The sequence below is a fragment of the Phoxinus phoxinus genome, assembly GCF_949152265.1.
Source record: "Phoxinus phoxinus genome assembly, chromosome: 8".
NCBI classification, from domain to species: domain Eukaryota; kingdom Metazoa; phylum Chordata; class Actinopteri; order Cypriniformes; family Leuciscidae; genus Phoxinus; species Phoxinus phoxinus.
The window spans coordinates 22,034,416-22,178,594 of NC_136883.1; the positions used below are offsets into that span (position 1 = coordinate 22,034,416).

General features: G+C 40.0%; 1 protein-coding gene and 2 long non-coding RNA genes across 6 annotated transcripts; all 3 read right to left on the reverse strand.

The window, feature by feature from the left end:
- Positions 1-27,755: 27,755 nt before the first annotated feature.
- LOC307003123 lies at positions 27,756-34,214 on the reverse strand. Its single transcript, XR_013798626.1, has 4 exons — positions 34,161-34,214; positions 32,846-32,904; positions 30,154-30,314; positions 27,756-27,939 (listed from the first exon to the last, which is right to left on the reverse strand). It is a non-coding gene; the product is annotated as an uncharacterized lncRNA (long non-coding RNA).
- A 19,936-nt stretch (positions 34,215-54,150) lies between these two features.
- LOC307003211 lies at positions 54,151-57,239 on the reverse strand. Its single transcript, XR_013798649.1, has 3 exons — positions 57,147-57,239; positions 56,903-57,072; positions 54,151-54,848 (listed from the first exon to the last, which is right to left on the reverse strand). It is a non-coding gene; the product is annotated as an uncharacterized lncRNA (long non-coding RNA).
- Positions 57,240-69,300: 12,061 nt separating this feature from the next.
- Positions 69,301-106,560, reverse strand: zbbx (zinc finger, B-box domain containing). 4 transcript variants are annotated; one of them, XM_079621576.1, is made up of 18 exons: positions 106,423-106,560; positions 105,600-105,716; positions 105,224-105,337; positions 100,351-100,441; positions 100,072-100,123; positions 99,612-99,721; positions 96,620-96,715; positions 91,180-91,368; positions 90,306-90,459; positions 87,909-88,020; positions 85,049-85,152; positions 83,526-83,641; positions 83,343-83,404; positions 82,169-83,079; positions 80,928-81,154; positions 78,519-78,678; positions 72,812-72,970; positions 69,301-69,665 (listed from the first exon to the last, which is right to left on the reverse strand). In XM_079621576.1, exons 2-18 carry the CDS (start codon positions 105,659-105,661, stop codon positions 69,424-69,426), a joined length of 2,961 nt encoding a protein of 986 aa, XP_079477702.1. In that variant the 5' UTR covers positions 105,662-105,716; positions 106,423-106,560; the 3' UTR covers positions 69,301-69,423. The 4 variants fall into 4 exon arrangements, with proteins under 4 accessions (XP_079477702.1, XP_079477701.1, XP_079477704.1 ...); XM_079621575.1 differs by having other exon boundaries at positions 83,526-83,644; XM_079621578.1 differs by lacking the exon at positions 91,180-91,368 and having other exon boundaries at positions 83,526-83,644.
- Between the last annotated feature and the right edge of the window lie 37,619 nt (positions 106,561-144,179).

The window sequence follows — 144,179 nt, forward strand, 5'->3', positions numbered from 1 at the left end:
TGACAGAAACTGAGGACACAACTTTAATAGGTAGATTTCTATGGAAAATATTGTTTGATGTTGACTTCATGCATTGTTTTTTATATTTATACCCCTTATTTTGTATTTGATATAAATGTTTTCACAATTGTAGAGCTTTTTTAAAGTTTTTTGGGATGGTTAATGTTGTGACCTCTTGCTGAGGACAAGTGCAATAACATGGACCTTCTACATGGACCTGTAGAAAACCTTCAAATTTTCCCCAAAAAGATAAAAAGTTTATTCTAAAAATCAGATAGGTATATACAAATCCTTTAGATTTAACTTTGTAAGTATGCCAATCATGATGAATTTCTTAATTTTTGCTATAAATTAGACTTTTCTATGTGGGACATGTTTTGTCCCGACTCTCAAGAATCAGTGTAATACTTTTGGTTTGATTTAGTTTATTTTGAAGTTTGAAGGGGGAACTGAGACATGTCCCTTCGTTTACACCTAAAAACTCCAGCCAGAGTGGAGATTTTCGGAAAACTTTGTTTGCATGTTTGCATGTAAACTGAGAAAAACAGAGTTTTAGGCAGCCGACGTCACAATATGTGACCATTTTCGGGATTCTGATTGGCTAACGTGGGCTTGAGCTTCTCATTACACTGCCACCTACAGGTTTGGCATGCTCTTGACGGCATACACGGGTTTGTGTAGACGGCATACACGGGTTTGTGTAAACGAACACTCTTCTGAAAACTGACAGGTGTGAACAATGTTATTTTTTAAAACAGAGAGGGGTGAAATGTCCGTTTATGAATATAGCCGTCCACGTGTAAACGTAGCCCAAGACACAGGGCAAACATGAGGGCTTACATACACAGACTAATTACAAGACAAGGAACACCTGTGAACAAAGATTCAGACGATTAACCAAAGACAAGACACATGGCAGGATCACAAGACTAAAACAGGATCACATGACAGATAAGAACAAGGAATAAGAAACAAAACCCACAACGTGACAAGATGATTTAATAAAACCAAAAACATGTAACATGCCAATGCCAATGAAAAAGTCAATAAACAAAATTAAACCAATAAAGATAATGAATGACTTGCAGTTGTTTTGTCACTTCAAATCACTATCAGTGTGAACGGCCTTATAAGGAAGGCTATCCAGACAGTGAGTATATCAGAGCAGACTATTGAACAGATCTAATCTACCTTAGCAGTAAACTAGCAGATGACCATTGGTTAACAAGGTAATCATCTTGATAAGTAGACATGGCTATAAATTAGCAGACAGTATTAATAGCACAAACATTAGATCATAAGCTTTCAACTGGTCTTGCTTTACATCAATGGCCCTCTAAACAGATTTGATAGACTCTCGACAGTTTCTCAGTCATTTTCGGCTCCCCATGGTACTAATTAATTGCCAATAGAACAAAAAAAAATACAGTATCTTGCGCTCTCTAATTTCCACACACCCTGCTGGTCAATCTCAATTTTTGTCACTTCCGTACCTTCCTTGGAGATGTGGAAGTTATGGAAACAGAGACAGTCTCCCAGCATGAAATGTGTGCATTAACAGAGACTAAAGCACTAAAAAGAAGGAGGGAAACCTTTATTCTTCCACCGGGCGACTTTGTTTAAAGGCGTCCACTGAAGTCCCATGGGCCATTATGTGAGTGGACTGCAGATGTTCCAGCATTAATGAGGCCGGAAAGCATGCTGGATCCTTAATACGCATAAGATCATGGGCAAATTCTGAGTATTGTCAAGGACATGGTCCACTTTTCATCAAAAGGGAAGAAATTAATAGTTTTCTTCCTGTGTTGTCATTTTTATTTTTAATTTATAGCCAAGCTGCCGTCCATCTGAGATCTTAATAAAGGAGAAAATTCAGTGAATAATAGTGAATTGGATTTAATAGTGCTTTCGGAGAGGTGATATATGTCAATGTCAAGCTAAATTGCCTGATGACTCAATATTTGTTCAAGACTCATAATTCAAGCTCAAGATGTGAAGAAACTTTGCTTATCTTCCTCTGTTTTCTCTCTGCATTATTAGCACAAAGGTCATCATAACAGGGTTCCCACACCTGATCAATGCATTTTCCGAAATATACAGCAACTATCTGATGATATAATGTATAAGAGCTGTATTTTTTTAGTATAAAAAACGACAAATGTATTCGATGATCTCAATAAGGGTGATTTTGTTCTTTCCTCATATTTAAAATATTTTTCAAAATATAAAATATTTTCATTTTAATATCCTCTCATTTTTATAGTTTATTTGAACTGGTAAAGGCATTAAAAACAAATCATGCCTCCTGGCATCACTTAAACTAAATATTTCTGCATTGAAAATAACTAACATGCACGTACATAATTCTTAAATATTTTATTTGAATCATCCGAACAAAATAATTCACTAGAATAAATCAAACTGCAGAATCACAGCCTTTAGTTATAGCAAACAAGTTAATCTTCACTTGTTCATCTTTATCTATTTGCCAGGCGATCTGTTTTCTGTTCATTTTGAACTCACACACATGAAACTCTGGGTTTTGTGTGGCGTTTATTATTTCAGAACTCACCACTGATGTAAGATATTGCGCTCACGTACAACATTAATAGCTGCACTCCATTTCAGGTGCTGAATATTTCATGGCCCACAACATAAGAAACTGTTCTGATTTAAAATCAGCACGCGCCTGTAAAAAGAGAGGTGGGATCGAGATCTCAACTCATACTGTAATCTGATTCATAATTCATGGGTGTAGTTCCCTCCATGCTCCCAAGATAGGACACCTGTCAAGGCTGTAACTTTATGGGTATGAAACATATACTAAGGTTATAAATTGATGTATATGGAATTATTTATGTCACACTAATCAGATACTTTATGCTATGTTTTTATGCTAACAAGCATTGATTAAATAAAAAAACTGACCTGAAATGTTCTCTCTTTTTTTTTGTCAACGCACACATGTATTAACATTTTATAGATGATACCTTCTCTGAACTCTTAATTTACACTTTAATAAGCTGAAAGAGGTCATTGATATCTCTGTAAAATATGGAGTTGTACTTCACATCAGTAAAGTGGTCAATCTCACACTGTTAAAATAAGAAAACTATTTGCTGGAACTCAATGCTTTTAGATTTAAGTTTAAAACAAAAAGACAAAAATAATTGCGTTATACAAAAACAATTAATTTAAGATGTATTCTTGGGAAAGATGTACAGTATCACTCTCAGAAAAAAAGGTAAAAAAAAGCTGTCACTGTGGTGGTACCTTTTCAAAAGGTACTTTGTACCTAAAGAGTGCATATTAGTCCCTCAAAGGTACATATTGTACATATCTATCAGTAAATTATACATATTAGAACCCTTTTGATGGGTACTGTCCCAGTGACAGCTTTTGTACCTTTTTTTCTGTGTATATCATGCAGTTTTGCACTCAATTTGTTGTTGCAATAGCCAACAATGGCTCAAAATTATAATTTTTTATTTTATGCCCAAAATCATTAGGATATTAACTAAAGATTATGTTCCATGAAGATATTTTGTAAATTGCCTACCGTAAATATATAAAACATTTATTTGTGTGAATGAATGCAGCACAATCGCGAACTTATATTGGACAACTCTAAAGGCGATTTTCTCAATGTTTCGAATTTTTTGCACCCTCAGGTTCCAGATTTTCAAATAGTTGTATCTCGGCCAAATATTGTCCTATCATAACAAACCATACACCAATGGAAAACTTTTTACTCATTTTTCAGATTATGTATAAATCTCAATTTCAAAAAAATGTACCCATTTGACTGGTTTTGTGGTCCAGGGTCACAAATAACACACACAAAAAAGACTGCGCCATTGACTTTAGAACAGGTTTCAGTTGGTAAATGGCACAGTCTATTTCAGTTGCCTCAAAATAGCAACGCGCCAACAATGCGCCTGAACACACCTCGTTTCATAAATGGCGCATAAATGGGCGCAAATGCATTTGCTATTTAAACAATGTGGAAATTATATGATAACTGCGTCGGGCTGAAACTAGGAAAAAACACTTGCGTCGCGCCTGGTACCGTATGTATAATGGGTGTATGATGGGGCCCAAAGGGTGCTAGTTTGTGGGGAAATATGCCCTGGATATTTCTTTGTGAGATTTACCTATACTGTGAGATTGTGTTAGGAACCCGAATGTTTTGATATTGACTGGAAACACTCTCCGTGTAGGGTTTATCCATAACAGTGCATCTTATTGATGGGGAAACAGCCAGAGCAAATCATTTTCCCCAGAAATCAAATGAATGAGTTGTTGTATTGGAGTGATACACATCTGAGAGGTCATAAGGTCTTCAAGTTCATCAGACAACAGAAGGAAACCATTACCTGTTAACCGATGCTCTCAATAAAACAGTAGATAATGAGTTTGGTTATTCTCACAAGACAGCTCAGGTGCTTCTCACAACTGCCTAAAATAAGAATGGCAAGCAGAATTTATTAAATGAACACTTGACAAGCACAAGCTATAAGAAATGAGACTGAGACCGATAAAACAGACGAATGTCTGCAGCCGGGAATGTCAAGCCACCTTTCCGTAACGGAAATAAAACAGGTCAGAGGGTGAGAGCTCAGACGAAGACAGCCGGAACATTGAGAAACTTTCTGCGAGATGCTTTTCACGATGAGACGGGACAGGAATGTGAGGTGAGGTTAAGCAAGAGCTGCGAAGGCATATCAAACGGATCCTGATGCGTTTCTACACACATTTTTTCTGTCTCGCCAAATGACACACTTGATTTTTTTAGTTGCACTCACTATCCGAAAGGCCAGCAAAGTGCTTAAGGAACCAGAACTGAAATGTCCAACTATTACCTGCTCTGTTGGACTCAGTGAGGTTTTCAACAGCTCGCTGCTCCTGTAGGGGGTCCCGTTTCTTCCTGTCAGAAACTCTGAATAATGGCTATTTTCCCTCTCTCGCATTCAACGCGCGCCCTTCAGTCAGTTTTTCTGCATACATTTATAGAAACACTTTTATTCTATTCATTCGTGTAACAAAAGTCTGAAAATGCGATTCAAATAATGGCTTCTTGACACATTAAAAGTGAAATTGTGCCATTCATTAGGAGTTCTCCCAGGAGTGTTGAAAAAGCCAGCAGAACTGTTACACAAATGTGACAAAAAACAAAAACAAAATTATCAACAAGTAAAAGAGGATTGACTCTAAGGCCTAAAACACACACAGTACACAAGTATGAGAAGCACTTCACAAATGCAGGATTTCTCATGAGCCAAAATGGGCTAACCATATTGCCGGACGCTAAAATGTTGTATATATCCTTTAATATGCTCGTAAACAGCATGTCACATTCAATGTCCAATTACAGCTTTTGACTCAACAGTATTTTTGAATACATTTTTGTCAATAACAAAAAAAGAATCTCGAAACTTTATGGATTACTTAAAAATCTGTTGTTACTTTTTTTGCATCAGACACCAACCATGTGTTTGAGTATGCATATCTCCCTACTACAGTATATAGTAAAGCAGTTAAATGAGTATGTCTGAATTCACAGTATTCCTACAGGCAAAACAAATACCCAGATGAAGTACTACTTCATGAGTAAAGTTTCCATAGTTTCCTAGATCCGGCCCACATCTCTACTGGTACGCGTTGAATCCATATACCAGATGTGACCCGGATCTGTGCCGACACTATGTTGCTGTCTGGGGAAGTTCACATCCAATGGAAACTTGACTATCCACAGACCATGGGAGAGGAGTCATGACTCGTAACTGGCAGAGAAAGGTCACATCTCACTCTATAGATCACATGGCAATGACATCATGGCGGTATGTAGTATTGAGGTTGCACACACATGCATGTTTATATATGCTGATATTTTATTCATACTTTAAAGCATGTATACTTTTTAACAGTCATGAAGTTCTCAGGGAGTTCTCTGATCTGATAGGCCTAAAGTTTTTTTTAAAAGCAAGATTGACAGACGCAGATGCAACATTTAGTATGTTTTAGCTTGTATCCTTTCTTTACCACATACGAGGTTCTTTCATAGATGCTGAAGACATAGGCCTATATTGGGTACCAATCAGATTTTGCCTAAGTGGGGAAGACAGTCATTGCTATAGATGCGGAAGTGAAAATAACTCAGACTTATGTGCATGTGAACAAAAACAAAAATACATGTAATCCTTATTTCTGTGAACGGCCTCTTAGGCTCTATTCTAAACCCGAGTGTATGGTCTTCATAGACAGCTAATTCTAAGGCAGCATCCTGACCAAAGTGGAATCTCCTAAAAGGCTGGAATCTCTAAAACACTTAACAGTCCCTAATGTGAAGCGCACAAGAGACTCCACTAATGCTCACAGATATGTTTGGCATTGCTAAGCTAATGCTTAAATACCTTAATAAGCACAAAAATACATGGAGCACACAAATATTGGGTATGAATTACTCCATTTGAATCAGATGCAACAAGTTTTAATCAATTTGAAGTTCATTGCAATAAATTAACAAAAAGATAAATGTGATGCTGCTTCAGAACTCGACCAAAATAGGTGTCTTAGCAAAACAGTTTTACCTACAGTATGATCCCTACAAATGCTGGGAGCTCACCGAGTTTGGAACAAGGCTTTAGAGACTTGTTAACATTATCACACAGACATGAACAACAGACCCTTGAAGGACACAGCGAGAGAGCGAAGGAACCCAGGAGTGTTTTTTTTTATGTGAAAGCCCTTTGGAATACTTCCCGATAACCAAAGCACTCCCATACAAACCCAGAAAGAGATGTTTTCATCTTAAAGGCCTCGTAATCTCTGCCTCACTGCTGTATCAGTGTGTACAAGTGGCTGTGAGTCAGAGATGCACAGCCTTAAGATTACTAGTCTAAAGAGGCCGTAGGAAGTGTTGTACGCTATAGAGAGAGCATCAGAGATAGTACAGCATCTGGTCCCACTTTATATTAAGTGGCTTTAAGAACTATGTATTTACATCGAAAAATTAGTACAATGTACTAAGTGCCTTGATTATTACGCAGGAATGAGAGTTTAGTTTCTAGTCATATCGGCCTAGAAAATCGCAATTTTTAATTTTCTGTCGGTCTTAGTACACGATGTAACTACAGAAGAGTCAAGTTTTAAATAGGAAAAATATCTAAACTCTTTAGTCATTTATTTGAGAGAGACGCTAACGGTCTAATCAGATTCAATGATCTATGCTAAGCTATGCCAAAAGTGCTACCGCCAGACCCGGAGATCGGCTGAATGGATTCAAAAACGGTAAAACTCAACTATTTAAATCTAGGGGAGTTGGAAAATGAGCTTATTTCCCAAAAAATCCTACATAAAGTTGATTGTACTTAAAAATTGATGGCAGCAAATTTTCTTTTCCAGAAAATGACTATTGATTAGACCATTTAGAGAAGCACCTCTCTCTGATGTGTAGCATAGCAGTCTCACAGCATTCAGCATCCAACATGGCTGCCAAGCAACACTAAACCCCTGAAACTCTCTGTTCACACATTCTTTCTCTCTCAAACATACACATGTAGTGAGTCAAGCTCTTGCGGACTGTGCCAGCCCATGTGGCATTGCCTTTTCCTGGCACCTCACCCAGACTGAATTAGGTCTCTTAATTAAAATCTCTCTGCTGTGGCTCCAAGCGGTCTGATTTCTCAGCTGGAAGGCTATGATCTAGACCAGTGGTTCTGAACTGGTGGGTTGCAAAACAGAAAGGACTGCAAAACAAAACAGCATATAATCTTTTAACAAAAGGAGAAAAAAGATTCCCCATTTCTTTTGTTGATACCAAAGCCTGTGAGTCCAATCAAACGCCATGGCTAATCGGTAAAACTAGTCAAATCAGACATGCCAACATAGATAGGCTTTGTGTCATCCTTAAAAACCACCAAGAAAACTACACAAAGTAAAAGAATATACGCCCCACTTGCAACAAGGATATGTATATGTTTTTTTGCTGACCCCATTGGTAAATTATTGACAACCAAGAGAATGAAACCAGGATTACGGGAGGATTTGTGGGGTCTGACCCTAGTGCCACCTCCATAAGAAGTCAAAACAAAAGATTGGAAGGGAATCTTTCGAAACTCTTTAACAGTTTTAATTCTACATATTACATGTGCATTTTTCCAATAACCAACATTAGCCCACAAAATCACATTAGTCCGCAGACTTTATTACTGTATCTTTACAACACTGCTCAAACTGTTTCTAACTGGTCGGATAATCGGATAATACTGTATGTCAGCAAAACAGAAATAGGCCTGCCTACTGTCGCTGTTTCACATTTGGTTTAAATGTATTTTATCTTTAAGAAAACATCTCTCAAAGACAATATAAGTGACACATTAATGTCAACAGATTGCACTTTTTAAAAGGTTGTAAAATCATTGTTCAAACGCTTAATAAATCATCCAAAAGATTATGTAAAAAACTGTCCATTTTGCAGTTCATTTAAGCAAACAAACACTACAAACGTAGGTAGTGTTATGTAATGGCTCTGGTTATTCTCTTTTCTCTTCTATTCTATTTCTTTTTATATATGAAGATATACTGCGTTAGACTAAACTGGGTTAGGGTCACAGCACTTGCATATTGTTGTCATGTTGCTAGTTTAATTGCTTCTATTGCTCTCCTCATTTGTTAGTCGCTTTAGATAAAAGTGTCTGCTAAATGATTAAATGTAAATGTAAACGCAAACAAAAGCACAAGCAAGAGAGTTGTTGTTGTCGTTGCTGCAAATGAACTCAGACAGACAGCACGAATGTGATATTGCTCCTTACAAGAAGTTAATACTTAGCGACTTACATAATATTTCCAGATACTTTTGTTTTGTTCAATCTGGTAATGGAAATAGGTTAGAGCAAATCCATTCTAAAAACTGAAAAATCAGAGCAACACACAGCAGGATTTGGTTCCTGAGTTAAAGGGCACCTATTATGACATTTAAAATGTTCCTAATGTTGTTTTGGGAGTCCCCAACAACAGTTTTACATGCATGCAATGACAAAAAACACTTTTGTTGTCGTATAATATGCATTTATTTTTACCTGATTTGCTCACCGACTCCCAAATGATTCGTTCAACGACTAATTTTTCCAAACCCCTCCTTTGCGCGACGCTAATCTGCGTTGATTGGTCAGATGACCCAGCAGTGTTTACAGAGATAATACTTATTGTTTAACACGGAGTACAATGCTTTTATCAATTAAATTGTGTTATAATAATGATTATTGTCCACTGCTTTGTAGTTTGTAGTAAAAAACAAAAAATAAGATGAAGACTTTAATGTTATGTTAGCGAGCATAGCCCAGAGTTCATATTGTAAAAGCACAATCAGTCTTTGTTTGCATTAGCCCGATGCATAAACATAACGTTTAAAAAAAAAAAAAAAAAAATGCAGTTATGTTACTACGAGGTATTAATCTATTCTATAAGACAACTCCGAAAACAACGACAAACACTTCACATATCTCATTGTCATTGAAGACCTAGAAGCTAAACGGTGCTTACACAACAAACAAAATAATTATTAAAGGGCACCTATTATGGAATTTGGAAATTTACCTTTCATGTAGTGTGTAACATAGATCTAAGTGAACAAAAACATCCTGCAAAGTTTGAAATATGAAAGTGCACCGTATATAAAGTTATTGTCTTTCAAAAGTAAGAGTCGACTCGGAGTCATTTTTATGAATCGTTAGAAGACCGAAGCTTTTTCTCTGACTAGATGACGTCAACTTGTCAAGTTATTTGAATACGATACGCCCACTTATTGCGCTCCAAGGCCAGCAGGGAAAACTGGAAAATATCAGGGCGACGAGACGCTGTGTTCTGAAGTGCGACACAAAAGACAACTTTTTTAATCTGCCCAAGGAGGAGCATTTGAAGACTAAGTGGCTACAGTTCATATATACAACTATACCACAGAAGTATAGTCCGAGCCTTGTGCTTTGTTCGCACCATTTTGAAGACGATTGCTTTTTAAATGCAATCAAACTTGGATTCGAAGGAAGGAATATTGAAGGAAGGTTCAGTTCCAAGTGTATTTGCATCAGCTTCCTCCTCCGTATCACAACCTGTAAGTGTTATTAATAATTTTTGCTTTTATATTTTATATAGCATGCTTAATAATTATTTTGTTTGTTGTGTAGGCTAAGCACCGTTTAGCTTCTAGGTCTCCAATGGCAATTGTATTGAGATATGTGAAGTGTTTGTCGTTGTTTTCGGAGTTGTCTAAAGAATAGAGTAATACCTCGTAACATAACTGCATTTTTTGTGTGTAAAAACGTTATGTTTATGCATCGGGCTAACGCAAACAAAGACTGATTGTGCTTTTACAATATGAACTCTGGGCTATCGCTAACATAACATTAAATTATTTATCTTATTTTTCGTTTTTTACTACAAACTATAAAGCAGTGGACTATAATCATTATTATAACACAATTGAATTGATAAAAGCATCATTGTACTCCGTGTTAAAAAATAAGTATTATCACTGTAAACACTGCTGGGTCATCTGACCAATCAACGCAGATTAGCGTCGCGCAAAGGAGGGGTTTGAAAAATGAGTCGTTGAACGATTCATTTGGGAGTCGGTGAGCAAATCAGGTAAAAATAAATGCATATTATACGAAAACAAAAGTGTTTTTTGTCATTGCATGCATGTAAAACTGTTGTTGGGGACTCCCACAACAATATTAGGAACATTTTAAATGTCATAATAGGTGCCCTTTAAGCATGTTACATAAAACATAAAAGCAACAATTATTAATAACACTTACAGGTTTTGATACGGAGGAGGAAGCTGATGCAAATACACTTGGAACTGAACCTTCCTTCAATATCAGCCGGCTCGCGAATCCCAGTTTGATTGCATTTACTGTAAGTTGGTAAAGCAATCGTCTTCAAAATGGCGCGAACAAAGCACAAGGCTCGGACTATACTTCTGTGGTATAGTTGTATATATGAATTGTAGCCTCCTTGGGCAGATGAAAAAAGTTGGCTTTTGAGTCGCACTTCAGAACACAGCGTCTCGTCTGTTTTCAAGTTTTCCCTGGCCTTGGAGCACAATAAGGGGGCGTATCGTATTCAAATAACTTGACAAGTTGACGTCATCTAGTCATCTAGTCAGAGAAAAAGCTTCGGTCTTCTAACGATTCATAAAAATGACTCTGAGTCGACTCTTACTTTTGAAAGACAATAACTTTATATACGGTGCACTTTCATATTTCAAACTTTGCAGGATGTTTGTGTTCACTTAGATCTATGTTACACACTACATGAAAGGTAAATTTCAAAATTCCATAATAGGTGCCCTTTAAATGTTTGAACGAATTGGTTGAATGAATGATACACTCAAAAAGACATTACATGTTTCGTTCTTGGGTGAATCAGTGTGTTTGAACGAATTGGTTAAATGAACAACTCAATGACTCAATGACCATTCAATGACCAACTCACAAAAACAGGCATGTTTCAGACCTGAATGATTTAGCATATTCGAATGAACTGATTGAAATAATGATTGAATGATTAATAGACAATGGCCGAAATCACATGTTCACTTGAGTAGGTATTTATTTTGAATAATTACTTACTTTCACTTTGCAACCTCTAAAAAAGTATGTTCTATATAGCATGAATATGTTTAGTATGAATGCAATCCAGACGCTGCTACATTTGACATGTTTTCATTAACATGAGACCACTGCCAATCACAAATATTTTCCTGTGGCCTCATGATATAGTAAAGTGGCCATCATATGCACACCTCAGAATCTCGCCGGAATAGGCTATCCGGGTACTTTTTAGGACTACTGTGAATTCGGACATACAGTACTTGTCACATACTGTTTTTCGCCTACTAGAGAAGAATGCGATTTCGGATGCAGCAAATTACTCATAGACACATCGCCACCAATTGGTGATGTACCCTGAATAAAGAGTCATTTCAATGTTTTAAGGACAATTTTGTTCACTTTTGTCCAATAAACAAATACATTACAGGGTCCAATAAACACTGTCACAGAGTACTCTACTCCTGCCTCTGAACACAGTGCCTAAAGCGAGGTTTGAGGATAAACCTTCTGTGGTTATTTATAATAGCGTGAGAGGTAAAAATTGGTATGGGGGTGAGAAGGATCAAAGGCTAGGCTGGGTTTTGTGCAATGCTGGTGCACGATTGCAAGAGTTGCACTACTGAGCGTGCGTACTTCAGTCAATAGCACTTTACGAGTGAAAGCGAATCGATGAGCCACTGAGGTAATGTAATGTACGGCCCTTTCCCGAGAAGATGGACAGATGACTAAAAGAGTAAAGTACGCTGCCTTCATGCGCTAAAAGCTGTGGCACAGGATGAAATGTATGTGCATGGGGGTGTATTCAATAGAGAATGTGGTGCAGATGGATGATATTCAAGGTTTGACTTTGAGAGCACTATATGGAATCCACTTCCATGACAGGAAAAGAGATGCAAATTGATGTTTGCTTCCAATTTTAAAATAAGTCTGTAATGTGGTGCATTTCAAAAAGAAAAAAGATATTTGACAAGAAAGAAAATGTAGAGTGGGACTAAATTTTATCCATTGGAAATTAACTGGATTTTGAAAAGTGGGTGTTACGTGTACCAGAATGAGCCAGACCAGAATGAAAGTTTAATTTTAAAAAAGCAATTATATAATTATTTGACTGTTCATTAGCATTATTTTTACATAATTTTGATTGCTATTCAAAACATCATTTGTATTCAGAATAATGTGCACAGAGGAATCGTTCACAATAAAACCAGGAGTTTGCATTAAGAAAGTAGGCTAAACAGGGCTTATTTTGATTTCATGTTGATTATAAAGTAATCTCAAAAGTGTGTAATGGTGCTTTCTCTAAACGCTAACAGAAAAAGGGGGAGGGGGAGGGGGAGGGGTGCAGAGATGCCATAAATATGTTAGGTTCTGCAAAGAAACTTTCAGTGATCAGTTTATAAAATAACTATTTTTTTCTTAGCTTGAGGAACATTTTAAATAACCCTTTTCCTCGAAAAAAAAAAACCTTTTGTGCAATGGAAAGGTTCCATGGATGTTAAAGGTTTTAATGGAAATATCAATGTCAGTGAACATTCTTTTTAAGAGTGTAGAGTTTTTGGTACAAAAATTAGCAAGTGACATTGCAGTTTGGTTTGATAGTGTGAAAGTGTTTTTTTTTTCTGTTTGTCCTCAAATGTAAGGTGTCTGTCAATATGTGCCCAGATAGACCGTTTGTCAAAGAGACCGCTTTGAGCTTTTTGCATCACCGGGTCAGAATCCATCACAGCTTGGCACATAAGTGAAGGTGATTGAAGGTAACTCTTTTATTTATTTTTTTATTAAACATAAAAAAAATCAATACTTCTTCCAAATTGTGGTTTTGTCTTATCCTGATTTAAATTCGCTAAATCTGTAACTTCTGGGGAATTACCAAATTTACATAGTGTAACTTTAATAACACCTTTTAATTTTTATTGTTCATATCATCCCTAACAAAACACTGGCATTACATAGGCCTAAACTAAAAATGTCTGTAGTGACCCTTTACTAAACTGATCTGTGTATGTTACTGAAGGGCACTCAAAAGTGGCCCCTGAACGAAATTGATTTCATCCTCGAGAAGCATTGGAATGGAAAGGAACGAGTGGAGAAAGAAGGGTCCTTTAGAGTTAACATCACAGAACGCCTGAGCAGCAAAAAGTGGCGGACGGCTTGTAGTTTCAATTAACTGGACTGAATTAAACTGCCTTTTTGTTACCACAGAACCTTCTTCTGATGCCCCTGGAGTTTTTAATTAGATTTCCTCTCTCCTTCAGGCCTCTTAAAGTGAACTGCTTTCTGATGGATTTTGGATGGAAGAGGCGGATGGGAGTTCTGTCAAGAGCCCTTCATACTCCAAACTGCCAATCAAAGCCGCACATAACCAGACTGCTCAAAAATGCAACTTGAGCAATACAAAATGGAGAAGGCCATCCAATGTGGGGCACTTTCATGTAGTTCAAACTTTTAAAAATAAAATGTGAGTGGTGCTTGCTAAAGCAAAACTGTAAGGTTACTAGTCCAAGTTAAAATGCCTCTGCGGTATTCTGGTCTGTACATTCTAATTTGAGAAAACAGAGATGACTAGTTACTAATGGCACTGCACTCTTGACAGTTAAAGGTATACACAATGTAACTGTTGGCCTCTAAACAAAAACTAAACCGAATGCAATTTGCAGAAGAACATTGTTTTGGTTGCGCTTTGGCTCTGAGTGATTGTTCGGATGAATATGACCCTTCACAATAGATAATGTTATACAATGAACTCTATAAAAAATTATTTATCTGTTCAATAAAATGCCTTACATAACACCGTTTTCAATTAAAAACGTAAAACTTGTTTTGGCAGTTCGTTTACACGACATCATTTGGGTGGCTGAAAACTCAACGTTTTTGAAAACAGTCTCCGTGTAAACAACAAAAACCGGAATCTCTGAAGACGATGACGTCATGCACATGCGTATTACATGTTCAGTCTATAGTATTTCATCGCCATCTAATGGCCTGGCAGCAGAATACAGGGGTTTTATTCGTTTTCGTGGATCCGTGTGAATGGGGATCGTTTTGACAATGGTGTCGTCTGTACCGTAAATTAGGGTGAGGGTGCTTTCACATCTGTAGTTCGGTTCATTTGGTCCGGACCAAGGTCAAAATATTAGACTTTGTTGCATTTTTCAGGCGTTTTGGTTCCTTTTCACACCACACTGATTACTCTAGTCCGGAGTTAATGAGTTGATGAAACAAACTCAAATGCAGTCACGTGACAACATCCACATCACTCCTTGGCCAGATGTGTCTTGAACGTATTTCCATAACTGCACTTCGATTGGTCAGAATTAACGGGCGGGAAAATCCCAACAGAACTCCTGGAAGTAAACAAAGAGGAGGAAAATCCGGCAGACATGCAGAGAATTCGCTCAAAATGTATGTTTCAGAATCAGCACAAGTTTTATCCTTTCTCAAATCCCCTCATAAACAACAAAGTCTGGACGCGATATAAATAAGAGATTCACTGTGCAGTGCAGACAACTTCAGTGTTTATGATGAGAGTTTTAGTGAAAGTGCAGAATGCGGTAAGTCATGGCTTAAAGGGAGCGCTATTGACAATCTAAATAATAATTTTGTTTGACTACGGCAGCTGGTTTAGTCCAAAAATGTGCAGTTATTTGGCAGTTGGGTCTTTTCGACGTTGGATCACGTTCTCACCACAAACGGATCGCTCCAGAGTTCGTTTGAAAGCGTACCGAGACCACCTCTTCGAGGAGGTCTTGGTACACTTGTTTGGTCCGCTTTTGGTGCGCATCCGAGTGCGATTGCTGTATTCACGCCTGCCCAAACGAACCGCACCAAGGGGGAAAGCAAACTCTAGTGAGAACTAAATGAGGCAGGTGTGAAAGCACCCTGAAACACATTTTGTAAGATGATGTATTGACTCATAATTTAAATTTGTATTATTTAAATATGTTAAGTTTGAGCAAAAAAAGTTACATACCTTAAATAACACGTCTGAAAGATGCTATCAAAAATGTAGGGCAATATAAAAAAAAATGTGTTTAGTTCCATGCTCAACGGTGACACTGGGTGCTGGAGAGATAAGGGTCACAGTCTAAAATAACAAGGCTTGCGTGTTATGGCTTGTTTCAACTCTTTCAACACCCAATTTGCTGTGAAGGGAGTTGGTTCCAGATCTTGTTAAACATAATAAAGACATGAAGTCACACGCAGGAACATACCGAAGACACAACGAGATCCAGAAACTCAATGTGACGATACCACCCACCAATTTATGATGTATGCAGATTTCACATAATACAGTAGGGTCCAAAAGTATAAAAATAAGGAAATCAAAATGTAATTTAAACCTAGAAGTAAACCGTTTTAGATTCTGAAAAAGCAATAGTGAAGTGACGTGAAGGCCAAGCATGGCAGCCCATACTCGGAATTTGTCCTCTGTGTTTAACCCATCCAAGTTAGTGCACATATATTAGGAGCAGTGAGTTGTGAACACACACAAAGCAAACTGTGGACACACACACCCAGAGCAGAGGGCAGTCATTCACTGCGGCATCCGGGGAGCAATTGGGGATTAGGTGCCTTGCTCAGGGGCACCTCAGTCGTGTCCTGCTGGTATTGAGAATCGAACCTGTGACCTTTGGGTTGCGGGTCCGACTATCTAACCATTAGGCCACATCTGCCCTGACTGTTAGCTTTAGAATTAAATCAACAGCTAATACAACAGTAGCAGTAAATAATAATAATACAAATCCCGTAAGATTCAACAGTTCTTTAAAGTTGTTCCAGTGTTTTCAGAGCTTTTAGACCAGCGGATGTCAAATTTATCATATTTTATATTCTGAGCTTGTACTATCTAGCCTGATAATCAAATAAGTAAATTAGAAAGAAATTAGAAGAATAAATTAAATTATTGACAATTTTTCAATTCAACTTTTCACTGGAAATTTTATGCTGATAATATAATATATTACATTATCTTGTGCAATAAAGAAGTACTCCAAATAAAATGTAATTATAATATTTATATTAGTAAGTCTCAAGCGACATGTCAGTAAATGTAAATGGATTTGTTTTATATTTAGTATGAAATAAATGCATTTTAAATACATTTTGGTATACGCTTTTACTATAGGGCTACCCTGCTTCTTTTTTATTTTATTTTTTTGCTGCAGTGCAAAATTGTCTAAAGGTGCAACAGTTATAACAATTCATTAAAGGAAACAGTTCATGTGCGAGGTTAAAACGAGGCATGAATCCAATTATAAAGTTTCACACTTTCAGACAGGAGTTGATGGCTGACGCAACAGTGCAGCTTTCACCGCGTATACGCTTTCAGCTGCTCTCAACAAATATATAAAAATTACACCAGTGTTGTTGACAGCAAGGCTGTATGGATTTCTCCCAACCTTTATGTGACTCAAGGTAGATGGGAGACATAGAATCAGTATATTGCTGAGAGGGCAACTCTATTGATCGACATCAAGAAATACATAGAGATTTATCGATCTGATGTCTGCGGAAGGACCGGTCCGTATCGGCACCCCATGTAACCACCTAGAAAATTCGCTTAAAAAGATCCACACAATCGTTGCTATCATTAAAATGTCATTTGCCGCACGGAAAGAGAGTTATTAAAAGACAAACTGATATATAAATGAATCAGTTAGTCTATGAAAGATAAAAGCACTACATCAAGACACAATCAATTATATGCTCTTCAAAGAATTTATTTGAAGAAGGTTTCATGTGTTCTTTCAGGTGGAGAGATTTTGAGTCCCCAAACCAATTTGAGAAGAAATAATAGCGACATGCTTAAGACAATCATGCAGAAACTCTTTTAATGAGCAGCAAACATTAAAAGTTGACATTTTATGCTCAGCTCAACTCTGAAAATAGCTCAGCGGTTGTGGCAGAGGATAACTGATTTTAACAGGAAGGTAGAAAGAAAACCATTTTTAGCTGGTAAGGAATTATTTAAAGAACAAAGCGTGAACTTTGTACATCTGCACTGATTTGAAGAATAAAATACGAGACAGGTATAGGCTATATCTTTTTATCTATTTTAAATTGCCATTTCTTTTTAAGCCTATTCACTTTAAAAAACCCTATAGTTTGTCTTCACAGGTTCGGTCCTTTTTGGTCTTATATAAATTGTATATGTGTTTAAAAAGTGCAAACACAAAGTTTTCTGGAAGGAAGGAAGGAAGGAAGGAAGGAAGGAAGGAAGGAAGGAAGGAAGGAAGGAAGGAAGGAAGGAAGGAAGGAAGGACAATTCAATTGAGGGGGATTATTAGGGATGATTGATAAAGGCCAATGGAGGTAATTTGGCCAGGACACTAGGGTTAAACCCTACTCTTTACGAGAAGTGCCAAAGGATTTTTAATGACCACAAAGAGTCAAGACCTCATCTGAAGTTCAGTGCCTTTTTACAGTATAGTTTCCCCATCACTATAATGGGGCATTAGGACCCACACAGATCATAGGGTGACATCCCCTACTGGCCTCACTAACACTTCTTCCAGCAGCAACCTGGTTTTCCCAGGAGGTCTCCCATCCAGACTCAACCCTGCTTAGCTTCACTGGGCAACCAGTCTTGGGATACAGGGTGATACGGCTGTGGCAATAATAAGGCTGAGAAAATAATACAATAGTGTTTTCTATGGCCTTATTCTTCTTTCTTTGCCAGATAAATACAGACAAGTAAACACGTTCGCCATCCCCAATACCTGTCCATTCACTTTTTAAATCAACATCATTATTTTAGGTTAAAATTAATATGAATTGTTAATTCTGTTTAAAATACACTGTGACAAATATTTCAAAAAATGTTATTGGAGAACATAAAATTTTAGTCTTTCTACTTTAAAATGTCACGTTTAATTCAATTCAATAACTAACCATTTCTTTGTAATTGTGCAAATGTGCATATGGTTTCGACATTTAAAAAAAAATTAGTGTAGGAATTTTGTATGTTTTTGACAAAAAAAATGTCCTTTCAATTTAGTCAATGTTTTGTCATGCCATACTTTGTCGACCTGACCTGTCAATTTAACTGACTAGCATAACACTGAGGTTCACAATTTCGCTTTTAGTCATTCTCATCCCCTTAAAACATGCAGAGTGAAAATGTGAATCCTCTCTTGGCTGCATCAGCGGGGAGTTTCCATCTGAGCTGAAACCAATATCAAAAGCAAAACACGACTCGTTTATTTACAAAAGCCTCTCTATTATTTTAGCTTTACCCCCAGAGTAAACAGATAGAGGGAAACATTAGAGAGAATGAGAGATGCTACGACTAGAGTGCGGCTGTCACCTGCATCTTTCCGATGTGGACACAACATTAAAACTCAATCAAAATTCCAGTCAGTTTTTCCCAAGCTCACGAATGTGTTAAGATAAGCTGCTTTTCTGTAACTGCAAGCAAGACTGAAACTAAAAAGAAAGAGAGAAAAACACATTTGTGCTTCATTACTGTGGGAATTATTGTAATTTTGTTTAACTTTGTATTACTTTTGTGAACTCTACTTTGTCCTAAGAGTATAAGAGATTAAGATGTTCTAAATGCTATAGGAATCTCTCAAATGTTCCAGGTTTACTTCAGCATTTTTTAAGAATTGTTGTAGCTCAAACTGTAAAGCATAGCAGCAAAACCAAGGTCATATGTTCAATCTCCAAGGAATGCATGAACATATACCTTGAACATATAATTCTACTATACAAGTAATTTTTGTATATAGTCTGTCTGCCAAATGTATGTTGCTAAACATGTACGTTATATAGTGTTGATTACCACAGAAACAGGGCAAAAATACATGGGGTCAGACAATAAACATTAAAATACAGTAATTATTTTAGTCATACATAATTCCATTCACTTAGAAAAGTTTTCCTCCCTAAAATTGTTCCAAAATGAAATAGTATTTAACAATATTACTGTACAGTATATGCTTGCAAAAACTTCAGAGCAACATGCCCTACATTATTTACGTGAAGAGTCTCAAATATACTTGGCAAAGAGCAAATGCATAAATAAAAATAAATATATAATTGTTGTATATACCAAATATCATCAAAAAGGCTGATAAATACTGAAAAATAATGTTTTAGCTATAATGCCCAACCCTAGCCTACAGTATGTTGAGTTATAGAGACTTAAGAAGTTTGTGATGCCGCTAATTAGCAGCCGTGTTTTTGAAATGACAGACCCCAGAGACTCAACAACGGCAACCGCCACAACCGGCGAAGACTCCGTGGCAGTAAAAGAAAACCTCCTGCAGGCCCTCGTGCTGTTGTTTCCTCTCACTCAGCTTGCTGGACTGAGGGTAAACACAGAGATTGTGCGATGAAACAAGCAGCAACCCTTTTATTTCATTTTTAAAACATCCCTCTGGAGGTTGGCGTAGTTGTCGTGATTTTTTATGATGTCGAATGGAAGTTCAGAGTAAGTTCATTTGGTGTTCTCGAGCTTTTAAGAAAAGTGTCTGTTTCTTTTCTTTATTTTTCTTTTAGCTGGACTTTATTTCCTGGATTCTTTTGTCCATAGAGGTCAAACCATGAAAGAATAAAGCAGTGGTCAAGCACAGAGTGTCTCTCCAAAGACATAATCCTTCTTTAATACTGTATGCCCCAGACAAAAGCAAATCCCACAGTAACATCTGGAATATTTGTTCTGGTAAGAGAGAAACAGCAAGGGTCCTATTTTAACGATCTAAGCGCATGATCTAAGCTTAGTCATCGGATGCCCGTTTTCCACAAGTTGGTATGATTCTTTAGGGTCTTCATGTAAAGTTTGTTACACACTTTGGTTAAAATTCCTCAAAGGTTGTGTAAAACAACACCCTTTTTACCTCCTCAAAAACAGCTCTGTTCACAGCGACCCGTTTCGGTGGATGTCTCTTTAAATGATAATGAGCAACTGCTCACTCCACCCTCTCTTCCATGGGGGTTGTCACACAAGACACATAAAGTGCTGCCTTGGTGGACAGTATACAAATGGGCGGAAATATGCTAATACGGGACAGTCCGTCAGTGGTCGTGGGCGGAGCATGAGTTCAGAAAATCTAAACAGCTTGATTATTGAGAGTGTTTAGGTTTTTGAGGGTAAAAAAAAAAAAGAGTTAATGAATTTTTTTCATTGTATGGTGGTTGTATCCACACACTTACAACGACACATGTATATGCAAACACCATATAAAAGTGATTTTTGCATCCGATGACTTTAAAAGCCAGTTGCACTCGCGCCATGGCAGATTCACCATTTACATGGCGGAATTTGCAAGCGAAAAAACTGAACGCTTCTTTAGCGAGGAAACGGAGCAGACCATCTACAAAGTGTACGCGCGTTGTGGACCCGCCCATAGGCGGACATTACTAACGCGCTCTTTAAATAACAAAATAAACATTGCGCAATCTATTTCAGTTGCCTCAAAATAGCAACGCGCCAACAATGCGCCTGAACACACCTCGTTTTCAGATCAGCACAAATGGTCATGGGCGCACAAATGTATTTGCTATTTCAACAACGTGGCGCATGACGTGAAAATGAGTGTATGATAGGGCCCCAAGTGTACAGCTGTGTGCTCATTTAAACTTCTAAACATGCTTTTCTAAATTGTCCCCTTTTTCTCATAGGTTGCACAGGAACATCAGATTAATTGTAGTGAATTAATTAATTCAGGCGGTTCATGTAATTCAAGCTTCTGGCAAAGAAGCAAACTACTTACATTTTATTAGTTAAATTTAGTGTAAATTGATTAGTTAAAGTTGAATACTGTCACCCTAAATAAGACATACAAGTAAATTGTAATATAAATTTAATGAATTAATCAAAATATATTTATAAAAATTTGCATATGTTATATATGTTTGAATATATGTTTCAATCAGTTCAGTTTAAGTTACAGTTTGATTCACTGTACACAAATGAATCAAATACTCAATTTTTTTGCTACTGAAGTTTAAACAGAGATGTAGCCAATGTCAATGTGCATCTGGCTAAACTTTATCATTCTCAAGACAAAGAAGGGTCACAAAACTAATCTAATATCTAACTTAATGACCATATAAAAAGTGCATTAAATTATTACATATTCATGATGTAGCCTGAACTCATGAATATTTGATATATTGCCCAGCCTAGTCCTGTATGTCAATAGCCAGTCCATATTACAAATCCCTTCACTTTGTATCTATTAGCATGGAAGAATAGGTCTATGATCTTATTCCATCAGTGTGAAGTGCTTTGGCTGGTTCCCGTTCATCATCTACATTAACATACTCACTGCCAACCAGCTCACAAAGAAGCTGAAAACAAATGACAAAGCCAGACAGGAGGAGAAAGAAAGGCGGCAGCAATCAGAGGAATCAATATCTAGAGATATTGTTCCGTGGCAGATAATGAGATTTTCATGACATGATGGGGGAGTTATTGAATTTGGCGAGACGGCAACATGCGTTTGATGACTGGCGATCCATCCAGGATAAATCTGAGGATCAAACACATTGTTGGTCATTTAACCTTCTCACCTGCCCAGTCGATGTTTCAAGCGAGTCTCATCAAATTAGCTATCAGAATTCAACACTCGCCCTTCATGTGGCCCTGATTGATGCAAAAGTTCAGACTGGTCAAGTCGAGGAGGTGTAGCAGCAGTAGATCTTGATTATGGTTCTGGTGGCTGTGCTTGAAAATCCTAAGAATGAGAGGGGTTATTTGTCAATTATGAGGTGGAAGCACACACAAAAAAACATTAATCATGTGGTTTCTTAATTAGAACATGCTGAAAATACCTTTTCCCCCTAGAAATGAGCAAGAATTCTTCCATCTAAATTCAAACACAGACTGGCATAATATCAACCATAAAACACAAAAAGAGTGAAAAGTGGGAGTAAATGAGTTGTTAATGAGAACACAAAGCCTTGCTGTCTCAGTTTGCCCGTGACTGTCCACTCTTCCAATCAGAGACCACAGGGATTGCACGCTCATTAGAGCCTCTAAACAAATGGCTTATGGTACAGTACGCAGTACAAACCTCTCAGAACAAAAAAGGGCTTATTTTACAAATTACACTCAGCAGATTTACTAAATAGCCCAAAAAGTTAAAGGAAATTTGTAATCGAAATTATTCAACCCCCATTACAAATTAGGTTTATTGGCCAAATTTACAGACATTCAGCTGTTTGCACTGAACAAATCAAACAAAAGTAATTGAAATAGCTCAACACAACAAATGTTTCGAGTGGTTTCCCCAAATTCTACTGAAAATGCAACTTTTAATGACTTCTGCAGTCTCAAAATTATTCAACCCCATCATGGCAAGCATCTTTAGTACTTAGTAGAACACCCTTTTGCTGTCATGACCTTCTTCAAACAAGATGTATAACCAGACACCAGCTTCTGGCAGCGTTTCTGAAGAATCTTAGCCCATTAATAATGAGCAATGGCCCCCAGTTCAGTAATATTCTTGGGTTTGTTTGCAACAATCGCCTTCTTCAAAACACAACAGATATTTTCTATGGGGTTCAGGTGACTGTAATGGCCACTGTAGATTCTTCCAGGACTTCTTCTGCAACCAAGCCTTGGTGGAATTTGAGGGTTGATTGGGATCATTGTCCTGTTGGAAGGTCCAATGACGCCCAAGCTTCAGCTTCCTCACTGACGACATGACATTTTCTCCTAGGATTTCCTGATACGTCAATGAATACATAATAAACCTGATTTTGCAATGGGGGTTGAATAATTTCGATTACAACAGTAAGTTTTTAGATAAAAGCATCAGCTAAATGTCAAATCAGCAAAGGGTGCAACTTATCATGCCTTTGAAGACTGAAAATTGACTGTTTAATGTTATTTTTTAGTATTATTTTTCTTTATTAATTTTCTTTAATCATTTCATAATATATTTTGTGAAGTCAGACTATGTTTGTACATGTGTGCTGAGCAGAGAGCTGGTAAAGTTATATTTTGCTTAGAGGTATGCAATGTTCACTTAGCAGAGATGTTCCAATGATGAGGATACTTCAAATGTGTACAGTTGGTATGCTCTTTGCAAGGAGAATGAATGTTTCAACTGATGCAAATGTACCATTTGTATAACACTATACACCACTAATGTATACACTGAAGAAATAGTTTCTTAATGTGGATAGTGGATTGACCATGTGCATTAGGTAGACATTCCATCTTTAAACATAAGCAATATGTTTTTCTACCTTACAAGGAAGTTGTAAGTCTCTATGTGATGTATATAAGCTCAATCTTACTGTATCATCTCAGAGAAACATTAAGGCATGATGATGGGATGAGAGGAAGGAGGAAACATAGAGATTATGGCGTAAGGAAGGAGAAATGATGAGGTGATGAATGATCTAGCATGATGAGGTGAGAAGATATAATAATGGGGAATAGAGAAATTTAGAATGAATACCTCCTCTCATATAGCCTTATTCTTATTTGCCTGTGTTTCTCTCTGTCTTACACATGACACATGTTCAAATAATAAATCTCTTGGCAAAATATCAGGTGTAGTGTCCGTGATTCAACAATTATGGGGGAAGCATGATTTTTAGAATCTACACCTTTACAAAAGGAAGAAAGCTACCGCTAGCCTATCATTTGTTAGGTCGCCACTTCTCTTTTGCTATTTGAGTCACAGAGTGGAATAAAGCACATGGACTACAACTAAATGCACCATTTTAACTCACTTAATCTCAACCGTTGTTGAGAGGCATGAGCCCACTAAAAACCACTGTAGTCTACATAGTGACCAGTCAGGACAAGTTAGGAATACATTGAGATGGCTCTTTACCTATTTCCCACAGAGAGAAACATTTTTATGTTCTAAGATAAATAATTACAAACCTGGTGACTTTCCACAGCTTTCCACCCTCTAAGATGAATCAATGAATCACTAAAATTGGTTCCTGGCCTAATGTGTTTAACTAGTTCTACCGTATCTCTCCCACCTGCATTGGAGAGGTCCAAGTTACTGCCCTGGCAGCAGCCAACTGAGGGAAATAGGGGAATACAAGGTCAATAAGAAGCTCATCTTCTTGGCACAGGATAGGTCCAACAGACTAATTACAGTCATGTCAAATCAAAAGATAGGAGCCAAAAGTTATCCTGTGTAATGATGTGCATAATTTATCTGTGTGCATGAACAGATTATTGTTTCTTGCTTCTAACACATTTTAACAGCAATGGGTGGACACCAGATACTATCTGGAATACTTGATTCTGATCACAGCAAATATTTTCATATAATGACTACTAAAATATATTTGATGGTTTCCCTTGACAACATATGTGTAGGCCTACTACTCTCTTTATACCAGTGCAAGTTAAAATAGCTCTGTCATGTTATGTTCCTATTTAGTTCTGTTCATTGGGTCTCATTCATGAAACACAAGCAGAACGATTTTTTGTGTAAATCGTGTGTAAAGTGGTTCTGGCGTAAATTTTCGGATTCATTAAAATGTTCGTATTTTCCAAATGTTAGTTGGTACGAAAGAAATCTACACCTGCTCCCAACCACGTGTAAATAACTGCGTTTAACTTCCGAACGTTTTGCTCATTAATAAGGCTGCATTTTAATTCACCTAATCGGGGACATTTACACACAGCATTTTGAAAAAATATTATTAGCCTATATATAGCAATACATGGTTTTTCTTTTTACTTTTATTATGAGAGCCAGTAATAGCATCTGCAAACAGTACACTTTAATAAAATAATGAATTGCTTTCAATAGGGCTGGGCTATATTTTTTCGAAGTGAACTAATTCGTTTTTTGCAGTCGCTTCATGTCGAACCATTTTCTTTTCACTTCTGGGACTGTTCGATTAACAGATGAAGCTCCAGTAACTGCATCTGTAATATGCTGCCAAGCTTCCTTTTTTTTAGGACCTGATACGCCACTATAGGCTACTCTTGAAAATAAAATGTGGCGTTTTTAATGAATATCTGATAATAAAACTTCAATTTCTGCATCTGAGAAATTGTTCTTTTTCATTCGCTTTTGAGAAGACATGTTGAAATCCTTCGTTTGGTGTCATAATATGATGCCCATATATAGTTGTCAGTCGGATTTAATGGGCGGGATTTATGGTAATATTTACTCGTATATTTACGAATGTTTCATGAATGAGGCCCATTGACTCTAGTTTGTTTTCATTCATCACATGTGTTTCTTTGTCTTTGTTTTTCCGCCACTAATCATTCTCCATGGACACAAATCATCACAGCTGTTTGTCTTTTAGATAATCATCTATGTGTATTTAAGTTTCTCCCTTTATAATTGTCTTTGTCGGTTGTTGTATGTGCACTAGAACACTGTTTCTTATGTTGGCTTGTTATTTGGAGTTCATAATAAATCTTATGTTCTTGTATAATCATCTTCGTCTTCTGTGGATCCAACGCTATCTCACGACCAATTGTCTAAGCACCAGTGAAGGGTAGATTTAAGGGCGGGATCAGGGGTAGGTCATTCGTACGAATTCATACGAATTGGGCAACTCGCAAAATATGTACCATTTAGCAAAAATCATACGAATTTGTACGAGTGAGGTTGTATGAATTCATAAGAATTATCCACCTCGTAAAATATGTACGAACTGCCGTGAGATCGGGTTGGTGGATCTAAGTGTTACAAGCTCCTTGTTGCAATTTTATTACTCAAAATCACTATTAACTGCACTAAAAATTGCCTTGGGGGCATTATAATAATTGTATTATTATATTGTCTTACATTATTATAAAGGAACACATTTCAAATACAAGGAACAAATAAGAAGCAAAGTTCAACACACAATAGTCCTGTAGTGCAACTCGCACTCTTCAGAAAATGAAGAAGGAATTAATAAATGAGGCATTTAAACTCTATTGAGGCATAGAAACTGTCGTGAAAGAAGTAAATAATAAATAAGGACTAATAACAGAGTTTTAGTATCAAAATGTCTAAGTGTTTCAAATAGATTAAATGGCATTGCAATGATTTTAAATACAATAAAAGTAATAGACGCATTTCTTAAATTCAGTATTCAAGAATACTAAAATAAAAGAATAAAAAAAGGATTTGTGGATATTTGTAGTAAGCCTCTAAATTTGTAAATACACCGGTCAGGTAAAAAGTTTGGAATAATTGGGATTTTGTTAGGTTTTTTAAAGAAGTAACTAAGGCTGCATTTTAAAACAGTGAAAACTGATTTTGCTGCTTAAAGGGATAGTTCACCCAAAAATGAAAATTACCTCATGATTTACTCACCATCAAGCCATCCGATGTGTATATGAAATTCTTCTTTCAGACGAATACAATCGGAGTTATATTAAACAATGTCCTGGCTCTTCCAAGCTTTATAATGGCAGTGAATGGCTGTATATGTTATGTATAAGTCCATCACAGTGCATCCATCCATGATAAAAGAGCTCCACGCGGCCCTGGGGGGTTAATAAAGGCCTTCTGAAGTGAAGTGATGCATTCATGTAAGAAAAATATCCATATTTAAACTTTATAGACTAAAATAACTAGCTCCCGGCAGACGGCCTGCGCAAGTCGACTTAAGCCAAAAGAGTAATACCTGATGATGTACACTGTTAGACATTTTATTGTATTTTTGCGGTAACTTACTGGCAGCACTATTGCCAGTAAGTTACTGTAAGTTCCACTTTACAGTAGCTTACCTGTAAATGTGTTTTACGGTATGATGCCCTTACTGCAATTTTATTTTACAGTAAGATGGCCTTACCGCAATTTCATTTTACAGTAAGATACCCTTACCGCAATTTCATTTTACAGTAAGATACCCTTACTGCAATTTAATTTTACAGTATGATGCCCTTACCGCAGTTTCATTTTACAGTACAATACCCTTACTGCAACTTATTTTTCATTTATTTTACACTATTAATGCTATTGAATTGAATAAATTCCAAAAAAGTTACTTGAGTTCATGTACATCAGCATATTTATTATTTACTATCACAATTAATTACATTCAATTTACTTATTGTGATGCAACATTTAAAAGAGAAATTCATGCATAACAAATAAAAGCAGATCATGACAATACGCAAAAAAAAAAAAATCAAATACAAAATACACTAACAGTTCTCAGCTAAAACAAGAGGAAATTAAATCAAAAGGAAATGGCACCCACCTCTCTACTAATCCCAAATAAATAACAATATACAGTTGTATGATAAAGAACAATACAACAAAAGTTTACAAATAAATAACTGATCTGAGGAATGGTGCTGCTTTTGCCCCCAAAGCTTCCTCTCCTCCAATCACAGCAGATTTACACCCGATCATTGGCGTCAGGTGGCAGCAATTCCTTTCTGCTTATGGGAAGTAGAGAGAGAGAAACAGGGAGAAAGGGAAAAAAAAACAAAAAAACAAAAACAAATACATCCTTGGACATAACACACTCAAACAGCAAGTTCTACAGATTGTAGCACCAGCACCAGATTTGGTAGCACCGCACAGGTAATATGAGCTTAATCACCGTCTTTCTTAAATTTAGACTTTTGTCTCAGTGCATGCGTTGTTTTAGTTTGGCAGGGTCGCCACTAGCTTAGCTTAGCATAATGAATGGAATCTTTTGTTGCCAGCTAGCATGTTCTGAGTAAAAGTGATATAAAAAAAACACCTAATTACTTCTTGTGGCCTGCATATTCACAACGAGTACAAATAGCGATGCAGATTAAGACTAGGCGATTTCCTAGACAGATTTTGACTTGGGACTATATTAGGGTGAAGCACAGGCGAAGCACTGCTACTTGAGTGCAGAGATATCACGCAACACATGAAATCCCAGTCAACATAATAGTAGCTAGCTATTTTTCCTACAGTAGACATAGTAAATGGCGATGAACATGGCTGATTTTGTGAGAGACGAAGAGGGTGACTTCTCAGACAGTCAAGATCCAGAACCATACCTCTATGAACCAGAGTTTTCAGAAGAGGAGCTGCGTGCTTTGGAAATAGAACAACAGGAGGAGGAGGTTGCGATCGCTCAACAACCTGAGGACGTGAGGATGAGAGCCAACACAAACTGGTGGTGTGAGTGTGGGGGAATATGCCAACCTATGCCGACTGAAATAAACTCAACACAATCCAAAAGCGAAGATACTCGGTGCAGGTCACGCCGGTAAGTTGACAGATTTCATGTGTTACGTGATATCTCTGCGCCCAAGTAGCAGTGCTTCGCCTGTGCTTCACCATGATATAGTCCCAAGTCAATATCTGCCTTGGAAATCACCTAGTCTTAATCTGCATCGCTATTTGTACTTGTGAATACGCAGTAGTAATTAGGTGTTTTATTTTTTATCACTTTTACTCAGTACATGCTAGCTGGCAACAAATGATTCCATTCATTATGCTAAGCTAAGCAAGCGCCGACCCTGTCAAACTAAAACAATGCATGCACTGAGACAAATGCATTTGCCCACCTATCTAAATGTAGGAAAGACAGTGAATAAGCCCTATTTTAAAAAACGGTGGAGTGTTCCTATAAAAGAAAACTACGGTGAAAAATAAACCTAGGGGTAATTAGCACATGGTTACAGAGTAGATCGTTCTCTGGAATGCGTTTTAATGATAATCGAATGTAAAGAGTTTTATCTCTAAAAACAGATTAGCTTATAACGCTAGTATATGGGGCAGAGAGTAAGTTAAAGTAAATCGCTAGTTAATACCACTAACAAGGCTCAAAATAGCCTCACACTACCACGGTAGCATAATGAGGGTCCTTACATGCAAACCAAAGCATTGAGAACTTTGTACGTGTACAAACAGTTTAATAAGAAGATACTTTATAAAGACAGTACATTACGCGTATACAGACAGCAGCCACCTTGGAAAACAGTCTCGACAAGTCGAGCAACGAACGCTGTGCTAAGTGATATGAACTGTGACTTGTTCATTTTTGTATTATTATTTGTATTTATTTATTTTCTCTGTTGCGTTCAGTGCTTTCTTCCGGAAACAACAGAAGATTCCAAGTCACAGTTCAAATCACTTAGCATGGCAATCGTTGCTCGACTTGTCGAGACTGTTTTCCAAGATGGCTGTGTCTGAATACGCGTGATGTACTGTCTTTATAAAGTATCTTCTTATTAAACTGTTTGTACACGTACAAAGTTCTCAATGCTTCGATTTGCATGTAGGGACCCTCATTATGCTACCGTGGTAGTGTGAGGCTATTTTGAGCCTTATTAGTGGTATTAACTAGCGATTTACTTTAACTTACTCTCTGCCCCATATACTAGCGGGTTAAGCTAATCTGTATTTAGAGATAAAACTCTTTACATTCGATTATCATGAAAACGCATCCCAGAGAACGATCTACTCGGTAACCATGTGTTAATTACCCCTAGGATCATTTTTCACCGGAGTTGTCCTTTAAAGGATTCACGGACACCCTGAGAACAGCAGGGACAAATATTTAATGGAACTGCAAAAATTGTGTACTGGTGTTGGTGTCTGACTGATTGTGGTGGCCTGTCCGGGCCAATTTTTTGTACCAGTCCAGCCCTGCATAAGAAACTTACCTAATTTGATGTTCTCCACTCAAATTCGGTGAGCCTCTGCAGAAACGTTGCTACCCGGGAGTTGATGGCAGTCACCTTTCTCTTTACAACACCTCCTGTCTTTCGACTTGTGCCAACTTTGGCCGTGCACAACCTCTTCAGGGTTGATCCTTAAAAAGAATCTTAAAACAAACACAGGTCTTACATTTTCATATTAACACATACAGTAGTCATCTTTAAAAGCGGCCCTCTAACACAGACGCGCTGCACAGTTATACTAGTGAACTCACTCGAGGCCCAGAGAGAAGGAAATTAATAGTGGAATAAAGTTGTTATTTTTGTGTGTTTTTTTTGCAAACAAAAAATATTCTCGTCGCTTGACAGGGTATCTGCACATTTTTTAAAGTAAAATTTAAGGCTTTTTAAGACCTTTTTAAGACCTGAAGAAATCAAAATTAATACCGTACATTAGGGGTGTGCAATATTAACAAAAATATATCTCGATATTTTCTAAATATGGAAATTATTTCTAAACGTATTTAGAGGTATGCATCACCTTTTATGTCAAATTCTAACATTCAAATTAAATTCTATTAGAATAAGACCGTACCACTGTCAAATTAAATAATTAAATTAAAATCCATCCTTGCAGTGCAGAGGTGACACAGAAACGGCATCCGGACTGGCATTACTATATTTACACTTAATTTGCAATTGCATAAATAAAGCTATTCAATATTTAAATATGAAATTATTCATAATTTTAACATTTTAATTAAAGAGTACTTTAAATATGCAACTAAACCCGCCAGTAGGTGGCAGTAAGTCTTAATAAGCGAGTTGTTGGAGTTTTATTCAACCGATTTGTTCAAACGGCCGATTCATTCATTGAATCAAATGATTCGTTCAAAACGCGGATTTCAGTTTTAAAAAAAGAATCGCTGTCTGTTGGACTAGTTTCATTATGAAATTCTCGTCGGCGAAATAAAGGGGGAAACAAACAATATTGACAATATAAAAAGTAACACACAATGTTAACTTTATTGTTAATTTAACTGTTGTATAAAATAAATAGCACATTTGCAATTGTGCACAGGAAAACGGCACTCTTGCTCGTGATATTCTAATATAACAACCTAATATGATAGAAATATAAGACAAAAACTTATTTGGGGACATATCTATAACTGCACTGACACATCACGCAGTAAAAGCAAGCATGAGAGACAAACGCGATGTCAGCTCGCACTCGCGGTGCCTCGTACGTAGTTTAAACAATGATTACAATATCATCATAGTTCATAGACAATCCTAAACACAAAGAATGAACTTACTATTGAACTGACATTTACTCGTTCTCTTATCCTCTCCTCTCGCGTGCAGGAGACAGACGCAGGCTAATACGCACGCTGCCGTAAATGACGCGAATTGTCACGTGAACAAGCAAATCCACAAAGATAGAATAAAAATAATACGTACGCTAATTAGATAGTTTTCATTTGGAAAGCATTTAGATACGTCGTCAAAGTGTCATCTAAAATTTAAGACCTTTCATAGGTAAAAATAAGACTTTTCATAAGTAAAAATAAGAATTTAAGACTTTTTAAGGCCTTAAATTTTAAATATCGAATTTAAGACCTTTTAATACTTTTTAAGGATCCGCGGGGACCCTGCTTGATAAACTTAAGATTGAGCCACTGTAGTCACTTGGAATATATTAACGATCTCTTTAATAACTTTTCTGGGCCAGCAAGATTAATTCCCTCTGAAAGCCTATGATGGAGTGAGACAGCTCTCAGATTTCCTAAAAAATATCCTAAATTGTGTTCGGAAGATGAACGAAAGACTTACATGGTTGGAACAACATGAGGGTGATTAATTACTGACAGAATTATAAATTTTGGATGAACTAACCCTTTAAAGTATTATTTAAATCCTTTTATATTTTTATAATCAAAACCTTCTATTTAAAACATTAAAGTACGCGTGAACCGGAAGTTGCAAATGACTTGTCTCCAGTGTTGTGACGTATTTCCAAGTGAAACGGAATATTGAACAGAGGGCAGGTTTTTACTTTAGCGCTCCTCCTCTTCATCTCTCGCTCAAAGCAGACTAACGGTCTGAGGGGAGTGGTTAAGCGTTTTCCAACCCAAGCCGTCAAGCCTACATCATCAGAAAAAGAACGCCATTTCAGACCGGAAGTAACTTTTCAGACTTTGATTATAGATTACCACGGCAAACTATTTTTTTTCTGTGTATTAACTTGCACGGATTCATTGTTCACCACAAGACTAGTAATATGCGCTAACAAAGTAAATAGGGTCAATCTTGATTTTAATGCTGACTTTAATCTCATAACACTGTTATCAAGAATTTAAATGCATTCCTGCCACTTCTGAGGCTCATTAAAGTCCCAGTGAACCGGAAGTTGCAAACAACTTTTTTCCAGTGTTGTGAAGTATGAATTTTGTTGATTCTGATTTAATTTGATTGATAACTTATTCTTCCTGATTGTGTTGTATTATTATAACTCAATTTATATTAATTTATAAATTTGACATAAAGGGCCGTATCATACGTTTAGATCGTTAAACCAGGGCCCAAAATATGACACATTTAATATGGTTAAATGAATAAATTAAAGAAAGCGTAGGGCCTGCAAGGCTCCATTATCACATAATGCATCTGATAGTTACTCAAAACATATACTTACAAAGCCAAAGACCCTCAGTGCTGTGGCTCTTAAAAGAGCCTTTGGGCTGTAGTTAGCTCCTGTTGACACAGACAAAAGAGAAAAAGAAGAAACATTATTTTTTCATCGATGATTATTGGCTAATGACTATATGTTATGAACATGATTAATCACAGATCTATGACTGCTAGATTGATCACTTACACAATCAGATGACAATCGAGACTGAAAAAAGAGAGAAAAGAATATAACTTTTTAGCCTACAACATGCAGGAGGGAGAGGGGGAAGGGATAGGGGGGGCGTTTTACCAATAATTAGCATAGAATTTCTAAAATATTTTGCAATGAAAATGTATCAATTAATCTATTAGCCTGCCTTTATGTTGCGTTAAAAGCGTTACTATTTTAAGCATGTCTGTCCTGTGCATAGTGAATCCAGCACGTATGATACTCTTATGTAAATTTAGCTTTCACTTCAGAAATAGTTTGCAGCTGTCGGTCCAATACATCTCTTACATCGTGTTTACACTTTGTTAATGAGAGGATTCATATTCATATATCACATTCATATTCATTCTTTATTGTCCTCAATAGAGGACATTTGTTCGCGAGCCCGAAATTCGCGAGCCTGCATAAATCGACACTGAATTTAAATGGCGTTATGGGCGGTGAGTAGATTCTGACTAACTAACTTGAACACCTTTGTTTGGCCATTGCGTTCAAGAGACCAACAACTACCGGTAATCTGTGATTGGCTACATTGCTGCTCACCGCTGCAAAACGCGTTGTAAATGGATTAATTTTCCGTTCTCCAGAGCGTGAACACAAATAAGCACAAATATACACTGGGGCGTTTGGCAAATCTGTTGCGCCAAAATATTATTACAGTATCAATTGAGGGTGCTCTTGCTTGCGTTTGAGGGTGCATAGCACTCCCATAGAATCGGCCTGGAGCGAGAGCGCGAGAGAGTGCCTTTGAAAAAAACGCGCTAGGTAACTTCAAAATAGCCTAACGTCACACACATTAACGGTATTTTTTTAAATGACGAGTAAAATATGCCTTAACTGGTCGTAAAAATTACGGAAAACCATTGTTTGTGTAAATACTAGATTGGGTCCATCGACTGGAAAAGGCAGTCAGACATAATGGGATATGAAAGTGGCAGTTTTTGAGGAAAACTAAGTTCCTTCAGACTGTCCTTTTAGTAATAATAGCCTATTAGATTGTATTATTTACTTTCTTCATACATTTAGCTATATTTAATTGATATTGGTAATAGTTTACGCTGTAAAAGTAACATAAAAGAAATTTGTTCAGTTAAAGTAGCCTACTTACCTCAGAAAAACTCACAGCTGGCGTCTGTGGCGATCCACTCTCAGCAGGGACGTCTGATAAGCGCGCGCTTGACACACAAACCTCTGTTTACATTCTGCGAGGCTGTTGCGCGGGCTTTGCACGCGAGCAACAATTAAAATAGTAATTTTATAAAATTATAAAAAATAAGGTCTAATGTCTATGTATGGGAACCAGTTTTTGGAGAAAATGCTAATATAAAAATGACTTATTTATATAGGATTAAAATAAATCCTTCCATCCACGTGTTTTTTTATTTAACTTTTAAACATCCAGCGTGTGCATTGCTTATTGAGAATGCAGATTCATGATTTTCATCTGCAGAACACAGGGGAAAAAACTATAAAACATTTTTATATGACATTTTAATAGGCCTAACACATTAATACAATATGCATATAGCCCTAGTAGCCTAATACACGTTGTGTACACAATGAACACAAGTGCAGTCATCCCGTGAATTATAAGGCAATGATTAGGCAAGTTAGGCAACTATATATATAAATATAAAAAAATATTGTGCAAAAGTTCATGTATTTCAGTAATTCAAATTAAAAGGTGAAACTAATATATTTAGTATATATCTATGCATGATTATACTTTTCACAGGGCCAACATTTCTGTATTTAAAATCCTTTTTTAATTTATTAATGTATTGATAATTTTTTTATTTATTTCTTTTTTTCATATATATTTTTTTATTATTATTATTTTTTCTTTTCTTTCCTGTATAGTGCTTTGCATAGGCCTATATGCCAATTCATATATACTGCAGAGATGCAGGCCTTGTCAAAAGAAGCCTACACACTTCAAGAAATATGTCTTCTTCATTTACAGTAGCACTACTGCTTTTGCGTAAACAGTAAAGTACTGTAAATTACCATATACAGTAAGTTACTGTAAATTTCACACAAAATACCCCCAATGCAGTGCATATTACAGTAGTTAACCGTAAATAATATAAGTGGTATTTTACTGGGCTTTTTTGCGGTAAGTAACGTACTCGGTTACTAACGTAACCTCGGTTCTCTCTAGGAGAGGGAACGAGTACTGCGTCGAAAGAACGCTACGGGAAAGATATTTCTTTGTCGAGATTGAAGCCTAAAATTAATCCTTAATTTTGTAATATTGTAAAACGCTTTTCTGAAGCATACAACCTAGGCGGAGCAATACAGCTCACCCATTGGCTGCTCTGCCAGAAAAGCACAGCCTATGCGAGGCCAGAGACGCTGACCAATGAGGACGCTTCGCGCCCTTCTGCGTCACCTCCCGCCCAAACAGGCGTGGCCTAGGCCTATAAATACGAGCATAGCTGTCTAACACACTGATTTTCGTCAATGAAGCGACGCAGCGTGGGCACGCACGGCCATGAGACGCAGTACTCGTTCCCTCTCCTAGAGAGAACCGAGGTTACGTTAGTAACCGAGTACGTTCTCTTACGTAGAGTTCTCTCGTACTGCGTCGAAAGAACGCTACGGGAACCCTATGTAAACCGCCGTGCGTGCTCTTGGACCGACACAGACACCTAAGGGCGCGCGCGCCCTGGTATACAAGTGCCTACCCCAAGAAGTATAGGGAGAGCGGCTAAAATAGCATCATCCCTTTATAGTAGTGCCTCTTAAGGCATAATAGCATATATATGTAATATAGATATATATGAGGGGTAATAACATGCTCATGGGACACATTGTCAGTGAGTGATGCTTAAACATTGAAGTGACCTGGGCCGCAGCGCGGGGCAGGAACACTTATACATATTAAACATTGAAGTGACCTGGGCCGCAGCGCGGGGCAGGAACACTTATACATATTAAACATTGAAGTGACCTGGGCCGCAGCGCGGGGCAGGAACACTTATACATAGTCTTCTAGACCGAGAGCAGTTTAGCCTGCAACGCAGGAACCTCTAGGTTATAGAACCTAATAAATGTAGACGGGGAGGCCCAGCCTGCCGCCATACAGATATCTTGTAACGAGATTCCGCTATACCAAGCCCATGAAGAGGCCATGCCTCTCGTGGAATGTGCTCTGATGCCCAAAGGGCATTCCAAACCTCTAGATGCGTAGGCTAGCGCAATGGCGTCCACTACCCATCGAGACAGACTCTGTTTCGTTGCGGCTCGCCCTTTGGAGCGCCCGCTGAACGAAACAAAGAGCTGCTCCGTCTGTCGAAAAACAGCGGAGCGGGACACGTAAGCTCTTAATGCCCTGACCGGGCAAAGGGAGCTATTTCCGTCCTCTGAGGCCGGCAGGGCCGACAGGGAGATGACCTGAGCCCTGAACGGTGTGTTGAGGGACTTAGGCACGTACCCATGCTTCGGTTTCAATACGACTACAGAGTCGTTTGGCCCGAACTCCATACAAGAAGCTCTCACTGAGAGCGCTTGCAAGTCTCCCACACGCTTCACTGAAGCGAGAGCCAAAAGAAACACGGTCTTGAAAGACAGGTGTTTCATGTCAACTGAGTGAATAGGCTCGAAAGGGGCCCCTTTCATAGCGTTCAACACTGTAGAAAGGTCCCAAACGGGGACTGAAGGAGGCCTTGGAGGGTTTAACCTCCTGGCGCCTCTAAGGAAGCGGACCACCAGGTCGTTCCTGCCTAGTGAATGGCCAAGCGTTGGATTAACGAACGCTGATATGGCAGCCACATAGACTTTGAGCGTGGATGGGGTTCTTCCCTTATCCAATAGCTCTTGCAAGAAGGAGAGAATCTCCGGTTCTCCACACTGAAGTGGTGACAGACCTTGATCTGAACACCATCCAGAGAACACCGACCATTTGGAAGCGTAGAGTCGTCTAGTAGACGGAGCCCTAGCTTGTTCGATCGTGTCTAACACTCCTCTTGGGAGGTTAGCGGGTACCCGTTTATGGCCCATACGTGTAGGGACCAAAGCTCGGGGTGAGGATGCAGAATCGAGCCCTTGGCCTGTGAGAGGAGGTCTCTCCTCACTGGAATCGGCCACGGGGCAGTACTTTTCAGTCGCATCAAAGCTGGGAACCAGGTCTGATTCGTCCAGTATGGAGCAACCAGTAGTACTGAGCATCCGCTCTCCTTGATACGCTCCAGCACTTGAGGCAGGAGTGAGACAGGAGGAAAAGCATAGAGCGGACGGCGGGGCCAGACTCTGGCCAGCGCGTTCGTGCTCTTCGAAAAGAATTCTGGGCAGTGAGCGTTTTCCTGGTTTGCAAACAGGTCTATTTCCGCTCTGCCGAACGTTTTCCACAGCAGACGCACTGTCTGTGTGTGTAGGGACCACTCTCCCGTAGGAACGTTGTTCCGTGAGAGTCTGTCCGGGCCTACGTTCAAGTGGCCTGGCACGTGCATTGCTCTTAACGAGCGCAGGTTGTGCTGGGCCCACACCAGTATGCGTTCCGCTAACCTGAATAGGTTCCGGGATCTCACGCCACCCTGGCGGTTTATGTAGGCTACTACCGGCATGTTGTCCGAGCGGACCAGGACGTGGTGTCCTTTTATCCGGGGACAGAAACGCCTCAGCGCAAAGTCCACCGCCATCATTTCCAGGCAGTTTATGTGCGGTAGTTTGGCCCGCTCTGCCCACTGGCCAAAGAGCGGTCTGCCGTCGAGCAGTGCTCCCCAGCCTGAGGTGGACGCGTCCGTGGACACCACCTTCAGGCTCGAGGAAGTCCCCAGGCTTACACCTGACCGGTACCAGTCTGACGCTCTCCATGGTGTCAGGGCTGAAATGCATTCCTGAGTGACCTTGAGGCGATAACGACCGTGTAACCATGCTCGGCGCGGTACGCGCGCTCTCAACCAGAACTGTAGTGGGCGCATGCGCAGCAGGCCCAACTGCAGCACTGTTGAGGCTGAGGCCATGAGGCCCAGCATTTTCTGAAATCTCCTGAGTGGCACTATGTGGCCGCTGCGGAAGGATTTCGCCATTTGCAGGGTATTTCGCCTGCGCTGTGATGACAGCTGTGCTGTCATAGACAGTGAGTTCAGATCCAGTCCTAAAAAGGAGATCCTTTGACTGGGAAACAGTGAACTTTTCTCCCAATTGACTCTCAGACCTAAGCACTCGAGGTGATCGAGTATTAGTGTCTTGTGGTGAGCGAGTTCTGACGGCGATTGAGCCAGAATTAGCCAATCGTCCAAATAGTTCAGAATTCGAACGCCTCGGAGTCTCAGGGGTGCCAGCGCCGCGTCCATGCACACTGTAAATGTACGAGGTGCTAGAGACAGGCCGAATGGCAGGACTGTGTACTGATATGCCCGGCCCTCGAAGGCGAATCTCAAAAATCGCCTGTGACGTGACGCAATTTGTATGTGAAAATACGCGTCTTTCAGATCTATCGCCATAAACCAGTCTCCTCGGCGAATTTGCGCGAGGATTCTTCTGGTCGTGAGCATTCTGAACTTCCGCTTTGTTAGCGTTTTGTTCAGACGCCTTAGATCTAAAATGGGTCTGAGACCCCCGTCTTTCTTCGGTACCAGGAAATATCTGCTGTACAGGCCCCCTTCGCTCTGAGCTTGAGATAAAGGCTCTATGGCCCCTTTGCTCAATAGCTTCGCTATTTCGGCTCGAAGTAGATGTGCTACTTCTGTTTTTACCGTGGTTTCGACTTTTCCCGTGAAACGGGGAGGGCGTCGATGAAACTGTAGCGAATAGCCTCTTTTTATAGTCTCTAGCACCCATTCTGAGACCCCGGGAAGTCTTTCCCATGCATCTGCACGTGTGACTAGGGGTTGAATGTAATCTGGGCCCTGGTCGCGAAATGGCGGCGACACGAGAGCAACCGTGTGCTGTAACATGGACGCCGTGGCGTCTGAGGCGGGGGACATGTTTAACACAGTATGCGTCCCGCGCGCGCTCGACTCTCTGAGTTGAGAGAGAGCACGCGGGGCGAGCCCTACGGGGCTCGTTATGTTTGTGAATAAACGTGGGCGCTTGGTAGCGGGCACATTTATAACACCGGGGACACTGTGTTTGTGAACTGACTGACCGTTCGTTAGTTTCGTTTTTACAGAAACCGCGGAACGTGCAGTGTGTAGTGGTTGTGGGCACTGGACAGTGGGCACGCTCACTACATGTAAAGCACAATCGGCATGAGCCGATTTTATGTGTGCAAACCCTGTGTTGAACGGGGCTGTGCTTGTGTGAATGAATGGGCACTGGGTGGGCATTGCAGTTACACACATTACACCATCGGCCTTGGCCGGAACACCAGAAATTAAACTCTTTTTTAGATTTATCTGGGTCGTCGTGAAAACGGCGTTTGTGTGCAGGCAAACGGGCTTTACGGCCGGTTTGTTGGCTGCTAAATACACTGGTACAAACACGGAACTTAGGGCTGTACAAGCGAAAATCTTGGGTGGAAGTCCGGCCGCAGCGGGACCCGAACACCGTCTTTCTCCTAGCAGGGCTAGGATGGCGCCGAGGCCTCGGGCTTGAGTGAAATCTTGGGCCGAGGACCACGCGGTGGCGGGCGGCGTCCGGCGGAGCGAGACCGTGGTCTCTCTCGGGCCTGTTGCTGCTGGGCCGGTGCGGCGGGCGGGGGGCGCTGCTGAGTTCGGGCAGGCGGCTGTTTAGGGCGGCCTGTTGCGGAACTGGAGCGCTTTGGCAGGAAATGTCTCATGGCCTGCGAAGTCTTCTGTACCTCGGCGAATCGGTCCGCGAAGTCCTTCACGGAGGACCCGAAGAGGCCAGCCGGTGAAACGGGGGCGTCGAGGAACGCAGAGCGCTCCGACTCCGCCATTTCAGAGAGAGTCAGCCATAAATGTCTCTCGGAAACAGTAGCTGAGGCCATAATCCTGCCGATGGCGTGTGCGGCGGACTTTGTAGCGCGAAGAGCTAGGTCTGTGGCGCTACGTAAGTCCGGAACACTGATCGCGCCCGGGCCTTCCTCGTCTAGCTTGCAGAGGAGGTTGGCCTGGTGGATTTGAAGCACCGCCATGGTGTGCAGCGCCGATGCAGCTTGTCCGGCGGCGGAATACACGCGGCCGTTCAGAGCTGACGATGTGCGGCAAGCTTTGGATGGTAGGACTCCCTTAGCCCGCCGTCCAGCAGAGGGTGGGCAAAGGTGAGTCGCTACGGCCTCCTCGACCGGAGGGAGAGCGTGGTAGCCTCTGTCTCGAGCACCGTCCACTACGGAGAATGCTGGCGAGGCAGAAGTACGCACTCTGGCTGAAAAAGGCGCCTTCCACGATTTCGCTACCTCTTCATGAAGCTCAGGAAGAAACGGTGCGTGTCTGGAGGGGGGCGCAGCGCGGTCTCCAGAGAGGAAGCGGCCATCCAGCCGGTTGAGTGCAGGTTGCTCGGGCGTCGACCAATCGAGGCCGAGGCTCGACACGGCCTGTGTGAGCAGACGCATCAGTTCTGCCTCGATGCTGATCTTCCCTCCTCTGCGTTCCGGAACAGCGGGGGAGGGGAGGTCCACGGAGCTCGCCTAACCCTCGCTCTCCGAAGCGAGAAGCGAACAGCAGTCATCATCCCCCTCTGATACAGCTTGCTGGTCGTCCTCCATAACGGACAAAGCGGCGGGCTGCGGCTGTTGTCCGTCGGTGAGCGACTAAAACGAAACGTTGAGAGGAGCTAGCGGCGGTGGCGGCGGCGAGCTCCTCGTGGAGGGAGGTTCCGGGACCCGCTGAGCGCGGCGCTTCTTACGGCGCGGCGCTACAGGGGGCGGTTGAGCAGCTTCGGCGAAAGATGCAAGGCGAGTCCGCAGAGTCGCGATTGGCATCATGTCGCAGTGATGGCAGCCGCCATCACCGAGAGCGATAGCTGCATGTTCCTCTCCCAAGCAGGAAACACACAGTTCGTGGTGGTCCCCGTCGATGAGCGCGGCTCGGCAGGAGCCGCAGGAAACGCGAGACATCTTTAAAAAGACACTCGTTGCTCTTTTGTGAGGAAAAATGTGTGACGCGGTAGGCGAACACACACACAAAACACACACAAAAACTGAAAGGATATTCCACGCCGGAGAAGCGCAGCAGGGAACGGCGGCTGAAGGCGGCGAAGGCGGCGGCTTCAGAAAAGGGCTCGTCCTGCTGAAGTGCTTGTTCCAAACGGCTGTGGCGGCTCGAATCAATCCAGCGATGCGTGCAGCTTCGTTGAATTTAAGAAAATCAGTGTGTTAGACAGCTATGCTCGTATTTATAGGCCTAGGCCACGCCTGTTTGGGCGGGAGGTGACGCAGAAGGGCGCGAAGCGTCCTCATTGGTCAGCGTCTCTGGCCTCGCATAGGCTGTGCTTTTCTGGCAGAGCAGCCAATGGGTGAGCTGTATTGCTCCGCCTAGGTTGTATGCTTCAGAAAAGCGTTTTACAATATTACAAAATTAAGGATTAATTTTAGGCTTCAATCTCGACAAAGAAATATCTTTCCCGTAGCGTTCTTTCGACGCAGTACGAGAGAACTCTACGTAAGAGAACTGTAAAATTACGGCAAAGTCTAACAGTGTATGACGTAGGATGTAGGAGTAGCGTAAGCTCTCTCAGTTTAAACAAACAAGGCTGGCCAAGAAATTCAAGCTCCACCAACATTTCTCTTAAAAAAATTCTCGTTTTAGACTTCTAATTCGTGACTGGTGTTTTGTCTATCCTCTGCGCTTCCGCGTTCGTCAATGTGTCATGTGACATACTCTGATTCATTCTGACTTCTGACCTGCAATGCTCCTGAATTATAATCATACACTGTTCGCTCGTTGGCCAGAGGAGAACTGGCCCCCGACTGAGCCTGGGTTCTCTGGGTTTCTCCATTCTGTCACCTGATGGAGTTTTGGTTCCTTGCCGCTGTTGCCTTACCTTCTGGCTTGCTTAGTTGGGGACATTTAATATTCAACAATATTATAGATCTGCCTTAAAGGTGGACGATGATGAAATAGTTTTTTGTATTATTTTCATGTTATCACTGTGAAGCTGCTTTGATACAATCTGTATTGTAAAAAGCGCTATATAAATAAAGGTGACTTGACTTGACATGTCAAGTGTTACTCTTTTGCCGCAAATCGATGTGTACGGGCGTCTGCTGCAAGCTAGTTATTTTAGTCAAAAAAGTTTTAAATATGGATATGTTTCCTACACAAACGCATAGCTTCGCTTCAGAAGGCCTTTTTTAACCCCCCAGAGCCGCGGGGAGCACTTTTATCATGGATGGATGCACTTCAAAACATTACCGGCCATTCACTGCCATTTTAAAGCTTGGAAGAGCCAGGACATTTTTTAATATAACTCCGACTGTCTGGAAGAAGAATGTCATATACACCTAGGATGGCTTGATGGGGTGAGTCAATATGTATTTTTCATTTTTGGGTGAACTATCCCTTTAATGTTTTGGTGAAAATTGTGATACACTACTATTCAAAAGTTTGGGGTAAAATTATTAATAATAATAATAATCATACTTAAATTGATGAAAACTAACAGTAAAGACTTATAATGTTATAAAATATATATATTTCAAATAAATGCTGTTCTTTTGAACTTTCTATTCATCAAAGAATTGTGAAACGTTTTACACAAAAATATTATCAATTTTATCATTGATAATCACAAGAATGAATACTTATGATAATTATAATATAATATTATAATTACAAAAAGTAATGAGAATTATAAGTATTAATAATGTTTTTTTGAACAAATAAATGCAGCTTTGGTGAGCATAAGAGGCCTCTTTTAAACATTTTTTAAGAATCTTACTGACCCAAAACTTTTTAAATTGTATGTTGTAAAACTCTGTAGCCTACACCCCATTTCACAGTCAAACAGACGGTCGCTAATGAAACACTTCCGTTGTGCTCCCTCATTTGTTTTCTCATATTCTTGTCTTCAGTAATGAGAAGCACCTGTTAGTTGCCCTCTGCCTTCAGTGCCCATTACGTTGGTCAGCTTTAGCTCTCACACCCCACTGAGAAAACATCACACTCTCATTCATTAGCTCATTCTTCACAGCACCCCTGATTGAAGGACAATGAGACACGATGACGAATAAACAGCCTGCGTGACCTTCCGGTACATAAAATAAATGTCTAATGAAAGGACAGCGAGTGACTCAATTGACTTGATAAAACTACTGTAGTTGTTGGTGCATAAATGGATTTCTGATAAAGGCATATGAGGTGAAATGATGCCAGTAAAAATTGACTCATTTGTGGATTTGATTAAATGCTTCCTGTCAAAACTAAATTTTCAGTACATCCAATATGTAGCAACTTCTCCAAAGTCCCTGCAGGTCTTACAGGTCATTCTGAAGGACATTGACTAATTTCTTCAGACCTGTTGTTTTCTTTTTCTCCATCAGCTTATTTCTTACAAGGAACAATTGAATAACTCAATCAATGACCATGGAGAAAAACTAGCAAAGGAAACATTGGCGAACAGGAGCTGAACACAATGAACACCACCCCACAATAAACACATGTCCTTCTGAAGGACATCGACTAATTTCTCCGCCCCTCATTTTCTTTTTCTCCATCATCTTCTTTCTCTATTTAAAAGGGGGTTGTGGTTCAGATAACAATTCACATTGATTGGCCTTTACATAAGAGCCTAAATCAATAAGAACAGAATGAACCTGGTTCTTACCAATGATCTTACACTCTGTGACTGGTAGACTTTTGTGAATGATATTGTCAGCAACTGTGGGTGTACGAAGCACACAACGAAGGAGTTTTAAACAAAAATAGTCTTTATTATAGTCTTTATTAAAAAAACTTTATTATACACCACAAAGCAAACTCAAAAAATGAGAATGTTGGGAAAACACAACCACGCATAACATTGATGACACGGAACAAATAACTGAATGAGGGCTAATATTACACAGAGATAATTGAAGCCTTGAGACAAAGAACCTTATAAGTCCATATTTTCACTTTGGACTGTGAACATTATATTATATATTTTTATTTTACTTGAAGATAGACAACAAAAGCTTCCCAATTCTAATGAGATAATATTTTTCAGTGTCAATCTTAAAAATAAAAAGTTAGGGTAATTTTCATTTCTGGAATGAGGAAGAACGGTATGTCCAGTTAATGTGGAAGTCCACATCATCATATCACTTTAAACCACTGGAGATCTGATTCCTTTACCTTAGTTTAAATACAGTAACAGAACCTTAAATAAAATATTAAGCATTTCTTTCTTTCAATTTATTTCTATTTTACATTTTTTTGCTAAGGTAAATCACAGAACAAATACAAACAATACAGTACAGGGACATCAAACGCAGCTAAAACGTTTAGATTAATTTCTCCGTGGTTATAATAAGGAGTAGCCTACAGCTTTCATTTCGACCCATTCATGACTTGATCCGTTAAACAGAGTTAGCTATGTGAACTGTAGTAGACGACGCCCAGTAGCCTACACGCCCCTCTGACTGTAACCGTTAACGTAGATACTTTGTACATGCAGTTCTTACGTACACTCACCTCTTTCGGTGGAGTTTTTCCTCGTTTTAGGCCTTGTCCACACGAACACGGGTATTTTTATAACCGTGACTTTTTTTACGCGGTTCGCCCGTTCGTCCACACGGAAACGCAGTATCAGGTCACTGAAACCGAACATTTTTGAAAACCCCTGCCAGGGTGAGGATTTTCAGAAACGCCGGTTGCAGTGTTGTCGTGTAGACAGTAAAACGTACTCGGTTACTAACGTAACCTCGGTTCTCTCTAGGAGAGGGAACGAGTACTGCGTCGAAAGAACGCTACGGGAAAGATATTTCTTTGTCGAGATTGAAGCCAAAAATTAATCCTTAATTTTGTAATATTGTAAAACGCTTTTCTGAAGCATACAACCTAGGCGGAGCAATACAGCTCACCCATTGGCTGCTCTGCCAGAAAAGCACAGCCTATGCGAGGCCAGGACGCTGACCAATGAGGGCGCTCCGCGCCCTTCTGCGTCACCTCCCGCCCAAACAGGCGTGGCCTAGGCCTATAATACGAGCATAGCTGTCCAACACGCCGATTTTCGTCAATGAAGCGACGCAGCGTGGACACGCACGGCATGAGACGCAGTACTCGTTCCCTCTCCTAGAGAGAACCGAGGTTACGTTAGTAACCGAGTACGTTCTCTTACGTAGAGTTCTCTCGTACTGCGTCGAAAGAACGCTACGGGAACCCTATGCAAACCGCCGTGCGTGTTCTTGGATCGACACAGACACCTAAGGGCGCGCGCGCCCTGGTATACAAGCGCCTACCCCAAGAAGTATAGGGAGAGCGGCTAAAATAGCATCATCCCTTATAGTAGTGCCTCTTAAGGCATAATAGCATATATATGTAAATATAGATATATATGAGGGGTAATAGCATGCTCATGGGACACATTGTCAGTGAGTGATGCTTAAACATTGAAGTGACCTGGGCCGCAGCGCGGGGCAGGAACACTTATACATATTAGACATTGAAGTGACCTGGGCCGCAGCGCGGGGCAGGAGCACTTGTACATATTACCATTGAAGTGACCTGGGCCGCAAAGCGGGGCAGGAACACTTATACATAGTCTTCTAGACCGAGAGCAGTTTAGCCTGCAACGCAGGAACCTCTAGGTTATAGAACCTAATAAATGTAGACGGGGAGGCCCAGCCTGCCGCCATACAGATATCATGTAACGAGATTCCGCTATACCAAGCCCATGAAGAGGCCATGCCTCTCGTGGAATGTGCTCTGATGCCCAAAGGGCATTCCAAGCCTCTAGATGCGTAGGCTAGCGCAATGGCGTCCACTACCCATCGAGACAGACTCTGTTTCGTTGCGGCTCGTCCCTTGGAGCGCCCGCTGAACGAAAACGAAGAGCTGCTCCGTCTGTCGAAAAACAGCGGAGCGGGACACGTAAGCTCTTAATGCCCTGACCGGGCAAAGGGAGCTATTTCCGTCCTCTGAGGCCGGCAGGGCCGACAGGGAGATGACCTGAGCCCTGAACGGTGTGTTGAGGGACTTAGGCACGTACCCATGCTTCGGTTTCAATACGACTATAGAGTCGTTTGGCCCGAACTCCATACAAGAAGCTCTCACTGAGAGCGCTTGCAAGTCTCCCACACGCTTCACTGAAGCGAGAGCCAAAAGAAACACGGTCTTGAAAGACAGGTGCTTCATGTCAACTGAGTGAATAGGCTCGAAAGGGGCCCCTTTCATAGCGTTCAACACTGTAGAAAGGTCCCAAACGGGGACTGAAGGAGGCCTTGGAGGGTTTAACCTCCTGGCGCCTCTCAGGAAGCGGACCACCAGGTCGTTCCTGCCTAGTGAACGGCCAAGCGTTGGATTAACGAACGCTGATATGGCAGCCACATAGACTTTGAGCGTGGATGGGGTTCTTCCCTTATCCAATAGCTCTTGCAAGAAGGAGAGAATCTCCGGTTCTCCACACTGAAGTGGTGACAGACCTTGATCTGAACACCATCCAGAGAACACCGACCATTTGGAAGCGTAGAGCCGTCTAGTAGACGGAGCCCTAGCTTGTTCGATCGTGTCTAACACTCCTCTTGGGAGGTTAGCGGGTACCCGTTTATGGCCCATACGTGTAGGGACCAAAGCTCGGGGTGAGGATGCAGGATCGAGCCCTTGGCCTGTGAGAGGAGGTCTCTCCTCACTGGAATCGGCCACGGGGCAGTACTTTTCAGTCGCATCAAAGCTGGGAACCAGGTCTGATTCGTCCAGAATGGAGCAACTAGCAGTACTGAGCATCCGCTCTCCTTGATACGCTCCAGCACTTGAGGCAGGAGTGAGACAGGAGGAAAAGCATAGAGCGGGCGGCGGGGCCAGACTCTGGCCAGCGCGTTCGCGCTCTTCGAAAAGAATTCTGGGCAGTGAGCGTTTTCCTGGTTTGCAAACAGGTCTAATTCCGCTCTGCCGAACGTTTTCCACAGCAGACGCACTGTCTGTGTGTGTAGGGACCACTCTCCCGTAGGAACGTTGTTCCGTGAGAGTCTGTCCGGGCCTACGTTCAAGTGGCCTGGCACGTGCATTGCTCTTAACGAGCGCAGGTTGTGCTGGGCCCACACCAGTATGCGTTCCGCTAACCTGAATAGGTTCCGGGATCTCACGCCACCCTGGTGGTTTATGTAGGCTACTACCGGCATGTTGTCCGAGCGGACCAGGACGTGGTGTCCTTTTATCCGGGGACAGAAGCGCCTCAGCGCAAAGTCCACTGCCATCATTTCCAGGCAGTTTATGTGCGGTAGTTTGGCTCGCTCTGCCAGCTGGCCAAAGAGCGGTCTGCCGTCGAGCAGTGCTCCCCAGCCTGAGGTGGACGCGTCCGTGGACACCACCTTCAGGCTCGAGGAAGTCCCCAGGCTTACACCTGACCGGTACCAGTCTGACGCTCTCCATGGTGTCAGGGCTGAAAAGCATTCCTGATTGACCTCGAGGCGATAACGACCGTGTAACCATGCTCGGCGCGGTACGCGCGCTCTCAACCAGAACTGTAGTGGGCGCATGCGCAGCAGGCCCAACTGCAGCACTGTTGAGGCTGAGGCCATGAGGCCCAGCATTTTCTGAAATCTCCTGAGTGGCACTATGTGGCCGCTGCGGAAGGATTTCGCCATTTGCAGGGTATTTCGCCTGCGCTGTGATGACAGCTGTGCTGTCATAGACAGTGAGTTCAGATCCAGTCCTAAAAAGGAGATCCTTTGACTGGGAAACAGTGAACTTTTCTCCCAATTGACTCTCAGACCTAAGCACTCGAGGTGATCGAGAATTAGGGTCTTGTGGCGGATGAGTTCTGAAGGTGATTGAGCTAGAATCAGCCAATCGTTCAAATAATTCAGAATTCGAATGCCGCGGAGTCTCAGGGGTGCCAGCGCCGCGTCCATGCACACTGTAAATGTACGAGGTGCTAGAGACAGGCCGAATGGCAGGACTGTGTACTGATATGCCTGGCCCTCGAAGGCGAATCTCAAAAATCGCCTGTGACGTGACGCAATTTGTATGAAAATACGCGTCTTTCAGATCTATTGCCATAAACCAGTCTCCTCGGCGAATCTGCGCGAGGATAGCTCTGGTCGTGAGCATTCTGAACTTTCGCTTTGTCAGCGCTTTGTTCAGATGCCTGAGATCTAAAATGGGTCTGAGACCCCCGTCTTTTTCGGTTCCAGAAAATATCTGCTGTACAGACCGACCCCCTTCGCTCTGAGCTTGAGATAAAGGCTCTATGGCCCCTTTGCTCAATAGCTTCGCTATTTCGGCTCGAAGTAGATGTGCTACTTCTGTTTTCACCGTAGTTTCGACTTTCTCCGTGAAACGGGGAGGGCGTCGATGAAACTGTAGCGAATAGCCTCTTTTTATAGTCTCTAGCACCCATTCTGAGACCCCGGGAAGTCATTCCCATGCATCTGCACGTGTCAAGTCAAGTCAAGTCAAGTCATCTTTATTTATATAGCGCTTTTTACAATACAGATTGTATCAAAGCAGCTTCACAGTGATAACATGAAAATAATACAAAAAATAATTTCATCATCATCCACCTTTAAGGCAGATCTATAATATTGTTGAATATTAAATGTCCCCAACTAAGCAAGCCAGAAGGTAAGGCAACAGCGGCAAGGAACCAAAACTCCATCAGGTGACAGAAGGGAGAAAAAAACCTTGGGAGAACCCAGGCTCAGTCGGGGGCCAGTTCTCCTCTGGCCAATGAGTGAACAGTGTATGAAGTTCAGAATGAATCAGAGTATTTGTCCAGTTCCGGTTGGTTGAAGTCGGAGTGGAGAGGAGGAGAGACTGGTTGACACTTCAGGTCAGCGGCGTCGTCGTGTCCTGGCGCTGGTCCTTCATCAGATCTGGAGACGGCCTGGTTCCGGTGGACAGCAGTAAACCTCGGGATAGACAGAGAGACTAATATTAGCGTAGACGCCGTCCTTCTTATGATGTACCAAGTACATCAGGATTACGGGAAGTGTTCCCGGTCCCGGCTGTTCTAAACTATGCAGCCTAATTATATAAGTCTATAATGTGTTATGTGTATGCTAGGCCGAAGAGATGTGTTTTTAGTCTAGATTTGAACTGACAGAGTGTGTCTGCTTCCCGGACAATGGTAGGAAGACTGTTCCAAAGTTTTGGTGCTAAGTAGGAAAAGGATCTACCGCCAGCAGTCGATTTTGATATTCTAGGTATTATTAACTGACCGGAATTTTGAGATCGCAGTAGACGTGAAGGATTATAATGCGTTAAGAGCTCGCTCAAGTACTGCGGAGCTAAACCATTTAGTGCTTTGTAAGTGATCAGCAATATTTTAAAATTTATCCGATGTTTAATAGGCAGCCAATGCAGTGTTGACAGAACAGGGCTAATATGGTCATACTTCCTGGTTCTAGTAAGAACTCGAGCTGCTGCGTTTTGAACTAGCTGTAGTTTGTTTATTAAGCGTGCAGGGCAACCACCCAGTAGAGCATTACAATAATCTAGCCTTGAGGTCATAAACGCATGAACTAATTGTTCTGCATTATTCATTGAGAGCATATGACGTAATTTAGATATATTTTTAAGATGGAAGAAAGCGGTTTTACAGATACTAGACACATGACTTTCAAATGAAAGATTGGTATCAAAGAGCACACCCAGGTTCCTAACCGACGACGAAGACTTAACAGAGCAGCCATCAAGTGTTAGACAGTACTCTAGGTTATTACGTGTGGAAGTTTTTTGTCCAATAATTAGAATCTCTGTTTTTTCTGAATTTAGTAGTAGGAAATTACTAGTCATCCAATTTTTTATATCAGCTATGCATTCCGTTAATTTTGTGAATTCGTAGGTTTCGTTAGGTTTGACCCACGTGTGACTAGGGGTTGAATGTAATCTGGGCCCTGGTCGCGAAATGGCGGCGACACGAGAGCAACCGTGTGCTGTGACATGGACGCCGTGGCGTGTGAGGCGGGGGGCATGTTTAACACAGTATGCATCCCGCGCGCGCTCAGCTCTCTGTGTCGAGAGAGAGCGCGCGGGACGAGTCCCGTAGGGCTCGTATGTTTGTGAATAAACGTGGGCGCTTGGTGGCGGGCACATTTATAACACCGGGAACACTGTTTTTGTGTACTGACTGACCGTTCGTTAGTTTCGTTTTTACAGAAAACCGCGGAACGTGCAGTGTGTAGTGGTTGTGGGCACTTGGCAGTGGGTCACGCTCACTACATGTAAAACACAATCGGCATGAGCCGATTTTATGTGTGCAGACCCTGTGTTGTTCAGGGCTGTGCTTGCACGGGTTGAAAAACCGGGCTCTGGTCGCGAAATGGCGGCGACACGAGAGCAGTCGTGTGCTGTAACATGGGCGCCATTGCAGCGTGATGCGGGGGCGCGCTTAATCGAGCGGGCAGCCCGCGCGCGCTCTCATCTCTCTCAGCTGAAAGAGAGAGCGCGCGGTGCGAGCCCCGTACGGCTCGGCATGTTTGAGAATAAATGTGGGTGCGCGAACGCGGGTACATTTATAGCACTGGGAAGTACTGTCTATTAGAACTGACTGACCGTGCATTGGTTTCGTTTCATAGAAACCGTGTGACATGTAGCTTGTAGTGATTGTGGGCGCTTGAAAACGGGCACGCTCACTACATAATGCACAATCGAAATGAGTCGATTTATGTGTGCAAGCCCTGTATGTGTAGGGCTGTGCTTGTGTGTACGAATGGGCACTAGGTCGTGGGCATTACGGATACACACATTACATCATCGGCTGTGGCCGGGACACCGTGTAGCACAGAGAGTACTGTCTATCAGAACCGACTGACCGTGCATTCGTTTCGTTTTTACAGAAACCACGGGACATGCAGTGTGTAGTGATTGTGGGCACTGAAAGCGGGCACGTTCACTAACTTACATGTAAAGCACAACCGACATGAGTCGATTTTATGTGTGCAAGCCCTGTATTGTGTAGGGCTGTGCTTGTGTGTACGAATGGGCACTAGGTAGTGGGCATTACGGATACACACATTACACCATCGGCCGTGGCCGGGACACCAGTAAATACATTTTCAGATTTACCTGGAGCGTCGTGAAAACGGCGTCTGTGTGCAGGCAAACGGGCATTGATGCCGATTTGGTGACTGCAAAATACACTGGCACGGTCGCGAATGTTGGGACTGTGCGAGCGAGACATTTTAGTGAAATCCGGCCGCGGCGGGATTTTAACACTGTAGCTTTCCTCGAAGCAGAAGATGCGCATCCTGGCTGAAAACGGGGCTTTCCGGGACTCCGCGATTTCTTCGTGAATTCAGGAAGAAAAAGGCGCGGGTCGTGAGGACGGTAACGTACGTTCCTCTGCAGAAAAGCAGCCATCCAGCCGGTAAGCGCATCGATGCTGGTCTTTCTCCGTCGACGCTCAACGAGCGGCGGGGGAGGGGAGATCCTCGGAGCTCGCCCATCCCTCGCTACCCGAAGCGAGGAGAGAACAGCAGTCGTCCTTCACAGACACGGCTTCATCTTCCTCATTCATGACGGACGCGGCGGCACACAGCGGCCCTTGTCCGTCGGTCAGAGAGTCGAGCGAAGCGGGCGGAGAAGCTAGCGGCAGCAGCGGCGAGCACCTCGTGGTGAAGGGAGGTTCCGGGCTCCGCTGAGCACGGCGCTTTTCACGGCGCGGCACTACAGCGGGCGGAAAAGGTGCAGCTTCAGTAAATGAACGCCAGGCGAGTCCGCAGAGTCACCGTAGGCATCAAATCACAGCGATGGCAGCCGCCATCGACGAGAGCTGAAGCTGCGTGATACTCACAGGCAGGAAACACAAGCACGTGGTCCCCGTCGCTGAGCGGGGCTCTACACGAGCCACAGGAGGTGCGAGACATCTTGAAAAAGACGCTCGGCTCTTTTAGTGTGGAAAAACTGTGTGACGCGACGGCGAACACACACACAAAACACACACACATAATGTAAAGGATATTCCACGCCGGAGAAGCGCAGCAGGGAACGGCGGCTGAAGGCGGCGATGACCAGCGGCTTCAGGTAAGGGCTCGTCCTGCTGAGGTGCTTGTATCCAAACGGCTGTGGCGGCTCGAATCAATCCAGCGATGCGTGCAGCTTCGTTGAATTTAAGAAAATCGGCGTGTTGGACAGCTATGCTCGTATTATAGGCCTAGGCCACGCCTGTTTGGGCGGGAGGTGACGCAGAAGGGCGCGGAGCGCCCTCATTGGTCAGCGTCCTGGCCTCGCATAGGCTGTGCTTTTCTGGCAGAGCAGCCAATGGGTGAGCTGTATTGCTCCGCCTAGGTTGTATGCTTCAGAAAAGCGTTTTACAATATTACAAAATTAAGGATTAATTTTTGGCTTCAATCTCGACAAAGAAATATCTTTCCCGTAGCGTTCTTTCGACGCAGTACGAGAGAACTCTACGTAAGAGAACCGGAGTTTTTGCCTTGCGACGTCAAAGTGTGCGCCGTTATCCGCTGTGTTTGACGTCAGATTGTGCGCCGCTGACGGCTTCTGATTGGCCAACGTGGCTTTACGGTTAGGGTTATATCGCCGCCTGCTGGTGTGGAATGCTCTTGACGGCGCTTGATAGCGTGTTTTTGCGTTTTCATGTAGACGGAGATTTTTTCAAAAACGCAGGAGGAAAAACTCCGGTTATAAAAATACCCGTGTCCGTGTGGACATGGCCTTAGTTAGTCCCCGCCAGTCTTTAGTTGTCATGGTAACGGATATGATTTCATTATTCTATCCAGCTGTGTGTCATTAATTATCATCGCTTGCCTTATTATTTCTCTGCCTGTGTTTTCAGTTTTCATTGTCGGTTGTCGTTAACTCAGGGGGCTTTCACACTGGGCTCGATTGCTGCGGTCCGAGCTCAAGCGCGATTGTTCCCGGCGCCCCCCGCAGCGTTGGTCTGGTTTCACACTTAAATTGATTCTATCGAACCCTGTTGCGTTTGCGTGCAAATTACGTCATCGCAAACGTGCACGGCGCATGATAGAAACAGAACGCGGGTCAATATATTGTGTTTTTTATTAATTCAGTGCTATATTATGTGCAGCTGAGTGAACAACACAGGTTTACTGTGCGTGTGTAGCATTAGGTGGACTTCTGCTGCTTGCAAACAGACTCTTTTGAGGAGACAGTGGATTTCCAAATTTGTTGCCTGAATGCGCGAATACACTGCAGGCTCACTCACGCTCGTATCCAAGGAAATTCATCAACACTATCATCCCTTACATGTTTTATTTAACTGAATACATCATAATCAGCTAAAACGCATGCGCAGGTCACTTTACTTCTTGAACAAGCGCGCACCCGAGTCCGTGTTGCTTTCACATTCACGCGGGAGCAACCATACTCAGACCACCTCACATTAGCGATTTTTCATGCGAACCGTGCACCGTTCCGAACTAAACTGCCAGTGTGAAAGCCCCCTAGTTTGAGTTTGGTGATCCTTTCGTCATATTAATAAAGTATTGTTTTATCGTTTTCTCCATCGTGTTCCTGTTTGACATCATGCTTAGCTACATCGTGACAGTGACATTTATTCTAAAGGGTTAATGGAAGATTGTTTTAAGTTCACGTAAACTGAAAGTTTTGATATTTTTAAAGCCTAATTTTTTTTTTTTAATTAATAGCTTTCAACTAGACTGCAATGTTGAATGCCTAAAATTGAGAGGGGAGAGGGGAGGGGGGGACTTCATAGAGGCATTAGTAGCAGTATTGGTATCGGTGATGGTCTTCTTTTAAAAAAAATGCCATTAAACAAATATTTAAAATATCTACAATAATCTACATTAATTTGGAGATGAAATGTGAAATTATTACAACATAAAAATATTTTTTAAAAACCTGTTAATGTTAGGTGCAATTAATCACAGAAAAATGTGTGATTAATGATCGCTGTCTGGTGCTCTGAATGTTTAATATATCCATGCCCGTTTTGTCTACATTTCTATTTGTCTATTTGACCGTCGTTTACAGTATGTCTGATTCTGGATTTCTGGATTGGATAACAGAAATAAACACTCCACTCCATGGTGTTTGTTTGTTTATTGCATTAGACACACTCATACATGCTCATATACAAGCTAACACTAGTGGATGCAGACACATTCCTTTGTGTAAACATCTACATCAACAAATCTTCTGTGACATAATGGTGTGAGTGGATCCATGAGTGATAGCCGCTGCTGTTCTCTAGTGGCTGGATTATGCACAAGGTGGAAGAGTTCTGCGTGTGTCCGGCTAGAGACCTTTACCGGAATGATAGATCAGCTCTTGAGCGACAAACCACAGGGAGAATTTATGCATAAACACACAGGAACTACATGCACATTTAGACCACAACATGACCATAAGTCATTCTGCATTTTTCAGTTGACAAATGCCACGTTTTTATACCTGACGGACTGTAACTATTCCATCCACTTCCATCCATCAGTTGGCCTCAAATGTAATGATTTTGTTTAAAATCAATATATGGATGAATTGATCACATGTTGATTTCATGAGTATTTTTTTTTAAATAAGTTAGTCTACAGGTATGAAGGTAAACAAAACAAAAAAACATAACACGTATAATATTTGTACTGTGTATGTCCTTTGGGCAAAACCTTGTATGAGTGTTAAAACCCCAGCAGCTATTTCCCACAATGCAGTGAAAAGTGAGAGTGTGTTAAAAAAAAAAAAACAACAGTAGTGTTTTAAAAATGTAATAGTGTGTATCTGTCATAACGGGCATTTTCATACACTGCCTCTGCAAGCCCGTCTCTGATAGGAATCAATGAACCGGGTCACGGGCCGCATCTCTTGTGTCTCTGAAAGAAAACAGACCCAGTGAAGGGTGAGAACTATAAAAGCCATTATTTTCAGAGACCACGAGTCCACGGCTGCAGGAACTAGCTGTCCTGGGAGAACAATGACCAAGTTAATTCTCACTTTCACCGGTTATGAAGGCATCTGGATGGGAGACAACGAAAGATTTGGTCATTTTGAACCTCCAGATCTGTTATTATTGTGATTGTCTTGTCTTTTCTGGGACTGATATTGACTTATGTTTTCGTGATAGAAATAACAGGGTCTCCTTTCAAAATGACCACAGAGAGACTGATTTGTAATAATAATGTAAGAACATTTCAAGACTCACAAATAACTCATTTCAAGACACATTCCAAGATGGCAAATGTTCTGAACTCATTAGTCTTCAGTGTGACTTGAACTTTTTAATTAGCAAAAAAAAAAAAAACGGTATAATTTGTTTACTTGACAGTGATGCAAGGTCCATGACAGGGTAACATATTTTCTTATGCAAAAATATATGAAAACACAAAAACCCAGATAGAATAAGTTACATCACTCGAAATGCTTTATGTAGGCTCCAAAATGAAGTTGGTCAGTAACTTTTGCAATTGCACTATAATATGGTTGAGCTCATATATTATTCCTTATCTGAAATCAAAGAGAATGGAGACTGCAAAACATTTTCACAACTCCAAAACTTTTTTGTTATACATTTTATACATACACATTTTGCTCCCTCAGAAATCTTGTTCAATGAAGGGAAATGATGTCAAGAAATAATTCTAAATATAGTTTAATGGACAAAAAAATATATAAAATAAAACATTTAAAGCTGGTAAACATTCACTTTTCATAGCAGGAATGGCACAAGTTAATTTTGGACCTTGGCTTCAGAGGATGAATAGTTAAATACTCCATAATATCTAATAAAAGTTCTTCTTTTTCATAAGTAATTACAACATAAGTTGTAATATTGGTTGCTTTTAAGGGTGGTGTAATTATGACTCTTTATTAAATTGTTGATTTTTATCAGTATTCCTAAATAAAAGCTCAAGTATTTGATCGTTTGAAAGTGAAGAAATTGTCGTGGGTGGCTATATACAGTATAGAGCACATGAAGAAGAAGAATGCAAGGAAAAAGTATTTTAAGAGCAGAAAGGTAAAACATCCACTTTACAAAGATGAGACCGGACCAAGAAGTGAACAAAACCGGGAGTATATAACACACAGACTAAATTGGGCAATTAATGAACGACAGGAACAATACCGGAATAATTTATTAAACACAATTGGGTCAAATGCTGCTTTCCAAATCGAAAATGTTACTTCCCACTTCTGAATTACGAGCTCATCGCATTAAAATTTTGACTTGAGAAGGACGTTCAGGTCCAATTTTTTAACAAGGAAACGAGTATTTACTATAATTCCGATAGCACGCAAAGGCAGCAAAATTACAGGGCACAAAGGCAAACAGGAACAGAACTGAAACAAAACTGAGCCAAAACAGAACATATATGTGACAATAATTGAATAATAGATTCAGAGGAGGAAACTCTGTAGCCCTATATAAAAAAAATATATTTTCAAATAAAAACATCAAAATAAATTACTTACTAAAAAAAGATTAAATATTTTATCTGGTCCTGTGACCATTAAATAAGGTATTGGGTGGGATCAAGAGATGTAGAATATGGTCATGCAGAATAAGGCATTTATACGTGCTTTATAAGTACTAATAAACAGCCAATATCCTAATACTATGCATTCTTATAAGCAACTAGTTAACAGTGAGAATTGGAACCTTAAATAAAGTGTTAACATTCAAGTCAATATTTTATGTCTAAGAGGTTTATTTATGTTTAAAAGGTTTGGTTGACAGAGTACCTTTTTTTTAATAATAAATAGGACAAAAAAATAGTGGATTCAATATTTGATAAAGACATTTCATATTCTATATAGCCATTGTAAATAAAGCCCCAATGAATTCAAGGACCATCTTCTCAGTACTGACTATTCTCTGCCTGTCTGGTGTCCCTCAAAATGAGGATTCATCTGCCTCTCGATGCCTTACCTCCGGCGGGACCACTTATGTCGGTGCTAATGGCTTCCTGTCTGCTCTCAGTGACCAGTGCTGGATTCTCTCTCTGTAGGGGAAATCCCTCTGCTTTCAATGCTTCATTGGCACGCTGTTGCTTTGTGCATGTTCTTTCATCTTCCCTTGCTCTAGATCTCTCATGAACCCTGTCAAGCCATAAGCAGTTAATTAGAAAAGTTGAAGCTGCAATTGAATTTTAGTAATTTAGCAGATATTTCACCGGTGACAAAAGCAACACGCAGCACTCTTTCCCAGCCCGGGGTAAAGCATCCAGCTCCAGGGCAGAGTGGTGATAGAGGATTCCACCAGTCTGTGAATATTTGAAAAGTTTCTATGAAAACTTAGAAACAAAACCATAATCACAGGGGAAGGTAGCATGGAGGGACTTTGTAGGGTTTTGACATTTTTTTTTTGGACAGATTCAAGGACGATAGAGAGAGTGCATGCTGTCATCATGGCCTGGAAATAAATCTCAGGTCATCATAAGCCTCATAGCAAGAGCATTCTTGATGAAGATCTCCCCCTCTTCATCTGTGTGACCCTGTCAATACTTATGCCACATCAAAGAGAGATGAGGCTTTGAGCCGTCAGCGTCTGAAAGCCACTAAAAACGTTTATGCGTGCACACACACATTTGTTTTACAAGAAATACCTGCTTGTTAATGCAGGGAAGTGTTCTCCTTCTCAATAAGATAGGACGTGGAGCATGTGGAAAATACATCCTATGGACTCACCAGAGGGGAGTACTACATAGGGAAGAGTCCCTGTGGTGGGCTCCACCTCTCAGCCTCAGACTAGACGGACCGTTGGCTGAACGTCTGATGCATATGGCACACTTTTCTCTAAACACTTCAGGAATATCGACGTTGCGATCTGATTGGTTGAATTCTAAAGGATGTCTGGGAGACGTTTGTGCCGCGTTCTTTATCGGTCTGTCTGGAAACAAATGGTGTGATGCCAAAACCCCTCGTGGAAGAAGGACGCTGAATGTTTACAACTGTGACAACAATGAGCGCTTACCAGGATCAACTAAATGCTGGATTTTCAAAAGTATGTGAAGTTCGTGGCTCCATTGTTGCAGTTAACTTGCACAACGTCCTTGACTGAATAATTTATTAGATACACGCTGTTCTGTTATTGTGGGGAAATCAATGTTATATTGGCACACCCCCAAACATGAAACTGTGATTGGTTGCGTTATATGTCAGTCAAACTTGGGCTGTCTTTGACCAGACCTTCTGCCATCAGTCTAGACTAGGCTCCACCTAACAAGGGGGAGACTACCGTCTTCACGGTGACTCGTGATGGAGCTGGTTCTTATTCAATTCAATTCAAATCAAATTTATTTGTATAGCGCTTTTCACAATACATATTGTTTCAAAGCAGCTTTACAGAAAATGCATTTCAGAAATGTACATACAAAAATACAGTTAGTTAATCATAAATTTAGGGCATAACATATCGCCGGCATTGGGTCGTCTCGTCACAGGCGTCGAGTCGTCTCTTTGGGGCATCTAAAGTCTCCATGAGGGGCTGGATACGTAACTGGAGCTGACAAACTCTATTTGAGTTATCTCGGGACAGGCGTCCAGAGTTTAGGAGCTAGATGTGAAAACGCCCTCCCTCCTTTAGTGGACTTAGTTATCCTAGGTACGACCAGAAGCCTCGAATTTAGCGATCTTAAAGAGCGCGATGGATTGTAGGGCGATAGAAGATCCCTTAAATACACAGGAGATAAAACATTTAGGGCTTTATAGGTCAGTAACAATACTTTGTAATTGATACGGAACTTAATAGGTAACCAGTGCAGAGATGATAAAATTGGTGTTATATGATCATATTTTCTTGACCTAGTAAGAACTCTAGCGGCTGCATTTTGGACTAACTGTAGCTTGTTTACTGAGGATGCAGGACAACCAGCTAATAAAGCATTACAGTAATCTAGTCTCGAGGTCATGAATGCATGAACTAACTTTTCTGCATCAGAAACTGATAGCATGTTACGTAGCTTAGCAATGTTTCTAACGTGGAAAAAGGCTGTTCTTGTGACATTTGAAATATGATTTTCAAAAGACAAGTTGCGGTCTAGTATAACACCCAGATCTTTTACTGTAGAGGATAAAGTAACAGGACATCCTTCTAGATTAAGGTTGTATTGTAAGAGGTTTTGTGGGCAGTTTTTTGGACCAATCAGTTATACCTCTGTTTTATCTGAATTTAATAGAAGAAAATGACACGTCATCCAATATTTTATATCTTTAACGCACTCTGTCATTTTAGATAATTTAGTGTTATCATCTGGTTGTGATGAAATATATAATTGAGTATCATCAGCATAACAGTGGAAACTTATTCCATGTTTTCTTATAAAATTACCAAGTGGCAGCATATAAATTGAGAATAGCAGAGGGCCTAATACAGATCCTTGCGGCAATCCATAATTTACTGACGTTATCTTTGATTTTTCCCCATTTAAATGGACAAAATGGTAACGGTCTGATAGGTACGATCTAAACCAGCTTAATGCCTGTCCCTGAACACCAGTGTAATTTTGAAGTCGATCTAAGAGTATTTTATGATCTATAGTGTCGAACACAGCACTAAGATCGAGTAAAACTAGTATTGAGATACAGCCTTGGTCAGAAGCTAAAAGTAAATCATTTGTAATTTTAACCAGCGCAGTTTCTGTGCTATGATGTGGCCTGAATCCAGACTGAAACTTTTCATAGATATCGGACACAACTTTTTCTAGTATTTTAGAAATAAATGGAAGATTTGAAATGGGTCTGTAATTTGCTAGGTTATTTGGATCTAATTGTGGTTTCTTAATAAGAGGTTTTATAACTGCCAGCTTGAACGTTTTTGGAAAGTGACCTAAAGATAGAGACGAGTTAATAATATTGAGAAGAGGCTCTTCCACTACAGGTAACACTTCTTTCAGTAGTTTAGTGGGTATTGGATCTAATAAACATGTTGTTGGTTTAGATGCAGTGATAAGTTTATTTAGCTCTTCCTGTCCTATAGTTGTAAAGCGCTGTAGTTGTTGTTGAGGGGTGATAATTGAGGCTGAATCATAAGACGCTGTCAAAGATTGTACATTTACAATTGTATTTCTGATGCTTTCTATTTTCTCAGAGAAGTTCTGTTTATTTGTTAGTCTAGCCACAGTGTTAAATAAAAACCTTGGATTATTTTGGTTATTTTCTATTAGTTTGCGGAGATGCTCAGCCCTGGCTGCTTTTAGAGCCTTTTTATAACGTGACATACTGTCTTTCCACGCAATTCTAAAGACCTCTAAATTAGTTTGTTTCCATTTGCGCTCTAAGTTACGAGTTTCTCTCTTGATAACATGCGTAGCACTGTTGTACCATGGTGCTTTAGTTTTCTCTCTAACCTTTTTTAATCTAATTGATGCAACAATTTCTAATGTACTAGAGAGAATGGTGCTCATACTGCTAGGCATTTCCTCTAGTTCATCTGTTAGTTTGGGTTCACTGAGGAGCGGAGATAGATCAGGTAAGCTATTCAATAATCTATCTACAGTGGTTGGAAGGATTGTTCTACCTGGTCGATAACGCGGCGCAACATGACACATTTCAGCCGTACGTAGTATGCAAGTTACCATTTAATGATCAGTGACGTCATCACTTTGCGGTGTAATATCTATATCGGTGTGGATCGGTTCCATATGATATAATTAAATCTAGAGTATGATTAAGACGATGAGTGGGACCACTAACGTTTTGCTTGACCCCAAAGGAGTTTAATAAATCTGTAAACGCAGCCCCTAACGCATCATTTGTGTTATCGACGTGTATGTTGAAATCTCCAACAATTATTGCCTTATCGACATTGACTAATAGATCTGCGAGAAAATCTGCAAACTCTTTTAGGAAATCCGCATAGGGCCCTGGAGGTCTATATACAGTTGCCAAGGCTAGAGATAATAGAGATTTCTTTCTTACATATAAAAGCGTCACATTTAGCACAAGTACTTCAAACGAATTAAACCTGTGACCTGTTTTCTGAGTAACATTAAGAATATCTCTATAGATTGTTGCAACATTTACATTTACATTTATTCATTTAGCTGACGCTTTTATCCAAAGCGACTTACAAATGAGAAACAATAGAAGCAATTAAACTAGCAGTAGGACAACAATATGTAAGTGCTATGACCCCTCACAGTACAATCCAACGCAATTTTTTTTTTTTTTTTTTTTTTTTTTTTTTTTTTTAGATAAGAAAGTGTTAGTAGTACTGGATTAAGTGCTCAAGTGCTGCCGAAAAAGATACGTCTTCAGCAGTTTCTTAAAGATGGCTACAGACTCAGCAGCTCTGGCTGAGTTAGGCAGATCATTCCACCAGCAGGGAACAGTCATGGTAAAGGTCCGAGAGAGAGATTTCGTGCCTCTTTGGGATGGCACCACCAGACGCCGCTCACTTGCAGAGCGCAAGTTTCTGGATGGCACATAAGTCTGTAGTAATGAGTTCAGGTACAAGGGAGCAGTGCCAGTGGTTGTTCTGTAGGCAAACGTCAGTGACTTGAATTTGATGCGAGCGGCAACCGGCAACCAGTGCAGTTTCGTGAGGAGAGGAGTGACGTGTGCTCTCTTCGGCTCGTTGAAGACCACTCTAGCTGCAGCATTCTGGATCAGTTGCAGAGGTTTGACAGTGCAAGCTGGGAGACAAGCCAGGAGAGCATTACAATAGTCCAGTCTGGATAGAACAAGCGCCTGAACAAGGAGTTGTGTAGCATGCTCTGATAGGAAGGGCCTGATCCTTCTGATGTTGTACAAGGAAAATCTGCATGACCGGGCAGTGCTAGCAATGTGGTCTGTGAAATTCAATTGGTCATCAATTACAACTCCAAGGTTCCTGGCTGATCTTGATGGAGTTATGGATGAAGAGCCTAGCTGGATGGTGAAGTTGTGATTAAGTGCTGGGTTAGCCGGGATTACAAGTAGCTCTGTCTTCGCAAGGTTTAGTTGAAGGTGGTGGTCCTTCATCCAGCCAGAGATGTCTGTCAGGCAGGCTGAGATGCGAGCGGCTACCGTCGGATCATCAGGCTGGAATGAGAGGTAGAGTTGTGTGTCATCAGCGTAGCAGTGGTAGGAAAAGCCATGTTTCTGAATCACAGATCCTAGTGATGTCATGTAGATGGAGAAGAGAAGTGGTCCAAGCACTGAGCCCTGAGGCACACCAGTAGCTAGATGTAGGGTTTTAGACACCTCACCCCTCCACGACACCCTAAAGGACCTACCTGAGAGGTAAGACTTGAACCACAGGAGTGCAGTTCCCGAGATGCCCTTCCTCTTTAGGATTGACAGGAGGATCTGGTGGTTAACGGTGTCAAAGGCAGCAGACAGATCCAGCAGGATGAGAACTGAGGATTTGGAAGCGGCTCTTGCAAGTCTTAGTGCTTCGATTACTGAGAGCAGAGCAGTCTCAGTTGAGTGTCCGCTTTTGAAGCCAGACTGATTGTTGTCCAAGAGGTTGTTCTGCGTAAGAAAGGAGGAGATCTGGTTGAAAACGACTCGTTCAAGTGTTTTTGCGACAAATGGAAGGAGGGATACCGGTCTGTAGTTTTCTAGATGTGCTGGATTTAGAGTGGGTTTCTTAAGCAGTGGGGTAACCCGAGCCTGCTTGAATGCTGTGGGAAATGTGCCAGTGTGAAGAGAGGCGTTTATGATGTGTGTGAGTGCGGGTACAACAGAGGAAGAAATAGCTTGAAGTAGGTTAGTGGGAATAGGGTCGAGCGGACAGGTAGTAGGTCGACTGGAAAGAAGGAGTTTTGAGACTTCTGTCTCTGAAAGCAAGGAGAATGAGGGTAGAGTCTGTGTGTTAGCTGCCAAAATGTGTGTGTTAGTTTGTGGATTGGTAAATTGTCCGCTGATGGTGGTTGTTTTATTTATGAAGAATGTTGCAACACCGCCGCCACGACCAATCAGACGGGGCTCATGCTTATAACAGTATCCTGGTGGAGTAGACTCATTAAGACCGAAATAATCATTTGGTTTAAGCCAGGTTTCAGTAAGACAAAGTACATCGAAGTTATTATCTGTGACCATTTCATTTACAATAACCGCCTTAGGTGTAAGCGACCTAATGTTTAGAAGACCTAGCTTTAGACATTGTTTTTGTTCACTAATATTGAGATTTTCTGGTTTAATCACAATTAGATTTTTCTTAGATCCTGCAGTAGATTTATTATTTGGCCTCACTAAACGAGGAATAGACACAGTTTCTATATAGTGTTCTACACTGGTACTTATATCACTTAATTTGGGACAGCAAAGAATGTGATTTGGACTTTGAATTACTAGTCATATGGTGTGTTACGTCTTGGAGATGTTGTCCGACAGAACAGCCGCAAGGCCTTATCAGGGCAAGACTCTGAGTTCACAGAGAGGGAAACTGAACAGTGGAAGAATACATTGTATGGGGTCACCGTTAGGGAACCACTACATACGGAGCGCTAGCCAAACTAAAAGAGCTCACCGGAAAAGAGGCATACCACGAGTAATGGGCCTGGTAGTGAGTTCCTCCACCGAACTCATCTAATCAATAGTGCTTAAGTGATTGAGAAGGGGTTCTAGGGTTCACCATTCAAGGGAAACTCTAACTGGACCTAAAAAGCGCACATTATCAGTCGCTAATGCAAGCACTACTATCCAACCAGTTTGTCAGAGTGTTACCGGTTATTACCAATATTAATCGGTAAAGGCCGGTTCACACAAAGGGCGATAACTATAACGATAGGAGGATAAAGATATAGTTCTAAAAAACATTCTCAATATTACAGAGTTCACACCACAGCTATAATGATAACGGCACAGATAAATTATATAGTTGGAATAACTTTCAGGATGATTTTATCCAGCTGATGACTGATAAAAACATTGACAGCCAATCAGAATCCAACCTGCTCTAATGAGCTTGAGCATTTAAAACAAGCATCAGTTAGAATAAACAGAACGATATTGTCCACTGGTATGGACACTACAATAGTAATCTTTCTTGGTGTGAACAGGCCTTTAGGTAATAACAGGTCAAATTTGGACGAAACCATCTCCATGCATAGCATAGATAATAAAATCTCTCAGAAGTCTTGGGTGTAGCCCAGCCCGCAGCTCTTCATATGTCTGCTAATGAAGCACCATTCGCTAGAGCCGACGTGGATGCGATACCCCTGGTGGAGTGAGCCCTCACTCCCAGTAGGCACGGTACAACCACGATCTGAAAAGCCTGGAGAATGGCATCCACAATCCAAAGGGCCATCCCTTGTTTGGAGACAGCCTGCCCCTTCTGCTGACCTCCGAAGCAGACAAAGACCTGCTGAGCTCTTCTGAAGCTCTGCGTCCAGTCCAGATATATGCACAGAGCGTGTACTAGACACCGCAGAGACAGGGCTGGGTTTTCCTGATCAGGAGGGATTGCTTGCAAGTTCACCACTTGGTCCCTGAGCATGAAGCCAATGCTGAAGCGGTCTCATATGCATCAACCCAAGCAAAGCCATATGCCCTTAAGCAGTTCAGCACTGACTGTGCACAGTCTTGAGAAGGACGTGATGTCATGGCGATCGAGTCTTACACCACACAGAGAAAAGAGATGCTCTGCACAGGAGAGAACTTGCCAAATCAGTCCAAATGGAGCTAAGTGCTCAAGGACCAGGTCCCGGTGTGCACACAGCAACTCTCACAAGTGAGCTAGGATTAGCCAGTCATCAAAGTAGTTGAGTATGCGAATATCCACCTCCCTTAGCGGGGCAAGGGCACCCTCTGCAACCTTCGTAAAGGCGTGAGGAAACAGGGACAGGGGAGGACCTTGTACTGATATACACGACCTTTGAAGGCGAATCGCAGAAACGGTCTATGCCATGGAAGGATCGAGACATTAAAGAACGCGTCCTTCAGGTCTATCGCCGCGAACCAATCTTGATGTTGAGCACATTAAAGAATATGTTTCTAAATGAGCATTTTGGCAGCGTGTACAGGGCCAGATTCAAAACTCACAGATCTAAGATTGGTCTCAACCCACCTAATTTTTTTTGTTACGATGAAGCAAGGGCTGTAAAACCCATTCTTCATCTCGGCTGGAAGGGAAAGTCTCTATCAAGTCCTTCTCCAGAAGGACAGTGATCTCCGCCTGAAGGATAGGAGCGTTCTCTCCTTGTACAGAGGTGGAAAGTAATCCACTGTACCTGGGCAGCGGATGGTTCTGATGACACCACTAGCCACACGTCCAGACTCCGTACAAGTGGCACCAAGTAGAACAACCTCCGGTGTACCCGAGGTAGAGGGTTCAAGATTCTTGATTTAGTCATTGTATAAGTACAGTGAAATTAGAGCAATCCGTACAGTGCCATGACATAACTAGTGCAAACTAAATGTCCAATTGAAATAAATATATATAGTAAGACCTAGACCAATACACACAAAACAGTTCGGTCAAGGCGAAGTGCAAATTAAAGGGATGGTTGGAGTTATTTCAACCTAGGGTCCTTTGCACCATGATTTCGAGCCAAACAAAGCCTTCCTTTCCTGTCCCTAGACCTGAAACGGACCGCAACACAAAAGTGACTGGAAGAAAGGGAACTCAAAATATAAAAAATAAATAGTATATAGGCCTACGTAATATTAAAATATCACTGATACCTACAAATGTAGTTTATCATTTATTTTCAGTATAGTATTATAATTTAATCTATAATATATTTACAGTTGCACCCATAATTGTTACAAAATCTATAATTTTCCAAAAGTCCAAACATCTCACATTTCCCTGAAAAGATGTGATTCACAATCGAATTTAATTCTCTTTGGATCATCTCAAATCATGCTGGAGAACATGATCATCATCACGTTTTGTTCACATCAGCTCCAGTGTTGCTGTCATTAAAGCAAAACAAATGCATCCTAATTTTTCAATTCAGCTACAAAAAAAAAATCTTTATGCAAAATATAATTTCTTTTTCGATTTTGGAATAAAATAACCAGGACATTTCTTTTCAGTTTTCACGATATTCACTCACACACACATGCTCCTGCTGCCATGACATGAAAAAAAAAAAAAAACATGAGTAAAAGAGTGACAGATATTAATGTTCTTGTTTGTGCAATTTTTTTTACAGAAAGTAAGAGACAATATAAGAGGTAAGAGTTAAGGTGTATTTTGTGTGGCAGTGTGCATGTCGAGCACAGAGCTCTGGCCAGTCTGAAAGTGTGTTGATGGAAGGGATGTTTTATACCCCTGTACACACACACACACACACACACACACACACACACACACACACACACACACACTGTGTTCAGTAGGCCTTATAATCCCGTTACAGCACCATACAGCACACGATGCAACAAAAGCAAAGCAGCACTCAGCCTCCAGCAGAGATTTGTCTGTCTAATCGTGCACAAACAAGTACACAAATACACATACACAACCGAGGCTCACAGATAAGGCCGTTTTACAGGCAATTCTTGAGCCATGGCGGAAATACAAAACACTTTCCAAAAATATGCCACAGTCTTTAGACATGCTAATATTACATTGCACGCATAATGTTAACAGGAAAGGTAAAGCAACACTGCTGGAGGACCGATGTGTACCATCTATACCATCATTACAGCAACAAACACACAAATAAATCTGAAATTGCTCAGAGCAAGCTGTCATGGTTTAGAACTAATGCGTTAACAAACGCTTGTAGCAATCTTGATATTTAAGAACGTGGATGATGTTGGCAATAGAGGGGGGAGTTATTTGGTAAATCTTGCTCATAGCTTCCTACCAATAAAACATTTTAGGGTATTTTACTGTAGACTACCTTTTAACATAACTTAGGATTCTTTGATGCACAGAATGTTAACAAAAAAAACTGTGTAACTATTTTCAACATCAGCAAAACAGCATTAGAGTGATTTCTGAATGATTTCCAGCTTTGCCTTCACCAGAATAAAATTATATTTTAAAATATATCACACAGAACATGTTTGTTTTAAACTGTAATAATATTTCATAATATTATTGTTTCACTGTATTTTTGATTAAATAAATGCAGTCTTGGTGAACAGAAGAAACGTCTTTCAAAAACATTTAAAAATCTTATTGACCCCAAACCTTTTCAATGGTAGTGCAAGTCATTATGCTTCGCCATTAATTTTTTATTTATTTTTTTGGCTGCCGATAATCGAACTGAAACAACTTAGAAAATACAACTTTCCAAAAGAATTATGGTTATAAAAATAATCATGAAAAATACACAAATATTTTTATTTCTGTATATCAATACTAAATTGCTAAAACTCTTTTAAGTACCGGTATGTCATTACTAAATTGCTGAAACTCTTTTAAAAGCGAATGAGAAAGAGCCATATCACACAGATATCGGCAGTAATCTTTGAAGAGAAGATGAGATCTGGCTAGATTTAGCAAGATTTTCATGTGTGTGCGCAAGAGAGGTGCACCTCTGCGGTGGGTCTCAGTAGTTGTGTTAGTGTAAGCGTATAAGTGTGTCTGTTCACCTACGGGATGTGAATGAATGCTGAAATAAGCAAATTAATCAAGGCTGAACGCATGTGCTGGGCTAGAGAGGCTTTTTTAATGAGTGTGCAGACTGAACACTAATGAGCTGACTCTAATAAGGGGATCTAATGAGCGAGATGCCACAGTAGCAGGTACCCAGCGCATGGTGTGTGCTGTTGTGCGGGACACGTGCATCTCTGAATCTCTCATCATACACACGGGCGGTTAGGCACATAAGTGTGTGCTAGGGAAAAATCAAAACATATTAATGTTTTTGGGTAACACATTAAAAGGCCTTTCATAAATCATTAATTAAAGTTATTAACAAACATTATTAGTGATGCATGTAGATTATGTACATTCAATATTTGCATTTAATTAATCAAAAGTGACAGTAAAGTAATTAATAATGTTACTGTTATAATTTTATTTTAAATAAATGTTAAGCAGAAAAAAAGATTTTCTGAAAAACTAAAAATAAGCAGCACAACAGTTTTCAACATTTATAATAATCAGACATGTTTCTCGAGCAAAAAATCAGCATTTTAGAATATTAGAAATGGAGTAATGATGCTGAAAATTCAGCTTTGCCATCACAGGAATAAATTCATTTTTTAAAGTAGGTCGGGAGGTCTTTTCACAATATTCTAATTTTGAATTTGGGGTTTTCATAAGCTGTAAGCTATAATCATCAATATTATAACAAATAAAGGCTTGAAATATCTCACTTTGCATGTAGTGAGTCTATTAGTTTCACCTTTTAAGTTGAATTACTGAAATAAATTAACTTTTGCACGATGCAAGTTTCACCTGTACATAATTACTCATACTTACAGGTTATGATTCTGAGGAGCAAGCTAGTCCAAATAAACTGAGCACTGACCAGCCAAGCGTTTTGCGAATCCTGTATTGAACACAGGTGGGCATTATGCAAATGTATCTTAAGGCAGTAGGAATCGGATGAAAAACGACTCGTATTGGCGAGTCAATTCTTTCTTTTGGGAGACAATAACTCTTTATCGTGCACTTTCGACGTTACAACTTTGCTGAGAGTTTACATTCACACACAGCTATATTACACGAAAAACCATAATAGGGGCACTTTAAAATAAATATTCAAATTTAAAAAACACGGCTATATTTCACAATATTACTGTTTATATTGTAATTTTAATTGGTGAGCATAATACACTTCTTTAAAAACTTTAAAACAATCTAATAGTATATATAAAATGTAATTTATTCTGTATTTACAGTATATAATGTTTAAAATGAAATAGTTGGGTAACACTATTTTTAGTGTGTCGTTGTTACGTTACATGTACTAACCATAGTAATAACAGTAAATTATGCATAATTGCATGCAAATAACCCGCAACCAAATCCTAATCCTACCCTAACCCTATAGTAAGTACATGTAGTTGCTTAATATTACTCAGTACTTTAATATATAATTACACTGTAACAATGACACCTTAGAATAAAGTGTAACCAATAGTTGTTATTATAAAGTGTTACCATATTGTACCATATTTCACCGCAGTTCTTATGAAAAGGATATTTGATAAGGATTTGAGTAGATATCAGACATAAATTAGTTTTTTTACTCAGTAACAAACAGCAGTAAGTCTCAGAATTCATATACAGATTTTGACACATTTTATTTTTGCACAATGCAGCATTTGAAAGCCCTTAACAATTAGTGACAGTTTCCAATATAATAATAACAAAAGAAAATTCTTATATCTGAACTAATATGTCTGGAGGTGTTATTCTAATAATCTGCACCAAATAATGGCTATCAATGGCTATAAAAGCCGTTTTATAGACTAACTATATAGCTACAGATCCAACTTTTATATCTTCTTGTCCTTTATTTATATTTCATAGAATGTTTTAATTATTTTTATTTTTTTATAATAATCAAAATCCTTAATTTGAGTAACTGCAGTCCGGACAAGTCTTAGTCATTAAGCCTCCTCACCCTGATCTAATGGTGTAGTGCTCATATTTCTGAACTCTTCTTCAAGGCAGGCCAGAGCCAGGCAATCCTCCTCATCCTCATCAGAGTCCTGGAGATCGAGGTGCTCCACAGTCTGGACTTCCCTGATCTCCTGGGCGACACGAGACAGTGGGCGGTTTGACGAGTCAGGCCGACGAGGCTCGATGCTCGGGGGCCGAAAAGAGATGGGAGAACATCTGCTTTTGGTGCCTAAAATGAATAATAAGACATTGATGAGAATACAAGATGACACATACTAAGAGAAACAATAAGAAAACGGCTGCTAACACTGAATCCCTCTGATTTGAGGAATCGTTCATGTCTGTGGTCCAACCAGGGGTAGGTTTCCAGTACAACGACATAACTTGCTGCTTAACTACCATCGTACGATACATCGTTGAAGAAATCAACTAGCTATCACAACTTTTTCTCAAAACAAATTTGCAAATTTGCAAAGTCGCAAATTTGCCGTTAAACCACTTTGGTTAATAGTGTAACGCTGGTGGTGGAGTAATAACTTCTTTTAATGGATCCGTTTGACATCTAATTAATGCAAGATGTTTTGCTATAAATTATGGACATGGAATCTGAGGACTAATTCTCATTTTACTCAGTTATTTTGCTTTATTTCCAGATTCAATCATAGACTTGTTCGTATGCACAAGAGCATGTACGCACATGCGCACTCTTCAAAAACCGGTGCTTTAAATCTCTTGACAAACTAAAAGACGTAAAATACATTTGTATGTATTTGAAATAAAAGATATAGATTGTACTGAATTGTCAGCTTGCTTATTTTGCTCAACGTAAGGATTTATTGAGTCCACGTCATGCAAACAAGAAACTATGCTTCTAACCGCAGCTCGAGAGCTGTAGTTCCAACCACACAACTTTGCGATGTTGTTTGCGAATGTTAATTGTTGGAATCACTGACTCATTGAACTCTGCTGATAACGACGGAACTTGTGATCATAGTTGCTGATGATGCTTTCGGGAAACACACCCCAGGATGAGTTACACATCGAAGTTGAATAATTACAGTTGGTAATATGTTCAGTAATCTGTTTGTTCAGATTCCTAAACCCAAGTTGTGGTTAGCGAGAAAAAGAGAGATGTTAAAGCGAGTGACAGAAAAGCAGACATGGGAAGACAGGGCTGGGATGGGCGGCTTAAGTTAGCCGGGTCAGAATTATTTAAAGTCTCACACTGGCCAAATCAGCTTCAATCAAACAGGCCCTTAAATGCCCTCTGATCCAGCATATCACAATAATACACTCACACACACTTTCTGTCTTCTATCAGTTCTATGTGATTTTTTCAATATATTCCCTAGCTTCCTCTTGTCTTGGGTGATCTTTCACTTGCTGATAGTCAACTAAACAGTTGTACTGCTAAACATTGTTGTGGAAATCTTGATGCACAATTGTTTGATGAATAGAAAGTTCAGGAGAAGAGCATTTATTTAAAATAGAAATCTTTTGTATTATTATGAATGTCTTTGCTGTCACTTTTGATCAATTTAATGTGTTAATTAAATACATTTCTTTAAAGAATGTTACTGATCCAAAACATTTGAATGGTAGTGTAGAAGTGAACAATAATTATTCATTCACATAAAAAGATTTGTTTAAAAACAGTAGTTCACAACTAAAATTGCCCAGGTGACATACTGTTCCAGGAGTGATTGTGTATTAGCTGATATCGCTTCCCACGATTTGGACTCGGGAGCCAACGGCTTTGAGTGTCCCCCGATGCACAAGGCTCATTCTAGCGTGTCTAACCTGACACAAGTATACGAGACAAAAAGAGAATGAACGGGAGAGAGAGAAAGAGAAAAGCAGGCAAGAGAGCATGGACGGATATCTGACGCTTTGATTTGCACCAGCCGAAATCACAGCTGTCATGCTGTTAAACAGATTATTTTTCCCTCCTCTGCAGACCTGCGAGTGATGAGCTGAGAGACAGAGAGGAAGATATGTCGAGAGGTAGAGAAAGCAAGACTGATAAACCGAGCTAGCTAGCTGAGCTGATCTGAGCTGAGCTGAGAGATTGAGGAGCGCGCCGTTGGACGCATTCCCTGCACTCCCGTATGCGGCAACCCACGGTAATCTCTTTATGAAACCTCAGCCGTGTGTGCTGGCACAGAAAGCTCAGGAATCAGCTCGGCTTTAATTACGGGCGCGAGCCAATAAATCACGCCATTGCCGAGGGTTAGCGCGACTATTCTACAGCCATGTCATTGATGTCCCGTTGGCCGTAACGCCGTGTCCGAAGGGTTGGAGGACGCTCTCTGTAAATAATCGTTTAGTCACGGCAAAGATATAACATCAGACAGGCTCAACATTTTATAATCTGGACTAAGTCTGCACATCGAAGAAAAAGAAAGAGTAGAGCTGAAGGTTTTATTGCACTGTACTGTTTTCTAGTGTATTACAAGGGCCTAGATGTGGTAAATAGACCATAGGAAGCGGTTAATGTGATTGATACCTTCCCTAGGGAAGGGATAGTTCATCAAAAAAATTCTGTCTCATCATCATCATGTCCAAACCAGTTTGCGTTTGGAGCACACACATAAAAAATCTTCTTGTCCATTTAATAGAAGCAGACAGTGACCACTGGCTTTCAAACTTAAAACAGGATGAAAAAGCACAATAAATGTAGTTTGTGCATGATATTATTATAAGAGATTTAAATCTCATTTGGGATTCCACTTCTCCAAACTTTGGGGTCAGTAGTTAGAATTGTATTTATTTTTAAAGAAATCAATTTAGCTAGGATGAATTAAATTGATCAAACGTTTACAGTAGACTTTTTTTCTATTTCAGATTTCTATTTCAAATAAATGCTGTTGTTTTGAACTTTCTATTAATAAAATAATCCTGAACAAAATGTATCATGGTTTCCACAAAAAAATATTAAGTCACAGAATAAAGTTGTTCTTCGCAGCCCCTTTTTCATTCACATCAAATTAAATCTGGTAACACTTTATTTCGATAGTCCACTTTAGACATTCTACTAACTATAAGTAACTTTGCAACTACATGTCAAATAACTCTCATTAGTATTAATAGACTGTCTGCTTAATATCTGCTAACACTTTATTTTGTTGGTCCCCCAACAGACATTCTACTGACTATAAGTAACTTGGCAACTACAAGTCAGCTTATTATACTAACCCGAACCCTAACACCTAACCCTAACCTACCAGTCTACTACAGCCTAACAATACTCTAATGACAGTTAGTTGACAAGTAGTTGAAAATGTACTTATAGTTAGGAGAATGTCAAAATAAAGTGTAACCAATTAATTCACTACACACATGTCTATTGTTGTACAAGTAATGAAGACTATTTACCTGAGAAGCACAGCCTCTGTGATGACATTCTGCCATGGCATGGTGTGAATGCACGAGGGGTGCTACTGACGGGTCCACCGTTCACCAGCGCAGTGACTAGCCCTTCATCTGCGTGATGCTGGAGACTGCTGCTGGATCTCCAGGACCCCTGCCCTGAAACTACAGTAACAAGAAAATCATACAAGAAAACAAACAATGAGATCTCCACACAGCAAGACAAGATTCATCATGTACTGCAGTCTTGAAGGTGAGCAACGATCAGTTTACTAGAAGGCCAATGTGTTACTGTACATCACAACTCTAAATGTTCACCCTGAATGTGTAACCTTTAACATCAGAAGGCAAGAGGACCACATTCAAACAAACACAAAAGATGGAAAGGATTTTTGTGCCAGCAAATATAAGTTGGCCCTTCTTTTGCAAAACTCACACACGAGTGCACACTATGCACCAGCAATCTGACTCATTCACTTCTCTTTGTCACCATCAACTAAGCTTAAGGTAAATATTAGGTTACACTTTATTTACGATAGTCTACTATAGACATAACTGTTGGGAACTTTGCAACTACATGTCAACTAACTCTCATTAATTTGCAAAAACTCATAACTCTCATTAGAGTATTAGTAGACTGTTAGGTTAGGGTTAGTACAATAAGTTGACAAGCACTTGCAAAGTGAATTATAGGATCTACAAATACTCTAATGACTGGTAGTTGAATATAGTTGCAAAGTAGACTTTGCACAATACCAGCTGATTGAAAATACTCTGCCTTATTTTCTTGGAACTTGTGGATCCTAAAGAAAATAAATATATAGCCTATAATGCCTAAAGAAAATGAAGCTATTTAGGTCCAATAAGATTTGTTGCATTGTAACATCATTAAAAAAAAAAAAAAAAGTACATTTTCCTTCTAAATTGTTTGTTTGTTTGTTCTTTATCAGTTTTTTTTTGTTGCATTACAGTAATGAGAATTTTGTGGGACAGTGTGCTCAATTGTCAAAAAAGTATACAATGCAAATGATCTTAAAGGGATACTCTACCGTTTTTTTCATATTAAACTATGTTATTCCCTTAACTAAGACGAGTTGATACATACCTCTCTCGTCTCAGTGCGTGCACTTGATCGCTCTGGCGCGCCGCGACACTTCGATAGCACAGTTCATTCAATAGGGGCCAAGCAGAGAAGCTACCAAACACCTCCACGTTTTCCCTATTTAAATACAGTCACTCGAGTAGTGTAATTCGACCTAGGACGGTGACGCAAAACAAAACGTTGTGCTTTTCTAAGCGTGTAAAGTGGATAACTATATTGTATGGCGGAATACCATAGCAAGTGCTTGGGAGCACTTCGACTTGGCGCAGTAATATCTTCTGGGAGAGTGAGCGGAGGCCGGTGAGAGGATTTTTCACGAGTGAAGATATTACTCCGCCAAGTCGAAGTGCTCCCAAGCACTTGCTGTGGTATTCCGCCATACAATATAGTTATCCACTTTACACGCTTAGAAAAGCGCAACGTTTTGTTTTGCGTCACCGTCCTAGGTCGAATTACACTACTCGAGTGACTGTATTTAAATAGGGAAAACGTGGAGGTGTTTGGTAGCTTCTCTGCTTGGCCCCTATTGAATGAACTGTGCTATCGAAGTGTCGCGGCGCGCCAGAGCGATCAAGTGCACGCACTGAGACGAGAGAGGTATGTATCAACTCGTCTTAGTTAAGGGAATAACATAGTTTAATATGAAAAAATGGTAGAGTATCCCTTTAATGGTAATGCAAATAGGCTTTTTTTCTTTTATTATTTTGTTCGGTAACACTTTAGAATACTGTCCCGTTATTAATGAATAACTACACAGGAACAAATGAGTAATGCAATATTAACTATTTCTAGTAACTACTGTTAACTAATCTCTGATTCTCGAATTAGTAGTAATAGTGCTTAGTTGAATTAGGTAGTTCACTATACGCTAATCAGTAACTACTATTTTTTCATACCTCTCAAAGGACTACTTCGAACTACAGGTTCATAATTAATGAGAGTAATGTAATGTATAATTGATTCTAAAGTAAAGATCATGGTAACCCACTAGTAATATAACCAAATCCTCAAGAAAGTAAATGACTAATTATTTGGAACAGCGTTCTAAAGTGAAAAGCATGATAACTCCATAGTAATGACTGACGTCAATGTAAGTTTTGAGGTTTTTGTAAGGTTTTGGATAGTAATGAATGACTCAAGTACTACTTCCTTTTTAGAGGGACTAATCTAACTTGGGATTCAAGGACACAATAGGACACTCCTTGTGAGCTTCTAACCATCAACCTGTTGGTTACCACCTTGATCTTTAGCTGGGAAACCACATGGGCCAACACACGCCCAACAGCCTGACTGCAGACAGTGACTGTTTGAAGGTTAAACATGTGTGCCTTCTATTGCCATCTTAAACGCCCGCTGTAATTAAGCCTTTTTCCAACTGACTGGCCAGTGCTCCAGTCAGTGCACGTCAGGGATTACAGATGCACAGACAGGCCGATAATAACAACTCGACTGTGACAGAGAAGGAAAAAAAAAAAGATGAGAAAAGGAAAAGACTTTGCTGGAAAATGATGAAGACACTTATCAGCCAATGAAAACAGAGATGACAGAGACGGAACTGACACAGGGACTTATTAGTCCTCTGTTTTCATTAACCTTGAAGCTCAATGAACCAAACATATGCTTCATTTTTGCGGGTATATTAGATAAAAACTGTCTTTTGCATATTTATATTCTGCCTACCCAATACAAATACTTCATTTGTTCTCTAATAATTGAGATAAGACATTTGGAATGTGGCTCTTATGTGGTTCCAAAAATAATATATGACCACACTTACACAACAAACCACAGCCATCTCTCTTAACAGTGCATTCTGTGCAGCGAGTGTTATTTAGATACCTAATTATTCCATACTTAGATGGATTGGCCATTGAAGAGAGCTGCTAGCTTAAAGATGAGTATAAAATATGCCTCTTTTTTATACATTCATTATTTCCTGGAATTATCCTTTAGCTCCTCAGAGTTAATGTGCTACCTTGGCGAAGCCATTAGCCTGACTGTAAACACTAATATTTCTCTTTAAACAGCTTAATTTAAAGCCTTTATTTGGTAAGGATTATATTAATATGCTAACTAGCCCCACCTCCACTCACTCACGCCAGCTGAGAGATTCACTCGGCCAACTTACGATAAATGCTGCACAATGGTCCCGCTCTTTACAACATCACCAGAGAAATATACTGGAATAGCCTGCTCTTGAGACTCGTCTGCTTCGCAACAGTTAATGATATGCTAAAGCCCGCTGGCACAATGATGTGATTGGTTTGTGACGTCAGAAAAAACAGCAATTTCAAACCACATTTTTGAGACTGTCTATAGATCACTTCAGTTTTAAAGAGAAAATATTCAGCAATGGTGTTGACTTATGAACTTGTGCCTGTTTTGTCGTAAAGCATGTTAAAATCACCACACAGACATATAAACAACATTAAAAAAACTTGATTTTCACCACAGGGGGACTTTAAAGCTGCCGTCGGCAAGTCTGGCAGATTGAGTGAACTTAGACAAAATTTTGAATGTTTACAACTCTCATGCCCCTCCCCCACTACCAACGAGCACCCGCCCATCGTCAGTGCGTGTGTACCTGATTTTCTGTGAACGCGTCCGTCTCTTCAGCATCGTTCAACACCATAGACTCGGAGGTAGGCTGCCCTGGCTAATATATCCATAGATAGCAATAACCGAGGAATTGGAAGCTTGTTATTAGATTTTCTCTCTGCCATCACGCTTCGTACAATCTTCAGGCGAGTCGTGTGCATGTGATATTGTAACGTCCGCGTCTGCGGGGGAGGGGGATCTGTGATTTGTGCACGACCTGTGAGTCAGATCTCACACCCCCCTGCGCTGATTAGACCCGATGATCCGGGACGGTGGATTTTTGCAAAACAAAATAACACGCTCCAGGTGGAGTTAGAAGCTCGGGTTTTTTTCTAAAACCACCTTATTTATGTTGTTCTGTCGGATTATAGTGTCAATTTCACTGAATTTGATCAAAAAAATGTTGCCGACGGCAGCTTTAACTAACACCTAGGGCCCTATTTTAACAATCTGCATGGTAGAACAAAGTGCATGGTCTAAAGCGCAGGGCGTAATTGCACTTAGGGCGTCCAAATCCACTATTGCTAATTTAACAACGAGAAAAATGGTCTAAAAGGGTTGTCCCTATTCTCTTAATGAGTAATGGGTGTGTTTTGGGCATAACGTGAAATAAACCAACCATCTCCCATTCCCTTTAAAAGCCAGTTGCGCTCGCGCCTTGGCAGATTGCTATTTACATAACGGAATATGTAAGCGGAAAGACTGAACGCGTCTCCAGAGGAAACGGATCTGCTCGTGCGCAAGGTTAAAGCGACCATCTACAGGACAAGCCGGATTCCACTATATCTTTATGTTCACAATAATAATATTTTACATTGTGATCCTTTAATTTTTTATATTTGGCTAGTTTGTGTGTTGCTGCTTGTCCTTGTGTGTGTAATCAGCAGTGTATACATGTGTTGGACCCACCTATAGACTCACATTACTAACGCGCTCTTTAAATAACAAAAATAATATTGCGCCATTGACTTTGGAGCAGGTTTTAGTTGGTCAATGGCGCAGTCTATTTCAGTTGCCTCAAAATATCAACACGCCAACAATGCGCCTGAACACAACTCGCTTTCAGATTAGCAGCACATGGGCGCATAAATACAGTAGGTGCAAATGCATTTGCTATTTAAACAACGGGGCGCAGGATGTGAAAATGATAACTACGTTTGGCTGAAACTAGCAAAAAACACTTGCGTTGCGCTTGGTGGTGCATTGTGTCGGGTGTATGATAGGGCCCCTAGTATTCGATTTGCAATAAATATTGTTTTAGAGGCATGAGTGTGACTGTGTACACTACTGTTCAAAAGCTTTTTTTTTTCTTTTTTTTTTCTACATTATTTTATTCAGCAAGGAGTCATTCAATTAACGAGTAATTCAACTTTGACATCACATGAATAAATTACATTGTAAAATATATTCAAATAAAAAAAAAGTTATATTTCACAATATTGCTGTTTTTATTGTATGTTTTGCTCAAATAAAGCCTTGGTTAGCATAAGAGACTTACCTAACCACCCTCAAACTTTTGAACATTAGTGCACATTTTTAAGATTGTATCTGATCCATTATGAAGGTTCAGACTTCTGTGTGAAGTTGTTAATCACTGGTCTGTGTCAGATCATGGGGAATCTTAACTCGAGAGAGCGCTGTCATTATGAAAATGTTGCTCCTGTGAAGCTCTTCTTCATGGCTTTATACAGAATTATGTGCTGTTTGCACAGTAAAACTTGTACTGAACCTTACCGAAATGAAGACAATGTTTTGTTCAATTCAATTCAAATAGTACAGAAACCAGTTTTGTGTCTCTACGAATGTTATTAAGAGTAGAGCCATCTTGACCTAACCGTCTCAGGTGTACTGCGCACAAAAATGTCAAGAGCTTCCGCAAAATGGGAAGCCTCAAGCTGATTGACTGACTATATCATTTCCACTTTTAAAAGGGCTGTATCATGCATTCTAATCCTCAGCAATACTTTGCTTTGTTTTGCCAGAACAGAGCCTTTGTTTTGTTTCTCTACATACCGAGAGAAATCTCCATGTAGTTCTGCTCTTCTCTAGGGGTTTGAGCGGGAGCTGGACTGTCTTGCAGGACTCCAGGGTACAGCCCCAGTGTGAGGAACCCTTCAAGATCTTGGTACTGCCCCGACTGGATTTGCTGTCGCTGGGATACAGAATGGAAGGCCTGTGGGAGAGAAGAAAAATAGTCAGAAAGTCATTACTCATAAATGGGTCACTTAAATGGGTTACTTATTTACAGACCTATTAATGTATTCAGAAATGTATAAAAATGCAATACTTTAAATGTTTTCAATTTCTGAATTAAAATTCATTTAATATTTCTCTGAGACTTAAAGTAAAAAAAAAAATCTGGATGGTAATCACTGCAAGATGCCCCTGTTGTCAATAATTGCATCCCTTAAAACTCATATTTGATCAAAAATGGCATTTAAAAGTTTTTCCCTGAGATTTTTTTTCTTTATGCCTTAAAATAGCTTGAATGTAACTCCACACCCTTGCTTCATTTAGTATACGTGGATCCATGAATATGAAAATTAGCCCCGCCTCCACTCACACCAGCTCAGAGATCCACTCGGTCAACTTGTAGTAAACGCTGCACAATGGCATCACTCTTTACAATGTCGGACACATAAGGTAATTAATATGATTAGCCTTTTGCTTGACTACTTTTTCAAACAGCTAATAATGTGTAAATGTTACACAAACCATGTTCCCGTTCACCATCTCAGTCCGCCTTCTAAAAATCAGCATCCTTAGAAACACTTTGAACATCATAGAACGTCAGTGGAGAAAGGCATATAGTTCATCATAACATCATAATATACATCATATACATAATTCACCAGCTATATTGCTAAATGTACCGTTACGTTACGTATGTTACCCTCATTCCCTGAGTGACCGACAAATAGGAATCTCGCAAGAGAGGCCAATCTACTTTGAGTGTAACTAAGGGTGTTTACACGACAACAATATGCTTAAAACTGAGAAGCTTCTCCTTTGAGTTTTCTGCATACAGATGACATCATTGTCAAAACAATACCCATTTACATGGATCCGTGAAAACGACTAAAACGCTGTATTCTGCTGCCAGGCCATTAGATGGCGATGAAACACTATAGACTGAACACATAATACGCATGTCCATGACGTCATCGTCTTCAGAGATTCACGTTTTTGTTGTTTACACGGAGACGGTTTTCAACATGCACATATAGTGAGCAGCAGGTGCAACGCATTCTTTAGGTTTTCGCTGAGGAGCCGAGCCGGTGACCTGGCTGCCCCAGTTGAGCTGACCTGGCTGATACATGACGTCTCCGTTCCCTACTTCAGGGAACGAGGGTTTCATACGTACCCGAGACGTTCCCTTTCAGTCAGTCATCCCTTACCAAAGCGCCACGCCTGCTGACCCCATCCAGCGCCCTATGTAAACTTCCTACTCCCTCTGGGTGTCACTTACATGAAGAAATTGTGGCAATGTCTCCAAGACACTTGAAGAAACGTACCTCCAAAGCTACAGTGTTATGAAAAGTTTAAGGCACTTGTGTAGAAATGCTGCAAAGTGATGATGCTTTCAAAAATAATGCCAGGAACACATTTATCATTTGTGACTGACCACCCTTTGCGTATAAAACAGCCTTTGTCCTAGGTACACTTGCGCATAGTCTTTCAGGTAGGTTTGCAAAGTTTTCAGTTTGTGTATATATATATATACCGGTACATTATATATATATATATATATATATATATATATATATATATATATATATACACACAAACTGAAAACTGAAAGAAAATGAGAAACAATTGTGTCCTTTAAACGGAAAATGAGGTAGTGGAGAACAGAATCAGCGGGTGGTAGTTAAGAACACATTTTCTGATCTTCAGATAAAAGAGCAGAGATAAAGCCACTTTCTGATCAGACATTTAATTCCAGGTGTTTACTATAATACATTCTTCTTTGCTCTCTCTTTTATTTTACACCATTAAACTCTGAAAGGCCATTTGCGGCAGACTTGATGGCTCTATTTCCTCTCGTCCCTCATCAACTGAGTGGATATGAGAGTAGTCGGTGCTTTTTCTTGCTATTATCTCTCACACAGCTTGCAATTAAATTACACAGGAGTAATATCTAATTGATTGAGTCTTTGGTATTTGATAACTTCCAGCAAAACTATTCAATATGAACAACAAAATTATTTGTATAGTTCTCATACTCTCTCTCTCTCTCTCTCTCTCTCTATAAAGGCCAATTGACACTGCATCAGACAGACTTACATAGATGTACATGAGACTTTATAAGAGACTTATTTAAAAAAAAAAAATCTTACCAACCACAACCTTTTGAACTGTAGTCTTTTAACTGTTTTAAATAGTTTTGAAGGTAACCTGTTACAAGTAACTCAAGTTCACCTGTGAAAATCCTGTAACCAGAACTGGCTCTGTGCTGTCGTGTTCTGACTTTGAGAGGCTTGGGAAAGAGAAATGAGGGTCTGTTGGAGGGGTCGTGGTGGAACACGGATTGGAAACGTTGTTCTTTTGTTCTTCTGAATCTGTGATTCGTTTCAGTTCTTCATCAGATGAGTCGTCCTCACTGGGCACCAGGCAATCATCTTCACCTGTCATTTCCTCTTCTGAATCTGAGCAGTGACAAATAGTGAGAGAGGAGAAACCATGAGGACAGGAGGATACAGAGACGAGACGTTCCAGCAGGGGGCCGGCAGTGAGGATGCAAACATGCGCCCTTATCTAATGCTCGCAGCGAGCCGCCTGGACATGGTCTAGCAGAGCTTGTGTGTTTCTCTTCCCTGCTTCCCGTCTCCTGCCTCCTGCATTAATAATGCTTATCCTACACAGCTTGAAGTTTCCATCACTCTGCTAGTCAGCAAATACCGCAGAAACTACCGCTGTGTGAATGAAGGGTGATGTCTACAATGGTGTTTTCTCATAATCATTACTCTCTGATGCAGATGTACTGGACCCCAAGGGATGCTGGGAATCAGGTTATTGTCCTTTATAAAAAATTGTTCAATGTTTATTGAATATTTGGCTTGATCAATCATGCATTTGGCTTTGAAATATTTTGTACAATAAAGTATCTGATTTCCTTCAAAGCTGTGCTAGTTTCATGTCTCTCTTATCACGCCACGCTCTCCTTATTCTTAGCAACTGACCTCAAGCTTTTAAAACTACTTTTAAACTACTTTAAAACCTCTCACGCTAGCATCAAAATTTTTCTTGATGAACTTTTTTTATATCTAGTTACTGAATTTTAAATTAATAATTGAAATGATGTATTAAATGATGTATTATACAGTGGTGTCATTTATCATATTGCTGCTGCCACCATTTTATAAAAGCAACAGGCCTAAGCCAGATGTTTGTTACACTGATTTTGCAATAGTAAATAGTAAAGGTATTCACATTCTGTCTAAAAAAAAAACCTTGCAAACCTGAAAAAAAAAATCACTTTAGCACGCAAATTCAAAAGCTTATTGCTTTTAAAAGTGTTTAAATCATTAATCATTACATAGGAAAACATTCTTCATTCCTCACAAACACATTTGCAGGAGAATTATAAACAGTGGCTAAAGCACAAGAAAAACTACATTGCATTTCAATTTTAAGAAAAATCTAGTAGAAGTTATACTAACCTGACATGCTCAGCTGTAGGGAGAGCATTGTAGTTTTGTGTGACCTTCGTGAGCCCTTTAACCATTTGGAGGGCAGGGTTGAATGGTGTCCATCAGTATGAGAGGTTTCAACCCCTAGTGCAGAGGACCTGATGGACTCATGGACACACATAGTAGGTGTACCACTATCTGAGACTAAAGCAAACTGTGATGATTCTCGAAGTAACTGCCTTAATGAAGGAATTGCAGTAATTGGGGAAGTGATTGCACTTTCTGGAGACAGTTGAGCTAACTTCGTTTCAGAATCTGGTGTTGAATGAGCAGGTCTAGATTGGATTGGGTTGACTGGAGAGGATACATGTCTAGACTTTGGGGAAGGAGAGTCTGGAGGTTTTGGACTTTGTTTAGGGATGAGTATAAATGCAGGAGAATGACATTGAGAAGACCTGGCAGATAGTACTCCAGCAGGAGAGGGGCTGACAATGGAAATATAGTCCTCAAAGTTTGGAAAAGTTGGATTCAATTTGGTTTTTGGAAGTGAAGGAGATGACGTTGGTAGTAGCTCTAAGGGTTTGTCCTGTTGTGCTGTAGAAAACCTTGTCTGTGGGCTTGGTTTTGGAGAGTCACTCAGTTTCACTTTCTGGCCCCCTCTTCGTGAAATCGACAGAAATGGTTCTGAGGTAGTCGAAAGGTCCTGTGATCTCTGAAGCTTCATTTGAAGTGGAGAATAGCTTTCTGATCTTGGCAATGATGACGTAAATTGTTCAGTCTCTTGTGACGACGGACACATCTCATGAGAATTCATATTTATGTCAGAATTGCTTTCACAGAACAATCCTTTGGTCATCGCGGAGAAGGATGGTGTGGAAGTCAAAACTGAACATCCAAATTCTTCTCCTCCAGATAAATCTTCATTTTTAACAGCCGTAAACCTTTTGGAAGAAAAACAGACATGCATATATAGCATCTAACTAGTCTGAAACCTACTGCCACAGTTAGCAGCCTTATTTTAAGTCTAGTTGTGGCTGATACAAATGTCAACATGACACTGTATTTGTGTTAGTTCTGATTTAAGAACAGCTTCTTCAATTATATTCTTGCTTCTAGATGACACTCCTACTTCATCTTTTCAACTTTTCTGTCGTTTCCTTTTTTAAAAAGTCTCAGTTTTTCACCTTGATGTTTTGTTTCTTACATTTTGCTCTTATTTCCCTGCTTGACTCCAAAGGATCTGTACGTTACAGCGTCTCCATCCATCTGGAAAAATTAAAACAACAACAATAAAATTACACAGGGGAAATGGAAAAGACAGAATGAAGTGTATTCGCTGGCCATCGTCTAGCATTACAAAGACTGGGGTGGTGGAGCTCATAATTACCTCATCTAACTCTACGATGCTCAAACAGGATTCTGCAGCGCTGTCCACTTTCCTAGCATCCTCAGCGAGACCAATTGCGAAGAGAGAGTTCAAGTATTTGTGCAACTCCATCCGCTCTGCTGCAAATCCGAGGCAGTAAAACAGATTTATGTTCAAATAAATTAAATTAGTTCAATAATCAGAATGGCCTTATTGCTGTAAATGTGTATATTTATTCATAATACAGAGTGACAGATAACCAGCTAAGAACACATGACTTTGTAAAGATTCATGAACCAGTTTTCTATGGGGGAGTAGGACTTTCATATCAGAATATCTATCATTATTTACTATTACTGCAGAAAACTATTACATTAACTTTTACATGTTACATTTCTGCATTATATTGGAGTCTATTTGAGCATTATTTGAGTCTATGCCCTGTGAAACTACAGGTACAGATATACACCCTATATCTTTTCTGAAAATAAAAACCCCAATCTGTGCAAAATTCATATTACTTACAGAAAAAATAATTGCTTTCATAATATTTATAATAATTAATATTACTATTTTTACTGTCAAAAATGGTGTATAAATACTGTAAAAAAAAAAAACTGTATAAATACAAAAAAGACAATCGTACCGATTTGAAATGTATAATCAATTGTCCACCTTTGAAAATATTTTTTTTTCTGAGTATGTAAACAAGGCAGTGCAAGAGGGGAAGAATTATAAGAAACCAATTACTTAATAATCTTCTCAAAATTATTTCCATATATTTTAAACTGCATATTATGTTGAAGTCATAAAAATCACATTACAGAAGTGATATGCTTTGCAAATGCCATTTTATGTAGGGTGCGTCAAGACAAGGTGTCAGCAGACTGAACAGGTGACCAGCTATTCAAACCCAAATCAGACGAATGCCCATAATAACGCCTTTGCATATGAATAAGTGAAAAGTGACAGAAAAGAGTTTTGGGGCCTGAGCATCAGGGATGTGGGCTTTAGAAAAGATGCGACAGGCTCGGGCTGGTGCAGATGAAGAGAGACGGCGCTCATCACGGGGGCTGTTTGGGAAAAGCTGAAGGTGGTCAGATCTTTGACAGCTGTGATCAACTGGCCTCCCAGCAGCACCTAGAAACTTCTCTCAATCAGCTGTCGGAGTGCTCTGTCAGATGATCGCCCTCCCTCCAGTGTAATAAGAGCTGTGTGATTACCCTTCAGGGACACAGTGATGGATCCGAGCTGCCGGCTGTGAGAAGAGAGCTGCCCTCCGCACTGACTCTCACAGCTCATTTCTCCAACTTTTTGGAGAGTGCAGTTATATGGGTCTTTGTGAATCGAACCTGCTGGCATGTTCATGACCAGTAACCCGCGACTCCTTGTCACTCTTCGTCCAAACCAGATACGATACGACATGTTTCCAGCAACAAAAATGCATATATAGTTTTTAAACTAACACAATTGCACAATTAATCATTATTAAGTGCTAGCCAGAAGAAGAAAAAAAAGTGTGTGTGTGATGAAACGGGTCACACCTGTCAGTTGTCGGCTCAGTTCATCCGTCTCTGCAGGTGGAGGTGTGGGTGGCTCTGGCCGACGTTGGACGACAGGCCGGGGCTGAAATTCTTCGATTTGTCCTCTGAGGGAGAGAAAATAATGCTGTTCTCAGTAAATCACACTCAGAAATTTTAAGATAATTAATCAGTCTCCCTTTCCTCAACGGTGCAACTATAAATAAACAACATTTCAGCGCAGCACAGCACTTTATTAATAGCTGCATGCACCTCTGAAAAATATGTCGCCAGTAGGGAAAAATATTATCAACCAATAATGCCTGACATGTTTCACTTATTTTCAATTTCCATGATCAAATCCATTCCTGATGTATAAAATCAAGCCCAGCCCTACATTATTTTAGGAATATGTCCAACTACACATTTTGAAAAACAGCTAGTTGGCAGGCTCTCTGGTTAAGTAGTCACCTTGTCAGTCTGTAAAATTAGGCCAGTTTTGGATCATCTTCTCAAAACAGAGTTTGTTAGTGAAATATTGACAGTAAACACAGCCCTTCAATAGAGTAGCTTATGACATACTATGATTTATGAATATGAAAAATATTAAATAGTTTTCTTAATATTTTCTTGATTCCAGTATAAATAAACATCCTTGAAATTAAATACATTTTGACAAGATATGAGGTCTAAACTTATAGCATATACTACTAATAATTTTAATAATAACTATGATAACAGTAAAATTACCTTAAATTTAACATGAACAAATTGTTTTAAGGATTGAAATCACTATTATTTTGTATTTGAATATATATTTTAAATGTAATTTATTTCTGTGATGGCAAAGCTGAACTTTCAGCAGCAATTACTTCAATTGTCCAGAAATTACATTTCTTATTGTTATCAATGTTGAAAACTGTTTTTGCGGTTTAATACAAAGTTTAATACAAATGTCATGAAACTCTAAATGGTGCAGGCTGATAGGTCCTTAACTTAATTTGCTAGCGATCACATCGTTATCTAAATAGCGCAGCTGATTGGTTGCTGTTGCATCAGCAGCCAATGAACTTGCTGCTCAACATTCAAATACTTGACATTGTTTGCTGTTAGTCTGTAGCGCGCTTTCAAAAAAGCATCTAAAAAATCAACAACTCTATATATCTCTGTGCATATTGTGTGGTCTGCTATTAATTCAATCATGAGCAATGAGCAATCTAAATGAGCAATCATAACAAGTTATCTATATATGCACTGACACTTGTACTCGTACCACATCACATTATGAAAGTTAAATGTGAATGCAACAAAGCATCCAAACAGTGTATGCATTCAAGGAAATCCGATAACAAATTAAACCAGCTGAAGGAAGTTGATGACCCAGACTTCCTGTTAGTAAGAATCTCAGCTCAGCCAGATTCCCCTGACCCACAGGTTTAGTCCTTTAAACCTTTTCTTTCCTTTTACCGGTGATTTACCATACAAACGCATTAGCGAAAAAGCCATCAGCCCTCTGTCTTCTCTGTGTCTCTCTCTCTCTCTCCCTCTTTCGTTGTGCTCTTGTTTCCTTTCCTGAAGCCAACTCTTGCTGCCTCAGCAGCACAACCTGCTTTCCTCATTGTGTGTGTGCGCGTGTGTGTTTGTGAGCGTATGAAGGGATTAGACTCCCCTATCACACACTCCATTCCTCCAGAGTGTGTGCTGCAGCCCTGGGCCACACGTCTGCCCTCCTCCCACAGAACCCGAACACACACACACACGCTCGCTTGAAAAATCCAGCTTCCTGTTCTGTGATTCTTCACACACCAGGCCTCAAAAGAAGGCAATTTAATGGATTCACAATTAGACCCTTCTTGAATAGCCGACCTAAATACCACCGCTGTCACAGATACCATAACACTCCAAAAGCTCGAGATGCGGTTCAAAGCGCTTAGGAGGGTTTACAGATGCTGTGTTTGAGTGTTTCGCGTGCTTTTGTCAGGCTTTCTCATTTTGTAGGCGAGCATCGCAATCTTTTGGGGGGCAGAACAACTGTTTATTGGCTCTGTTTCAAAACTTACGTGTGCTGCCTAGTGCCTACATAGGTAGAAGCACCCTAACTGAAACGGACACTTGTGTAAACTACCGGTACTGATCTGGAATGTTCTACACAGTGTTATTTTAGTATTATTTACATACTATTATTGTCTTTTAATATTTTGAATTGGCTTTTATTTCTATTTATTTTCATTTTAGTACATTTTGATGAGCTTTTGTAATTTTTATTATTTTTTTAATATTTCAATTTAGCTTAATTTATTTTTACTTCATTTACTTCAACTAAGGTAACTTTTTCTAAGTTTACGCATTTCATCTAATATTTATATTTTATTTCTGATATATGTTTCAATTACACTAAAATTACGTTTCTCTCTCACTCCGCTCATTTTGGATCATTTAATTGAGCTAGTCGCAGTGCATTCTGGGATTGAATTCTCTATGAATGCTTCCTCAGAATACCAAAATAAGCTGTCTTAGACGGCATTTGAAACAGCGTTCATGTAATTAATGCATTAAAATGCATTTAAAATGCATTAAAATGGTCCCTAAAGTAGATGTGCAGCTTACTAGGTTTTGGAACAGTGACGGTGTGTGTGTGTTTAAGGATCATTTTACAAAGTTAAACAATACCACGAAACTGCTTTGGGGCTGATTAGCGCAATAACATCCAGCGACTCTGTGGTGGAGCAACTTTAAGGTGAGGCTGTGTAATTAGCAGCCATAAGTCATTAACTGATCTTAAATGGACCTTAATTGGGGCCTGGGAAGGTAAATGAAGCTTGTAATGCTCTTATTCAATTATTGTGTCTGTTTGGTTATAAAGTGTGAAGTGTCAGGCGCTAACCTGCGGTGTTTTTTCAGGAGGAGTTTCTCCATGTAGCTCAGAGTGTCCTCCTTGAACTCCACATGAATTGACTGATGGGATCCTTTCTCTGTTTGTGTTTCCATCACGGACACTAAAGGAAAAAGACACCAATCAGATCTCGAGTCTGAACTGTGTGCATACAGAACAGGATAATAACGCAGTACGTATCATACTACCATCCAGAGCTTAAAGCAAACCACTAAAGAATTTATATTAAACACAGACACATGAGACTATATGAGAAAAAAAAAGCTGTGTGGTGCAGAATTTAAGAAGTACTATTGACATAATTCTGTCTTTGTTTTGAGAGTTCTTTTGCTGTATTGTGAGGATATAAAGGCGGGTTAGACTTCAGTGCATTTGAAACCCCCTTAACACAGCAGTCATTATCACAGTGAGCACAAGCCAAGCAGCACTGCAGCGTTTGAGACTCCTGCTAGCCAAGTACAGAAAAGAAAAGTGAGAGAGAGGAATAAATGCAATGAGTCTGACACAAGATAAGGAGTAACTTTAGTTTGCTGCAGTATGATCTGACCATTAAGGAGTGTAAGAACAGCTGTAATATTCAGCTTATAAATAATTGTTAGGAGCACATTCAATTAAAAGATGCTGCAGAGACACGCCACCCACGTTATTGTCCCTGTTGATGTGAAATAAAATTATTTTGATTACAAATTTCATGTGTGTAAGTAAGATGACTGACTGCTACTAATATAATTAATTGTGACTATTACATTAAAGCATTAATTACATCATCTTTCTGTCACAGTTATGTTCAGTTTTAGTTTCACAGACTTTTAATTTGTATTCATTAGTTTCTGTTATCCTTAGTTCTAAGTTCCCACCAGTATTTTGTTGTCATGGTTACCATCATTATTGAGTGATTCTGTTCAGCTGTGTGCACCTTATTATCTTTATATAGTGTATAGTTCCTGTGGTTTCTCTTTGGGTTTGTCTGGTCACGTGTGCGTTTATGCCTATGGTGTGTGTTACTACCTGTTTGGATTGCTTCCCGTTTGGATTATTATTAAACTTTCCTTCGGAACTTTATTTATCTGCCTCTGGTTTACTATTTTAAATAATTATTTGCTACTAATCATATGTATGTGCAGTTGCTATATATATCCATAATAAAAAATAATAGAAATAGAATCAATAGTTTTTAACAAAATGATTGGCTGATTGGTCTGAGAACTTTCTGGCAAATCTGCCAGTAATTGAACGTTCGCAAAGACCCGCCGTCTTTAGTTACTGTCACCATGTCCGACAAGCTACGCCGACCTCTCACACACACCATGTTCTCACGCAGTGAAAAATACATCGCGGAGCAGAGAGGACACTGACAACACGCTGACAGACAGGACAGACCAGATTACTTTTGGGTTACTTTTTATATTAAACAAAGTCTCACCTTTCAATTTTGGTCATTTTTTAAAAGAAATTTAAACAATAAATACCGTTTTGTGGCTCTTTAATGTGCCGGGACAGATCGCTGTAGAGCCTCAGTTAAAGCTGCTTGTGAACCGATCATCTCTTCCTTCTAGTTCATTTATAGCATCAAATAAACATTAATGTAAACATAAGGAATGTTGTTTTAACCGTGGAAAGGCGTCAGTACACTCCGTTTTTCAAGCTCAAATCCTCCCATGTTAATCTACGAACTCTCCTGACTGCTTTGTCGGACAAAATGGCGGATGGCGAAGTATGATTGGTCAGATCACCTGTCAATCAAACTCCCTGCGAATGGTCAATTTTGGAATATATACCGATTTATATATTCCTAAACTATTGCAGGCAGTAAGCAGTATATGTATATAGGCTAGTATTTCAATCCATATAGAGCTGAAAACGCCAGAGGAGTCAAGTGCGTGGAAACTTCACGTCTGCCTTGCCTTCATTTAGCAACAAAAACCTCCTTTGCATCCAATGGTTCTTGACTAATATCGCTAACATACTAAATTCCTGTGACCTGGCATTGTCATTTAAGTTTCTGCTGATCATTTCCCAAACTCATTGCATCATAAGTTGTCAAATCACGAAATTCTGCAAACTGTACACAGCACCTGAAAGCACACACGCACCGTCACAGAGCACATGTTTGTCATGCATATATGTAGTTACCTGGCAACCAATCAGTGGCCCTGTCACACTCGTGGCGTGTGTTATTTCAGTCAATGCCACACATGAGTATGCTTTATGAGAGACTGTTTGTATGTGTTCTGACAGCCTGCCACAGAATATACGTGGCAGCTCACACACACCTGACAGCATGTCACTTTATTACTGTGGTTTGACTGTAGCTTTTCTGCACAGACTTAGATGTGCGCGTGTGTGTGTGCGTGTGTGTGTGTGTGTGTGCGCGTGTGTGTGCGCTACCTGGTCTCTGCCCTTTCTCTCTCCACTCTTTCAGAGCCTCCTGGAAGGACCTGGATGACTGCTCTTCATCAAAGCATCCTCTCAGCAGAGAGCTGTCCTCTTCCTCACCATACTCCTCATCCTCCAGGTCAACACCGTCATTCACAAACAACACCTGAGGCGAGACAGAGAACACAATGAGAGTGACAGAGAGAGTGAGAGAAGGAAACTAAATTAAATGGAGAACATGACCAAGTTTCCACACTGTACAGAAAGTTGAGAGCAGGTTCGTGTCCATACGTCCACGTCCTTCCATCCAACGAAAACGGATTAATAAAACCGTATTGAATAATTGGGTAACACTTTACAATAAGGTTAATTTGTTAACATTAGTTAATGTATTAACTAACAATACATTTGTTACAGTATTTATTAATATTTGTTAATAAAAAATACAGCAGTTCATTGTTTGTTCATGTAAGTTTACAGTGCATTAACTAATGTTAACAAATAAAACCTTTGATTTTAATGATGTATTAGTACATGTTGAAATTAACATTAACTAATATTAATAAATGATGTAGAAGTATTGTGCATTCTTAGTTCATGTTAACTAAGGTAGTTAACTAATGTTAACTAATGAACCTTAGTGTAAAGTGTTACCAATAACTGTAACCACAGTTCTAGTTCATTATAATACTTATCTAATCATTGCTACACTTTTAGAAAGTATGGTGAATTAAAACACATGACAAAACCACTTTCAGGTTACGATGTACTTTATGAAGACCTATTTAATGCATTATTCATTTTTAACCATATTTGAGCTAAAGAAGCTACATTTATAATTTTGTTTATAAATTTGATGTACCATCCAAAACAATCAGTGACTCACCGGTGTGTGGTGTATTTGGTTATCAGACATGGGCCGAAGGCTCCTAGGAGTTGATCTTTCCTCTGTGTCTTCTCTTTCATCAGTGGATTTGGAGGATGCACCTCGTGCAATTTGACTCTCCTCAGCGCTTACCTGCTGCTGGAGGCGACCCAACACATCCCGAGTGCTGACGGGGGTCTGGAGCTCTGCCTGGGGGATGAAACATAGATTTCAAATAGACCTTTAATTCAAAGTGCACAAATGCATCCTGTTAATGACTCGGCTAATGTACTGATGCAACCGAATGAATGCGCACTCTCTATAGGTAAAGCATTCATCCAAATCATTAAATGGATATCCTGTGTTCAAAACAAGCTTTATAGACAGGATCTGTGGCATGCTGTCGGTTCCAATGGAAATTTCATCTATCAGTTCGGAGAAACAACCAACAATCATGCTAACGATAATGCACTTACACTGGAAGTCTTGAAATAAGTCATATTACAGAAGGAAAATGGGTTCCAAAAAGAAATTCACATTGATTTTCATGCTTTCAAGCAAAAAACCTATCACCTACAGGCATCTTAGTCGGATGTTTATCACATTCACACCAGGTATTAGCAGTTTTATTTACTGATTATTGCAAACATTATCAAATATCTCTGTAAAATGTGCAAATGCATAATAGCACAGAAAAAAAGCGTGATTAAATTACGTAATTAACCCAATAACCGATAGGCAGTCGACTAATTCCTCTTTATGACATCATGTCCGATAACATTGTTAGTGGCCATTATGGTGGTCAGGGCTGCTGAATAATGCTTTTCTCACCACATCAGATAAGACCTTGACTGTCTTGTGAATACATTTATATTATGCACTTAAACTAGAGTAAACATTAGCAAATTAATTAGTTTATCTCTGCATATCACTAGTTTACGTTTGCAGACGATAGCAAGCAATAAGAAACTAATAGGGGAAGAAGTGCGTGTAACTTGAAAACAGAGATAAAAGAGAATGAATCAAAAGCAGATGGGGAAACGCCTGTCAAAGACAGACGAAGACGAACCAAGATGGCAAAGAACAAACCCGAGGATGAAAATATTAATATTTGTTCTCTTTTTTCCCCCCATGGAAGCAAATTAAACAGGATTAGAATGCATAAAGCTGCATTAGAGCCGATGCGTAGTTAAATACAATTCTCGGTTTCATGCCAAGAGAGCGCAAAGTTGTGACTGATCTCTCTTTCTCTGACTTTCTCTCTCCTTCGCTCAGTGCACCTTCTTTAACAGCACTGTATATCCCTGTGGCTCAAACAGTAGAGCATGATGCTAGCATCACCAAGGTCATGGGTTGGATTCCAAGGGAAAGCATGAACTAATAAAATGTAAGCCTTCAATGAAATGTAAGTCGCTTTGGATAATGTAAATCTACATAAATAACAGGCAACTCACTCGGTTTATGAATAGAGCCTATGGGTTCTTCTGTTTCTCCTCCATCTGGACTTGTTTGCTTGTGTTTGTGTAACTACTTTAACGCGTCAAGCGGGGGAGAAGGAAGGTTGGCGGTGCACATGTGCTGCGTGGCTGGAAGTAAACATGAGGACAGATGTGAAGGGCTTATGTGGGTCGATCAAGGTCATCCTCTTCCAGGAAGAACCAATCACCACACCTTGCCAGCATACCTGCTGTATGCAATAATTGGAGCAACTCACATGCTCCAAACAACACTGACACACACACACATGATGATGTCTATACATATGTATACGCTTATGTGGACTGCTTTTTGGTCATGTGGTCATTGTGAGGTATATGTTTTATAATTTATAAGGCCATAATGAGCTGATTTCTCCCAGTAAACTCAACAAAGTCTGAATGACTCAAGTTAAATGTGCCTTGAATGATTAATAATGGATCTTTCTATATAAATGCACAGCTAACGATCAGAAACCTACTACTGTTTATTCGACTGCTTGCTTTGAGAAAGTATACAGTATAGTTCAAAGGTTTGAGGTCGATCCTTCATTCTAATATGCTGATTTAGTGCTCAAGATTATTTTTTTATTATTATTATTATCAATGTTGACAGTTTTTGGCTGCTTAATATTTTTGTGGAAACCCTGATACACCATTCAAAACAATTAATACTTTTATTTAGCAAGAATATTTTTAATTCAGAATTAATCAATGTATAATGTTAATACATTATTATAAAGACATTTATAATGTAAAAAAAATGTGTCTATTTTACAATTGATTATTTATATTTCATACTGTAATAATATTTCACAATATTACTGTATTGTATTTTTGATTAAATAAATGCTGCATTGGTGAGCATAAGAAACTGCTTTTAAAAAGATTTACAACAAATCTTAATGGTTCCAAACTTTTGTTGGTCTTTTCTTGGAAGAAGATTAATTACAGTTATACATAGTTTTGTACACAGAACTTAGCGTAATTAGTGTCAACCCTCAATTCATTACCAATGTATTACCTGTAGTTCGGAGTGATACTATTATATTAAAATCACATGAAGCTTACCAAAAAGACATTTAACTCCAGCTCACCATCGGTGTCGCCAAACTGCTCCGTCTCCAAAACGTTCGTACGCATGGGTCAGAGTTTGCGTGCAGGTGCGCACATTTTCCCGTCAAGTTTGTTTTTATAAATCACAATTTATGCGTCGGAAATGGCGTACGCCTCTTTCAGGGCCTGTTTTGTGCGTATGCAACGGTTATAAATGAGGCCCCTGAAGATCACAAAGGTGTTTTTTTTTCTGGGGGGTTTTTTAGGCCGTGTGTCCACCAAAGCTTTTTTTCACGTGGCTGGCATGTTTCTTCAATTGTTTTTAATGGGAGCGCCGCATTTTTAAAACGCCATGAGCGTAACAAGGCACTGAGCGTCTTTTTCACGCTGAAGTGCTGAGCGTTCAGCGTTTTTTACAGAGTTTTTTACAGAAGAATGTTCAACTTTGGGTAAAACGCAGCGCTCATCACTGTGAAACGTCCAATCACAGTGGAGGAGGGGCGGGACTAATACCACACCGACCAACGGATATTCTGTATCATAGCAACGAAGCGTCTCAACTGAAAAAAAACCTGCCAAAAACGCTCTCAAGCGCCCACAGCTAGGCGTTTTCATCAGAGCGCCTAGCGTTTTAAGCTGGCTAAAAACGCTTTGGTGGACACACGGCCTCCATTTAGGATGGAATACACTTAAGACTTTTAAAATCTGAACAGATTTTAAAACACTAGGCATCATACAACTTTGTAAATGGTTGGTCACTGAGAGAAAATGGGCATTATACACTAAACGACTTTCAAATCGTTCCAAACACAACAAACTCACACAGAAACACACTCCTCATTGCTAGGAGACACATGGCAGATGAAACCAACAGCTCAAAGTATCAAATTCTGTTTTATTAACAAAGTTTTGGAGGAGCACGTTCAGATAATTAACGTGAGTGGAGAGCAATCAACGATAAGAGGTATACAATATATATATATATATATATATATATATATATATATATATATATATATATATATATATATATATATATATATATATATGCAGCAGTCTCACCTCAATCCATTGACAGTTTAGCAGCATCCCTCCACCACCCCTTCTCCACACTTCTAGTCCTAACCATTTACATATGGGGAGTACTCTGGGTTCGGGCCGAACTCCGAGCTCGGAGCCCTCCCCCCGAACAGCACGCCAAAAAATACATTCAACTTTACTCCCTCTTATTGTATGCAAGTGTGTACTCGTGAAACATGTTTTGTAGATCATTGTCTGAAGCTAAAAAAATCTGAGCCCATCATTCACTATGTGATTTTCAGTGAAATCTTTCAACTCTGACAGCCCAAAATCTTCAGACTGGCGCAGACTTTCAGCAACTAGAAAGCAGACTCATCCAGACTGCAAAGTGCAAATTGGGCAAAAATCAAATAGATGTATAGGCATAGAACACTCTAGCAACCTCAGATGTCTTTAACTCACCGAGCAAAACCCTATAGCAACACGCTACAACCACTTTAACCACCTTAGCAACTGCATAGCAATTTCCTGGCAACCACTCAAAAACACCTTAGTATCATGGTGATGACTTTTGCACATCTGTCACGGTTTGGTTCAGATTAAGATAATGAAAAAGGTTCAAACAGGTTTCTACAAACAAAAGGTTATTTAATAAAACAAACTCAGGTAATCCAAATGCGAGAAGGCAGCGTAACAGAAGGTCGAAACACAAACAATACCAAACAACCGAGGACTGAAAATATTGCAACATATATACAATGTAAATGAGGGAGACAAACACCTGTGCAGATCAAATTAATCACCATGACAACTGGTAAGTGGCGGGAAAACTGAACAAAGGAACACATGTGACTGAAAATGACTAAAAGTCCATGGAAATGAAACTAAGATTGAGTGGCTGTGACAACATGCAAATACTACTTGCATTTTCTTCAGAAAATGTTTAGTGTAACACTTATCTAACTTTTCCAGAGAGACATCCTTGCTCGACCAGCTTTAAATTCACCCAGCCATTCTCAAAACCACTTATCCTCTGAAGGGTCGCAGGCCAATTCACACTAACGAATCTCGTTATTTTTTTGAACGTGAATTTGAATTGAATTGGCCACAGAGGAAGTTGAATTGGGGTTTGAACTGGAATGACAGAAAGAGGAATTTTCTAAATTGCAATTCAAAGAAATCCAACAAAAATTCAACAAATAAATGCTTCCTCCCTCATTCATAAATCTACAATATGCATGTCTGTACGGCATAATAAAACTTTCTAGATTCAAACATTTCTTCCCAAAGAAGGCAGTCAAGTCGACATAAAAATGTATCTTTGACTTTTTTTCTTTTCTTTTTTTTTATAAAAACACATACTAGGGTTAGAATTAATATCTTTAAATCTATTTTCTTTCTTCAGTATGTATTGTTACAGCAAAGACTGAAGAAAAAGTAAGTTTGTGCGTATTTTGCTAACAGGACTGCAACGGTCCCTACAGCACCCCCTCCTCTGGCAGTGATGGTCCGATCCGGTGCGATGATGGATGTATTGACCGCCTGATAAAAGCTTTAATCAAACACCTCACCACGGGGCCGCTCAAGCCTCTAAAACAAACTCCAGCTGACGAGAGCGAGTGTGTGTGAACACACATCAGCTGTCCTTCGTGCTGTGTGTGTTTGTGTGGCTGCTCTCTAACCCGGGAACAGGTGTGTGTAATCAGAGTTGGGTTACAGTGAGCAGATTGTCCACTAATGGTGATCCGCGTTCTGCGTTTTTGAGAAACGGAATGGAGGAGGAAGATGGAATCCGCTCGGTGACGGTGTTTGTGCCTGGCACTGCTGCGGGCGTGTGTAGGTGTGTGTGTGTGTGTGTGTGTGTGTGTGTTTGCGTGGGAAGGACGAAGGTTGCCAGAACACCTCCTCACCTGTATAGGAACCATGCGATGGCGCTTTAGTGCCCCCTTCTGGTGGAATCTGACGAAGCAGCCCACACAATAATCCTCTCCGCATTCAGAACACATCTGAAACAGATCAAAAACAGTTAAATAAACCTAGGATATGTACGGCAAGGTATATTTACCCCAAAAACTTTATTATCAGCAATATATATTTAAATATCTTACACTTTTTGCTCAACATGATACATATTAAAATGGAGAGAAGGGAGTTGCACATATCTTAAGGGAGCTCATTATTTTGTTACCGATTGTAAATGAGTGCGGAGGGCGATAAGAGAATCCTTTTGATGGACAGACGGGTAGAGAGACAGACGGCATATCGGCACATGAATTTAAAAGAAGGTCGATCAAATCCACAGCTGAAGAGCCACTTGTAAATGAATCTATACCCAGCAATGCCGTATTGATTAATTCACTCTGAACGTCTACATGCCCTCTCTGTATGATGATGCAGCACTTCAGCTTAAGAGATGCATAATGCTTGGAAGAGTTTGATTTTTTTTGGGACAGACTCAGAATATGTTTGGAATAATATTTCTGTAGTATAGGCTATGTGCACAGTAGGCATATGAATATTCTGTATGCATTAAATGTTTAACCTAGGACATACCTATGACATAATATGTCAAAATGTGAAGTAGATGCAGAGCACCTTGTGCAAAAATACTCTCCCACAATGCAGCATGAAATGGTCTGTTATCAACTAAAACGAAAACTATTAAAAATCACTTTGTTAATTGCAATAATGCTGAAATAAAATATTAAATGAAAAAACTACAAAAAAATTATATGTAATGTTGTTTCAGCAACTAACTGAAAACAACTAAAACTAGTACATTTAAATCTAATTAGAAATATTTAAAAAATAATTCTGTCCAAATTACAAGAGCACATAACAAAAGTTAAAAAATGAAAATAAATAAAAAATAAAAGCTAGTTCAAAATATTAATAAAAATAGTATAGAAATAAATAATACTTAAAATAGCACTTACTATAATTGGAAATAGTTTTGCATCTTAAAATAAGGCTGAATTCGGAACAGAATACTAGCATACAACTCTAATACTAATTCTAGTATTTCAGCAAGATAGCGAAAAAGCTATAAAGTTACCATGCCATCCAGAATTCATCCATTGTTTTGCACTTTATTAGGTTAAGATCCACCCTTTTAGACAGGTTGAGATCAACTGACAAGTAAAGCGACCAGCAGTTTGTTTTGTTTTTACATGCGGTTTAAAAACTAGTTAATAAAGTACTCATTCAGAAACATGGAAATGTGAAGACTTCGTAATGTGTCCCAATCTGAAGACTTTGTAATGTGTCCCAATGTTTATTACTTTAAACGCAAACTGTTATATTTTCATCTATCATGCACATTTCAAGACGCATCTTCATACAGACAGGGTATACCGATTATTTAACAAATCTAAAAATAAAACTGTGCTTGGATTTCTAGTTTACTTTCCACTGAGAACTACAAACAAAGCATCGATACAGTATCAGCAAGTGCTTGTCAAATGTATCAGACAGTTAGTGAAAGGACAGATCGGTAAGCGTGGCGTCTGAAACGATATTTCACAAACTATTTAAATCTGTATCCAGTGTATACTATGTAGTTGGCAGTAAATAGCACATTTCATTCTGAACAAAACAACAGCTTTCAGCTCAACTTTAGTTCCTGTGGGTTCCTCTAGGGTTGTGTGAGTGAGCATGGAGGAAACCCTTAGGAAGCTTTGGCTCTACACATCCATAAATACACATATTGAGACACACACACACCCCCTGAACATTCGCTTTAACACACTTGCTGTCTTTTGACAGCCAAATGCCTGTGTGCAAAATCCACAGGTACATGTCCCCTAGAGACTGTCTGTCTCAAAGCACTCAAGTCCCCTTCACACACACACAGTTGAGGAATGCATGAAAGTCCCAAATCTCCCAGGGGTGACTGGGTCCCCTTTAATACGGCCACACAAGCGCACGCACACACACACACACACACACACACAGTGAATAAAGAAAAGGGTAAATACAGTGCTGCTCTGTGAATCTACAGCTGTGCCCATTACCAGCTCTTTTAATGGCCACATAAAAAAGGTCTCATTTCAGCACAACACCGCTGAAATAAATTACAACAGCACAGTGCAGGACAGCAGCGGCATTCTCTCCAAACCGATGTTTAAGAGAGCTTCGGGACTATATAATCTGCAGTTGCTAAGAAGTCATGTTGGATGTTGGAATATATTTGCAGCACTGTATTTGGGAGCAGTTCAATCTACTGCTGCCAGTCACGGCTCAGAGTAGAAAGTGTGAACAAACCTTTGTGTCATGCACTTTAGACTTACAGAGACTTCATGACTATCGTTATGAAGTCAAGTCCAAGCTGTAGCTTATTATGGTCGAGAAGACTGTTTGACCAATATGTCCGGTCAAATTGATGATACCACAATAATAATAGTGGGACAAATAATAATAATAGTAACTGAAGTGGTATTGAAGTCCTCATGTGGAGTTGTACAGAAAGCCCTGTATGAATGTATGTACTTTCAGAAATACATACTGTAATGTTAGTTTCATAGACAAACTGATGCTCAAGGATATCTTGCTACAGAGTGGCTCAAAGAGAACTACTGAATGTCTTTTAAAGATGAATCTTCATGAACCTTGTAAACATCAAGCAATATTACAATGATTTCTGAAAGATTGTGAAATCCAGCTGCTGGAAATGCAGCTTTGCCATCGCAGGAATAAATTACATTTAAAAATATATTCAAACAAAAAATAGCTATTTAGAAGAAGAAGAAAAAAGTAATATTTCACAACAATAATATTTTTGATTAAATAAATGTAGCCATGGTGAGGAAAAAGAGACTTCTGAGACATGATGCATGATGCATGAAAGGGATGAATAGTTTGGGATTAAAAATGGTTCACATAACAGAACGGATGAAAACTCACCAGTCCGGCCAGTTGAACTTCACACTGTCCACAGGCTTTTCCCCTCAGTTTAAGCTTCCCGTTAGCACCATGTGCCTTGCTGGCTGGTTCCGCTATTACCTGCTTCTGAACTGCAACATTTATACAAACACACACACAAAATTCAGAACTTCAGAACACTTCAGTACTCAAACAATAAAAAACTTTTGGGTAAAAAAGTCAATTTGGAGCCATTTTTATCTAAACTTTGCAGTATTAAATCAAATACAAATCTATTGTTTGGAACAAGCTTTGTGTGATGAAATAGTTAGTTAGCTAACTAGACTTTGGAACAGAGTTAAAGACAATTTTGACTCGTACCATTCTGAAATGAGTTGAAAAAGAAGGGGGTATAAAGCTAATACTTCACTATACTAGTGTCCATGTGACCTATTTGAGAAAAAAGGAGTTCAAAACACATCTCAGATTCCAGTCCACCCACCTGGCACAGACTCATCCTTCAGCACTCTAATCTTCATCTTGCCTGGAGAGAGCTGCCCGAAACAACATATTTCAAACACCACATTATCACCAAATCCACCAGTGAATCGTTCAAGCAGTTAATTCTAGAAAGTGCGTCCAAGGATTTGGACCATTTCTGGCATGAATGAAGGTGAAGTCGGCGTGATTGAGACTGGATATCTTAAACAGATGGACAGGCTGACAAGAGTTTATTTGTGTGTTAGCATGAAAAGAGAATGTCTGATGAGAAAAGACTTACTCTGCGAGGTGCGTTCTCCTTGTTCGTCTTGACTCTTTGAAACGCAGGGGCAAGAGCCTGTGCAGAATGCCAGCGAGAAGCTCCCATCTTCCTGTGTGGAAATATCACAGAAAGTTTCTCGGTACAGCATAGAACTGCAGAATTTATAGTACTTACTATTACTTTTTGAAAAACCCTTAGCCCTAAGTATTAAAATCCAGTGCTTAACTCTTCACCATGTGTGCTACGGACAGCAAATCAAACATTCAATTTTCGCTTGACAGAAGATAAAACAGGCGAAAAATCCCACAGACTTAAAGGAGCCATATCTCTTTTGACTTGAGCCAGTATGCAACGCCCTAGAAACCACTCAGAACACCTTAGCAACGCCCTGGTAACTATCCACACCATTCTAGCATTGTTGGGGTGACTTTCACACAGACAATTACCATATTTTCTTTGAAATGTCAATTTATAAATAAAAAAGAATAAAAAAACAAGAACACTTGCTGATTGGTAACTTTTAATTAAGCACATATCAAATGATGAAAAACAAACACAAACAGTACATGAAAGCTTTTGCCCTACATAATTCACACAGATACACAGACGGAGGTCGACTTCATTTGTTTTCTGATTTGTTGTTTTGGTTGCCACATCAAATCAACAGTCTAAATAATTCACGGTGTGATTGCGGGGGAGGCCGTTTGTTTAGGGTGGGCTGTCATGTTGGCGTAGAGCCGCAAGCCTGAGTGTGTTCAAAGGATGGAAATGTATGCTATGTGTGTCTGCTTGTACAATATAATTTTTCAAGTAAAGAGGAAACCGTGCTCTTGAAATGTATCTTTCTCTCATGCTGGTACCACTTCAAGGTCGTGAAACTGTTTGGATGGCTGCCTGAAAAATTCGGAAAAAAAGACTGTTTAAATAACAAAATCCCAGAGGAATGTGTACTCGGTGACAGGTCATGTGACTTTACCACAGAAGTGCTTGAGCTCAATGTGTTCAGCGGAAGTAGGGTAGGCACTTGTGTATGAGTTTTTACGAATCATTAATTTACTAATTTGTCAAAGTGATTTACAGCACACTAACTATAGAGGTGGTCCCTTTGGGACCATCTTAAATACCTAACCCTAATTTGAGCAATAGGAAAAGTCATGAATAGATCATGCCTAATCATGCTAAAAATACACAGCGCAGCAGCTCCACTTAAATCCATCTCATATTATTAAAGACTGAGAAAGTCAGAGACTTTGGAAGGGGCAAGCAGGGAGAGAGGACACTTCCTCTGTGTGCTGTCCACTCTCATTAAGGGCTGTTTATGTGCTGGCCTTTATCAGTCTGATGGAGACGGGCGTTTGGGATGGGGATTAACCGCGCTCAAGCCTGCCTGTCAGCATTATAGGGAAACTCACAAGCAACGTGGCAGTTGTGCTAACAACTGGCGGATTACCATCGGGCGCACAGACTGAGTGCCAACCAACAAGACAAACACTTATCTCCTGTCAGGGTCACAGACAACCAACTCCTCTGCTACTCGAGTACATTGTGTGGCGGTAGCGGGACAGGTGAGAGGTTAAACTACTGCACATTTAACCTTGTGTTGAATCAAACTAAAATGTCATTTATTCTTGTGAAGGCAAAGCTGAATTCTCTCCTGTCTTCAGTGTCACATGGTCCTTCAGAAATCATTCTAATATGCTGATTTGCTGCTCAAGAAGCATTTCTTATTATCACCAATGTTGAAAACAGTTGTGCTGCTTTATATTTTTTCCACATTTCACATTTTGTCCAGAGTATTTGATAAATACAATGTTCATAAGAACAGCATTTAATTGATATATAAATCTTTTGTAACATTATAAATGTCATTTTTGGTCCATTTAATGCATCCTAGTTGATTAAAAGTATTAATTTCTTTAAAGATAAAAATTCGTACTTACAAACTTCTAAATGATAGTGTATACTGATGACCAGCTCTGATAGGAAATACAAACTATTAAAAAAGGCTCACTTTGAAAGCACAGTTACACCAAGCACAAGGCCAGTGCCTATCGACTCTCATCTACTCTTATGAATTCACCTGTGGCCCTTTAGTCCTCTGCCTTCACTGCAATAAACAGCGAGCAGGTTGAGCATGGAGGAAGATAACATCAACCATTCCCAGCATGGCACCCGCAACAGAAGTTCTGCTGTGATTAATGGCTGCCGATAAGAGCTAATCTACAACAGTTTTATTTTAAAACGTCCGTATGGAGCCAGTCGTAATTTAGATATGGTTCCGCTTACATCCCTTAATATGACAGTTCCGGTACGCAGCCCAGATCTCACAGACATCTAGTCTGTAACTGCATTCATGCTGCATTCATTCATCTGATTTTCGGGAAAGTGCTGCCTTGTGTTATTGATACAGGTGCAATTCCCCATCCCTGTGAGGAACTCGCAGCTAGTATAGCTTCATGCTATTGTCTCTGTTCGGCTTTCCCCCTTGCTGATATATCCGCTTTCCAGGCACAAATATGTTAAATTACAGATAAATTCATTCTTCACGCAATCTCAACGTAATTCATCCTGAAATTCATTCCTCACGCTACCTCAACATCATTCTTCCTGACCGACTTCATGTATATGTTTGCGTTTGTTTGGTAGTATATATGGGAATATGATGTATTCACTGCATCTACCCCATTACTGTAGTGTTTCCCTCCCCTGTTGAGTTATGAGCTGATACGTACACCTAAAACGGCCGCCACTATAAATTCATGAGGTGGACCTCCACAGGTCACATTTTAGTGTTATTAATGAAGAGCTGTAGGAAAGGGGCCGGGCTGAGAAGAGAAAGAGAGAGAGAGACATCAAATTAATAACTACTGATGTTATTTTTTTTCCTATTCTTTTATTTTGACAGAAAACTAATTTCCTGCCTTCCTCGTTTTGGCATAGGGTCCTACTTAATCTTAATTTGTTTGGAAGAAATGGGAAGACAAGCATGCATGTGCAGCGAGAGCAGAGCTGCTGGAGCCGAGATGACTCAATTTCCTTCCACTCGATGGCTATGCTGATTCCATCAAACCAGTTCGCTAAGAAGTCAAACCATCACCCGAGATTGCCTGCAGAGCAGGCCAGGAGCTGCATACTCCATGTGCCGATCAGATTTTAAAGCTAATGTCATCTCTGTCACTCCATTTCCACTTCTTCTCTATCTTGGCTACATATACTCGCATACCTGTATGTACGAGCTGTTTGTAGCTTCCCACGATTATCAAAAGGTAGCCAGTCGTTTACACAGATTTTTAAATGTTGCAGGAGAACAGGAGTGTATGTATGGATGCACAATTGGAACAAGGAATGCTGTCACCTACTGTAAGTGCAGTGCCTTGCAGAAACGCTGACATATATAGTTGAAGGTTGCTAAAGACATCCTAAGTTCTCAGAGAAGACATTATGTACAATTGGAACAAGGAATGCTGGGAACATAATGTCTTCTCTGAGAACTTTAGGACATCTTTGGCAACCTTCAACTATATATGTCAGAGCGTTTCTGCAAGGCACTGCACTTACAGTAGGTGACAGATCCCCTTGAGAAAGCTTGTACTGTATGCACTGGGTTTAATGGACTGACATTTTATGACAAATGTCAAGTTAGATTAATGTATATTTACAGTCACATTGCAAAAAATACTGATATGCATGTGCTTTATTTTTGCATCTTATGCAAGGAAAGAAAATCAGATTTGGGCCACATTTAAGTGCTATGTGAATGTAGTATTTAGGACCAATTCCCCTTATATTACAGGACAATTCTGAATCAAATATAGTATAATAAAGCAGCAGTTCTCAAACAGGGAGCAAGGGCCCACTATGGAGCCTCTACAAACTTCCAGAGGGCCCGCAATAAGAAAAAAAAAGTGTTTAATATCATCTTAATCAAAATGGTAAAAAATTACATAATATTTTTTAGTTTATGTTTTTTAGTTTATTTAGATAAGTAAATCCAGCTGCTTCAACTTGATATCCATGTGCGGTTCATAGTGACCAGAAAAGTCAAACTCCATGACTCCTGCCCTATATTTCAAGTCTTCTGAAGTCACATGATAGCTCTGTGTAAAAGACCGAAATTTAAGATGTTAATTACTCTTCTACTCCTCTGCAGCTTTCCAAACAAATATGGCAGCATTTGGCACATCATGTTGGGTTCTGATTAGTTCTCATGTGTCTCTTGATCAAATGTGATTGATGCCAAACCTGGTAACTGCGGAGGATTTACAATTTTTAGTAGTAACATTAAAATAATGTATCTGTTCATAAAACAAAGTTTGAAAAGTAGAGCATGGTGCTTGCAACATCAAGGTCATGGGTTTGATTCCCAGGGAATGCATGAACTGTTAAAAAAAAAATGTTGCTTCAGATAAAAGTGTCTGCCAAGTGCACACAGTAAATGTAAATTTACTTTTGTATTGCTTCAAAAGACTTACAGTATGTCATATGGACTATGGAGATTTTCTTTTTCTTTTTTTGGAGTTTGACAGCCATGGTCACTGTAAACTGTCACTGTATGAGGAAAAAACTAGTAAAAAAAATTCAAGGTACAAAAACAGCTGCATACAATTTTTGGGAGGGTGAAAAACATGAACAGAATATTAATTTGGGGGGAATTATTCGTTTGAATTCCTCTGTCTTTGTCTCCACACCTACCCTCATAGTCTCTCATTCTCTCTTTCACTTGCTATCTCATCCTATGTTTTTCATTTTATTCATCACCGTTTCATTGTTTACATTTTCTCTTTTATCTCAACGCTCTCTGTCACAGTCATTGTTTGGCTCGTTAATTTATTCATCTACTCACTCATTCATTAATTCAACAAGCTGTCCCTCCCCTCCCTATTTTACTCACTCCCTCTCCTCTTTCTCCTGATTCATACGCTGTTTGAGCTCCTCCAGTCTGCTCTCCATCTCCTTGGCATGTTGATCCAGCTGCACAGTTTCCATACGCAATTCCCGGAGATTCCTAAGAAAAACACACACATACAGAAATATACAATTTGATATACTACATGTTTACTTGTAAAAACCAATGTGACCCTGACTTGTTTTATTTGTGTCACTCTGCTTTAGACAATCATTCAACTGAATACACAAAATCATGTTATTTTGAAAAGACTACTCTAAATATTTGGAGCGCCGCCATTTGCAAAAGCGAAGTGTTACGTGCTAATAATGTGAAAAATCTGAAGCGTGAAAAGAAACTCAAGGGAGACGACTGTTCAAACCTGACATTTAACTTCATTGACTTGGGCTTGCTGGGAAGTACCACAAAGTTGTTTAAATTCATGGTGCTCTCTGATCAGACTGTAAGCTTCACAGGCTGTAATTTCCACTGATGTTTTCTGAGGAAAAAAAGGAGTTCTGAGTGAGAAACACAGCGCAGAATAGAACAAATTTCACTGAATTAACCTACAAAAAGGGCCAATGAAATGAACAGCAGCAGGCCTTTACAAAATAAAAAAGCACAGTATTAGTACCATGGAACAGTGATGATCATATCATGGTACTGAATGATTAGTATATTTATTTAAAAAGGTATTTTCATGGTACTCAAATGTAACGTTACTTAAAAGAATACCAGGCTATAGTCGTAGTGCTATTTTGTTATTGGAAACATTTTACATAAAATGGCATTTGCATGGTACCCAAAGGTATTGTATGTCAAAGAATCCCAGGGCACCACCATGTTACATAGCAAAAGAACCATGTCATGTTAGAGCCGTTTTGTAAACTTTTGACATAACGTAACGTTAATATCATATGGAACTCAAAGACACGCCTAATGGTGCATGTCTAAAAAACATGGTTTTACCACAGTACCTTCCCGTTTTGTAGTTTTCTGCTTGTTAACCATTTAAGATTAAATAAATTACAGCTAGTAAAAGAGAGAAAGCTGATAAATATATTCTGTTTCAGGCCCATTTGGGCGTAAACATTTGAGCTTTCGAAAACTAAGGCGAGAGCTGCTGCACTCACTGTAACTTACAGAGTTAAAAGATACTTTAAACAATACTTTATCAAAATTTCGCAGGTTTTTAAAGCACTCACCTTAACACATGATCCTCCCGAAATACCTCTTGTGGAAACTGTGTATATCTGTCGTTATAGCAACGCGTCTCGCGAGAGGTTTTCTAGTTGGCCTAACGGGCATGCGCAGGTCCTCGTGCTTTGAGCTGACAGCCTTCAGCTGTCAACTTCTGAAGTCGTGACTCGTGACTACGAGCTCGTCGCATTCGGTTGCTTTGTTTTCGGAAAGAACAGGAGGACGCCAGGTTTATTCTTGCCTATATTAGGGGAAATCTTATTAAAGCCAAAATTATATTTAGCGTCCAATTCACTGACAACAATCTAGATAGCTTGCTGAATTACCATCCTTAAATTCCAATTGTATGGCACAGGCACGCCCAACTTAGGAACTTGAGTATCAAACTTATGGTAGCCTACGTTCAAGTCCTCCTTGGAAGTTTCTTACCCCGAGGTTCCCAGTGGTAAATGAGAGGGCGTTCATGTCCCAATTTGAACTTGGAAAGGAAACTACAAAGTTAGGATAATTCCAATAGCACGTGAAGGCAGCATTGTTACAACATATGGTTACAACCATTTAATGATTAGCTACAACATCAGAAACAATTACTATAATAATAATAGCAAAAAAAACAACATGATGTAGTTGGAAAAATGTTATTAGCTTAAAAATAAATGTGTATAGACTACATTCGTATGAAATGCTGAATTATTATTGCAAAATAATACAATTACATGCAAGCACAAAAACATAACCTTCAAACTCCAAATGACAGTGTTAAAACAGTGAAAGGAATAGCTGGAGCTCAGGACGGGTGTTGAGGTGGTTTTGGCTAAGAATGTGAGCTTGTGAGGGGTTATTAAAAAGTTTCTTGAGGGAACATAAATAGCAGTTTTACTGTTTTCTTTGTGTTTGGCAACTGTAATATTTCTGCTAATGAAGTCCTGATGCATCATGTGGCTTTCTGACACAGAGGAGAGAGACCTCTGTTGATCCTGTAATTATGGACAGCTTGATTTCCCTAATTAAAATCATTTCAGCACTAAAATCAAATTTCATGTGGATGTTTTGATTGCAGTCATAAGAACCCTCATTAAAGCGTCAGCACCGTATGTCTCAACTAGTCTACAAAAATTAGTGTACTGTTTTCACGAGAGTTTTGTGTCAGCCATTTCAGTTCTACATTTATTTTCATTCATCAAATTAAAATAAAATGTATTCATCTTCGAATAATCATATATAATCAACCACAAAATAGCCTCCTTTAATTCATATTTCAAACAGTGTAAACTTGCAAGTAGCTCTTACTTTAAAGCTCCAGTCCGTAACATTTTGGGGTTAAAAATTAAGTACATAACCAGCCAGTGTTCAAAACTCTGCTTGCTTTAGCTCGATTCAAAACGGTAAGCTTGTAATAATGTTTTTAATTCCAGTGGCACTGGTGGATTTCCGCGGGAAATTCGAGCATGTCTTTGCGTCATTACGTCACATCTGTACACATAAAGAAGGTGTCTCGGCTTGTAGGCTATATTGCGTGTGTGGATGTTGCAGGTGGAGATTTATAGCCTTTTCTCACAGCACTTTATATAATTAAACTTGTCAATTTGATGGGGTATCCAGAAAGGTTCAAACGACAATCACCAGTGACGAGATTCACCCATTGTAAAATGCAAAAGACTTCGGAGTGGCTACAGAAGAGACTGCAACCTGGCCCATGCGAAAACAAGGTTAAATATCAGAAGGGCTTTTAAAAGGTGGCGTGAACTCCGTGTTTTGATGGGGTTCAAAACAGACGCAGAGACGGCTTTCTTTTTTTTCTGCTGGACAGGTAAGAAATTTCAATGGTTCAATTACATTAGCGCACTTGTTCGCTTAATTCATTCAGTTACGGAGTAGGCTACTGAAATACATGTCACGCAATGCTGATGTTGTTAACATTAACAATTTGACAACAAAGTATAACTTGCACGGTTTGACGTGATAGATAAGTGATCGTTAGATTTAATCAGCGCGATTTACTGCAATGCTTTACTTGTTCAGATTAAATTTTCCAGGGAAAATTATACTGTTTGGTCATACTTCCAAAAAGTAGATTCTGTGATACTGAATGGCAGTATCCACACCGGCGCGCTGACATAATATAGCCTAGCCGTACATTCTCCTCAAAACATTGGATTCATCCGGGCTGTGCCATGCCGAGGCACAATGCGCGTAAAGTTGGTAATAACTGCAATTGCAGATTTCAAACAGAGATGTCGACAAAGAGGAAAAGCTATACGGACTGCAGCTTAAAAATGTCTGGTTGGTGATATAGTATAAATGTTGATAGATGTTTACATGTAAACATTTAAAGGGTTAGTTTTGTCGTAATTTACTCACCCTCATGTTGTTCCAAACCTGTATGAGTTTATTTTTCTGTTGAAACACAATAGATTATATTTTAAAGAATGTTGGTAACCAGATAGTTGACGCCACCCATTTACTATATTTGTTTTCCTTCTATGGGAGTCAATGGCTACCATCAACTGTTCGATTACTAACACTCTTTTGTGTTCAACAGAAGAAATAAACTACAGATTTGGAACAACTTGAGGGTCTTTGGAAATCATTCCAAAATATTTTTGCATATGGATGCTAAACTGTATAATTGAGCATCGTCCAGGAAAATGATTTTCAACACAGCTGTGCTAGTTTCAAGTCTCTGCGCACTCTTTCTTCTCACATAATAAACTAATTTAAAAAACAATCAATATTTCATGTCCATTTATTTATTTATTTGCGGCTGTGTAATAATCAGTTGTTATTGAAAACTAAACCCCAACATGGTGATCCGGACCCTGACAGTGAAGTGTGTGTGTGTATGTTAGTTTCTGTAACTGTGCCTGCCTCAACACAGGCCATCGTCATTTGTATTCAGCTGGAGTTCGAACTTTCAGATCTGCTATTGCAAAGGTATTCTTCCAGATCTGGTCTTCCCTCTCCGTTCCTCTTTCCTTGCTGCTTCCCTGCCTCTCTCTCTCTCTCTCTCTCTCTACTGAGACGAAAGAGAGAGAGAGAGATGGCAGGCATTGCTCTCCCTCTTTTCCTCAAGGCAACACAGATGAAGGTTTGATGGTAGATTTTGCCTACCCCATCTGCCTCACCTTCCTGCATGACACTCACCAAAGACTTTGTGACCCACAGATCCTGCACTATGTGTGTGATACTTATACCGTTTTAACTGGTATATATTCTATATACACAGTATACAGTTTAGAAAAATGAATCTCACAAAAACAAGTCAGTTTGCACCCAAAATAGTTTGCATAAAGTAAAAGCCTATTTTTAGGAAGATTAAGAGTTTTGGCATTGTGCTATTACTTTCGTGACAAATGTTTTAAAGTATTTCTTGGATGAGAAAAAAATGAATGAAATATGAATCTCACAATGTCCAGATCACACTACACAAACAAACAAATAAAGTGTTTTGCAGAAAATACATGAAGCCTATATTTTTACCCCTTTTAAAAATAAGTAATTTCTGTGCAACAAGTGGAATTGCAAAACTAATGATTGTTTGGTGAAAAAAATTCCCAAACACTCTCCGGTCTACAGGAAGGAAGGACGGACGGATGGATGTAATGATTAATTGTGATGCAATAATGTCTCTGAGCAATATTTCTCATGAAATACGACCGAGAGATGGTGACAGTTTTGTGAGTTTCACTCTAATATCTATTCAAATCAATCTGATGCCACAACTTTGTCTCCAGCCACCAGCAAGATACTCAGACTAGGGACAGCATACAAATGAGCTGGACATTACAATCAGAGAGAGAGAGAGAGAGAGAGAGAGAGAGGGAGATGAGAGGGAGAGAGAGAGAGAGAGAGAGAGAGAGAGAGAGAGAGAGAGAGGAGAGAGAGAGAGAGAGAGAGAGAGATGAGAGAGAGAGAGAGAGAGAGAGAGAGAGAGAGAGAGAGAGAGAGAGAGAGAGAGAGAGAGAGAGAGCACTCTAGAGATCAGCCACTCTAAAAATGAGCTCCTAAAAAATTATAAAAGATTGAGCCAAAAAGTGAGACAGAGAGTGAGATAACGACAACAAACAAGAACAACAACAGAGGAACAACTTGGAATCGGGTAAAGACTGATTTTTTTACTAGAAAATACATTTTAATAATAGAAAGAAGACACAAATCTGTGGATTAGCATCTGGCTACTGGATCACCACTCTATCTGCTAACTGGAGTTTTCCCTCCAAAACGAGAAAGGCGTATTTAAAGGAATTACAGCTGAAAATTCACACAATCTAAACAGAGAGATGAACTTTAACTGGAAAAAATCTTGAACAAAAACTGTATATTTTTTACTTTATTCTGGTTCAAATCTCTCACTATTATAAGCTAAATGTTAGCTGCAGTCTGGGCCAGTGCCCCGCCGATCACCATGGCAACCCTGGCGCAGACAGAGTGCAGGGGGGAGGTGCTTTACCAGAGAAGTGCAGGAGTGTACAGGCCAGAAAAAAACACAAAGAGAAAACTCTCAGAGACAACCCTGATCTTCTATATGCGGACTACATTAATCTTAATGGGAGAAGAATCAAGAACAATCTAATCTTCTACACCACTTTAATAACTGCATGGAATCAGCCATCTGTGAGGAATTCCAGCACATTTTTAAAGAAGGAATCGGTCGAGGTGGAAGACTAACCATATGCAAAGACGACATGCTGGACACAGACAACCCGAATCCTCACCATAACCTACTACACTAAAGGCACCTTCCTTCTGCAAGGCAATGAGGCTAGCCTGAACTCATTTGAGGAGATGTTCCCCCTGCTGAAGGCCAGAGTTGAGGAGGAGAGAGACGAGCCTCATGCACACGCCACAGACTCTGAGGAGGAAGGCCCAGCCATTCTTTCACCCGCACCATCAGACCGCCGACTGAGAGACAGTTTAGCTTTACTGGACTGGACTTCACTGAATTCAGAGAACACACTCAAGTCAAACTCTCAGACACACGCAACACAAACATGTCCATCCAAGAGCTCAAAGATGAGCTCAGGCAGCTGAAGAAAGACACCAACTCCTCCATCACTGAACTCAGCAGAGCTCTCAAAGAACTGCAAGGAGAAAACCAAACTCTCCGCGTACAGATTTGCAAGCTAGAGGAGGACAACGAGAGAAAAGAGGAGAACTTCTCCAGACAGCTGCATGAAATAAGAGAGCAGTTACAGAAAAACACAGAAGACAACACACTTCATCACAGAACAGCTCCTACTACAGACTACACAAACACAGACAGCGAGCCTGCCACACACACACAGACACCTGCAGAAACACAACCCTCCCCTGCCCACCCTCCAGAACCTGGTCCAGATGTTCTCCTCCTCATGGACTCCAATGGAAAGTTCTTGGACCCACAGAAACTCTTCCCACATCAGAAAGTCTCTGCAAAACGATGCAGCACAACTGGCCACGCCCACCAGATCATTAGAGATTTCACAGGACACCCCTCATGTGTCATAATCCACACTGGGACCAATGACCTCCACTCGCTGCGCACCAATACTGCTGATGCTGTCCGCAAAATGGCAGAAATCACCAGCAAAAGTTCCCAGAATCCCCGGATTGTTATCTCCACACTTCTCCCACGACATGACACACACCACACATCATCCACAACATCAACACTGAAATTTTCCCGCAGATGTTCTGCACTGCCAAACGTGCACCTGGTCCACCACCACCACATCGGCCCCCAACACCTGTACGACGGACTCCACCTGCACAGAGATGCAGTGCGCATTTTTGCAAGGACCCTTAAAGACGCAGCCCTGGGCCGCAACCCACCCCCATCGAGACATCTACTACCGACTCCAGAACACTACCGGCCCATTCACCCCTACCTGCCCAGACACACCCCCCCGACCCCGGCGAGGAATCACCCCTACATGCCCAGACACACCCCCCCAACCCCGGCAAGGAATCACCCCTACATGCCCAGACACACCCCCCCAACCCCGGCGAGGAATCACCCCTACATGCCCAGACACACCCCCCCGACCCCGGCGAGGAGAGACAACGGCAGGACAAGCTTCTCACATCACCCACCACATCCACAACCAGCTATGGCTCACTACACACCGGTAAACCCGCAGTCACCAACTCCACGTCCACCTGCTGGCCATCAAGCCCTCGTTAGCAAGAAGAAACCCAACCCCCCCCCACACTCAGATAAATCCCTCCAACCGAGAGCACAGAGCTACGCTGAAGCTTTAGCCCGGCCTCCTGCTCCACCCACGACCTCCACACCTGCCAGCGAACTGAGCCAGATCAGAGAGATGCTGCACACACTGTGCAACCAGCTCCTGAACAGATGAGAACACACACAGTGCTCTACTGATGAAAAAAAAAAAAAAAAGAAAAAAGAAAAGTGCACTAATGTAAATTGTTTGCCATGTACAGTTTCACATGTATACTAACTTCACGTTATTTTCTCTCTGTCTCACCAAATAGGTTTATCTTTTAGAATTCAAATGCGTTCATTTCAAATAAGTTGCTGGAATATTCAGGGTCTTAATTCTTTAACATTTGGTTCTAAAAGCACAGACCCAGAATTTCTAAAACATATCGAAGATGTTGATATCATAATCCTCACTGAAACCTGGTGTCGAAATGATGCGCTTACCTACTGTCCCTCAGGCTATTATGAAGTAGTTGTGCCCTCAGTTAAACTAAGTACAGTCCATCGTGGACGAGACTCGGGAGGAATTCTGGTGTGGTACAGGGAGGATCTGGCCAAACACATTTCTATTACTACAGTTGGAAAATTTCATTGCTGGTTAAAACTAAACCAAATTGGTATTTCAACTACAGACACATATCTCTGTGCCATCTACATTCCCCCAGCGGATTCCCCTTATCATGACGAGGAATATCTCAACAACATCCACACAGAAATCAGCCGTTTCCAGGCCCAGGGAAACGTGCTGCTGTGTGGAGACTTTAATGCAAGAACTGGATCCGAACCTGATGAAATAGATCCAAAGGGCAATGAATATGTGTTTGGTCAAAACCCCCAGAGTCTCACAAGAAAACTTCCACCGAGAAACAACCTTGACCAAACGGTAAATAAAAGCGGTAGAGAGCTGGTGCAGCTCTGCCGAGCCTCGGGCCTGTACATACTGAACGGCAGGACCAGGGGGGACTCTTTAGGGAGGTTCACGTGTTGTTCAGGTCTTGGAGCTAGTGTAGTTGACTATGCCATCACTGACATGGACCCATCCTCCTTCAATGCATTCACTGTCAAACAGCAAACTCCGCTTTCTGACCATAACCAAACTAACATCTATATCAAAACACAACACACACCAGAACTAAACAGACTGGAAACCTGCCGCATGCATCAGGTCCAGCAGAGATACAGATGGGCTGCAGACAGCGCAGACAAGTTTGTCCAAGCCCTCGGATCTGAAGAACTAAAAAATCTAATAAATACATTTATTAATAAGAAATTTGAAACAACTAAAGATGGTGTTAATTCAGCTACAAATGAAATCAATTACATATTTAAAAAAGCAGCACATAAAAGTGAATTGAAAAAGAAAGGCAAAAAATACACTAAAAAGACTTCAAAAGATGAAAAATGGTTTGACTCAGACTGCAAAACTTTAAGAAAACAACTTAGAAAATTATCAAATCTGAAACATAAAGAACCATACAACACTGACATACGAATTGAATACTTTTCAAAACTAAAAATATATAAAGACACAATTAGAGTGAAAAAGCAACACCATCTGACCAAAAGTATACAAGAACTAGAACACTCAATAAATCAGAATCAGTTCTGGGATATGTGGAATAATCTGAGCACAACAAAACCACAAGACCTACCAATACAGGATGGAGAAATTTGGACAAATCATTTTGAAAACTTATATAAAGAAATCCCATCAAAACAACTCAATAACAATTATAATCTGATCAAACAAAATCTACAAACTTATGAAGAGACAATTAAAAATAATCAAAATCCACTTGACTTCCCAATTACGCATGAAGAATTGACAAACAAACTCAAAAGCCAAAAAGGTAAGAAGTCTTGTGGTCCCGACAGCATTCTAGGAGAGATGCTGAAACACAGCACACCTGAGCTGCAGGCGGCCGTGCTCAAACTATTCAACATTGTACTTAGTTCAGGCTGTTTTCCTGACATCTGGAGCCAAGGACTTATTACCCCAATTCATAAGAGTGGAAATAAATTGGACCCTAATAATTTCAGAGGCATTTGTGTGAGCAGTAATCTGGGGAAGTTATTTAGCAGTATTTTAAACAACAGAATTGTAAGCTTCCTTAACGAACACGATGTCCTGAGCTCGAGTCAGATTGGCTTCGTTCCAAACCACAGAACTACTGACCACATTTACACCCTACACACCCTAATCGATAAACACGTAAAACAGACCAAAAACGGAAAAATATTTGCATGCTTTGTCGATTTCAAAAAAGCATTTGATTCTATTTGGCACAACGGATTATATTACAAACTTTTACAAAGTGGTGTAGGGGGTAAAGTTTATGACATTGTAAAATCAATGTATTCGAACAACAAATGTGCAATACGAATTGGCAACAAACATACAGAATTCTTCCCCCAGAAAAGAGGAGTGCGGCAGGGCTGTAGCCTGAGTCCAACGCTGTTCAACATCTACATTAATGAACTAGCGGTGCAGTTGGAACAGTCTACGGGCCCTGGACTCACTCTACAGGACAGAAGCATTAAGCTGTTACTGTACGCAGACGACCTGGTGCTGCTGTCACCCACCGCACAGGGACTACAGCAGCACCTGGACCTGCTGGAGAACTACTGCCAGAACTGGGCCCTGGCAGTCAACCTCACAAAGACCAACGTTATGGTCTTCCAGAAGAAGCCCAGATGTCAGGAACACAGATACCAGTTCAGTCTAGGCAGCACCAGCCTAGAGCACACGATGCAGTACACTTACCTCGGCCTGGTCATCACTGCATCGGGGAGCTTCAGTGTGGCAGTGAATGCGCTCAGAGATAAAGCTCGAAGAGCTCTATATGCAATTAAGAAAAAATTCCAAAACATTGAATTACCGATCCCAATCTGGTGTAAAATCTTTGATAGTGTTATTCAGCCCATTGCGCTGTATGGAAGTGAGGTTTGGGGTCCACTCAGTGATCAGAGCTACACTAGATGGGACAGACATCCAACAGAAGCCCTACACACAGAATTCTGCAAAATGATACTAAAATTACAAAGGAAAACACCCAATAACGCATGCAGGGCAGAATTAGGCCGATTCCCATTGATTATTAATATGCAAAAAAGATCCCTCAAATTCTGGATGCATCTAAAATCAAGTCCCACAGAATCGCTACATTTTAAAGCACTACAAACCCAAGAACTGAACCCCGAAAAGAGTTCCCTCAGTCAGCTGGTTCTGAGACTCACTAACCCGACTAACTCTACTAACACTGACCAGTCTCAGACCAGCACTGCTTCTCTCACACACATCAGAATAAACCAAATTATCAAACAATCTAAACATACATATCTGGAACATTGGGATCAGGAAACCAAAACACAAAGTAAATTACAATTCTATCGAACTCTGAAATCAAATTATGAACTGGAAGAATATCTCCAGAGTGTGAGAGACACAAAGCAGAGACGGATCCTGAGCAAATACAGGCTGAGTGAACACAGTCTCGCCATCGAGACCGGCAGACACAGAAAGAGCTGGTTACCCCGAGAGCAGAGAGTGTGTGTTCAGTGTAGGACAGGAGAGATCGAGACCGAGACACACTTCCTCCTTCACTGTCACAAATACAGCTCAGTCAGAGACCTCTACTTCAGCAAACTCACTAACACAATACACAACTTTACAGCCATGACTGAAGTAGAACAGATAAAGATCATATTAGGAGAGGGACACACCGCAGCACTGGCTGCCAGATACGTGTGTGTGTGCCACAGCCTGAGAGACAGCAGGTGAACGTGTGTGTGTGTGTGTGTGTGTGTGTGTGTGTGTCTGACCTCAGTGTGTTTCCCTACTGTCCACCACAGTGACCCTCAGTAATGTCTGTATGTGTGTGCATATGTTAAAACACTGTGGTATAAAATGTTCACACTATGTAATTGGTCACACTATTCATTTGTACAATTAATTTAATTTGTACATTTAAATTTAAGTTATGTTATAATATGTTATTATTTTGATGTGTTTATAATTATTATATGTATTCCAAGCTTTGGCAATATTGTATTGTGTACAGTCATGCCAATAAAGCAATTTTGAATTGAATTGAATTGAATTGAGAGAGAGAGAGAGAGAGAGAGAGAGAGAGAGAGATTAAAAGCACAGAGGTCATGTGGTGTAACAGTGACAGATGAGAGGTAAAATGTGGCGCATGTGTTGAAATGTCAGGGCTATTTAATCCATTATGGTGCTCAATCACAGCGGCTGATTCAAATGTCATTTGTTAACTCTGGCTTTCATACGGGACGACTGATTTTAAAATATTGTGAAATCTGCTGAACTATGACCAGAGGGCGGTTAACAATTTAAAATCATTAGTCTGACTAGGCGGAAATGTACTGTTATTAACAGGACTTTCTATTTCTCAGCGTTTGCACACATTGTGCTGCATATATGTTACACTTTCCCCCAAAAAAACAGTTATATTGGGTAAATAAAGGGTTATTAAATTAAAAATTAAATATTGTCTTTTTGCCAAATTCTAAGGCGTCACATGTATGTTTTTTAGCGAACGTATTCCCAGAATGCATTGAAAAAAAATTATAATTCAAGATAATGGACGATACAAGAAAAAATTTAGACCAAAATGGTATAGATAAAATACTAAAATATGACTATATAAAAAAAAATATTTCTGCATGTTAATTATTAATTTAGAACAATTCATTCAAAATAGTGAATATACACTAAATAGTAAACTAAATAACATAACAAATTTAAAAATATCTCACAAAATGTATAAAAAGTTAATTAAAAAGTGAAAGCAACTATTTTAACTATTTCTGTGTGCTATTGAGAAGTTGGTTTTTACCTGTATTTGAATGCTATTTATTTAATTAGTTCATTGGAAAAGTTTATAAAAAGAATTGAATGTTCTGAAATAATTAAAGTATTGAAAAGTGACTATTTTAACAACATCACATTACAATGTCACATCGTCAGCTAAGCAACATGCTAATATCAATGGGAATTCATTGTAAGCGCAGTCTCCTATCACATGTAGAGCATTCTAAATCAGTAACTTATGAGGTTCCATTTCGGTGAGGTCTTAGGAAACAGATGCCTATGGAGGATGGAGGCAGTAGAGAGAGATGAGCTGATCATGCTTATAAAGTAAAAAGGCATGCAGACCTTGCAATAGATGATGCTGTGGTCACAGCATGATGGGTCGGTTTGACAAGCTAGTTCATCTTGGTCCGATTTTTCTCACCACTTAGTGACCTCCACCATGCTGCCGGTGAGGAGAGGTCACAAGGTCGCAAAAATCCGAGGGTCAGATTGTCAGACGCGTCAATCTTGGAGTAGCAAGAGATTAACATGATATAAGGGCAAAAACGCATGTAGGGCTGGCGGCTCTGGGGAAGAAGCGGGCAAAAGTGACCTTTTCACTCGCAATGCACACTCTTTTTGACAGGCAGGATTTCCAAAACTTAACACTGTTAGAGAGAGAGAGAATAGTATAGGGTAAGAGATAAGCATGCTACCAGAGACTGGCTATGGCAGAGTGAGAGATTATGTTGAGAAATATGAAACTGATGGAAATCAGACAGGCGTGAAAGTTCCTCTGATCAGGGTCTGGCAGCCTGCGGCCCGCTGGGCTCCGCAAAGCTACGGGCCTGAGCCAAAGCATCCGCTTGTGACAGACTAGCATTCTGATGATGCTGTCACCGGCTCAGATCCACTGACATCGAGGGGTGTGTTTTCACTCCTAACATTTAACACAACGTCCTGTCATGACAGTCCTCCTGAAATCTGGAAAAAGACATGTTAGAGGGCACGATTAAAGTCATTATGAAATCAAAACTGATCCTATTTACTTTCTTAATATGTATTATTGGTCATAGTGTGTGAGTGATTTGTCATTTGAGTTATTCTAAAGGAAAATGTGCCTTCATAATCTCTGAAACAATGTTCCTTCTCTGCTGATGATAGGTTTCAAAGAAGGGTTATGTCTATAAAGGGCGAGTTGGATATTAGAGCTCCAGAAAGCACATTCTAATGCAGTGAAATATAATAAATATTTAGGGTATGGATCAAATTATTTTAAATATTACTATTTAACCAATATTATTATTATTTGTTAAAAAAATTTAGAAGGTCGCCAAAATTCAAGAAATGTAAATTTATTTATTATTTAAATTAATTAAAACAAATGAAATATTTTTAAAAAACTGTTTAACATAACTTGTATTTTTTCGAAAGTCATTGGGAAAAATTCAAGACAGTGGACAAGTCAAGAAAAATATTAAAAAGTATACTGAAAACAAACAAAAAATATGGATAATTTAATTAAAATGTGAGAACTTTTATATGTAGCCTACTTTACTTTATTTATTCAGAAGGTCATTGAGAAAAAAAATTAAAGATAGTGGACAAAATAATTGGTAGGCTAGTCAGGACTTTTTTATGTATCCAGAAAGAAAAAAAACATGAAAATTATAATGGTCAAAAAAAGTAGTTATCTTTAGGTAGTGAGGACTGGTGTAAAGGAGAAGAAATAAAGTGTCATATCTGTAAAGAAGAGTCTGCTAAATCACTGACACAGGGACCTGCCAAATATGTCAGGCCTCATCCTGTGTTTCAGACCTGGCACACAGACGGACATCTCTTCAGCAAAGGCCCAGGACTTTGAGGACACACTTCTCCACTCCAGACAACGTCCATTTCCATCCCGTATAATCTTTTTAGGGCGTGACCAAACGACTTTGTTATGATGTTCATGAAAATTTATGACGTTTCTATTTCACCTCTGGCGAGTTTCAGGTGCTGCTCGGCGTCTGAGGAAGTAAATCATCACTCAGCCCTCGATAAAAGCACTCCGGCATGGCTTTTTCCTTCCGTCTTCTTATGCTGCTCATTATAATCAATGAAAACAACATGATTTGACCTTAAAAAACCTTCTCTTTTCAAGCGTTTTCTGAGCTTTGAACCTGTATGAGTTACATATAGAGCAATTCGATTACTTGGAAACAGTCAAATAAATATACGTCACTGAATTGCTCAGCTAAACTGTTTTAATAACCACACTGCCATCTAGAGGTCACTACTGGAACAATTTGGCAAGATTTTACCAGAATGTCTTTTTCAAAGGATCTTTAATGTCTATTTTGCCATTTTTTTCTAGATAGAATTCATTAAAAACATCAACCCATCCTTTCATTTATAAATCAAAGGAGATTAACATATATTTGATCCTGTATTATTAATTTATTTGGCCAACAGGCTGGTTTCTCACCTTAGGTTTGATCTAAGCATGTAAAAAAAAAAAAAAAAAAAGACAGCATGAAGATAAGTGTGACGACCTCTTCACAGTCAGGGCTGCTGTAAGGAGATAAGAAACGTGTCCACATGTGACCAGCAGCCATGGACGTCCAACACAGGTGATACCATTCGCCAGATGCTGATAGTCTAAGCTGGGTTTCTTTTAAGAATGGTGTGACTATATTTGTGCACAGATGCTCAACTACCCGCTTATGAACGTTTACCATGGGTTTACTATTATAATAAAACTAACTGTAGTTCCTGTAGCATTAAGGGAGAAATGTTGATGCAACAGACATGAGTGATTTGTGTTGAGGAGGTGTGATACTTGACATACAAAAAAACATCTCTAGAAGTAAGGTTACCCACAGACCTTATTTTACTTAACAAATAAACGAGTGAGTGAGTGAGTGAGTCTGTGGTTGGGTGGCTGGGTGAGTGAGTGAGTCGTTGAGTGGGTGGGTGGGTGAGTGAGTGAATGAGTGAATGAATGAATGAGTCGGTGGTGGGTGAATGGGTGGGTGAGTGAGTGAGTGAGTGAGTGAATGAATGAGTCGATGGGAGGGTGAGTGAATGAATGAATGAGTATGTGGGTGTGTGAATGGGTGAGTGGGTGGGTGAGTGAGTGAATGAATGAATGAGTCGATGGGAGGGTGATTGAGTGGGTGGGTGAGAGTGGTTGAGTGAGTGAGTGAGTTGTTGGGTGGGTGAGTGAGTGAGTCGGTGCGTGAGTGAGTGAATGAATGAGTCGGTGGGTGTGTGAGTGAGTGAGTGAGTGAGTGAGTGAGTGAGTGAGTCGGTGGGTGAGTGAATGAATGAGTCGGTGGGTGTGTGAGTGAGTGAGTGAGTCGGTGGTTGGTTTAATGAGTGAGTGAGTGAGTGGGTAGAGTCAGTGAGTGGATGGGTGGGTGAGTGAGTGAGTCGGTGGGAGTCAATTAAATGAATTATACAGGATCAAAAATACATGGTAATCTCTATTTATAAATGAAAGGGTTGATATTCTCAAAACAATATTCTTTAAATTAATGTGAATGTAAATACATTTATTTTATTTCTAATTCATTAATTAATTAAATTAATAAATAGCTATAATATATCATTCACTATTTTAAACAATAGTGTGTCAGGGTTCTGTCACTTCTGTCTAGTTTATTTCTTTGTTTTGTGACAGCTCTGACACTCCTGTTTTGTCATGTCTTTGTGTGGGCGCACTGCTTCGAGCGTTCTCGAGCCATGCGCTCTCTTGTCTATTTGCCTTGTTGCATGTGCGGGGCGTGGTGTTTGGATCCCAGCACGTCAGTCTAGTTTGGCTTCGGTTCTTTGTCGGGATTCGGACATTTATGCTCCGTGTGTTTGTATTCTGTCGTGAGTGAGTGAGTGAGTGAGTGAGTGAGTGAGTGAGTGTAGCACGCGGTTTGTGTTTACATCGGCCGTGTGCTTTCATGTCGTGTTGTGTCTTGTGCTGTGTAGCACGTAGCTTGTGTTTACACTAGCTGTGTGCTTTCATGTTGTCATGTTTTGTGTGAACACGTGGTTTATGAGTGTTCTCATTGGCTGCATGTTCATGTCTCGGTTTGTGTTAGTACATGGCTTGTGATTTGTTTTACTGGCCATGTGCTTGTCATGTGTTTCCTTGTGCCATGTGATCTCCTGTCAATTTGTCTTGCCCCGCCCATCTTGTTAGCTGATTATTGATTATTTTGCCCCACCGGTCCTCCCTCGTACCTGCTTTGTTTGCTCTCCTTATTTATTCTATTTGTGGTTTCAGTCTTGTGCTGGTTTGTTGTCATATGTCTACTCTTATATGTTCATCCTGTGGTTTTTCATGTCAAGTCAGAGTTGAGTCATGGTTTCCCCCTTGGGGTAGTTTTTGTTTTAATTTTATACTTAAAGTCCCTGTAAAGTCAAAATTAAGTATGTGTTCTGAGTTTGTCACACCACAGAAAAATGTGTTATTAGCCACCCAGCCAAATTTGAATAACAAAAGCCGGCAAGTATACATAAAATAAGCTATCAAAATCTTGAAAAACGCTGGGGGCGTGTCCCCTGGCTGTGCTGAAACCACGCCCACTCGCGGGAAAGCTGCCGTTGCCACACTCAACTGTCACCGCTACAACATAAGCACTCAAGGCAACAACTTACACTCATTGGTGGGCACGCACCTGATGATGGCACCAGTTGTCGGCGTGCAGCCCGGTCTCACCCCAAAACGTCATATACTGACGGGTCTTGACCATACGTCAACATACGACGAAAAGGGTAGCCTACCCCTATAACGTCAATATGAGACGCAGACATAAGCGCACCAGCAGCGCCTCCTAGCGGTACCCTAACGCATACCTAAACCCAACCATACCCGAATCGTCACACATGGACGTTATAGGGGTACCCTTTTCGTCGTATGTTGCCATATGGTCAAGACCTGTCAGTATGTGACGTTTTGGGGTGAGACTGTGTTACGGCGCGACGATAGGATGAAGGCTGAGGCAGGAGATAGTCGGTTTGGCCACATTCACCAGTAACAGCGGATTATCAGTGAATCCCAGTTGTCTCCGACTAAAGTTTATAAAACTATCCCGTGTAAAATGATCACTACAGAGGCGGGTTTTGGCGGTGATCCTCAGCTCTCCGTCAAGGTGGCTCTTCACAAAATTAATCCACCTCTTCTTGATGTGATCGTTTTTTGGAAATTTAAATAAGGACACCGATCTGTTTTGTACGTTATCGCATCCAGGTAGTACGCATTTCCGTGGCAAACTGTAGGCTGTAGTAACTAATAGTACTGACAGTAACTCGCGATTGAGCGGCAGACAAACAAACTGATGTGAATGTGCTCTATTTATATTGTTCGGAGTGGCTCCAGTGCGTCATCAAGTAGGGGCGTGTCCAGGAGCTCAGTGGCTCCAGTGCGTCATCGACAGTAGGGGCGGGGCCAGGAGCTCAGGGGCTCCAGTGCGTCATCGACAGTAGGGGCGGGGCCAGGAGCTCAGGGGCTCCAGTGCGTCATCGACAGTAGGGGCGGGGCCAGGAGCTCAGGGGCTCCAGTGCGTCATCAACAGTAGGGGCGGGGCCAGGAGCTCAGGGGCTCCAGTGCGTCATCGAGCCACCGTTTTAGCCCCGCCCAAAAAATCCGGAACACAGCAATGGTAAAAAACTGTTTAACGGTCTCCACAATTCAGTAGTTCACAGTCTTTGTAATATGTTTTAGCAATACATGTCTAACATTTATAATGTGTTTAGAATTTTTTTTTGAATTGCTTTTACAGGGACTTTAATAAAAACCCACTGTCCTCGCTACTTCCACCTACCTAAACCTTGACATAGCGGCACTACCAGCTCACTATCAAGCAATGGTTGTTTTCTTCATAGTAACATCACATTTTTACAATGCAAAATCTATATCATAACACCCCAGTTTAGTGACGGGGACACTATACTGTCAAAGAGCACCGTCCTTCGGATGAGACGAGGTCCTGACTCTCTGTGGTCACAAAAAATCCCAGGATGTCTTTCGAAAGAGTAGGGGTGTAACCCCGGCAAATTTGCCCAGTGGCCTCTGTCCATCATGGCCTCCTAATCATCCTCATATATATACTATTCGGCTTCATCACTCTGTCTCCTCTCCACCAATAAGCTGATGTGTGGTGTACGTTCTGGCGTAATATGGCTGCCGTCGCATCATCCAGGTGGATGCTGCACATTGGTGGTGGTTGAGGAATTATTATTATTATATAGTATATTTCCATCATGTTGATTTCCTTTCCTAATGTTCTAGCAAACCTTTTTGAATGGGTTTAATTGCATCATATTGTTTGTGCAGCACTGCATCCTATACTGAATTGACAAGTGTTCAGCAGCAATTATGAGCCACAATTACTATTTAAGCAAGTCTCAGTAGCCCCTGGCACCTCACATTAATTAAAAATGTGTTATGAGTATCAAATGTTCAGCGAGAGAAAAAATGTTTAGCGAGTTTGGAATTGACTATGGAAGCATGCAGCCATCTCTATCAGCGCCGCAGGCCTGCAGCGTCCTGCATCTCAACAGCCTTTGATGGACCACTAAATGATGCTGTTTTCCTATAAGGTAATTTTTTCATAATGGAGGGTTTGAAAAGTGATGAAGTGCCCCTCAAAGGAAAACCTGACACACCAAATACTTTCCTCTAGCCTCCAAGCGCAGTGATTATTATGGCAAATAAATGGCTTGCATTATTTATAATATGTAATAAAACTTTGGTGATACAATGCATCATTGTAATCTTCTTAGGATAATCTTTTAATTCCCTCATTATGAATTAGCGCGGAGTCTTACCTCAAGAGTAAGCCGGTGGAAACATTAGCTTAGCCCTGCTTTGATGTGTTACTGAGATTTAATTAGCAGAGTAGGCATGAGTCAAACTCCCCCCACAAGATAAACAAAACCCACAGTGCCACTGCCACGTTAGACAGCTCAACAACAGCGCCGTCCCACACAGAGCCTTGTGGAGTTTTCCATCAATCTGGTTTAAAACCACATCCTTCCAAAAGTTGAGTTGTTTCTGCCTCATTGAGTTCAAAACATCTCTGTATTATCAACTCTGTCAACTTTATCATAAAGTGAATTATCATAAACAATATAGTGATATATGCATCCTCCGCAACAACTATCCATTTGAACTCACAGCGTGAATGTTTAAAAGACCTAAAGATGTGTTGATCTAAACAATAAAGGAGCATTATTATATGCAAAATTAGGAAGAGGAAGAAAAGAGAGTTACTGTAGATAAAAGGCTGAATAAAATTAAAATGTGCACAGATAAAACACAAGACTTAGACTAGGATGGGAAATCAAATTTGATTGAGATTCCTTCCTTTGTCTAAGTGGTTGTTAAGGTGTTGCTAGTGTGTTCTTGCTAGTGGTGACTTACTAACCCAAGTGAAAAGTGTCTATCACTTTTCTTGTCTCTTGTCTCACGATATGGATCCAGTCACTACTGTTGACCAGGTGAAAATTGTAAATTTGATTGCTTAAAGCGATAGTTCACTTTGAAATTAAATGTTGGTATGTTTTAGCTTACCTGAAGTGCATCCAAGATGTAGGTGTCTTTTTCTCCGCAGTAGTTTCAATTTTGATATTTTTAGGTCAAACCGTTCTTGTCTGTCAGTCATATAATGCAGGTATATAGGTACTGTCTCCAAAAGCATGCAGAGATGTATCTAATAGCATGCAGAGAAAAGTCCAAATTAAAAATTTCCCCATCGCAAGTGCACATTGATGGCAAACAAGCGGTTTGTGTGATAAAACGAACAGTATTTATATCGTTTTTACCTCTTTTACACAACCACGTCCATCTGATCTGTTTACTTAGTCTGTTTACTTACCATAGAGCGCCGCAAGGCTCCTGAAGTGATCTCTCGCGCGTGTACGTCACTCATTGTTTACACCAGAACCTGTGCACAGAACAGAGATTGTAGGGCGGCTAATAGAAATGGTACTAATTTGCGCTTATCCGGGATGTTTAAACCGATTAAAAAAAAAATACATTTACGTAAGCTCGCGCAAACTCATCCGTGAGACCACTTCCGGAGCATTCCGGCGCTTTACGTCGCTTACGCAGACTAAGTAAACAGATCAGATGGACGTGGTTGTGTAAAAGAGGTAAAAACGATATAAATACTGTTCGTTTTATCACACAAACCGCTTGTTTCGTGTCTTAGGCCATCAATGTGCACTGACTTTTTAAAGGAGTAGTTCGCTTTAAAATAAAAATAAGCCCATGATTTACTCACCCTCAAGCAATCCTAGGAGTATATGACTTTCTTCTTTCAGACGAATACAATCAGAGTTATAAAAAACACCCTGACGCTTCCAAGCTTTATAATGGCAGTGGATTGCAATCATTGCAACCAGATTGAAGCTCAAAAAAGTGCATCCATCCATTATATAAGAATTCCACATGGCTCTTGATGGATAATAAAGGCCTTCTGAAGCGAAGCGATGAGTTTGTGTATGAAAAATACTCATATTTAACATGCTACAAAGTAAAATTCTAGCTTCCGCCATACGTGGTCTACTTGCATATAAAGCGCCACTTAGGCAACTTATGACGCATCGTGGCGTAGCGTAAATATCAGCAGTACGTCGCATTACCCGCATAAGTTGCGCTTTACACTTAAGTCGAATCTGTATGTTCGTTTGTCCGGAGGCTAATTATTTTACTTTATAAAGTTTTGAATATGAATATTTTTCTTACACAAAATCATCGCTTCGCTTCAGAAGGCCTTTATTAACCCCCCGGAGCCGTGTGGAGTTCTTTTATAATGGATAGATGGACTTTTTTTAGCTTCAATCTGATGGTTGCAATGGTTGCATTCCACTGCCATTATAAAGCTCGGAAGCGTCAGGGTGTTAATATAACTCCGATTGTATTCGTCTGAAAGAAGAAAGTCTATACACCTATGGCTTGAGGGTGAGTAAATCATGGGCTGATTTTCATTTTAAAGTGAACTACTCCTTTAATAGCAAATATCAATAGAAATGAAGGTCATAAAATTAATTTGGTTCCATTATTTATTTCATAAAGGGATCAGGTTTTTGATTCCCAACCGAGACCAGTCACTTAAAATGAGTGCTTGCTGACAGCATCCTATTTGCGTGCGAGTTTATTATTCGGAGCTCTCCGAGCGGCTGGGTGTCTCTCCGGGGACTGCGATCATGGTGGGAACCAGAGGAAAAAGACTTAAATGTTCTGTATGCATAACCTTTCCTGTGCCCCTCTGCCCCGTACCACAGAAATTGGACAAGGAGTGATATTAGAGCTGAAGCTATATCTGTGGACATGGCCGAGGGGCTGCACTGTCACACTGCATTCTGGGTATTTTTTCTGGCAGAGCAGGTAAAAGCCATAGCTCTCCTGAATGATTTAACACACTGAAATGACACAGCACCCAAAGAGTAATATCCAGGCGCTAATGCATCTCCTTAACGCTCTCATGTCGTCTGAATGGAAAATGTAGTGCTACATCCTCTCCACTGGTATGAGAGATACACAGCAGGCTGCATTATACATTAATGTTGCTTCTGAACGTAGGAAACTTGTAGTGCGAAGAGTTCATTGGAATGTCTCGGGTTGTTTACAATTTAATGTGACCAGACAGCATCTACAACCCGCTGTCTGTTATCACAAAAAAAAAATGATTTCGACTCGTCCCTCAGTTTGTAAAAACTAATGGAAAGCATGTTTACAGTAATGCACAATGCAAGGAGGGTTTAAAAGCCAAAATGTGCTGCTTGTATTTCTGTTACAGCACTTACATAAAATCTTCAGTAGAAATGTTTGTTATTTGAGATGTAAAGTGGTTTACATCATCCTTTTGGTATGAAACTAGTTTTTAAAATGTATGAACTGACTCATGTGACTCGCAGTTCTTTACAGAGAGTTTCGTCATGTCCCATTCTTGTACAGTTATATTTAGTCTCAGCCTCAGACGTCCCGCCCACGGACCGTTGGCAACTTCTGATGCATGGACACACAAAATGGGAAACATGTTGCATTCACGCTATATCGTAATTACCGTAAATAAAGCTCCTTATGCTTTCAAATCGGTCTCGCTGTACGCTGATGTCATAAGAATGTGGTTTGCAGCTCATTGTTGCAGTAAACTTGCACAACTTTCTTGAATGAATAATTTATACTGTAGATGCACGCCGGCCTGTTATCATAGGCCCATCGACTTTACAGTTTTTAGCCCCGCGGAACAAAACGAACTGTGATTGAATGCTTTACATGTCGGTCAGATGTCCTCTTGGGCGGTCCTTGGCCAATGAAATCTGCAATGGAGTTCAGACCTTCTGCCATCAGTCTGAAGACTAATTTATAGTAGGCTATCCTCCCACAAGCCACTTCTCCACTATTGTGCACGATTACAGTTTTTTTTATGTCACTGTGAAAACAGAATAGTGGCTATTCACACAATGAGTTTTTGCATTCAACTGCTCTGCTTTTCCATTGCTCTTCTATTTAAACATGCACTATATGGATGTTTTTGTATGCTGCACTTGCGCATGACATTACGTTCTAAAATTATTTGTTATTTAAATTGTAAAAGAGCAAATATCTTTATCATTTTAAAATAATAACAAACCATGTATAAAATTAATCTAAAAGATTTTTGCCTACTCACTTTTTTGTCCAGTACAATGAATCAGAATGTTTGACTGAAGCAACATAAAAATTTTATGTTGACTGAAGCCACATAAAAATCCTCATGATATAGAGCCATTATATGGCCTGTTACGCAAACCAGGAAGCAAAGAAAAGGAGAGAGGTTTGCCTTAATATGCTGACCAGAGATGACATACAGAAAGGTAAAAGTGCACAGTCTATCACTATAAAAAATTATAGGATCAATAAGTTATGACAACATATGGTTTTACATTGTAAAGGGTTACAGCATCATACACTAAACGACTGAGGATCAAACACACTAGACTTTCATGTCATTCCGAACTCAACAAACTGAAACTTTAGTCTGATTACGAGGAGACTAATTAAAAGTTTGAAGAAAAAAAAGCTTTATAAAATCGTCTCAAAATATCAAACATGTTTGATGTCCTTTGACTGGATGGATTAATAGTCTGAAGCCTGTGCCTATCAATCACATGATTTTCATGGGCGAAATCTGTCAACATTGACTGTCAAAAAACTGCAGACCGGCTCTGACTTTTCCGCCTTTAGCTAGCCCTGCTGGGAACAGTTTGCGAATGTTCCTCGCTGAGTCATGCTCAAGTGGAAAAGCAACTGCCATTCTCAGAACAGTTCGGCACGATGGTTGAAAAGCATTTTTGATACCACCAGAAAGATATATATTCAAATGCCCAAAAATCAAGAAATTCAACACATCCCCCAAAACCAGCAAACTCCTTTATTTGCTTAATTGCATTTCAAAGAGTTTTGCATAAATTCCTCACAGCATGCTTAACACATTTTATCATATGCAAATTATACTGAATTTCCCCCTTACAATCAACAGAGAGAGTGTGACGAAAAGTGTACAGATGACCTACTCATAACTTTGCAGGACCATCTTTGTTAACACTTTTATCATTACCAGTCTCATGCTAACACGTAATGTTTAATTGTTGCATTATATTTTGGTAACACTGTGTAATAGATGCATATTTTAAATGTTCATTCGAGATGAGGTGCAGAAGTCGAAATTATTTTCTTGGTCTGATAATGGACAACATACCAGAAAAGGTACGCCGGTTTCAAGGTAGGCATGTAACTTCCAGACTACTGTTTTCCAGTAAATGCAACTATCTTTCCATCTTTTATTGAGATAAAAGAAATCATTTTTAACAAATGACACCGCCTATTAAAGCGATTGTGCATCTGTCTCTGTCATTTACTCACCTTCATATCGTTTCAAACCGATATGATATTTTTCTATGGAACACAAAAGAAAAGATAATTGAATGAATATCTGGTTGGGTGAATTCAATTCAGCCGATAGTTAAATGTGTGGATCTGTCTTATGAAGAACATAACAAGACGGTTAGCCATGAATCAATGACCTTGAAGATGGCTGCAAAAGTGGCTCCTTATGAATGAACCCATGAGTTCGCGCACACACACATGCTCATCTATCAATCTCAGTTCGCGATTGGTCGGCATAATCATCTGTCACTGTCCTAATGGCCCTCTCCCTCAAGTCAAGATGATGAAAGTGCCGGGCAGAGGAGGGATAGCTGGGGAAAAGAGTGTGTAAGGCTTCGGCTCGGTTCCCCTTCTTATTAACCTCAGTGATGGTCTGACAGACAGCTGTCGAGATGAGCAGTTGACTAGTATCTGTAGAAGATGAAGGGCTGGGTGGAAGAATGACAAAAAAAGAGATCGAGAGAAAGAGGGGGGAAAGAGCAATGACAGACACCGCAGATCAAATCAGTCAGTGAAAGATTAAATAAGCCAGATACTGACATGTCATTAGCTTCACAAAAAAAGATCCAGATTAAAAGTTCAGGTCAAATTCCACCGACTAATCCAAGAGGTTGCTCTTTTATAAATCACTGACTTAATCGAGTTCTCAATCATGATCAAGTTCTCATTCAAGTATCAAACATCTCAAAAATGTTCCGTAAGGGAAGAAGGAAATAAAAACAAGACATATTTTGTATGTTTTTACAGACGACATCGTCAAAACGATCCCCATTCACTCGGATCCATGAAAATGACTAAAAACCCTGCATTATGCCGCCAGGCTGTTAAATGTCAATGAAACGTCATCGTCTTCAGAGTTTTGCATTAATGTTTTTTTACACGGAGACCGTTTTCAAAAACTTGCACTTTGAAACACCGTTTTTGTGTAAACGAACGGCTAAACGCATAAAAAGTTTTACTTTTTTTTTTTAAACGGTGTCGTGTAAACAGCCCCTTAGTTAATAGTAGCTGAAGTGTTAATGTACAGTAGTACTACTCATTTGTCCTGCATTACGTCCATAGTTATTAATGACAGACCATTATTCTAAAAGTCAAGTGTTACCAAAATGTTTTTCACCTGTTCATCATCCATCCGCATGTTTGATCGGTTAGCACAGTAATAGCAGTTTCATGATCATCCTCAACAATTTAGAGAATTTGATGATAAATATTAGATTTTTGATTGCAGACTTTAGCATTTTGGCAAATCTGAGCACAGTTTGAGATATTGTTGAGATCTCTGAAATCTTTTCTCTCAGAAGAAACACGAGAAGCAGATCATGGGTCAAATGGAATACAATGTTAGATGCAAAAAATCAAATACAACTAACCTTATAACCCTGCAAAATAAACATCGACTTTAAAAGAGAGAAAATGCTTTAATATCTTTTGTCCAATAAAATCCATTTTCTTTGCACAAATTCCTATCTATAAATGTAATGATTTAATTTAGTTTAGTTTATGGTCAAACTGTTAACGATGAACTCGCACATGATTTTTCTTCCCCATGGGCCAGTCCTCTAATAATTTCATGAGTGAGTTTCACCGCACATGGTTTTAGACATCTAAGCCAAAGTCCTAATCACTCTGAAGTGTGTGTAAGTAAGTGGGCATGCGTGGGCACGGGTGGGCTGTGACAGTCTGGCCACCCTGCGGTAATGAGAGTCAGGAAGAGGGTGATCAGAGACGAGGAATCACATCATTAGGACCATATTCCCTTGCAGTCAAGAGCGAGAGAGAGAACGAGACAGAGCAGTCAGTCACTCCGCTGAACAGATCAAACTATAATGAGCCTGTCTCTTTGTTCTGTGCCCAGGCCTCTGATGCACTCCTTCTACACACACACACACACATACGCGCACACACACACACACAGTGACAGCGAAGGAAGAAAGACAAATACTCAAATAACTGTCTATACATGAAGAGACTCTGTGCATCTTTATTTGTCAGAGAGTCTGAGCTATGGCAGAATTGCATATAGAATATCGCTCTGTTCCAAAACCTATACTGAGCTGCCTGTGTAGGCAGCATTTTAGCATTAGAAGCGTGTTTCTGAGTCAAACTTTGTTCTGAAAGGTTGGCAGTGAGATTAGAATCAGGCTAAGAAAGCAGCATGTGAGGACCACCCGTCAGCAGTGTGGGTGAAGGTATAATGCATGTACTGTAGGTCTTTTACTAGCGCTTCTGTGAAGTTCAATATATTAGAATTTAATTTCAACTTTACTAATCTGACTCCAATCTCAAATTGTTTCTAATTACTAACCATAAATATTGGTTATGTTTTAATTTAGATATTTGATTATGGGTATCAAATAAAGTGCCAAAGTGCAAAAAAAGTGCAAGAGTGCAAAACGTTTTCGGGTTCAACCCTTCATCAGTGCAATGTGTTACCAAGCTCAACACCTGCAGTCATTTACATACTCATTACCGTAATCCTTGTAGCATACCGGAATCTGATTTTATCCCATATACAGATATTCACATCAATAATCTACATGATTATATATATACATTATACATATCACAAAAATCCTCCATTCCAAAAAAAAAAAAAACTATTTTGTCTGACAAATCTGACCATCAACATGAACATACATATACTCATTCCCATTATTGAATATCACACAAGGTTATTATCATCATCCCTACACATCACATGATTAGACATTGCAATGCATAAACAACATTTATAGAAAACATTTATAAAAAACAATTGAGAGTATTACTCATTCAAAGGATATAGACATTTTAGGTCTCAAATCCATTTACATTCCCTCTGCAAAAGTATCTGCTCCAAATTACCACCCCTATAACTGTGTTATATGTTCTATGACAAAGAAATTCAATTCCGAGATCGAATGGGACATGTGATGCGCAACTGGAGATGTTTGGTCTTTCCTTCTGATAGCGTTCATATGTTCATTGTATGAGCTTTTTGGGCGATATTCATGTGCAGATCTTTTTTTCTTATTTTTGCATTACTTTTTGGATCTACGCACCGCAAGAAGATATCACTCATCAGTTTGGGACTAATTTGGTGCTACGCTTGTCCATCTCTTTGTTTCATTATTCTGTGTATCTCATACTTTCAATTATTCGTTCATTGGGCACCAGTTGAAGATGCAGGATTAACTATTTACCGTTAAGTTCCAAAGCTACCTGCTTGCTCAAAATATTATACTTCTTGCTCAAAAGAAGTATAATTTTCATAGTCACGTTCATACAATTTACTAAATCAGTGATAGTCAGTAATCAAAAGTTCCCAGATGATGTGCTCTGCTCCATTCATCCATGAGCCTTCAGTTTGATCCATCCTGGACACAATGTTTGTGGTAACACCCGACTCCATTTTAATCTACTAGAAATAAATGATGTCAGAAGAATATCAGAATAAATCAAATGTAACATTTTATTTATCAGGTAAAAATGTATCATGCCAATTACACAATTAAACAATTAATAGCGATTCAAAAATGATAATGCAATTGTGAATCATATTGTAGCCACCTGGCAATTCTGTGCACCCGCACATGGTTTTATTGCAGCTAAATGGGAAATAGCAGAGTGTTCCACAAACAAATTGCTAGACAATTCCAGTGTTCCAATTATTCCAATTTTACACAATACACATGGTCTAGAATGCATTGCATCTACATCTTTTAATCTAAGTATTGCATACAACACTAACATTAAAGCAGTCGTGTGTTTTAAAGAATAACTAGTCTCTATGTGTTCATGTAGTAGCACAAACAATTATAATGTGTGTTCTATGAGCACAATGTGTTTTACACAATTACAAATTTGAAAAAGAGTGGTGGTGAGTTCTTCTCAAGAAACTGACACATCACTACGTAGGTTACAGAATCTCCCTGACTGTTCTGCCAGTTTCGCTTAAATACCCAGACCAGAACAAAATAGTTGTAAATATTTACTACACAGATATTTTTGGAATGGCGTTGGGCCTATTCATGTGCCCCAAAGAGTTGCACCTGGTTTCGGGGGAGAGGAGAAATTATGGTTTCACTTTATTTTGATGGTCCCTTTAAACACATTCTGTTGACTCTCTCATTAGAGTGTCAGTAGAGTATTAGTAAACTGGTAGGGTTAGGGTTAGAATAAGTTGACATGTAGTTGCAAAGTTACTTATAGTCAGTAGAATGTCTGTTGGGGAGCATCAAAATGCAAAAGCCAAGTGCAAAACTAATTTGCTTCTTGGGTTAATTAAACTTCCTGTAAACTTGATCCTATTCCAACATACCTTCTAAAAACCCTTTTGCCTTCACTTATTCAACCTATTACTCGTATTATAAATAGATCTCTTGCCACTGCCTATGTTCCGCATGATCTAAAAGTAGCGGCCATCACTCCAATACTAAAGAAGTCTGGCCTCGATAACACCATTCAGAACAATTATAGACCAATATCGAACCTCCCTTTCGTTCCCAACTTACTTTAGAAAGTAGTTGTGGCACAACTGCATTCACATTTAGAGAAACATAATATGTTTCAACCGCTTCAATATGGTTTTCGTCCCTATCACAGCACAGAAAGCACATTTAGAAGTGTTAAATGATCTCCTTTTATTTTCTGATTTTGGTGCCCATAGTATCCTGGTTCTTCTTGATCTCAGTGCAGCATTTGACACTGTGTGCCACTCTACACTTCTTTCTCAACTGTCTTGAATAGGTATCACTGGTGCTGCCAGTGATTAACTTCATATCTATCAGTGGTTAACTTCATATCTATCGGACAGACAGCAATTTGTTAGGATAGGTGAGAATCGACCCTGTACCATCAATGAAAGCTTTAGCGTAAGTTCTGCCGGGAAGACTCAATTGTTGCGTCACTTATTATCTTCTCATCTATCCAATCATGTTTTTATACTAGAAGTATAAAAGACCCATACTTACACTTGTCTGAGTTCGCAGATGCTGACGCTTCACTCACTTCCATCCACCTCACCACCACCAAGATGATTTCTTCCCTCCACCAACAAGATGGGTTTCTCCGTCTATCCTCCCTATCACCATAGGATTTCCCCTTCAACCTTCCCACCACCACCAGGATGGTCCCTTCCAATACCGCACAGGGGGTCGGCTGCGCCCCCGCCATCTTCAGGGGGGAAATGCTGAATCCGTACCCTCGGATTGCGAGTTACGGACGGGGCCTACGCCAAAGAACTTTATTGCATATGTGCTTGCTGGGCTGTTAATAAATGCATAATTGTCGAGTATCTATTCTCCCGAGTCTTTCTGGTAGAACTATATCTCATGGTGTACCTCAAGGTTCTGTACCTAAAGGTTCTGTACTTGGTCCTTTTTTATTTCTCATTTATGTATTTATATGTGCTGCCACTAGGACAGATCATCAGATATTGATGGTGTCCAGATTAGGCCTTCAAAAACTGTGCGGAATATGGGAGTTTTGTTCGACTCATCGTTATGTTTGGACTCACACACTAGTCAGATTGTTAAATCATACTTTTTTTTACTTGTGGAATATTGTTTGTATATGCTCCTCTCTTAATTTTAGAGATGCTGAAACTGTTATCCATGCGTTTATAACCTCCAGATTGGACTATTGTAACTCCTTATATAGCAGCTTACCAACCAAAGCTATACATCGCCTTCAAATGGCGCAAAACTCTCCTGCTCAAGCTCCTACTGTACATATAATAAAAAATCTCTATTTCCTCTATACTTCTCTGTCTTCCACTTTTTCAGTATTTATGTTACGTTTACTTTATCGAAATTGATGTTTTCTCTGATTCTATAACTTCTCATAACTTCTGCTTGTTTGATTGTTATAATAAGTAGATTGCTTGTCTCTTTGTCTGTTAACTGTTTGTATTATTTTGTGAAGCAACCTTGGGTGCTATAAAAAATATACATATTATTATTAGTAGTAGTAGTAGTATTATAATATTTTAAAAAGTGTCGGCAGATATTAAGCAGACAGTCTACTGGTACTCTAATTATATGTCACGAACGCCAGTGAAGAACCCTCTGTCGGCCACCGGAGGTCTCACTCTCCTGAATATTAGTATGGGCTTTGAACTACATTTCCCAAGAAGCCACAGACTGGGACTGATTACTGCACACCTGATCTTCATCACCAGACTATTTAAACCCTGCCTGTTCATGCACAATTTGCGAAGTCTTGTTTGCCCCGGCTGCATTTCTGAGCATTATCTGATTATTGTATCTTCTGCCTGTGTTTGGACTCTGCCTTGGTTTACCGTTTACGACTCTTCTCTGCCTGCCCCTGATCTCTGTTTTACTTGGACTCCCACTTCTGCTGTTCTCTGCCTGCCTTGAACTTTTGCCAGCCTTGACCACGTTTGTTGTTCTGTCTCTGATATTGTTGTTCGCCCTGATATTTTGACCCACGCCTGTTTGTACACTGAGCTTGCACCGATTGTAATAAAGCTGCATATGGATCCTACTCAGCCTGAGTCTTCGTCACATTATACTTAGTTGATATGTAGTTGCAAAGTTACTTATAGTCAACAGAATGTTCAAAAGGGACCATCAAAATAAAGTGTTACTGAAATGATTATCACATATCTTGAAGAAACAGGAGCACATAACTCTCCTAAGTTTTCAATCTTCCTCATAATGACTGCGGTAAAATTGAGGCCATTTTACCAATCACACTGAGACATTTAAAATGATAAAATAGATTCATAAGATACTCTATGGTTTATAGAGACATTGTTGGTGAACTTTTTAGTGACTTGAGCTAGGGTGAAAGGAGGGGAGTAGGGAGAGTGGAGGTGGGCAAGGTGGTGTCCTATGCTCTTTCTTTGAGATCTTCTCTCCAGATTAGTGAGATTTACTGCAGGGTGTTTGATATAATCTTCTGTTTTAGCAGGACAACCAGTCTTACAAGCATGAATCAACACTCAAAAGTATGTTTTTTTTTTACCAGCAACAGTAAACAAAAAAAAAAAACTTTTACTGCAAGAAAGCAATTATGCAGCCTGGGTGCAAAAGAGATATTTAGTAAATAAATGCAAGTAGGCTACACTACCGATCAAAAGTTTGGAATTCCTGAAATTCTGTAACCTTTTGAAGTGAAACTCAACACAATGTCTGAATGCTATGGGGAACCGCATCAGCATGACCGGTGTCTGAAGCACGTGTGCCAACACAACAATCTCATTGGCCAATGACAGTTCCTGATGTCACTACCAGAGTAAGAATAAAAGAGTGCCTGCTATATACGTCATCAGCTTTTTTTTTGTCTTCAGGAGCAATATGTTTGTGTTAATGTGTTTGAAGACATTTATTAGGGATAAGCACTTGAACAAGTGTTTCAGGAAGTGTGTGCCTCTGTGTCCCAGGTTTTTGACACCTGAGGACACACAACCTCTGTGTCGGGTGAGGAGCATGCACGTTTAGTTTTCGTGGGAGCTGAATTTGCCCATTGTGAGAGATTCGTAAGGAAGTTCCGTTCGTGCTTGTCCCTATTCTTGAGGGTTGTGGACAAGTATCTGCACTCCTCGGCTCAACCCTGCAGTAGCTGAGGTACAGCGGAGACTGAAGTCGTGGGGATCACAGGTCAAGCTGGCTGAGGAGTTAAAGATGTCTGGCTCAAACGATCTGCTGCATCAGGATGTACTTTCTCTTGAGTCTTGCAGCACCATCCAGCCAGGATGATGCTGATGTGGTTAAAGAGGGTGAAGATATCCCTTTAGTGAGCCTTCTCAGCCTGCCAGCCCCACATACGAGGAGTTGCTGGAGGTAATGGCCCGTGCCACGATTAGACTAGATCTAGTTTGGGGGTGCGAAAGACAGGAAGCGCTCATGGCAGAATTGACGAGAGGTTCCTGTCGGGCCATAACCATCCCAATCCAATGAGCATTTTGTTTATTCCAGACCTTCATGCTGAGGTGAAGAAGACATGGAAGAGGCCATGTTCAGCTTGCATCTATCCCTTTCAGCATTCAAACTATTCCAATGGAGGGATTGCCTGAACGAGTTTATGTGAGGATGCATCCAACTGAAAAGACGCTTGCAGGCTATGTCTCTCAGGGTGATGCATCCTTTTTGAAGCCTCTGACCTTGCCGTCTAAGTCATTGCAGACCACCTCGCGCTTGAGGTCGGTGTCACTTTGCACATGATGGCCGTGCTGCAAGCATACCAGGCGGATCTATTTAAAGATTTGGAACGGGGGCAAGGGCTGTCACCTAAAGCGGTCACTGAGCTGAACCGCACCACAGATTTGACCCACCTGGCCACCAAAAAAAACAGCCGCTGTAATTGGTTGTGCAATGGTGGCGATGGATTCCATGGAGAAGCATCTGTAGTTGGTGCACATCAAGAAGAAAGAGAAAAAAAACGTTCTCCCCCCTGAGCTTTTTGGCATGTCTATAGACAGTAGTCTGGAAGTTTAGAGAGGTGAGGGCAAGGTCGGTGGCTTTCAGGAAGTTTACAGGAATCCTTGCCGATTTAAATCTTCGTTTAAGACCTCTGGGGGTCCTGGTCCATCACAGTCTGAGGACTGGAGGCAGGACCACTCCTGCTCCTCCCTAAAAGGAAGAGACAAGATCTCAGGGAAGTGATCGAAAGAAAGTGATTTGGTAAATGGAACCAAATCGCTGAGGAGAAGTAACATTCCTCCTTCTTCCTTTCTTCCCCATCCGATAAGGGTGTGTGTGGGGAACACGAGGTTGTAACAAGTACTTATCAGGCACTGAGGCTAGACTTTATTTTACGATCCGCCTTCTGATAGTTCTGGCACAGCTGTTGATTCCTTCCCCATAAAAATTGGGTGTTTAAGAAAACACCTGGGGTATGTAAGCAGGTACTTTCTGATCTGTAACCAGATTCTTTTTGGGCTGACTCTGATCTTTCTTGCTCTATTACTACTTTAACAGCAACCATGAGAGCTTAAATAACTAAAGTAACGAGGTTCTGAAGTTCTGCAGGATACCCTCCTTGTTGTTGTCACAATGTCTAGTACTGAATGAATCAAGTACGGGCTATGGCAGGTCCTAGATGAGTGTGTTAGGAGGGTTGAGCTGCCTCCCCCAGGATTCTGGGGTCTTTAGCCCCCCGGGTGGCTTCCTTTTAGAAGGGCAGCAGTATCAATGTTTGTAACTAGCACTTAACAGGCTCTCTTTGGTAGACTGTTCTTCAGGGTTGAATAGAACCCTCCCCATTGTCTGGGTTTTAAAGTAGGGAACGCCACTCTCCATTGGATCCCTAACCGATCAATTAGAACCAAACAAGCCGAGATAGTTTCCCTTCTTGTTACCAGGCATCTTTGCAGGTGCTGGGAGTCTTGGGAAAGGGATCCTGGATGAGTCTAGATAGGGTGTGAGCACTTTTACCGCAATTGTGCTGTGGTACGCTGAAGCACCCTTGCGGCTCCCTAGGATTTAGTGAATACTGTAGATATTATAGATATTACCCCCGTATATGCTCCCCCTAGAGGTAGTGGTAAGCCAAGGTAGCAGTTTAAAGTATTCTCCCTGGGCCAGTATTCCATATAAACTGCGTCATCATGCAAGAGAAGTTGACATAGCGAAACTTAGAGCTCAACTCTTGGGCCATCTGTCGCTAACGCCTGGTCCACAAGGAAGGGAGGAAGGCTATAAGGCCATCAAAAATACAATAAAAACTGTAAAATTTTATATAAAAATAAATAAACAGAAAAACGTTTTACATAACTGTTTTCTATTTCAATATTTATTTAAAATGTAATTTATTCCTGTGATGGGAAAGCTGAATTTTCAGCATCATTACTCCAGTCCAGGGTCATATGATCCTTCTGATTTGCTGTTCAAGAAACATTTCTTATAACTTATAAATATTGAAAACAGCTGTGTCATGACATCATGACACATTTTTTTAGGATTCTAAGATGAAAGGTCAACAGCATTTATTTGAAATACATACCTTTGTAACTCGGTTGTGGAAAAAATGCCATCCGTGATCGCTTTTAAGTCACTTCTAAAAACGCACTAAAAACGCACTTGTTTTCCATGGCCTATAATTAAGGTTGGTTGGTTGGAGGTTGGAGTCTGATACTGTTTTTGCTACTTCTGATTTACTTTTACTTTTTTTAGTCTGATACTGTTTTTCCTTTTTATCTGAGTCCGATTCTGCCATATTTGTTTTACAAGTTGAGTCTGATACTGTTCTGCCATTTCTGTTTTCTTATTTTATATTTTGAGTGTGATACTGTTTTGCTACTCCTATTTTAATGCTGCTCTTAGCTTTGCTGTGCTTATTTGTGTTGTGTTGTGTTGTGTTGTGTTGTGTTGTGTTGTGTTGTTATGCAAGTATTATTTTCTTTTAATCTTCCTGTTCTGTAAAGCACTTTGGTCAGCCAGTGGCTGTTGTAAAATGTGCTATATAAATAAAATGAACTTGAACTTGAACTTGTAACAAACCTCTCGACTGTCACTTTCGATCAATTTATACTCACAATTTTTTTTTTTTTTTTTTTTTTTTTTAATAAATCTTACAACTAGTTTGGCTGACTTTTAAAACTCAATGTATGCATTCAAAGTGTCTGAGAATTGAACCCATTTCAGTGTTGCTAGTATTCGGCTGGAAAATTTCAGTAAATTTGTATTTTAAAAAAATCTCCTACCTATCATCTCTTAACATTCACCCACAGGGTCAAATATCCCTCTGACATTTAGGAAAAGCACAGCCTTCTGATGCACCTGAAATGCGGGATAAGGTATATATTTGGTATGGTATATCAGTATATTCCTAGAGAAGCATCATGCTTTATAAACTGAGCAGCAGATCTGTACTCATTGCTATAAAAAGGAAATGTCAGAATCACTACTCTACTTTGTCCAGACTTTATCAGTGTGCAAGCTCACCTCATGTGCACAGCGCATTTCCTTTTATGCACTGAGCTGCGCTTCTCCTTGAGATTGTTTTTGTTCTTATTACCAGTAAAGGCCACCCCTTCATTTCTGCCTCTCATCTGCCTCTGTCGGCACTGAGACATGAAGAGCCACTTTTGACACCTCTTCCCCATCTGTGCTCCCACACAAAAGCCTCCTGAACAAGTTATTCTCCGATTCCATTTGCTCTTAGCCTGTTTATCTCCCCGATCGCCCGCCGTCCAGGGAAACCCCTCTCTTATCTGAGCAAAGAGACGTGAAAAAAGAAAAAAAAGTGCGCTTTGAGAGAAAGAGACAGAGAAAGAAAAGTAGTCTCAGATCTCGTTACTTCTACACAGAAGTGAGGAAGACAAGCGGCTGAAATATACAGTATATCTCTTGACGTGTTACTAATGGACTCCCTCCTCTTTTGTTTCACTGCTATCTTTCAGCTTAGCTCTGTGGACCATAGGTTTGACAGTATTCACAGATTCTTAAAATGCCCTACTGATCGTTTACTGTGAAAATGCATGTATTATACCTGGGCTGGTTATCTTCTACGACTTGTAACCTTAACAGTCTGTTGGAATCTCTTAGATGGCTTGGTGCCACATACAATAGGCCAAATCAATCCAGAATGGCACCTTTGTAAATAAAAAATACAAAGGTGTGTTCAGTTTGTCGTTCAAAAAATATTATATTAAGCTTACCTCTTTAGTGGTGACATTTTCAGCTTAAGCGGCAGTAGTTCAAAACGTGCAACAGTCAATGAAAGCAAGTGAACACTTTTGTGTTCTATTCTAGCAGTTCTTGGCTACAAATCACACATTGTGGACCGCCGTTCGTCAAAAGTCCAGCTATGACAGAGAATCTGTATGAAAGAGAAAGATTTCAGATACCCATTCACAAACAAAACCTAATTGGTAGAAAAATATGAGAAGGCCATCCTGTATATGCCAAAAATGATCTAAAAATCCATTAGCAGCTGCAGTGTAGAAAAGGTTATGTTTACTGGCAATCAAACAGCAAATAAAAATTTGAATCAGCAAACCAATGCTAACGACTTAATGAAGAGCCGTAAGTGGTGTCTGCATTCATTTACATAAAAAGGGGAAAATAGGGATGGCTTAAATGATCCAATCATATTATCTTTACACTTATTTTAATCTAGCTACATCGCTTAGACCAGCTGACTTACAAACCACATCTATGAATTTGCACAGTTCACCTTCCTTTTAATTTATTTACAGATGGAGAAGAGGTGTCAAAAGTGCCTCTTCACGAGGCAGATGAGAGTTATTTTGATGCAGAACTACTTTTTTAAGGGGGTGAACTTCTGATTATGCTTTATTTATGTAGGTAGAACTTACTGTAGCTCCATGTAAGTAAATAGATACTTGTCTTGTTACATTGTGCAAAAATTGCATCATGAACTGAAAGATTTGACTTTTCAAGATGCTTTTCACCTCTGTTTGGAGTGAGCTATTACTTCAAACCTTGGATTTGTTTTGTTTATTTACTAAAAAAAATACCAGAAGAAATGACACTATACTGAGATCTACAACATGTACAAATCTGATTTCCAGTGGTATGCCATCAACAATATCAGCATAATAATGGCATGCACAGTAACTTACAACAAAAAACAGAAAAAACAGCGCCACTAAACATCGTCCCAAATGAACTCACAATTTCTACCTTTCTCTCTACTAAGCACCTACAGTATAGATGAGTGTATTTGACCTCAATTCCCCAGAAAGCTATACAGTATATACATATACATGACATTTCACATTAACATTTAATGGAAACATAAATATTCACTACATTGCATTATTTAAAGTCCCCCTGTGGTGAAAATCAAAGTTTTAGTCTATGTGGTGTTTTTCAATGTGCTTTAAGACAAACCATGTGCAAATTCATAAGTCAACAACACCATTGCTGAGCATTTTCTCCTTAAAACTGCAGTGAAAAAAACAGTCTCAAAAACGTGGTTTGAAATCGCTGGTGTTTCTGACGTCACAAAATACATTGTAACCAATCACGTCAACGTATGTATATATTGTTGTTGATATGAAAAATCAGGTAGATTTAGTACTATAGCGGGTGTATGGTGTATATTACGATGTTATGATGACCTATATGCCTTTCTCCACTGACATTCTGAGTTGTTCAAAGCATTTTTTTGATGATTGTTAGAAGGCAGCTGCCTGACTCTGCTAGCAACACATTATTAGCTGTTTGATAACATAGTCAAGCAAAAGGCTTAATTACCGTTATGTGTCCGACGTTGTAAAAAACTATACCATTGTGCAGCGTTTACCTCAGTAAGGCCGAGTGAATCTATGAGCTGACTTGAGTGGGGGCGGGGCTAATTAGCATATTCATGGTTGCAGATATAGCTACTAAATGAGGCAAGGGTGTAGTTACATTCAAGCTATTTTAAGGCATGTAGAATTTTTTTAAGTATGTCATTTTGGTGATCAAATATGAGTTTTACGGGATACAATTATTGACTACAGGAGGACTTTAAATAATACATGCATTAGGAATTCCATAACAATACTGTGTTTTAAACAGAATACTAATGTATGCAAAGCCACTGAAAGCTTATATTCACCATTAAAATTATATTTATGATGTGTCATATGAATATTGTAAGTTCCTGGTTTTGTGTGTGTGTGTGTGTGTGTGTGTGTGTGTGTGTGTGTGTGTGTGTGTGTGTGTGTGTGTGTGTGTGTGTGTGTGTGTGTGTGTGTGTGTGTGTGTGTGTGTGTGTGTGTGTGTGTGTGTGTGTGTGTGCGCGCGCTCCTCACACAGGGTAATCTGCATAAATTTCAGCCCCCTCAGCATTGCACTCGTGACTTGAACAGAAATTCAATTAAAGTATTTTTTTCTCCCTTATATAAAATTGCTTGATTACAAACAACAATAATGGCATTAGATCAGTGAGTGCTGGGAGGAAGGACAGACAGTGGGCATTAAAACACCATCTTTGATGCCTCGTTAATGTTATGACAGTGTAGAGGATCGTTAGGCCTACAGTAGGCGGAGGAGATCTTCCTAACGTTTATTAATCTTACAGGACATGAAATTTTATTTGCCCAAATTAACCACTTCTGTAACCGGTGTCAGGGGAGAATGTTAAAGACCCCATGAATTCATATTTTTCTTTTCATATTCATATTATTACTTTTAGTCCATACTTGTCATCTTTGAGGACAATATATCTGCTTATAGTACACCTAAGTAACTTTTAGAACATACACAATTTAAATGTACAAAAATTACATCATTACAAAACACTGATGACTCATGTTGCACTAACACTCAGGTGTATCTAAAGACTATTGGCTATTAAAAAATGGGATGAGCACTTCAATACTTCCTATTTCAATAGGAAATCCACACAGCAAAGAAAACTAAGCCTGTCAAGTGATGTCATGCAACCTTTAAAGATTTATGAACTATTTGTAAGTGCTATGGTGCCAGTGCCACCATGGTACAATGATGGTGTAAGATAATACTACCATAATGATTACCATGTTCATATACTGGTATTCAAATGAAATGGAAAACCTTTAAAATCTGACCAAGAAAACACAAACATAGTGGAGAAAATAATTATTTTGATCCCCTGATGCTTTTGTAAGTGTGCCCACTTACAAAGAAATTAAGGGTTAATAATTTATATGGTAGGTTTATTTTAACGGATAGAGACAGAATATCAACCAAAAAATACAGAAAAAAACACATTATATATAAATTGATTTGCATTTCAGTGAGTGAAGTAAGTATTTGATCCCCAAGCAAAACATAATTTAGTACTTGGTGGAGAAACCCTTGTTGGCAAGCACAGAGGTAAGACATTTCTTGTATTGTAGTTGGTTACAGGTTTGGTTTGTACACATCTCAGGAGGGATTTTGGTCCATTC

Excerpts from the sequence above, each read along its gene's own strand:
- zbbx (XM_079621575.1), bottom strand. The coding sequence starts at position 105,661 with ATGAATTTAAACAACTTTGTGGTACTTCCCAGCAAGCCCAAGTCAATG. Across the intron at positions 100,442-105,223 it reads CAGGAGAAAGAGGAGAGGGA|GAAGATGGGAGCTTCTCGCT; the intron begins GTGAGTAAAATA and ends ATTTCCACACAG. Across the intron at positions 69,666-72,811 it reads ACAGAGGCTGTGCTTCTCAG|GCACCAAAAGCAGATGTTCT; the intron begins GTAAATAGTCTT and ends TATTCATTTTAG.